The sequence below is a fragment of the Lynx canadensis genome, chromosome C1 (genome assembly GCF_007474595.2).
Source record: "Lynx canadensis isolate LIC74 chromosome C1, mLynCan4.pri.v2, whole genome shotgun sequence".
NCBI classification, from domain to species: Eukaryota; Metazoa; Chordata; class Mammalia; order Carnivora; family Felidae; genus Lynx; species Lynx canadensis.
This window is the reverse complement of record NC_044310.1, coordinates 202,640,151-202,742,674: the sequence shown is the minus strand read 5'-3', so window position 1 is coordinate 202,742,674 and position 102,524 is coordinate 202,640,151. Positions and strand designations below refer to the sequence as shown.

General features: G+C 51.6%; 4 protein-coding genes across 5 annotated transcripts; all 4 read left to right on the top strand.

The window, feature by feature from the left end:
* The first annotated feature begins 11,102 nt into the window (after positions 1-11,102).
* On the top strand, positions 11,103-17,681 carry IHH (Indian hedgehog signaling molecule). Its single transcript, XM_030327684.1, has 3 exons — positions 11,103-11,429; positions 13,840-14,101; positions 15,791-17,681. The coding sequence occupies exons 1-3, from the start codon at positions 11,118-11,120 to the stop codon at positions 16,447-16,449; spliced, it is 1,233 nt and encodes a 410-aa protein (XP_030183544.1). The 5' UTR covers positions 11,103-11,117; the 3' UTR covers positions 16,450-17,681.
* Positions 17,682-29,426: 11,745 nt separating this feature from the next.
* Positions 29,427-64,963, top strand: CFAP65 (cilia and flagella associated protein 65). Of its 2 annotated transcripts, XM_030327514.1 has the most exons (35): positions 29,427-29,494; positions 30,371-30,417; positions 31,355-31,405; positions 31,765-31,936; positions 33,783-33,967; positions 37,549-37,651; positions 38,210-38,376; positions 38,554-38,753; positions 39,028-39,173; positions 39,894-40,116; positions 40,495-40,760; positions 41,223-41,423; positions 41,660-42,019; positions 43,467-43,604; positions 45,741-45,986; positions 46,546-46,770; positions 48,011-48,169; positions 48,372-48,522; positions 49,198-49,326; positions 50,848-51,061; positions 51,383-51,511; positions 55,462-55,638; positions 55,934-56,000; positions 56,150-56,260; positions 58,354-58,545; positions 58,646-58,804; positions 59,896-60,039; positions 60,347-60,460; positions 60,639-60,746; positions 62,035-62,079; positions 62,285-62,487; positions 62,774-62,902; positions 63,408-63,896; positions 64,589-64,726; positions 64,831-64,963. In XM_030327514.1, exons 4-35 carry the CDS (start codon positions 31,772-31,774, stop codon positions 64,961-64,963), a joined length of 5,616 nt encoding a protein of 1,871 aa, XP_030183374.1. In that variant the 5' UTR covers positions 29,427-29,494; positions 30,371-30,417; positions 31,355-31,405; positions 31,765-31,771. The 2 variants fall into 2 exon arrangements, with proteins under 2 accessions (XP_030183374.1, XP_030183376.1); XM_030327516.1 differs by lacking the exons at positions 55,934-56,000; positions 56,150-56,260; positions 58,354-58,545; ... (8 more) ...; positions 64,589-64,726; positions 64,831-64,963 and having other exon boundaries at positions 50,848-51,044; positions 55,462-55,542.
* Positions 64,964-75,013: 10,050 nt separating this feature from the next.
* On the top strand, positions 75,014-77,979 carry CRYBA2 (crystallin beta A2). Its single transcript, XM_030326365.1, has 4 exons — positions 75,014-75,174; positions 75,956-76,097; positions 77,243-77,385; positions 77,789-77,979. Exons 1-4 carry the CDS (start codon positions 75,014-75,016, stop codon positions 77,934-77,936), a joined length of 594 nt encoding a protein of 197 aa, XP_030182225.1. The 3' UTR covers positions 77,937-77,979.
* Positions 77,980-82,760: 4,781 nt separating this feature from the next.
* FEV (FEV transcription factor, ETS family member) lies at positions 82,761-86,285 on the top strand. Its single transcript, XM_030326366.1, has 3 exons — positions 82,761-82,839; positions 83,588-83,662; positions 85,699-86,285. Exons 1-3 carry the CDS (start codon positions 82,788-82,790, stop codon positions 86,283-86,285), a joined length of 714 nt encoding a protein of 237 aa, XP_030182226.1. The 5' UTR covers positions 82,761-82,787.
* The last annotated feature ends 16,239 nt before the right edge of the window (positions 86,286-102,524 follow it).

The following is a 102,524-nucleotide window of genomic DNA, read 5'->3' as shown; positions in this document are numbered from 1 at the left end:
ATGTGCTTTTTGTTTTCTCATCCTTTCATTAGATTATACTCTTTGAGAACAGGGTCAGTTTTTAACCCTAACTCAGAAAATATCACCGTGGTGGTATTATATTACCGAAGGGTGCAACTTGATGTTAACTGGGTTTTGATAGGATCAGGATGTTTCCTTGCCTTGCCTTGCCTTGCCTTCCTTTCCCTTCCCTCTTTTCTTTTTTCAAGTAAATTTCTACACCGAATGTGGAGCTCGAACTCACAACTCCAAGATGAAGAGTTGCATTCTCTATGGACTGAACCAGCCAGGAGCCCCAGGATGTATGCTTTTCTAAGCTCTGTCCTGAAGTATTTTCTCTATTCTAGTTTCCCTGATGCAGAAACTGTTCAAAAGGAGAGGTGACCTTACTATGGGAGGCCTCCAGATTCAGAGCCCACGACCCTGGGTTCCTAGTCCTTGTTATCAACTTCAGCAAATGCGTGGGCTCACCGAATTGCAATGGGTTATGCTGGGCACTCAGTTACAGAGAGGAATGCCAGAAAGGAAGGGAGCCCCACTTTGAAGGGAGAGCTTTCCCTAACTGCCATGACCTTCTGGAAACTGCTACCAGTTATTCTTGCCGTGTGTTCCTTATTGCTCTATTTTTCCCCCCTGTTCTGTCGGACAGGGCCTCAGAAGATCCCATCCTGTGGGGAAACCTCCAGACAGGGAGAGTATGAGGTAGCTTGTGTGTGTGTGTGTGTGTGTGTGTGTGTGTGTGTGTGTGTGTGAGGAGACCTGGGAATCCTTCACTACTTGACCTAGAAGCCCATCTATCCTCCGTCTTTCATCCCAGACCCTTGGAGGAATACTTTTCCATCTCCTGAGACTTTGTTTTATGGTGGTCCCTTATGCTTCTCCTCAATTCTGGGGTCACGTTACTTTGCCCTGGCACAAGGGGAAGTCATCAGGTGGCACCAAAGCATTCCAGCAAAGGCTCGATCATTCTTCCAAGCTGTTAGCTCCTACCTGCCCTCAGTTTCTCTATCCTGAAACTCAGCAGCTTCTGCTGTGCTTTCTACACTCCTGGACCCTTTGAATGGCTGTTAGCCTCTCAGCACCTAACTCTCATGGGTTCCTGAGAGTCTGGGCCAGCTTAGGGGAACCCGGAAGAGGCACTGGAAGGACTCCAGGGTGTGGGGAGCACACAGCCATTGACTCACCTGGGAAGATTGTGCCAGGATTACTTGTCCTGCTGGGCCAAGGGCCAGGAGTTAAAGGAGCATACAGCACCACACTCTTCCTCCCCTTACTTGGGGGCCCAAAACAGAAGCAGGGTTAGAATTGGGGAGTAGGGCTTGGGGGCTTCTGTGAGTCCCTTCTGAAATCTGGGTGTTATATTTACTTTTTCATATTGGCAGCTGGAAGGGGAAGCCCATCCCAGCTCGGCATTGTTGTCTAACATGGTTAATCAGATCCTATAATCCTGCTGTGGAAATATTGGGCCTCACTCAAAACAATAGAGACCAAGAATATTGTGGTTAAACTTCAACCAACTGCCTCCCTGGCCTGTTTGCCTAACCCCTACCCCCCTCTCCCAGGCCAGAGTCCTCCTCGCTTTATGGACCCCTGATAGGATCGACAGCCGGTCAGAAATCGGTGACAGGAGAAGAGAGAATGGAGTAGGAGAAGGGTAATCCTGACTAGCCCTCCATCCTGTTCTTCCCCTCCCACCCAGGCCTTGAAGGGTGAGCAGGGTGGTGAGCAGAGTTGGAGCTAGGGTGGGGGGGGAGCCCTGCAGGGTCTGGGTCTAGGGTCAGGGGTCAAGAGCAGTACTGTTGGGGGTCCTGGGAGGGGGTAAAGAGATCCCATATTCAAGACAAAAAGACGGCTGCCACATGAGGAGGAAAGACTGCCAGTTTCATTTATGACTGCTGCCTGGCACTACCAGAACACAGAGCAAAACCAGCGGGTCCTTGTCGTGTATGGAAGGACCAGGGAGGCCCCGGGTGGGGGAAGAGGAATTGGTAACAAGTATGTCTGTTTCACTAGTAACTTCATATAACAGCAATGTAAATAGTAATAGTCTGATGATGTATGGAGGTGACACTGATACCCCAACTTGAGTGGTTTTCTGCCACTCAGAAACGTTGCCCTTCACGTTGCTGTCTTTAATAAGTACCAGTTCAGTGTGGCAGGATAATTTACACGATTAGAAGAGTAGAACAGAGGGAACAGGTAACCCGTACAATGGCATTTGGAATCAAAAAGAAGACGGAGTGTCTGGATTGTGCTAAAGGGAAAACTAGCAGAGTGATACATTCAGCAAAATGCAGAGGACGTTCCTCTTGCAGACACTAGAGCACCTGGCTGGAGAAACGGCCAACTGCGAGTTCGTACTTGGCCGTCATGCACCCAGGGTGCACTGGGCACGAGTCACAGCCACCCTGGTTACAGAGGTGTCACCAGGGAGGTGAAGTACAGGGAGGCCCCAGCTCCAGCACCTTGGACTATTGAACGGTCAAAGTGTATGTGCATTTTTAGGATTTGAAGAATGAAAACAGAACCGTGCCAAATGAAACTATATTTAATCTGCTCACGTAGGGTGAGGGTGAAGCAATACCAGAGAGCATTTGCTGTTTCTCACCGATGGTGCCATGTGATAATTCAGGGATGGCCATGGCTCCTGTGGGTCAGTCACCAAAACCATTCTGGGTTTTTTTATTTTTATTATTTTTTAAAGTTTATTTTTGACAGAGAGAGAGAGAGATAGAGCATGAGTGGGGGAGGAGCAGAGAGAGGGAGACACAGAATCTGAAGCAGGTTCCAGGCTCTGAGTTGTCAGTACAGAGCTCGACGCGGGGCTCAAACTCACAGACCGCAAGATCATGACCTGAGCCAAAGTTGGATGCTCAACCGACTGAGCCACCTAGGCGCCCCTCACCAAAACCATTTTGAAGCAGAAACCACTTGGTGGAAGCTGACCTTACCACCAGAAAGACATCTGGAAAATAGTTCTTGGGAATGAGAATCTAAGACATATGTAAGCTTCTGGATAAGAATCTTAAAAACACCTTAATGGCCATCATCAAATGGAGTTGAAGCAGGTTATGAAATGGATGTCAAAATGATCTGAAGATGATGGGAAACATTTCGACAGTTGAGTAACTTGGACAACCAGTGTGGGAAGAATTCAATGGCAAGAAAGATCCCTAATGGAAGCTCCAGAAAATTCTGACCAGGAAGGGGATGTAAGGAGCCAGGTTGGTGGGTTAAACCTTGTGCTGTACATAGACTTGAACTATAAATGGGGAAGTCCAACAGGGAAGCTTCAGATCATCACAAAGGAATTCAAAGAAAGGCACAGGTTTGTAGGAAATGTGTCAGGAATGAAACAGAAAAACCCATATCCAACAAGAAACAAATACAATTAAATTTTTTTTTCAACGTTTTTATTTATTTTTGGGACAGAGAGAGACAGAGCATGAACGGGGGAGGGGCAGAGAGAGAGGGAGACACAGAATCGGAAACAGGCTCCAGGCTCTGAGCCATCAGCCCAGAGCCTGACGCGGGGCTCGAACTCACGGACCGTGAGATCGTGACCTGGCTGAAGTCGGATGCTTAACCGACTGTGCCACCCAGGCGCCCCGGAAACAAATACAATTAAACGTGAATTAATTCAAATCCTGTACATACTGAGAGCTTATACATCAGCACCCCCACCAACAGGGCCACGAAGACATATCTTCTGTTTTCAAGAAGTCTGCAATCCCAAGATGATAGTTAAAAGATAGATTTTTTTCCCAACTGTATAAAGTAGAAAGCGAGAGCCATGCCTATGTCTGTTTTAAAAAGTTTAAAAGAATCCTATGTATAAATACTGTTTTGTTCCCTGATTTTATTTTTACTTGACTATGTTGTGTCCATATCTACATGTCAAACACAAATCTCTTTAAAGGGCAAATTATCTTCATTATGAGCTATATAAAAAGTTTGAAAATCATACTCGTGGTCAGCAAGCAGAAAGCCAACCTATTCCATTTTCCCCAGCTTCGTCTTCCATCATACTCGTCTCTTTGCTATTTCTTTAATATGCAAGTACGTTAGGCCTTTGCTCTATGCCTTTTTCTCTGCCCAGAATGTTCTTCCCCTAGATATCCTCTTGGTTGAAGACCTCACCTCTTTCAGGTCTTGGCTCAAGTCACACCTCAATGAGATCTCCACTCACCGCCCCACTTACCAGAACCTGCCTCCCAGCCTCACACCCTCCCCGCAAGGTGGCTGCCCTCCCAATCCTATCCTTCCCTTTTTTACAGTTTGTGCTCATAGGGCTTCGGGTCCCCTTCTAACACATTATGCATTTTCCTGATTTTTACATTATCTTTAATTGGTCTCCCTAATGCCTCCCCACTACACTAAAGCTCCATCAGGGCAGGAATCTTTTTTTTGTTTTTCGGGTTCTGTCACATCCCATGCATCTTGTGCAGTGTTTGGCACTTAATAGGTGCTCAAAAATATTTGTGAGTGGATATATGAAGAAAGAGGATCACACACACACACACACACACACACACACACCCTCCACACTGGCAGTATCTTGAAGCGATTTTCGAAATTTGTAGACACAAGTTACTGTAATATTTTTTGTTTACAGCAACTAGTAGTAAGGCAAGAGTGGTGGTTAAATGCCATTTTGTTAGCTAGGACCATAATGGAATGATGTCATTTTGCAGAAACTAAGAATACAAGTTATTAAAAAGTAAGGGACAGGATACCTTCTTGCTTTCTTTGGCTACACATCTCCAGCATCCTTAGGATGCTATACGTACCAAGAGAGACTGGTGAGAGGGTGTGGGTGGACCAATCCAGACCCTGTTACAGAAAGCTGAGGAGCATGGCTTGAGTATTAAAGATTAGTACCCTCCCCTTTACTGACCATTCATTGAACTAGTATTTTCCAAGACTCTCTTTAAGCAACTAATTTCTTTCCTAATAGAGATGCTGGGGTGGAAATAAAGCGCATTAGTATTAGTAAACATGTTACTAACCATACACAAAAAATATATTTGTATATATGTCTTTTTGTCTATAAGAGTTTCCCACAATCTTGAGTTTCTGATTTGAGGGCAAAAACTCTTCTATGTAACAATCTGGCTACTTTTTCCTACCTTTTCAAAGTCATCAAAACAAGATCTTTAATGCCTGAATCTCTCTGAAGTGCCTCGTAATGAGCTTATTGTTAGGGCAAAGGTAACTTGACATTCCCATTTCTAATCAATAGCCAGCTTTCAAAGCATTTGAGTGGCTCTAATTGGATCTCCAAATGTGTTCTGGACTAATCTGAGGCTTGAAAGACAGCCTGCTTCCATTTCTGAATATGGGCCAAATTTGGTGGAGTTGCTAACCTCTTAAAAAAATCAACAGAGGGAAATCTGGCTGGCTCAGTTGGTGGAATGTGAGACTCTTGATCTTGGGATTGTGAGTTCAACCCCCACATTGAGCATAGAGCCTACTTTAAAAAAATAAAGAATTAAAAAATCAACAGTAGAGAGTCACCTAGGTGGCTCAGTCAGTTGAGCATCCAACTCTTGATTTCGGCTCAGGTCATGATCTCATGGGATTGAGCCCTGAGTCAGGCTCTGTGCTGAGTGTGGAGCCTGCTTGGGATTCTCTCTCTCTCTCTCTCTCTCTCTCTCTCAAAAATCAACAGTAGAAGTGAGAGTGATCGCAACCAGCTGGGGAAATGGTAAATTAAAGAGTATGAAGTCTTAAAAACAAAAGAGTCCCCTAGATTTGGAGAGAAAATGAGTGACCTGAACAGAGGTCAACAACCCAGCACGCCTGCCCTAGGAATCACTTACAAAGAAATGGGGTCATTATGGAGTCAAAATGGCCTGGATTCCAACTCCAACTCGCTCACTTACAAGCTCTGAACCTCAGTTCCTCATCCATAAAGTGAAAATAATGGTGTCAATTTCATAAGGCTTTTGTGAAGGTTACATCAGATAACACTGGGGTTTCCCCCTTTACTAGATCATCCAGGTTGGGTTTTCATTATCACTGGCGCCATCATCTTTGCTTGGGCCACTGCCCGTCCCTGAGAATCCCCTTCATTCTTTTCAGGCATTCCTTTCCCTCCTTCAAAACTGATTTCTTCCAAGAGGTCTAACCCCATCATCAGATGGAATTGAAGCACATATGAAACGGATGTCAAAATGACCTAAAGATGGGGGCATCTTGGTGGCTTAGTCAGTTAATTGTCCAACTCTTGATTTGGGCTCAGGTCAAGATCTCCAGGTTCATGAGTTTGAGCCCCATGTTGGGCTCTGCACTGACTGTCCGGAGACTACTTGGGATTTTCTCTCTCTCTTCCTCTCTCTCTGCTCCTCCCCCTTTCCCTCTGAAAGTAAACCAATAAACTTTAAAAAAAATCTAAAGATGATGGAAAATATTTCAACAGTTAAGTAACTTGGACAACTAGTGGGAAGAATTCAATGGGAAGAAAGATCCCAGGCTAATCTCTTCTTAATTCCATGTCCTTCTAGGCCAAGTTCATCTTATCTACTAACCTATCTAGCTTACTATATATGCATTATTCTGTACTCACTCATAAATGGCATTCACAGCTTTGCAACTGTCTTTTATTTTCATGATTTATTTTTAAGGTTAAATAGTGAATTTCTTGAGGACAACAACTGCGTTTTTTTACTTTCTGTTTGTATTCTGTATCCTTACGCACCTATCACACTACTGTTCACAAGATAGATGCTCACTAATAGAAAGGATCCTCCTAATCCCACTACTGTCTTGGGGCACACATGTATGAGCAACCTGTTGTATATTATTCCCCCGAGACGGGTGATAGGAATCATAGAACCACTGCTGCTAGTGAGCCCAGTGGAGGATAAAAAACAAATTACACATAAGCTTTGTACTTCACAGCTTATATTTTTAACCCTCACAACAACCCTACGAGGTAAGTGATAATATTTTCGCCTTATAGATGAGAAAACTAAAATTTAGAGAAGTCAAGTGACTTGCCCAAGGCCACAAAGGTAGAAGGTATCAAAGACCATGTTCAGGCATAGATCTGACAACTCCAGGCCTAGAGCTCTTTCTATGAGCCAAGGCTGCTGTGCTCCGAGTCACTGGAAGATATTTGGCTAACTGCATTCCAGCAACCTGTCTGGTGGTGGCTCAGCACCCATGGATTTAGAGCAGGACTGATCTGGCCAAGTGGCAGGATAAAGAGAAAAAAGATTAGTTGATTACAGAAGTATGGACCAGCACAGTATGTATGCATGTATTTGTCTGTAGATATACACATATCTGTATACACATGCACACACATATGAATATATGACTATAAGTACACTTTATTTGAACTATGTAGTGTTCAAATCAAGATTGAGTAAATATACTAACATAGTAGTCTAATAAACAGATATTTAATGATCAGGTTCTATGGTATATTTTCTTCCCCCCATTTCCTTTCCACCTATTTTTCCAACGTTTACTCTAGTGTGCAAAAGCTGAATCATATTATCCAAAGAAATAGATCTTACTTTGCTCTCTTCAAAATAGAGATGATTGAGGGTAGAAGGGGTCTAGAGGTGGGAGAAGAAAAGTGATTTTACCAAGAGGCCCAGGACTCAGATGTCAGGTGCCCCCCCCCCCACCACCGATCAGACTCTATCACTGCTGCTCAAACTCCAGGCCATTGGTGCCCCCAGAGTGGCACACCTCAGTTCTCCAGGTTTACTGCCGCAAGAGCCTGGAAGTGACTAGAAAAAGAACTAGGCTTTGTTTGATAGGTCTAATGGATTAGCCCAGCTCAAAATCTACCCTACAGCTACTAAACAGCTAAGAATATAGGCAGGCAAGAAATGACCCAAGGTTTCAGGCCCCAATTTGGATTCAAACTGCTCCAGGGTCACTGCCCTGGAAATTATGATGCTTCCAGTTCTGCCCTCTTCTCCCCCTTCCTGCACTGAATGAGACTGGACTCACGCAGATCTAAATTTGAGATTCAGATCTTGAACCATCAGGTGTCCTGAGGGGGAAAAAAAAAGTATAAGTTTGGAATGAAAAAGCTCCAGAGTTCAAATCTTGATTGGGGGACCACAGGCAAGTTACTGTACTCGTACAGCCTTGGAGTTGTAGATTTGTAAAATGAGAATAGTAATTGCTGTGTACAGAGGGTTATTGTGAAGATTGTACTAAGTGCTTAAAGTACCTGTTATAGAGGAAAGACTTCATAAGTGTTATGTTCTTCTCCCAGAACACACCCTGATCACTGCTCCAAAGTTAGCCAGGCCCAGGAGGGGCTAGACTTGGTGGAACGCTATCTAAACCAACGAGGTCACACTGCTGTCGGACCACCCCTGATGCCAAGCGGTCTTAGCACTGCTCTAATGCTGATTTGACACGGATCAGATCTTTACCAGAGATTTGCATTCAACGGGATCACAGTTTAAGAAGAGAAATGAGAGAAAGAATGGCAACGTTAATAAATGGTTACAAGTTAGAGCCCCTAAAATAATCTTAAATTGTCTTTTACTCGGAGAAAAGAAGATTGAAAGTGAATTTAAAGAACTCTTCAGGACTGTGCACATGGGATAATAAGCAGGATAATTACCCTAATTTCTAAGACCAGAAGAAGAGGAAAGGAGTCGAATTTGCATTAGAGAGGGAGGAAGAAAGACTGAAATTAAGGCAAAACTTCTCTAGAAGATTATTATAACACACTGCAATAGATGACCCTGGGAACCTATGGGATTATCTTCTTTTGAGCTCCCTAAGAAGAGCCCTCCCCTCCCCGGTTTGTCTGGATTGGGAGAGGCACTGACCTGGTCTGCTCCAGAAATCTGAGCAGTAGAGAGGGAGGCGGGTGGGGAATAGTGCCGGAATAGTTTTTGAACCCTGGAAAAGGTAACTTAAAGCTCTTTGAGAGCTCAAGGAAAAGAAACAATGTTGGAGAGACCTGTGACTGGGAGACATAGAATTCAAATACTGAGGAAGGAAGAGACCCAAAGTGGAGAACATGGGGGGCAGGATGGTAGGGGGTCGGGGAGGAAAAAAGAAACAATCCACTGTGTTTCCAAGTGACATGCCACACTCTCCTCCTGGTGGCATCATCCTAACTTCCCTTCTGTGGGCCTCAGTTGCCTTTTCTGTAAACGAAGTGCTTGGATTAAGCACTATCATAGGTCCCCATCTAATTCCGAACTTATGTTCACAAAATCGATCCAGAGAAAACGTGAGGACATCTGTGAAAAGCCACCACAGCTCAAAACCCAGGAAAGAGGGCCAATGAACCGATGCATAGGTGAGAGCTGGGGCTCTGGGGTCAGACCCCCGTAGAGGGTAGAGGATTTGAATTTTCTCTCTGCTCCCCAGCCAGAAGCTAGTTGTTTATCTTCTCTGAGCTTCAAAATCTTCATTTGTAAAACGGGAATGAGAGCTCAACTGAGGTTGTGAGTTTGAATTAGATAATGCAAGTAGCATACTTAGTATAATCATATGGAAGAGCTCCCATGTACCAGGCACGTAAGAATCAACAAAGTGGTACTTAACTGGGTCAGTATTCTTGGAATGAAAAAAATGTTTAAATCTTTCTATTTCTCATTCTTTTATTTCTATCTCTATTGAATCGATAGACTATACTGCGACCAAATCATATAATTTGTTGTGATGGCGGCATTTGTTTTCAACATCCTTGCCCTTTCTTGTTTTAGCAGAATAAATCCTAATTCATTCAGCTTTCCTGAGTGGCATATCAAAATAAACACACCGTCCGTGTTTACTTCTCTAGCTGCCTCTACGTATTCTCTATGGTTTTGAATTTGTAAAGTAGAATTAACAGAGGAATTGTGTAGCAGCCCTTGCACGCCAGCAGCTGTGAGTCGTTGTTGCGGTTCTCAGCAAGCCCCTGCCCCCCCAACCCCAGACCCGCGCTGCCGGGTCTTTAACGTGGTCAGTTCCTCCAGCTGATGTCATCATTTAGCTGCTCTTCTCCACACCTTGGCCCATCCCTTTGTAACTTCATTTTGCTCTTTTTTAAATAGTGTTTCCAACTGAAAAGAAAAAACAAAACCCACCAAAAAGCCCGATTTGACTCTTCATGAGGCTGGGTGCCCCACTCCCAGCTTCACACCCGGTGGCCGTGGGATGTGCACCGGGTTGATACAGAATTCAGTCCACCACGCTGAGAGGGCGCGTCTCCCGGGCCAGGGTGGGGCACCAGGTTAGGGGCGGCCTCCCGTCTTCTGGCTTTACTTCCCCGCAGGGGACACCGTAGGCGGCTGTGCGGTCCGGCCACTGCCCCCCGCCCCTCGCGTCCGGCCGCGCCGTGGGTTGCGGTCTCTGTGGGGGTGGCAGCTCCTGTCCGGGAGGTTTGCGCCTGGCGGGGCACCCCGGAGCCGCGGGGAGCCCAGAGGCGAGGCCCAGGCGGGGTGGGGCGCGTCCGGGCGGGGAGGGCGAACTCAGGCAGTGCAGGGGGCGCCGAGGGCAGCGGGCGGGCGGACGCGGCGGAGGAGCGAGCGGGACGAGGGCTGGCTGGTGCCGGGGCCGCCCGCCCGAGGGGGAGGAGGCTGTGCCGCCCTTGCTGCAGGTTCGCTGTCGAGCGCACAGGAGGCAGGGACATGGGTAGGGTGCGGTCTGCGCGGGGCCCGAGCCCGGATCTCTTCCATTTCCCCTCTCACTCGGCCCCGAGCTGCGCCGCAGACGGCAGCAGCTCCCGCTCCGCCAGAGCCGCCTGACCGCCGGGCCGGGGTGCTAACCGCGGGGCCCGCCAGCCCGCCGGCCCGGCCAGCCCAGCCCAGCCCGGCGGCCCGCAGCCCCGCCGCCCGCCGCCCCCCGCCGCCGCCGCGTTGCCAAAACAAACGGGCCGGCCTATTTATTGGCGGCCGGCGAGCCGGGCAGCTCAGAGTCGAGGCGCCGAGGGGGACAGCGCGCCGCCACCAGCCAGGGCCCCGGGCCCCCGCCCCGCACCTGAGTCCCGCCGGCCCTGCGCCGCGCCGCGCAGCCCATGGCGCCCCCACCTGGAGCCCCCCGGAGCCAGCCGGACGCCTGAGCCCCCGCAGCGCGCCCGTCGACTCGCCCACCCACCAGCCCACCAGGCGCCCTCGCCCGCCCCTCGCCCGGGCTCCCCTGCCATGTCTCCCGCCCGGCTCCGGCCCCGACTGCGGTTCTGCCTGCTCCTGCTGCTGCTGCTGGTGCCGGCGGCGCGGGGCTGCGGGCCGGGCCGGGTGGTGGGCAGCCGGAGGCGGCCGCCGCGCAAGCTCGTGCCGCTCGCCTACAAGCAGTTCAGCCCCAACGTGCCGGAGAAGACGCTGGGCGCCAGCGGGCGCTATGAAGGCAAGATCGCGCGCAGCTCGGAGCGCTTCAAGGAGCTCACCCCCAACTACAATCCCGACATCATCTTCAAGGACGAGGAGAACACGGGCGCCGACCGCCTCATGACCCAGGTGAGCGCGACCCGCCCTCGCAGGGCGCCGCCGCTGAAGCACCGCCACCTGCCCGGCCCTCCCCGCCCCCCTGGCACCTTTTCTCGACTGGCTGGCACGCCCCCTGGCACCTGCCCCTCTCGCCAAGCCCAGCCGCCTGCTGCCCAAGATGGGCCGGCCAGGGGTCCCGGCGGCAGTGCGGACACCCGCGGACCCGCCGGAGGTGGGAGAAGAGCGCCCCACTGCCAAGCGCCACGGCCGAGCCTGGTGGCGGCAGCCCCACTGCCCCAGAGCGCCGGCAGCTGAGCTCAGACTCGGCACCCGGAGGTACCTCGACCCGGCCGCCTCCCGCGCCTTCGGGACCCACGCAGTCCCTCCTGGCCTAACCTTCCGCACCGCTGCGCCCCTCTCCATTCGGCACCCCTGAGGGCGAAGAAGCTGCGGGCGCAGAGGGCCGTTCCTCTCCGCGCGCTCTTGGTTCGCTGCGCTGCCCTCTCTGGAGCGGCGTTCCCCACCCCCCCCCCCCCCCCCCCCCCCTCCCGGGTCTGGGGTTAGGGACAGCCGGGAAGAGCTGAGCCGGGAGGCGGAGGTGGGAAAGGGAACTTGCCCGGCGAGCCCACGTGTCTGTCCCGGAGAGCTGAGCCGCGCCGCTGCGGTTAAGGGTGGGGTGCCGAGAACTTCGGGCTCTGGGACCGAACTTGGGGGACCCCTGGGCTTGGTGGCAGGGACGGGGAGTGTTGAAAGAGAAGAGCTAGGATGCCGGGAGAGGGAGGGAGCAGAACTAACGCTAGCTAGTTTCCGCAAGCTCCAAACAGGACCCGCTCAACCCAGGCACTGGGGAGCAGACTTTCTTCCCTGCATCTGGGGTCCCAAGGGATCAGAAACCTACGTCCCCTTCCTCGGTGGTCTCCCGGGGCTTCCCCCGCATGCAGGCAGCCTGCTCCCTAGGTGCTTTGGGAAGAACAGCTCCACCACAGCCCTCAGCCTGCGCCCTGGCGCCGGGGCTGGCCGGCCGGTGTCGGGGCCGAAGGTTGGCTGGTGGCCGGGCCGGGCCGGGCGCCGAGGAATGCAGATAAGGATCCGGGCCACGGGCTGGGCAATCATTGACAGCGCTCCCCAGCTCTGGACCCGGGGGAGGGGGAGAGGGGCGGGGAGCAGGGGCCCACGGGGCCGACTTAGCTGGAGGGGGGGGGGGCGGCTAGAAGCCTGGAGGCAAGGAGCACACGGAGCTCCCTTCCTGGGCAGTGTGCTCCCCAGCTAGGCTGCTCGCCCAGAGGACGGCCAGGCCTTGGGCTGTAGCCGCTGTTGGCTCCTGGGAGACCGAGTCCAAGGGTCTGTGGGGCCCCCTTTGTGCGGGATGGGGGTAGGTTGAGACATGGGCTGTCCACATTTGGCGGCGCCTCGCACCCGAGTCACGGACTGTGAAAGGGCCGGCTCTCCCGCAGTCCCCTCCCCCCAGCCAACTGCAGGGTCCTTTGGGCTGCAGGCACGCGGGGAGTCATCACAGACCGTCGATCTCTCTCCTCCTTCCGGCAAGGCGCGGCTCTACTCCCACCCCGTGTGAGACAGAGCGTGGAGCCGGCTCGCTGAGATCAGAGGCTCGGTTTCTCCAGCCCTTTCCCTGATAGGGGCGGCGCAGAGGTGCTGAAGGCTCTGGACTGAGGGAGAACCTTGCCTGGGATTATCAGCCTTGCGTGCGCCCCTTGCTGCGGGGGACGCTCCGCGTCGCCCTCCATCTGGCCCGGCTGGGCGCTAGCATTTCCACAGGCTTCTGGTTTCCAGGCTTCTGCATCCTCGGATTGGGTGTGGGTCACTTTTGGATCTTAAGTCCCAGCAGGAATACTCTGTGGCGCTGGAGAGATCCAGGCGGCCCGGGATTCCCCTCCCAACACGCCCCCACGTTGCTGGGGCGCTCTGCACCTGCCGCGCCTCCAGACGAGTCGGGGGGCCTCAGCCCTGAGGCTACGGTGACACCTACTGGGCACCTCCGGCCTTGCACGCCTAGCAGGCCAGCCGCAGGCGGTCGGCTCCGCTACCACCCCCACCCTGCGGGCAGAGGGTGGTTTCTGGCCTTCAGGTGCCTTGGTGGGACAGAGGGACTGGGCGCGGGAAAAGTGTAGCCGGGTCTGTGGAGGGGAAAGGGCGTGGGAGGGAGGGACCACTTATCAGAGGAGGTCGCCCCAAGGGTGCACCTCCCAACGCGCCCTCCAGATTTGTGGCGCCACCGTGCGGTCCAGGTCCCTGGAGCAGCCAGACGCTAGAAGGGAAAGAAGCAAGTTAGGGCTCTCTGTTCCTAAAAGAGAGGGACAGAACAACCTCCCTGGTTTCCTAACTCCAGCGGATGCTCTGGGAGAGGCCGGGGGCGAGGCCGCGCCTCCACCTGCACGCAGGCCGGCATCTGCCCCTAACTCTGCTGGCTTTCCTCTCCTAGCGCTGCAAGGACCGCCTGAACTCGCTGGCCATCTCCGTGATGAACCAGTGGCCCGGCGTGAAGCTGAGGGTGACTGAAGGCTGGGATGAGGACGGTCACCACTCTGAGGAGTCGCTGCACTATGAGGGCCGCGCGGTGGACATTACCACTTCGGACCGCGACCGCAATAAGTACGGACTGCTGGCGCGCTTGGCAGTGGAGGCCGGCTTCGACTGGGTGTATTATGAGTCCAAGGCCCACGTGCACTGCTCCGTCAAGTCCGGTGAGCCGCTGCCTGGGGGCTGGGCCCGGGGCCGGGGCCGCAGGGCATGGGCAGGCACAGGGCTCACTGCTGCCCAGAAGGTGAAGAGGCCCGCCAGGGGATGGAGGCGGGGACCCCAGGGAAGAGGACGTCCGCCTCGCTCCCCACTGCTGCTTGTGACCACCTGCTCACCCCCTGCCTGGTAGTGTCATGGCAGGAGCCTAGGGAGACAGGGCCCTGTCCCAGCACTGCTGGGGGCCGACCTCGCGGTCCACAGTCCAGAGCCTGCAGCAGGAGGTGCAAGACAGAGCAAGCTGGACAGATGGAGGAAGCCAGGCTGGGACAGAGATGGCTTTCCCACTCAGATGACTCAGAATGGAGGCGGGCGGTGGGGTCAGGGGCCAAGGGCCAGCTTATGCCCAGACACCAGCATGCCTCACCAGGAGCCGGGAGCCCAGAGACTCAGAACCCACGGCCCTGCTGCAGGTCAGGCCCTTTAGGGCACTTTGTATGCTCCTCCAGGGGGTGCAGGCATCCCCAACCTCTCCCTCAGGGCCCTGAAGCTGGATAGTTTGGGGCAAAGCCAGCCACGAGGGGCAGAATAAACAGTGGACTCAATAAAATGGATTTTCCCAGATTGGCCGCCTTGTTGATCCGAATGGGCAGGCATTGGGGCCTTGCCCCTCCCTCAGATCTTGTCAGCATTCCTGTCACCTACACTGAACCTGATCACGGATGCTTCAGATGGTTCCCGTGTGACTGCCAGTCTGGCTCCACCTGGCTTCGGGCACAGCCCTCCATGCTGGCACCACGTAGCAGTCACACCTGAAGACCTGGCACATGAGACCAGGCCCACTGCTTACTATTCCCGAGCCCACCTGGGCACACTGTGGTGACCCACCCCCATCCTCCCCTCCAGCACTTTCCTGCCAATTGTATCTACTTCAAGTCACGTCCACCCTTCACCTGCGAACACTGGCCCGACACCAGCTCCCCGAGTGGCCACTTCCGTCATTATTCCCACCCACAACACTGCTCACCATCCCGCCCACCAATGCCACCGTGTCCTGTCCCCGCACAAGGACCCAGCACATGAACTGAAGACGGTGACTTTACCCTTGCCACTGAGTCATGCCCTGGCCTGACCACTCACTCTGAGGCTCCCCAGAAGTCTATAGCTGCCCACCGCTGGCCCTCCTCTCACTTCTATATGGACTCCAAGGGCCAGCTCTGGGACAGAACTCGGGGTGTCAGCCTGAGAGTGCAATTTTTGGGGAGTGTCTGAGCAAGGAGTGAGAAATGACAGGACATCCAGACCCCAGAGGAGCTAAGTGCCTTCTCCACGAGACTGTAGCTTTCGAGTTTCAAGTCACAGCTGACCACCACCTGGCTCAGTTCACCCCTGACCTCTCTGACTGCTCCACAACTTTGCTTCACAGCGAGCAGACAGGGGCTTGGCCTGGGCATCAGCAGGGCCCTTTCCTTCTCACGCATGGGTCTTGGAGCCACAATATGCTCCTCTCACTGGCAAAGGATTAGACGGGGGAGGAGGACAGATCACATCGTGGGTTGGGGTGTATTCAAGGCTGCACGGGAAGGGGGGAGCAGAGCCAGAATATGGTGATGGGAGGGCTCTTTGGGAGCGAGAGGAGCTCTGGGGAGGGGTGCTGTGACACAGCAGTAACACCTTCATGTCCCTTCTTCCCACAGAGCACTCTGCTGCGGCCAAGACAGGTGGCTGCTTTCCTGCTGGAGCCCAGGTGCGCCTAGAGAGCGGGGCACGTGTGGCCTTGTCAGCTGTGAGACCCGGAGACCGGGTGCTGGCCATGGGGGAGGATGGGAACCCCACCTTCAGTGACGTGCTCATTTTCCTGGATCGCGAGCCAGACAGGCTGAGGGCCTTCCGGGTCATCGAGACCCAAGACCCCCCGCGCCGCCTGGCACTCACGCCCGCCCACCTGCTCTTCACCGCCAATAATCACACAGAACCAGCGGCCCACTTCCGGGCCACATTTGCCAGCCAAGTGCAGCCTGGCCAGTACGTGCTGGTGGCCGGGGTGCCGGGCCTGCAACCTGCCCGAGTGGCAGCCGTCTCCACACACGTGGCCCTGGGGGCCTATGCCCCACTAACAAGGCATGGGACGCTGGTGGTGGAGGATGTGGTGGCCTCCTGCTTCGCGGCCGTGGCTGACCACCGTCTGGCTCAGTTGGCCTTCTGGCCCCTGCGACTGTTTCACAGCTTGGCGTGGGGCAGCTGGACCCCGGGGGAGGGTGTGCACTGGTACCCCCAGCTGCTCTACCGCCTGGGGCGGCTCTTGTTGGAAGAGGGCAGCTTCCACTCGCTGGGCATGGCTGGGCCAGGGAGCTGAGAAGACCCCTTCACTGCCCTCCTGCAGCTGCCTAACGTGGTCCAAAGGCCTTCCCGCCGAGAGGACACTGGCCCTGAAAGGGACCCGAGTGGGGGGCACTGGTTCCCACCATCTCCTCTTTCACAGACACACCATGGAGACTTGACTGGGCAATGCCAGTGTTGACCACCCCACCTCGATGTAGGGACAGAGCTACAAGCTAAGCTGGTTGGGAGGGAGTGGTCTATCTTTCTATTCTAGAGACCTCTTGAGGCTGGCACAGTGGATTCCCCCACCTGGCCAGCTCTCACTTCGATTTTTCATACCTGCCTCCCCCAATGGGGAGGGCCCATTCCATCTGTCTGAGGCCCCTCGTAGGTGGGCTTGCACCTCAGTCGATGCTGCTAGATTCCCTGGGAGCCAGCAGGGAGCTGGCTGGACTCAACACCTGCTGCCCAGAACTGAGAAGGCCGCAGGGTGGGGCAGCCAGTCTGGCCATCCTGAGGCATGACCTTCCTCCCTGGCCACACTCCTCGGGACAGAGACTGTTGCTGTCAGTGGGCAGAGTTCCTTGTTCCAGCCAATGTGATCATAGTGCCCAGGACCAGGGGAGCAGGCTGGATGTCCTTCTGCCCCTGCCCAGGCTACGCTCCCTGTTCTGCTGAACCATGACCCTCACCCCCCTCTCCGGTCAGTCTCCCCCACCTTATTTATTGGCTCGGAGGGGGAAGCCCATGGGAGAATTTTGGGGATGTTTTGGTCTTTTCTTCCTTTTGTAATAAAAATTATTTAAGTTGTTAGAGCCATAGAGTCTAGGATGCTGAGCAGGGCCAACACAGAGTCTGGAGCCACGGGTGGGTCGGTTCAAGGGTGTGCTCACCTTCTTCCAAGGACAGAAACTCCCATGCTCCCACCTTTACTACAGGCCCTTCTTCACCCAGAAGCCCAGCAAAGTTGCCACAGAGAACTGGGCTCTGTGCCAGGCAAGACCTTCCCATGCTGATCTCAAAGTCTGCCCTAAACACTGTTGGACCAGAGAGAGAATGGAGGTAACTAGCCCATGGTCACTTCACTCATCTAGAACCACCTCACTGGGCCTGTCGAGGCACTTTTCCTGCTTACTCAAGTCTTTCTCGGGGCCTGTTTCTCATCCTTCGGTGTGAATAACGGACCAATGGTATGAGCAGATTTTGTAGAATTCACATCTGCCTTGTGGCCCCTTCTGACTTCTTGGAGAACTCAGGAGTCCCTAACCTAGCTGTTCTCAAACCTCAGAATCACCTGGGCAGTTTGTTTAAAAGTGATTCCTGGGTCCATTCAAACAATTCTGCTTTAATAGATCCAGAGCGAGGCCCAGGAAATTTTTACAAATACCGAACATGGACCACATGTGGTCCATGGACCACACTTTGAGAAACACTGCTTAGTTTAGAAAAGGCCCAGTTTATTGTCAAGACAAGGTGACTCCCTTCTTCATTTTTTCTGGGTCTCTCTATGCCAAGGCAGGTTTTTCTGTACTTGCTACAGATCAGCTGAGAGTCCCAGGTCCAGCGTTATACTTGTTAAATTCTCAGAAATTTCATAAGCCAGTTGATATAGGGCATGGTGGGAGTATTCACACCGTCAAAATTGGTGTATGCTACAAAGTAGAGTTCTCCCGACTGTGAACAGCCCGTTGCTAAAACATACCACTGCCCAGCTTCTGTCCTCTTATAGAGATTACTATGTTAGGGATGACTGCTCAGACTCTTTCCTCCTCCTTCCCCCACCTCCATGGAGGAAAACTCCAGAGAAGTTGCTCTGGAGACTGTGTCATCTGGGAGGAAATAGGCCCCCACAAGCTATAATGACAAGTGCTGTCATTCAATGAAGACCAACTATCACCAGATGTTGTTCTAAGTGCTTTATATTTAGAGCATTATTTCATTCTCATACAACACTATGTGGTGTATGTTTTCATATTCCCATGTTCCAGACGAACACAGAAGCTGGAGGAGGTTAAGTAACTTGCCTGAGATTACACAGCTAGTGAAGAGGCAGGATTCACACCCCTCCATCTGGCTTTTGGGCCCACTGTTTTGACCACAAGGCTTTTTCTTTGGTGAACTTGGGTCCTCTCAGCATTTCAGGCCTGGAAGTCAGCTTTGTCAGCACATCTAGAATGGACCCATGGCAGAGGTTCATGGACAAGGCTCAAAAGAACCAGAATGTCCGTGACCTCCTTTACAGTAAAAAACAGAAAAATGGAAGATTAAGGTCAAGATACTTTTGTCTATTCATTTTTACATTCTCTCCCTTAATGACATTCTTCATGGGTGTGGGGGAGGGGGTGAAGGGAGGGGAAGGATGACACAGACCCTTGTATGCCACACATTTGGTGAGTGAGAAGACGAGAGAGAGATTTTCCCCTATGGGGGTCCAGCTGCTTCTCCTACTGAGCCCGAGTACTCTCCATCCTGCAGACCCAGAACCATTTGGTGTCCCCAAATCTTTCTGTTCTAGATGGGCCTCCTTCGGAAACACACTTATTCTTCAGATAGAGAAGGCTGCAAAGACTCAGAAAAAAACCCAACACTGATCCGAATTCAGACCCTCAAAAACCAAACTTGGAGTGGAAGTGGGGTGCCCAGTGGCTTTTCTGGGAACCCTGGGACCAGATCTGAGTAGACTGTGTGAGCAGGGAGATATGGGGAGACAGCCAGGGAAGTCATCTTCCAGCACTGCAGTATCAGAGTCCCAATCCCTCCCACCAGAGCCTACCTCACCCCGATGTCTGTAATGCCAAGGCCCAGAGGAGGGTCAACTGTGCTTCCCAGGCCCAGGCATCTACTGACCCAATGCCTGCCTCTCCTCTCAGGGTCAAGTACCATCCCCAAGGCTGCTGTGTCCACAATTGTGACCTGCATTCACCTGTTCAGTCATTGTTTACTAGACATTCTTGTGTCAGGTCCTGTGCCAGAGTGAGGGAAAGCAGTAGTCCCCCCATCAGTGAATTCTTGGGTGGGAGGAAGAAGCATGGGGAGACATATCCATGCTGTGTGCTGAGTGCTTTGGATGACCTCTCACAGGGGCTATGGGAATGCCATGAAGAGGCTGAGAGCTAGGAAGATTTCCTGGACAGGTAGGTAGGAGGGTTTGCATGGCAGGCAAGTAAAGGAAAGGATCCAAGCTGAGGACACAGTAAATGCAACAACGTGGGGCTTGAGTGAGCCTGGGGGCTTGGAGGAACTGCCACCAGGTCAGCCTCACAAAGCTATGTGGGCTTGACAAAACTGAGGTAAAGAGGTAGGCAGGGATCAGATGACACACAGCCTTGTATACCACACATTTGGACTTCATCCTGAGGGCTTGGGGAGGGCCTGAGGGTTTGAAGCTGGGGAAGCTCACGACTAGATTGTTTCAGAGAGCTCGCCCAGGTGCAGTGTGGAGGACGGTCAGAGAAGGCAGCTGTGGAAGCAGGGAGTCCATTTACTGGGGAGAGAAGTTGGTAACCTGGGTTGAAGAGGTGGCTTGGGGGTCAGAAAGAAGGTGATGGATTGTAGATTTTAGGAGTAGAATGGCCAGGACTTGAAGCCAGTTTGGGTGAGCTGTGAGGTTGAAGAAAGGGCTTAAGTTAACTTCAGGTGTTTAAACATGAGATCTAGCTCCCCCCGTGCCCAGAGCCCTTGACCGTGGCTCTTCTCTGGCCTCAGTGTCTGCACCTGTAAGGGAGATATCCAGGGCTTTCCCATATAGATATCCTCTCTTCTCAATGCCCCACGCTGGTCTAACGAGGTTCTAGGAACCCTCCAGGCTCCTGCTGTCTCTGCCTGCCCATCCCCCAATCAGGAGTGCATAGGGAGGAGATTCAGAGTAGCCCTTATAGCCCAGTCTAAGCAAATGCAACACTGGTACCTGAGTCCACAAGTCCTCCGGGAGACGTGGAGATAGGGAGACCTGGAGTGTTGGGGTACAGGAGACAAAGTGGGGGAACCTGGCTGGGAGGCCTAGAGAGCCGCCTGGACAGACTGCCCTCAACACAGAGCCACTGCACCCTGGTCTCCTACTTCTCTGTGCAGACGTGCCCTCTCAGGCACCCATTCCCTAGCTGTCCCTGCAGCCTTCTCTCTCTTGTTTGGAGAGACCCAGTCATCCTGGGCATGGCTCTTCCCAAGCTGCGCAGGACCGCACTCACCTGAAGACACTGCCTTGGGGATGGTTTCTGATAGTCTGCATTGCTGTGCTGTGAAGGCTGGAGCTGAACGCATCAATCCTTTAGACAACCAGGCCTGTTGCTAGCACTGGTTCCTCTGCAGCCGGTGTGTGTGAACTGGAAATAGGAGCCCCTCCATTAAAAAATTTAGCAAATCCCTCCCTGCCCCCCATAGAGATCCAACTAGAAACAGCAACTCTTCTGGCGTGGTGCCAGCAAGCCCATTTAGGAGAGAGCCTAGTGCAGGGGGCAGACTGGGGTACCAACACATCTGGATTTCAGCCCTGGCTTGCCTGCCCAGCCTAGAGCCTGTACGTAATGTACCCCGACAGCCTCTGCCAGGCTCAGCTGATTCCAAGAGTGATTAAAGTTTGGAGTTCCCTACAGTGTCACACAGGAGCTCAGAGCAGAGTGCCTAGACGGGGGTGGGGACAGGATGAGTGACAGGATGAGGGCAATGACCGGGGACTTCTGGAAGTGGTTTTGGGCTTCTGCCTTCTGGACTCGAGTGACTGGGGCAAAGGTAAATGGACGGATTATTGGGAACAGATCGTGGAGAGGCGCAGGGCATGCTCAGGAACTGGGAGACGGTGTGATTGGGACTAAAGGTGCCAGGAAGGGAAACGGGAGCTGGGTGGGGAGTGAAGGGATGGGGTGCGAGGGTAGGGGACACTGTGCCCCAAGGAAGGGGCGGAGCTGCGGGCCTGGTGAAAAGGGCTGGAGCAGGAAATGCCCCAAAGAAGTCTGAATGGTGGCTCATGGTGGAGGGTAGAGGCCCCTGCTCCCCACCTCAGAGGGGGCCCTGCCTCCATGGGGAAACCTCTCTGGTAGGGGTTGGCGGCGACTCCCCTGCCCCGTGCCCTCTGCCCCCTGAGTGGAATGTGCCTGTTGGGGCTTGGCCCCACGTCCCACACTCCAGCCTGGATCTCAAAGCCTCTTTGTTCCATGGGGCTGAGTTGTGGCCAGCCCGGATCTGATAAGGCCGGTGGGGCAGATAATGGCTCGCCCTGTGTGCTGCACCACCCCAAGCCACACCCCGGCCACCTCGCACGCACGTACATCGCTTGGGGCCCCAGAAGGGAATAGATGCAGGGGGCTTCCTGGCCAGGTTAGAGTCAGGAAATCTCCACCTCTGGGCTGACCCTTCCTGCAGTTCATTTAAGACCCTCTCTCATCCGCATGGGAGATTGGGTTGAGAGAATTATCCCCATTTCAGAAATAAACTCTCCAAGAGGGAAAATGCCTTGCCCACAGTTATTTCTTTCATAATTAAGAGCATCAGTTGTGCTAAGTTTTTCATTTACATTATCTTTTAGAATCCTAGCAGCCTGGGGGCACCTGGGTGGCTCAATCAGTTGAGCATCCAACTCTTGATTTCAGCTCAGGTCATGATCTCACGGCTGGTGGGATCGTGTCCTGCTTGGGATTCTCTCTCCCTCATTCTCTGCCCCTCCCCTCCCCTGCTCTCTCTCTCTCTCTCTGTCTCTCAACTTTTTAAAAAGCTTATAAAAAATAAAATCCTAACAGCCTGTGAAGTGATGTTTCTAATTCCTACTTTACAGAGAAGAAACTGAGGCCCTGAGAAGTGAAGTTACTTACCCAAGGTCACACAGTAGCAGGGTCCAGACCAGAACCCAGATAGCCCTGCAGCAGCAAACTGAAGGAGGTGGGAACTGATGAGTCATCAATCCTAGAGGAATGGGAGGAAGGCATTTCCAGCCTCAACCTAAAAGATTTGATGGGGCTGGGGTGGCCAAGAACCGGCCAGGGAAGAACTGGAGGAATAATGTTCTAGAAGCTGTGAGAGGATCCCATGGTGGGAGTGGCAATGGTTAAAATATGTCCACAAATTGTTTGACACTTCCTCTCCTTTTGAATCTGGCCAGAGGCTTGGTCAGGAAAAGGCCATATAGCTCTGAGATTGCCTAGCTGGAGAGGCTACAGATAGACTAGCTTCCAGACCACAGCCAACATCAACTGTTAGCCATGTGAGTGTGCCATCTTGGGTGTCCAGCCCAATGGAGCCTTCAGGTGGCAGCCCTGGCCAACATCTAAATGTAACTACATGAGAGAGTCCAAGTAAGAACTGCCTGGCCAAGCCCTTCCTGAATTCCTGAAAAAAAAAATCATAAGCAAAATAAAATGTGTGATTGGAACTCTGAAGTTTTGGAGTGATTTCTTACACAGCAATAGTAACCAGAACAAAGGGCAAAGAGGAACTTACGAAGGCATCTTCTGAGGCCTTAAACACACTTTTACACAAAAGTTTTTAAAAATGGAGTCACCATTGGGCTGGAAGAGGTGAGAAGCCTCTTAATCATCATCTCCTCCTCCTTCTCCTTCTTCTTCTTCTTCTTCTTCTTCTTCTTCTTCTTCTTCTTTTTCTTCAGTTCTCATTTATTTAAGTAATCTCTACACCCAACATGGGGCTTGAACTCAAGTGTTGGGTAAATAGATCTTTCCACAGCCAATTGATTAGAAGAATGTTATGTACCTGCTTTAGGGGCAGGATCTCCCATGATAGCAAATTCTTGGAGAAGTGAAGAGCCTTCTGGAAGGAAGGAAGCTCATGGATCTGAGCTAGTGGGTAATAAGGAGTCATCCATCGCCAAATAAAAAGCATGCTATTAGAGATTTTTAAAAACCCAAAATGTTAGGTGTTGAATAAAGTGCTCAAGAGCTGAGGCCAGATCTGGAGATAGTCTGGACATTTCTATGGGCATTTGCTGGTCACATTTTCTCTGAGTGTCCCTGCACACAGAAACTTGCAGGGTCTCAACAAGAAGGTCCCTGAAGGGGCACCTGGGTGACTCAGTCGGTTAAGTGTCTGACTCTTGGTTTGGACTAGGATCATGATCTCATGGTTCATGAGTTCAAGCCCTGCATTGGGATCTGCACTGACAGTGCAGCCCACTTTGGATCTTCTGTCTCCCTTTCTCTCTGCCCCTCTCTTGCTCACTCTTTCTCTCAAAAATAAACATTAAAAAATCTTAAAAAAAAAAAGTCCCTGAAAATGGACTGGAAGCACCCTGTTGTCCTTATAAACTCCAGGTGTGTTTGGATTTGGCTACTGAGCTTGCCTCCAAATGCCCAACTTAAGAAAATGCAGAGGGGGTGCCTGGGTGGCTCTGTCAGTTAAGTGTCCGACTTTGGGTCAGGTCATGATCTCACCATTCGTGAGTTTGAGCCCCACATCGGGCTCTGTGCTGACAGCTCGGAGCCTGGAGCCTGCTTCGGACTCTGTGTGTGTCTCTCTCTCTGCCCCTCCCCTACTCACACTGTATTTCTGTCTCTCAAAAATAAATAAACATTGAAAAAAACATTAAAAAAAAAAAGAAAACTCAGAGGAAAGTGACCAGGCAGATGATAGGGAATGGGTGTGTTTTGGGGAGTGGTTGGGAGTGTAAGGGTAGAAAGTTTACTTGAGGAGAGGCTTCTTGGTTTTTGAACTCTTAATCCTAGAGATGCACATGCAAAATCTAATAAATAGAGAAAAATAGCAAGTTAACAGTGAACAATCCCAACACTACTTTTGTCAAGTGATCAAAGTTAACATCACCAATAATGTATATTGACACCATGTGCCCTCTGATATGATGCACTGAGAAGGGCATATCACCTCTGTATTAGGCTTCCCTATAATACATACCTTATTCAAATCACAAGAAACAAACCCAAGATTGAGGAACATTCTACAAAATAATTGGCAGTACTCTTTAAGAGAGTCAAGGTCATGAAAGACAAGGAAAGACTCAGAAATGCCCCAGGTAAGATCCTGGATTGGATATTAAAATAAGAAAAGGACATTAGTGGACAAACTTATGAAATTAAATAAATAAATTCTCTACTTTCATGAATACTGTGTGTTGTTCCAAGGCTAATTTCTTAGTTTTGGTAAGTGTTCTACAGTCATGTAGATGTTAACCTAAGGGGAGGTTGGGTGAAGGGTTTATGAGAACTCTGTACTATTTTTGTGATGCTTCTATACATCTAAAATTAACTCAAAAATTTAAACATACAAAAAAGTCTAACAAAGTCATAACATCATGGATCAGTCAAAGATGGGCTCCCTTACCATCCTTGAAGTCCCAAGGAGGCCAGCTGTACTGAGCCAGTGATCACGTTATGGCACTTGCACTTGAGAGGGAACCCTGGTCAGAAATGGATTGGAAAAGGGTTTGAGGAATTAAATAGAATGGAAAGTCACAAAATAATGTGCTTCCCTTATTTAGAACATATAATAAGGCAAGCACTGTGCTAAGTTCTTTAAATCTTCTATCACACTTATACCTCACAACCTTTCAGGTAGCTGTTAGTTTTCCCTGTTTACAGATGAGCAGACTGGGTTTTGCAGAAGCAAAAGAACAAGATCATACAGCTGAGAGTTGGTGGAGTTGGGATTCAAAGCCAAACTTCTTTACTCCAGAGTTTGTTTTTAATCACTGCATTGTACTGTCTCCTCAAGGATGACCCACTGGGGTGGGGAAGAGAAGCGGGCATAGAAGGCAGGAGGAAGGGGATGGGCTGGTCAGCCAGAGCTGTCCATGGTGCTGGCCAGACAGGCATGTAGCTGGAGAATAGGAGATGGTCTAGGGGAAGACAGGTGGGAAAGCTAACAGAGAAGGAACACTGCTAGACTAGAAAGAAAGAGCAGTTAGATGTGGTGACAGATCCTTCACCAATGAGGAGGAACCAGAGGGGGAGACACTTCAAGTTTTGGCTTGAAATAAATATCTGTGTGTACAGTATCCAGTGAGGTAGGATTTTTCCTCAGGTCTCATTTGCAACCAGTGCTATCCAGTATAGTTATACTGGCTGTTAAAATCTGGAAATACTTTTGTACCAGTTGGGAAATAGTCACTGAGTCCTCCACTGCTGTGGCTGCTTTCCCTGTCCCCTCGCCATGTTTCCCCCATGACCCAGCAACTAAAGGGTTAAAGCCTGGCACAATGTAAGCCACCAGGACCTGTTCAGCTCTAAGGCCAGCTGGTATCCATTCTCATATGTTGGCATCCATACCTTTCCAATTGTTAAGAATTTTGAATACTATCCCTGTTTGCCCCCATTTTACAGATGAGGAAAGTGAGCATCTGGAATATTTAATAATTTGCCTGAAATCACTCAGCTATCAAATGGTAGAGCCCAAGCTTGAACTTGAGTCTTCTGGAATTAAGCCTCATGTCCTTTTCCCTCCATCCCCCTAATGCTGACTTTTATGTCTATCTACCATTTGGTAGGGACAACAAATAGAGGGAGGAAGTTATCTAGGGAGTTTGGGTTGGCACAAAAGAATTAGAAAACCCTATGTGGGAAGTGGGGAGGGGTCTTAGGCAAAATGGAACTCTTTCATTTGAATTCTCTTGTGATATGATAGTCTTCTCCCAAGTCCCTGCCAGTTTTGTGCTCTGGCCGCTCTTTCAGGCTGGAGGTGCCATCAACCTCTTAACACATGCTCCCCACCCCTAGCAGCTTCAGAGGACCATGGCACTCTAATACAGAGAGAGCTCCATGCCTGCTCCTAGATCCAGCCCCCAAACTACCCCCAATGACCCTCTTAGTTACAGCTTTCTCTCACTCTTCACCCATCAGGCTGGGATTGGAAGACTTACCTCACTAATTTCAGAGGTCAGAAATTTCTGTGGGGGTACTCACCTCCTCCTCTCCCTCCATAAGTTAAGTATATCTTGGATTCAGACCTTATTTCAGAACCAACACTGGAAGTGGAATCAGAGTTGCAGGAAAGGAAGGTGGAGAGGACTTTGCATGTGCTGGAGTTGGGCTGACTTGCCAGCTGGACAGGAAATCACCCTGGAACCTCCTTTTGTTTTTCTCCATCCCAGAGCACCAAGGCAGCCTCCTTCTGTAGAAAAAAATGAGGGAGATGTGGAGAGGAGAAAAACTTTCTGCCTCTCCAGTATGTAGCAGAGAGGCTGGGAGGTGGTAGGAGGGGAGGGTGCACAGAAAACCAAGTGGCTTAATTATACGGGCCTTCCACTTAGTGTCAGTGACCAACCTCTGTGCATGCATGCACATTTTTTTGTTGATTGCCTACCATCTGTCAAATACTTCTTACATGCCAGATCATTCAATCACTACACCAGCCTTTTGATCATTATCGCCAGGTAACAGTCGAGGAAACAGAGGCTCAGAAAGGTTATGTGACTTGTTCAAAGTCACATAGTCACAGTCAGGATTAATCTCAGCCTGACATTTCTCGGCCCAGAATCTCCTCTATTCTATTCAGCTAGGGAAGGGGGGGGGGTGCTTAGAAAAAATATTTTTCAGTGTGCTAAAGCCAAAATTACTGAGTTTGTGCTTTATCTTTATTACACCCAACCACAGTTTCCAAACAAAAGGATGCAAGTTTGTCTACTATCCATCCTCCTTCCTCCTTTTCGCCTTCATCCTGGTCTTCATCAATTTCCTGAATCATCACTCACCCCCTGTTCACAGTCTTGAACCAAGCAACACCCACCCTGTTGTCTTTCTTGGGTCCCTGGAAGATACAGTAACCAGGACCTAGCACCCATTTTTTCCCATGGGTTCTGAGTTCCCGAAAAGTGGGACTTCCAAAGCAAACCCAGCTTCCTCTTTCCTCCTGAGACTCAATCATTTGTCACACCCCTTTCCATGTCATTTGCCTCTTGGAGTAAAGTCTGGCTTGGATCCCTCCCTGGGAGTCCACTATGTCAGTCAAGGTCACTCTCCAGCAGAGCTCTCAGGAGGCAGCCACAGCTCCACAGAAGAGGAACCCACAGGAGCCCTACTAAGAATATCCTTTCATTGTCCCAAGCCCAGAATCTACCAAGGTTTGGGCACACCAGAGCTCTGGAGGGACACTCCTTCAGTGAAGAAGCATAAGGACACATGGCTCCTAGCGTGAGCTTTCCCACCTTCTTGAGGTTTTATTGCTGGGATTCCTGAGGTCACTACCAAGCCTTGCCCCCAGAGTCACTGCTCCCATTTCTTTTTGGCCTAAGAGTGGAAAAACAGGTCCCTTTCCCTGTCCTTAAGGTCCAGCTGAGTCAGGTTGACCATTTCAAAAAGTGTTTAGAGGAAAACAAAAAGGAAATCATTACAGAAACTACAAATAGCATAGAAGTGGTCATGTCCAAAGTGCAGGTTTCAGATTCTGAGAATAATGTTAAAACTGTTGAAAAACTCACTGAGTTCCACATTCCTTGATCCCAAGAAAATTCCAAATCTAATGGTGCTGACATAAGTTAATGAGCCCTGTGGCCTGCCCCTTCCCTCCAGTTCAGCCAGCTTCTGACCATGTGATCTCCCAGGCCAACTGGGGCCACATTGTCATCTTAGTCCATTGTTTACTTTCACAAGCAAATGCCAACTTTCCCAAATGAGAATTTATTTTCTGGGTCCCCCCCCCAGACTCACTAAAGTCTCTCCCTCTAACACTGCACCCCCCATCACTGTCCTGGATAGTGAAACATCTTTAATTGTCCATGAATGAACTTTGAGGCTTTCAGCTCACCCACCTAAGAAGTCTTCAGCAAATGAGTTCTGTGAAAAAGAAAACCGCAGGCCCCAAATGGGTGTCACTTAGGCCAAGTTTCAACCTCCCCCTGAAATGTAGTTCTAACATGTAAGACAGGAACTTTCTGGTCAGCACCAATGAGGTAATATGTCATGCCACATGTGCCTTCCTCAACCCCCAAAGGAAGATGAAGTACTTTGCAATAAGACCCCTTGTCCTTCCCCATAAGGGAAGGTGATCTTGCCTGAAACAGTCCTTTTTTTCTTTTTTTCTTTTTTTTTTTTTTTTGCTAATAACATCTTGTCCCACCCTCCTGTCTTTAAAAACCTTCCATTTTGCACAACTCCTCAGAGCTCCTCTCTATTTGGTCTATGGGATGCTGCCCACTTCTCGAATCGATTAAAAAAGCCAAGTGGATCTTTAAAGTTTACTCCCGGGGCACCTGGGTGGCTCAGTTGGTCACGCGGCCGACTTCGGCTCAAGTCATGATCTCACGGTTCGTGAGTTCGAGCCCCGCATCGGGCTCTGTGCTGACAGCTCAGAGCCTGGAGCCTGCTTTGATTCTGTGTCTCCTTCTCTCTCTGCCCCTCTGCCTCTGGAGCTCTGTCTCCGTCTCTCTCTCTCTCTCAAAAATAAATAAACATTTTAAAAAATTAAAAAAAAATAAAGTTTACTCCCTTGGCTTTTTGTTATTTAACAGACACTTTCCCCAAAGCAAATGCAGACAAATCAACAAATGGGCTTCCAAAAATCACTTTAGTACAACAATGCTTTCTTCATACATTAACTTCCAGACCCCTAGAAAAGAGTTAGCTTGGTGCTTGGGAGGAGGAAAAACCGGCAGGAAATGGATAGGACACATTCTCTCCCACTGGCAAGAAGAATCCAGTTGTAAAGTAATAGACAAATGAGAAATGACTACGGGGTGTTTTTAAGTTAATAATCGCAATCACAGACTGAAGTTCCGGTTGAGATTCTGACCCTATGTCACCATCGCGCGTCCGGAAAGAACTGGAACTGCTCCTACTCCAGTGAGGAGCCAATGGAGTTACCTCCTATGAATTTGGTCGTCGACTAAATCAGGATTGCAGGGATGTCACGATAATTGGAGAGCATACATTACATGCTGCGATTGGTAGAAGCGCGGTGAGTACTATGCAGGGAAAGTCAGAGAATAAAAAATAAGGTAAACATTAAAATTGGACTGCGCTTTCGCCTTCTTTGAGCCTTGACTCATTCGGCTTGCCGTCGTTGTCCTGGGATACCAAGAAACGCTGTGCCTTGAGCGTCCTGTATCTAGGGAGACGACAACATGGAGGCGGAGTGAGTTCTGAGAGTTGGTCCCAGGACCAGGGGAACGGCGCGAGCGGCCAAAGAAGGTATCTGTCCTGGAAGACCGCCTCCTTTGGGAAGTTGTGGCCAAGGGTCCCCTCCATGTCCCTTAGAGACCCCCTGTGGGACCGAGACTGAGGCGAGATCAGCCTGGGATCTCTTAGAGAAAGGAGGAACAGCTTTAAGTATTTTGATCACTTCATTTTACCAATTTCTTTCCCACTCCACACTACACGACGACCCACCACTTTTCCCACTGATCATATTAAGATTGTTTAGGTTGGAAATGAAGCAGATAAAGGAAGCTGATGATATATATATATATATATATATATATATATATATATATATATGTAGTTTACGTATATACAGTTTTTAAGTCCTCAAGTTTCGAAAATTGGATTTAAAAACAACCCCTACCTTGGCCTGTGTCTTCACAATGATTGCAGATGTGTGTCTTTTGAAAGAGTAGCTCAAGCTAGTATGGAAGTTATGATTGTTAATTACGATTGTAATTATGATTGTAACATTGGTTTGTCTAGGGCTTTTTCAAATTCCCTATTTCATTCCGGGTTCACATCAACTTTATGAAATAAGATAATCCCCATTAGGTGAGACGACTGAGACTCAAGGAGATTGAGAAACTTGCCCATCTCAACAAACCTGAGCAGGTGCTGGAACGCAGCTCTCCTTGCTTCAAGATCATTGTTCACTTCCCTAAACCCTAAGACCTGATCTGGACCAGATTTCTACTCCATTGTCTCTAATTTCTTCTATATGTGATGATTGGAGACTTTTTCAGAGCCCCAAGGCAGTGACTATCTATAGAATCCCCTGAGGTCACAGACAGTAATGAGTCTGGCAGGACTACAAAGCCATCCAGTAGCAGAAAAGTAATGGGACTCTCCTCCCTGTCTCCCCAGCTTGCATTTCTTTGATTCCACCTGAACCGTCCTCCTTACAATTGAAGGTAAGGGTCTTGCCTGTCCATTGCCTAGCACTGGTACGTAACAGGCACTCAGTAAATGTTTTGTGAGTGAATGAATGAATGAGTGAGTGAGTGAATGAACCTGAGATATTCTTCTGGAGAGGTTTGGAGGTGTTGCTGGTTAGGAAAAACTGAGTCAACGGAATCTTTTGCTTTGGATGGTGGTGTAGAGAGTATGGAGAGTGTCTGATGAAATTGTATAAATTTCTAAAGGGTGACCATAACATTGTTTACTAAAGTGTAACATGTTATAATAAGGAGTTGAACCCCCACCTTGAAAAGAAGTAATTTTAGGCCAAATAAAAGATAGTTTACATTTACTCATAAATGACGTAAAGATTAAAATTCATGAGAAGGCCTGACAACACTGCTTGGCACATAAGTTCTCAGTGAATGTCAGTAGAAGTTGTTACCATATTTGAGATTGTTATTCAAAGAAGTGGGGAAGGACACTGTGGAGTCTGAAAAAAAATGTATATATATGCTCAAAAAGATATTAAATTGATGCTGTCCAATATGGGAGCCACACCGGGGTGTGTATGCTGAAGGAAGTCTGCTAAAGGAAGAGGGGATTTGGAGTTTAGTCTCCATGTGTGTCTCCTAGAGCAGGGCCAAACACCCTTTGAGTATTCCGTGAAAGCTGTGGATTCTCTCCCTGGAAAAGAGCACTTCTCCAGATACATGACATTTTGCATATGATTTGCATATAACACTCACATATATTTGCATATAATTTCCAGCTGCAGTCTATCCAGGGATCCCTCTGCTCTAGAGGTTGATTCACTTATCCTTGGATTGAGTGATTATTTCAGTGAATGCTTACTTTAGACTTGGACTACAGGTTGCATACTGATGGAAGAAACCCCAAAGACCAAGAACCACCCAGTCTCATTTACCTCTTCTTTGCCCCTCCTCATAGGAGGCAAGTCACGCTCAGAAGCAACAAGCAGAGAGCAAAATCCAGATAAAGGTAATGCAAATGCTTTAGTCACACTCACTGGGGACTGACTGAGAAATGCCAACTGTGGCCATGGCAGGCAGAGCTGCACGGGCCTCATCCCCAAGTCCCTTTCCTGCATGGTGAATTTCTAGGCTCCTGGGCAAAGTGCTGGATCTTGTGTTCAGGCTCATTCCTCATGGTGTCACTCATACCTTGGTTCCAAAGCCGGCAAGCCGGCCCTTCTTCATGATCATGATGGCCACAGCAAGTCTACTCCATCAGCCTCTCTTTTTGATGTCCCTCCTGTCTCCCCTGTGGTCTTTTCCTAACTCCAAATTGGCAAGAACTACTGGTTTAGCCAGAGTGCTCCCCTTGGACTTGTGTTCCAGGTGTGTGATGCTCATCCAGGCAGCCCCAAGCCCCCTGATGAGGACCAGGGACAGTGGTGACTACACCATGAACTCCGGGTCCTGCCTGAGTACCAGCACCATGGCCATCCCCACCATCACTGGCAGCAGCGCGGCCCTGAGTGCCTGCGGTAGCAGCAACACCAGTGCCCACGTGAGGACATGTTCCGGGTGGGCGGGGCAGGAGCAGCAGGGCTGGGGAGAGGTGGCAGGGCAGGGGGGTAGGAATCTGCAAGGACCTGACTCTCCTTCATAGATTGGGCACCAAGCCGACTGGAGTGGTGGCTGTGGGGAATGGGAGTGTGTGTGTGAAGAACTCTAGGGAGGTGCCCATCAGAGCTGAGAGAGTAGCCAGCGATTTTCTCTTCCCTCAGAAAGTTCTTCTGGTCCTGATCCCTAGGACCAAGTGTTTGGCCAATATGTGGATGTGGCTGACTTTTTGCAGCTCTCAGGACTGTCTCTGTGTGACGTGGCAGGGGTAGGGGGCAGTTGTCCCACAGGGTGCCTATGGGGTAGGAGTGTGTTTGGTGCAGCGTGTGTCTGTGTTGTGTGTGGATTCTCATGCCTCCTTAGGTGAGATGGCGCTTGCATTTGCCTTCCCGAGGACTGGGAGTCACCTCACCCCTCCACCTGTGCCATTCTGGGCCTATTTGCCCCAGATTCACTCACTGCCCTTCCCCACTCTGCTCTGTGCGGGCAGGAGATTGGAAATGAGGAGGAAGGGAGAAGCCAGGGTATCTCTGTCCCTCCATCTCTACTTTTCCGACAGTATTTCCATCAGAAGCTGCACTTCCCCATGACTCCAGCCCCTACCAGACAGGCCTCAGCGCTCTGAGAAGCCCACCACCTCCCCTAACCTAGTGTGGCAGCGACTTCCTGATGCTGCCAGCTTCTGAGTGACTTCACTATGCCTTGGCTGTGCATTAAATTCCTTGTTTCAAACACCCAAAGTGGCTTCTGTTTTCCTGACCCTGACTGATGCACCAACCAATATTTACAATAAATTGCCCTTGTCCACCCATGTCACCTTTCCCCTGTGGGCGAACCAGGAAAGGAAATACTATATTGGCCATCTGACACTCTCTGTACCTACTTAAACTGAGAGTGTAAGCTCCAACAGAGAAGAGGTGTGTCCGTCTTGTTCGCTCTTGTCTTGGCACCTAGCACAGTGGCACATAATATGTCGTCAATAAATATTTGTCAAATGGATGAATATATCTTTACATTAAGTAACAACATTGAAGCAATGCTTGGCCAAACATAAAATAAAATGGCCATGAGTGGAGTGTTCATAGCCATGGCTGGGGTAGGAAGAGATACTGGTTCATCTTCCCTTCTCTTTGCCTTTCCCCCTGCATCTGCCTCCACCCTCCTAGGGATCAGGTCATGAAGGATTTTCCATTATAGATGGGAAGTGTTGGCACACTGCACCTCTAGCATCATCAGGAGCTGTGCTTGGAGTGGCCCCCACATCAGGGTGGGGGGTGAGGGCTTGTTTCAGGCAAATTTACTCATTCCCCTGCTCCATCAGCCAGTTGAGGGACAGGAAGAGGGAGTGGTGGCGTATCCTTGTGGTCTCAAAAAGTGCCTGGGATAGACCACACCAGCTAGGAGAGGCTTCCATAGTGAAAGGGCAGGATGGGAAGGAAGGAAAGGAAAAGGCAGTACCCGAAGTGCGTGGTATCTTTGGGTGCATGGAGGAACAGAACAGACCAGCCAAGATCACTCAGTGCTGGATGGAACGGTCCAGGGAAGGCTTCAGGGGCAGGGTCACAGAGAATCTAGTTGGAAAAGCATTGTAGTGATTTCAGAAATGGTAATACCTCACTCCAAGGCCGACCTGCCCCTCACCTTCTGTCTCCAGACCATCCCCCAAGAGCCAGCAGTGGTGTAAGTCCTCACTTTCCAGAGATGGGAGATCTTTATCTGTTCTCTGGGTATTTGAATCTTACCTGGCTAACGCATCCTTTTTCTCCCCCTTTTCCCTGCCAACTGCACAGCCTGCCAGCTTCACGGGCACCCAAATATGCTTCCCAAAGAGGCAAGACAAAGTGAAGAAGAGGGTCATCTGGGGCATCGAGGTGGCTGAGGAGCTGCAATGGAAAGGCTGGGCACTGGGGAAGGAGGTCACCAAGAACCTGACTCTGAAAAATATATCCTTGAAAATCCAGAAGATGAAGTACAGGTATCAGAATGAGGGATCAGAGACCCAGCCCCTGAGTCCTCAAGCCCCTCAAACAGTCGCTCTTTTGAAAAAAAACAAAAACAAAAACCTTTAAAACTATCATATAAAATTAGAAAAGGGTATATAAAACATGCACAGTTTGAATAATTATTGAAAGGGGAACCCATGGGACCAAATCAATAAGAGTAATGTGTCTGAAGCTCACCTCCCATGTCGTGTCACATCCCTACTGGAACACCTTCCCTACCCATAAAGGTAACCATGACTGGACTTAGTGATAATGATTTTCTTGCTTTTCTCAAATGGATTTACCACCTACATTTCCATCCCTAAATGATATCATTTAATTTTGCCTTCTTATGAACTTGACATAAGTGGAATAATAGGGTATATATCTGTCTTTTATATATGTCTTTTATTTTTGTTCTGTTATGTTTTTAAGACTCATGTGCATGCAACTATAGTTCATCTTTTTCACTGCAGGATAATATCCCAATAGATGCTTATATTATAGTATATTCATCCATTCTTCTGTTTTTTAAAAAAAATTTTTTTCAAACCTTCATTTATTTTTGAGAGAGAGAGACAGAGCATGAGCAGGGGAGGGGGAGAGAGAGAGAGGGAGACAGAATCTGAAGCAGCCTCCAGGCTCTGAGCTGTTTGTTAGCATAGAGCCTGACGTGGGGCTCGAACTCATGAACTGCGAGACCATGACCTGAGCTGAAGTTGGATGCTCAACCAACTGAGCCACCCAGGTGCCCCTGGGTTGTATTTTTTAAATTTTATTTATTTTTGAGAGAGAGAGCGTGTGACCGGGGAAGGGACAGAGAGAGACACACGTAGAATCTGAAGCAGGCTCCAGGCTCTGAGCTGTCAGCACAGAGCCCAATTTGGGGCTGGAACCCACAAACTGTGAGATCATGACCTGAGCCGAAGTTGGATGCTCAACTGACTGAGCCACCCAGATGCCCTCATCCATTCTTCTGTTGAGGGATGTTTGGGTTGTTTTTGGTTTGAGACTGTTGTCAACATTCATGTATAGATCTTCACTTGCAAGAGTTTTTTCTAGGGTAGATACACAGAAGTAGAATTGCTGTGATCTAGGACATGTACATGTTTGCTTTTATAGATAAGCCAAACTATTCTCCAAAATATATGTTTCTATTTATATCCATGCCAACCATGCATGAATTCCCATTCCTCCACTTTTCTTACCAACAATTGTTATTGCCAGAGTTTAAAAGTTTTGCTAATAACAGTAATTTTTTGTCGTTCTAATTTGCATGTTCCAGCTTACTGATACAGCTGAGTGTCTTTCATATGCTATCGACCATTTCATTTTTGGAATTCCTGTCAAAGTCTGCGCCTATTTTTCTATCAGATTGCCTTTTTTTTTTTTTTAGGTAAACTCCACCCCCAGCGTGGAGCTCGAGCTTGCAACCCTGAGATCAAGAGTCACATGCTCTATTGACTGAGCCAGCCAGGCACCTCTTTTTTTTTTTTTTAATGTTTTTTTAAAATATTTTCTTATTTATTTTTGAGACAGAGAGAGACAGAGCATGAGCAGGAGAGGGGCAGAGAGAGAGGGAGACATAGAATCTGAAGCAGGCTCCAGGCTCTGAGCTGTCAGCACAGAGCCTGATGTGGGGCTCAAACTCATGGACTATGAGATCATGAACTGAGCCAAAGTCGAACGCTTAACCAACTGAGCCACCCAGGCGCCCCCCCCCCCTTTTTTTAAGTTCTTATGGTGGCTACCAATCCTTTGTCAGGTGTTATAGATATCTTTTCCCACCTTGTGACTTGTCTTTTCCTCTTTACCATGTCATTCAAAGAATAGAATTACTTCATTTCAAAGGAATCAAAAGAATCAATCTTTTTCTTTTATGGTTTCTGCTTTTTTGTATCTTGCTTAAGAAGTCCTTCTCTCCACCTACCTAGGTCATGAAGAGAGTCTTCTATAGTATCTTGTAAAGACTATAGCTTTGCCTTTCACATTTGCCTTTTAGCTATAGAGAATTAATTTTTGTGAATGGTTGTACGATAACACTTTTCCTCAAACAAATGGCCAAGTATCTCCAAGCCATTTAGTGAAAAGTTCATACTTTCCCTGATGATCTCTTCCACCACTGATGTTTATCCTTGTTTCGTTTGTGATCTCAAAGTGAAAAATTCCAGTGTGTCACTATTTGTTTGGATGTTTCCTGTAGTTTTTTGTTTTGGTTTGGTTTTTGTTTTTTATTTTTTAAGATTTCATCAGGTTAAGGGCGTTCCCTTCTATTCCTAGGTTGCTAAGAGTTTCTCTCATAACACCTTGAAGGCTGTCTATTATTTTCCTTTATTGAAATTATCATTTTATTTTTTCTCTCTTAATTTGTTAACCTGGTGGGTTACATTAATTGATTTTCTCTGTTAAACCAACTGTGTGTTCCTGGTGTAAGCTCACCTTTGTCATACTTGAGTATTCTTTCTAAACGTTGCTAAATTCGTTTGGTTCTCTCCTTTTGTTTTTGGATAGGCCTGTAATTTTCCATTCTTCTCTTGCCTTTGCCAGGTTTGGGTAATAAAGTTACCAACATACCAAAGTTACATCAAGTCAGATTCATAGACTATGTAGGGGAGTGTGTTGCCACATTTCATATTACTGGGAAGATAAGGCTGGGATTATTTTTTTTAATTTTTTGATGTTTATTTATTTTCAAGAGAGAGACAGACAGAGGGGCGCCTGGGTGGCGCAGTCGGTTAAGCGTCCGACTTCAGCCAGGTCACGATCTTGCGGTCTGTGAGTTCGAGCCCCGCGTCGGGCTCTGGGCTGATGGCTCAGAGCCTGGAGCCTGTTTCCGATTCTGTGTGTGTCTCTCTCTCTCTGCCCCTCCCCCGTTCATGCTCTGTCTCTCTCTTTCCCAAAAAATAAATAAACATTGAAAAAAAAATTAAAAAAAAAAAAAAAAGAGAGAGACAGACAGAGCATGAGCAAGGGAGGGGCAGAGAGAGAGGGAGGCACAGAATTCAAAGCAGGCTCGAGGCTCTGAGCTGTCAGCACAGAGCCCAACACGGAGCTCGAACCCATGAACCGTGAGATCATGACCTGAGCCGAAGTCGGACATTCAACCTACTGAGTCACCCAAGCGTCCCAAAGACTGGGATTTTTTTTTATCAGATGTTTGGTAGGACTTGCTATGAAGCCATCCAGCCTAGTGTTTTCTCTGTGGGAAGATTTTTTGCTACTTATTCACTGGTTTTGATGATTTTCGGTAGGGTGGCCATAAAATTTATTGTCTAATTCTTGAGTCAGTTTTGGTAATTTATACTTCCCTAGAAATGGGCTTATTGGCTCTAAACTTTAACATTTATTGGTATAGAGTTATTGGCAATATCATCTTCCTATGAATAGTTTTGAAGTTTGCAATGTCTGTGGTTTTGCCCCACACTGGAACTCTCCGGCCTTGCCTAGGTCTGTTTGAAAGGCATCCTGATAGGTCTGTTCTCAGCCTTGGTTTCCCCCAGCTCAGTGCTCATGGATTTTTCTTGTTTTCTGGGCCCTGATCCCGAAGTGCTTAAGCCCTGGCTGTCTCCTGCAGGTCTCCCAAGACCAAGTTCTTCTTCACAGTCATCCCCCAGCCCATCTTGCTAAGCCCGGGCATAACCTTCACGCTCCCCATTATTTTTCGGCCTCTGGAGGAGGTAAGGTTTGCCACTTGGAGGGCACGGGCAGGGAGGGACACAGGCACGATGACCTTGGAAGAGGGAGCAGGGCACAGCAGCAAGGAGCACCCCACCCCCCTTGCACCTGTGCGTGTGTACGTGCATGTGCACACACACATACACACACACACGTCCTGCCAGCTATAGCAAAAACTCCAGCTAGTGAAGCCCTGGAGAAACTCACACTATAAACTTGCTAAACTGAAGGGGGTTCCCAGTTGGATGTTGGGGGCTAAAATTTGTGCTACTGTATTAACCACAAGAAAGCCCTAGATTCCTTAGCCCAAAACACTCCCCCAAATACTTTGTTCCTCACCAAAGAGGCCCCATATCTCTGAGACTAGGGCAGTGTTGAAGGACAGGCAACCGGCTTTCCTTCAAGACAAAAAGCGAGGGTCATGGCCCAGCCCACCCCTCAGTGACTGTGTTGGGGCCATGGCCAAGAGCTGGGGCGGGATGTGTGGTCCCTGAATACCATGTAGGTACCACCGATCAGTGACTGCCTGCTCCCCCCACCTCCTCCTGCCCCACCTGCAGAAGGAGTATGTGGACCAGCTGTGGTTTGAGAAAGCAGAGGGGATGTTCTGTGTGGACCTGAGGGCCACCCTTCCTTGCCACAGTCTGACCTGCCCACGATCCCTGCAGTTGCCCACGTGTGCCGTGGGGGACGTGACTGAGGCCTGGTTCTGCCTGGAAAATGTGGGGTAAGGGGAGCGGCTGAGGCTCCGAGGCAGGGAAAGTGAGTGCTGTGAGGAGGGTCCCAGGGAGCTGGTGGGGGAAGGGGGAAGGGGGAGAGACGGTGGGGCCCAGCATCACCACCTTTCTGAAGTAGGGGCAGCAGACAGAATGAGCTCAGTGACCCTGATCTACACCCCCTCCAGGGACTTGCCCACCTTCTTCACCTGGGAGTTCCCCAGCCCGTTCCAGATACTGCCCACCACGGGGCTGCTGGAGCCAGGCCAGGCCTCTTGCATCAAGGTGACCTTTCATCCCCTTATGGCCACCATCTATGAAGTTCAGGCCACATGCTGGTATGGAGAAGGCAGCAAGCAGAAAAGAAGCATGCAGCTGCAGGCCGTGGGTGAGGCCGACTTCTCACCTGTCCCCAGAGCCCACCTGCTGCCCGTCCTGGGTCTCAAAGCCTCAGTGTGCCCCCTCCACCTCCCCTGCCGGCCTGTCTTCCACCAGTTTCCCACTCTCCCCCAGCCCTGCAGGCTCTGTCTTTGCTTTGCCTTCCTTGGTGTGGCAGACCAGTGTTTCCCTGGGCACACCTACCTTCTTCGAGGGGCTGTTCAGGTGGGGCCACAGAGGCCCCAGGTGGATTTCTTCCCAAGACTGTCTCATCTCCGTCCCAGCCAAATGTGCCCAGCTGCTGGTGAGCATAAAGCAGAAGCGACCAGAGGACCAGGATGCTGAAGGTTTCCAGAAAGTGTTGCACTTCGGCTCTGTTGCTGTGGGCTGCACTGCTGAGAGACAGATCAAGCTCTATAACCCTTCCATGGTACGCGTGGTAGGCGTCCTGTGTATAAGGGGGAGGAGGGGGCATCCCGTGTATAAGGGACTGGAGGGGGTGTCTTGTGTATAAGGGGCGGAGGGGGTGTCCCGTGTATAAGGGGCTGGAGAGAGTGTCCTTGTATAAGGGGGAGAGGGAACATCCTTTGTATAAGGGGGGAGGGGGCACCCCACGTATAAGGGGATGGAGGGGGTGTCCTGTGTATAAGGGGGGGGGAACGTCCTGTGTATAAGGAGGGGGCAGACCACAGGGCTGGCTGCTCCTAAAACCCACCCCCTTTACAAAATGCCCTCTTCCTGTCCATACCTTTGGCCCCAAGCCTCGCATGAACCATGTCTGTTGATACACACATGTGTCAACAGGTGTCAGCTGGTGTCCTCCTCCCTTCTCAGCTGGGGGTTGGGCTGGAGTATCCCTTGACCACCCCCAGAGCAACTCTAAGAGCAGCCCTAAGATGGTCCTAACCCCAGGACCACAGCCAGCCTTTATGATACCTTTGGGAAAGAAAAGAGTGTCCCCAGGCAGTCCGGTGCAGGGCACACAGCTTGGCCTCGTCCTTCCTCCTGATGGAGGTGGCTTCATGCTCAAACTGACAAGAGGGGCATAGGCTGGACTCCAACTGCCCTCACCCCCTCAGCTGGGCACCTCGGTAAGGACAACTGCCTCCCTCTGTGACCTCACCCTTCCTGCCCCCGCCTGGCCCCACAGGTGAGCGCCCCCTTCAGGATCGAAGTGGCCCCAGACATGCTGGCCAAAGATCACACCTTCTCCTGCCCCACTACCAATGGCATTGTGCCTCCAGGAGAGAAGAAATTCGTGTCGGTGTTCTTTCACCCCGAGACCTTGGACATCAGAACTATTGACTACTTGTCCATCATGCCCTCTGGCTGTGCCTCCCACACATTGCTCAAAGTCGTCGGTTTCTGTAGAGGTACTGGCAACCCTAGAATGCTGCCCGGCCTCTGGGGATCGGAGCAGCCAGCCTTTAGGGCAGAGCAGGGCTCTTTGCCAGCTTTTAAGGGTGTGACGCCTCCTTGCCCTTCAGCCTGGGTGTCTGCTGCCCCCTGGTGGGCTCCATGTGGAATCAGTTTTGGACCCCTGGAGATAAGGCTCCCCCTGTCCTCCCTGGTGCCTTGGAGGTCAGCTCAGGTTGCTGGGGTTCTGGGCCTTTCCAGCCCAGCCTTCTGTCTCCAGGCAGCACTGCCTTCCACCAGAGGGACCCTTTCTGAGACATCCTCCAGGAAGCTGATGCCCCAGCCCCACACAGGTGGCAGGGCCTGCTCACAACAGCCCCATCTCCTATGCCCAGGCCCTGAGGTGTCCCTGCAGCACTGCTGCGTCAACTTCGGTTGGGTCAACCTCGGGGAGACCTTGGAGCAGACCCTGTGGATCGAGAACAAGTCAGACTGCACAGCCTACTTCCAGTTTGCCATTGACTGCCAAGAGAGTGTCTTCGACATCAGACCTGCCTTTGGGACCCTGGTGGGCAAGGCCCGCATGACCTTGCACTGTACCTTCCAGCCCACTCACCCCACCATCTACTCTCGGCGAGTGGCCTGTCTCATCCACCACCAGGTGAGCAGTGGGGGAGGGAGGGAGGAGGGGCTCTGCTGGGAGCTGGAGGAGGCAACCTGAGGCCCAGTGATGAAGACAATGCTTGGTGATCACGGCCCTGTATTCCGGAACTTCTGCTTGGATCATCTCTGCCAGGGCCCCAGCCTGGATTTTGGAGCCAGAGCTTGGCCAGGGGCACACGAAGGCTCACTCGGAGCCAGGCAGGTATGCCAGTCTCGCCCTGATGACTGCCAGGCCGAAGGCTTTGCTGCTGCTGCTGCTGCTGCTGCTGCTAATAGGCTGGGAAGAGAGAGGGGAGACTGGACTCACCCCTCACAGCATGTGCGGGGCAGAGAGCCTTGAAGTGAGGACCCAACTCAGGGCCCTGGGGAAAGTCATACAAATTGTGCCCTGACCAGCTGACTCCTGGCCAAGGTGGTGAGTGGGGGCTGAAATCCAGCCTCACCCAGACACATGTCACAGGACCCACTGTTCCTGGACCTGATTGGGACCTGCCACTCGGACAGCACCAAGCCAGCCATCCTGAGACCTCAGCACCTTGCTTGGTACCGCACACACCTGGCGCGGGGCCTGACGCTCTACCCTCCGGACATCCTGGGCACCATGCTGAGGGAGAAGAAGCTGGAGCAGGATAAGAATGGGGCCCTCCTGATTCCTACTGAGGTTTGATGGACCCTTTGGGGCTCCCCACAGACAGGCTACCCTCCCCAGGTTCATGCCCCCTTCTCTAGAAATTCTTGGGAAACCCTGTGCCCCCAGAGCCCTGTGGGCGCCATCAGTAGTTGGGGATTGTTTGTGTGGAGCCCTTGTGGCCTTTTCCAGGAAGGGGCGTGTGGATGAGGGGCAGTGGCGAGAGGAGTGGCAGTTGGGCCCCTGCTCACCTGTCTCTCCCCACACAGGCCCCGGAGAACGTGTCAGCCCCACAGTATCCTCTGATCTCCCCCATGAATGAGTACTTCTTCGATGGTACCAGCGACATAGCCATCTTCCCTCCACCTGTCAGCATAGAGCCCACTGATGTGGATTTCGGTGCCTGCCCTGGGCCCGGGGACCCCAACCCTGTCCCCCTGTGCCTGATGAACCACACCAAAGGCAAGATCACAGTGGTCTGGACACGGAGGCCTGACTGCCCCTTCTGGGTGACCCCAGACACCTGTGATGTGCCCCCACTCAAGTCCATGGCCATGCGCCTGCACTTCCATCCACCTTACCCTAACTGCCTGTACGCTGTGGAGCTGGAGGCCTTCACTGTCTATAAGGTGTGTGCAGGGAGACGACATGGGGGTGGGGAGGGCTGCCTCTCTTCCCTGGAACCTGAACAGCAGGGTGGGGTTGGAGGGGGGGGCGCTGCTGTGGGATCCATCCTCTCTGTGCCAAGCTCCTCCTTGGCTGGATAGTGGTCCTTACCGGTTTGCCTTCTCCCAGGCTCATGGGCTTGCCTTGGCCAAGGGGCTTCTTAGCCCATCTAATTATGTCTCACTCATATGTGTCCTCCCACTCACTCCAGAGGGAGCACCCAGCTGGGGTCAAGCCTCTTGGGAAAATTTGGCATACAAGGAGCATCTCCCTAGGGCTCATTATGAGGTGGTCCATCCAAAGACCCATGGGCAGGAGGAACCAGGGTCTGGGGCACTGAGTCAGGGGTGCTGGGTAATTAGGTGTGTGTCAGGGGGAGGGGCTTCTAGCACAACTTCCTTTGGCTGGGGAACTCAGACCACAGGCTGTGCCCAGCCCAGCCTCTTGGTCCCAGATGCTGGTCGGACCCTCTTCATCTCTGGTCCTGCTTTTTCCTTTCCTTGTTGGCTCTGCCCACCCTGCTGTTCTTTCCCAGAGGCCAGGTGCTGGGGCCGAGAGAAGAGTAGAGTCCCTTACCAGCTATGTGACCCTGGGCAAGTCCTTTAATGTCCCCGAGCCCTGGTCTTTTCATCTAAAAAATTGGCCCCATATCTGAACTTTTGAGAAGGACTTCCAAAGCTTAGTCTTTAATTGCCTCCATTCTAATATCTTGGCAGTGGGAAAATGCAGAGTTTTGTAGGAATAAGGCTGTGGACACCTGGCTTTGCCAAGGCTGAGCCCTCCAGATTTTTAGGCTGCTGGCTTTATAGCCTGCACTGTCTGATAGGGCAACCAGCAGCCGCATGTGGCTACCGAACACCTGAAGTGTGACTAGTCCAAACTGACATATGTCGTAAGACTGACCTTCAAAGACTTAGCACGAAAAGAGTGTGAAGTAGCTCACGCGTCACTTAGATATTGACTATATGTTGAAATGATAAGATGTTGGATCTATTAGGGTAAATAAAACATATCCCTGAAATTAATTTCCCGTGTTTCACTTTGTTAACGTGGCTGCTAGAACATGTAACATTACGTTTGCGGCTTGCATTTGTGGCTCGTGTTCTATTTTGATTGGCCAGCGCTTCTCCGGGCACATTCCTGCAGGATGAATGCTGTTCTCACATCCCAGCCCCAGCCTTGTCCTTGCGCTGTTGTGGTTATTAAAGAGCATATTTGCTGAGTGCTCAGCGTGGACCTGGCACGCTGCAGTTGGAACTGTCAGGATGGTTGTTCTCTGCACTGCCTTCCCAGGGAACCCCTCTCTCTGTGCCCAATGTGGGACTCCTGCAGTGCAGAGGAGGAGCTAGGGGGCCCCACAGGGTCAGACACAGGAATTCTGAGCTTGTCCTTGGGTCCGCCCCCCTGCAGGTCCTCCAGAACTACCATAACATCGAGGAGGACTGTACCGTGTGCCCCTCCTGGTGCCTGACCCTCCGCACACGAGGCCATAGCTATTTTGCTGCCTTGGAGCCCCACATCCCTCAATATTCTCTGGACGCCCCCAAGGTGAGCGTGGCCCCAGTAGCAGTGGGAGGTGGGACAGGGGAGCTCGGCTTCTGCTTTGGCCATCTCTGCACTCTGATGCCCTGAGAAACATCCCAGCACCCTCCGGGGCCATCTCAACCTCCCCCACCACTAGCCCCTGGGGCTCTGGGCATGGAGGACTGGGGCTTGGACCACTGGTCCCCTCCCTGATCCATCTGAGATACTCCCTGGGCCTCTCATGCTGAGGTTTAAAATTCTCTAGCTCTTTCATTTGTCTGTGCTTGTTTACTGAGCACCTGCTAGGGGTATGGCCACCCACACCATGAGCCCCTGCCCTTGGACATTGGGCAGGCCAGTGAGGGTCACAGAGCTGGTCCCTCAGCTTCCTGAGTCATAATTCCCAGGCCTCTCTGAAGGGCTCTTGGAGGCCCTGTATGACCTGGGCAGCCAGATGACAGATGGTTTAAAAGCACAGACCTTGGAGCCAGATGGCCAAGTTCCTTCGACACCTCTTCCCAGCTTCCCTTACCTTTGTTGCCTTTTCATCTGTCTCCCCTACCCTCTCACACCTCATATTGTTGGAAAGGTGCTGCAACACCTTGGGGCACTGTGCTAGGGGGTGATCCTGCCCCCCCTCCCCAGCTGCACATTTGCTCTCCAATCCCCCGACTGACTTCACCTCCGAGGTTCAGCTCAAATCCCTCCCTGACTGCATGAGATTCCCCTCCCTGACCCCTGTCCCTTTCCCTTGGCCAGTTCATCCCAGCAGTTTGTGGCCTTTACTGCCATCCACCAGATTTTGGGCCTGTGTCACCCCCGCACTGCCTCACATACGTGCACTTTTGCCCCAGCTGGATGGACCACCCTGGCCAGCAATTTCAGGCCTTGTGTTTTATGTAGCCTGGAGCTGGCCACACCCCATGTGCTTAAGGGATGTTTGGAAGCCAGGATTTCTGGGGCCTTCCCTTTCTCAAAGTGGGGTTCCCCTCAGCCACCTAGATGAGAATCATCTAGAAAAGGCTGTTTAAGTGTGGAGGTTCCTCAAAAAATTAAAAATAGACCTACCTTATGACTCAGCAATAGCACTGCTAGGAATTTACCCAAGGGATACAGGAGTACTGATGCATAGGGGCACTTGTACCCCAATGTTTATAGCAGCACTCTCAACAATGGCCAAATTATGGAAAGAGCCTAAATGTCCATCAACTGATGAATGGATAAAGAAATTGTGGTTTATATACACAATGGAGTACTACGTGGCAATGAGAAAGAATGAAATATGGCCTTTTGTAGCAAGGTGGATGGAACTGTAGAGTGTTATGCTAAGTGAAATAAGCCATACAGAGAAAGACAAATACCATATGGTTTCACTCTTATGTGGATCCTGAGAAACTTAACAGAATCTCATGGGGGAGGGGAAGGAAAAAAAAAAGAGGTTAGAGTGGAAGAGAACCAAAGCATAAGAGACTCTTAAAAACTGAGAACTGAGGGTTGATGGGGGGTGGGAGGGAGGGGAGGGTGGGTCATGGGTATTGAGGAGGGCACCTTTTGGGATGAGCACTGGGTGTTGTATGGAAACCAATTTGACAATAAACTTCATATATTGAAAAAAAAAAAAAAAGAAAGAAAGAAAAGGCTGTTTATCCCAGAGTTTCTGGACCAGGATCTCTGAAAGTGAGTTCTCCAAAGGATGATTTGAGGGCATCTGGGTGGCTCAGTCACTTGAGTGTCCAATTCTTGATTTTGGCTCAGGTCATGATCTCACAGTTCATGGGATCGAGCCCCACATCAGGCTTGGGATTCTCTCTCTTTCAAAAATAAGTAAATAAACATTAAGAAAAAAAAGGTGATTTGAGGGCACCCTAAAATGAAAGACCTACTTAACTTTGAGGAGATCTCAAGCCTGTGTTTCCTGGGCCCACTTCCTATGGCCATTCCATCTCACTGTCCAGAGGTTTCTGGAGGACAGAAGCATTTTTTGGTGCCAAGCTGTGTCCCTCCATTCTCTGCTCCCAGGGTAGTGATTGGGATGTGTGGAGGTGCCTTGGATCTCCTTGGAGACAGGCCCACATAGACTTCCCTGAGTGTGTATATCGGTAGGGTAAGGGAGGCGGGTGCATAGATCTGAGCATGGGTCCCTCTTGTCTCGCACCCCAGCTCTTTCCTGCAGTGTCCCCCAGCGAACCCTCCTACCGCAGCCTGCTCTTGATCAACAAAGGCTCCATGCTGTTGACCTTCAACCTGGCCCCCCAAAGCAGCTCAGACATCTCCTTGCGGCCCAGTTCAGGCCTTGTGGCCCCGGGAGCCCACCAGATCTTCCTCATCTGTACCTACCCGAAGGGCAACGCTTGGAAGCAGCACATTTTCTACTTGCAGTTCAATTTTTGTCCCCAGTATCTCAAGGTAAAAGGCAGAGCTAGGGGACTGGGTCCTGAGGAGCGAGCCATAGTCTGGGGCTTCCCTTTTCAAAGCCAAATTCTGGGGTTGACCTCTAAAGCTCCCCTAAAGTAGTCAGGGGGCTGCTCCTCTCCCAGGAAGTGCCATAGCAGGGAGAGGACACCTTGGCCACATCTGTGAACAGCTCTCCTAACCCCAGGGCCCAGCATATCCACGTCAAGGTGTCTGGAACAAGAAAAGGGGTGCAGATGTCCCAAAGGAATAAGTGGGGCAATACAAGACTCATATCTGCAGATAGTAGAAGGGTGTTTGGGGCAGGGCCAGGGAAAGGGGCCAGGGTGGTGGCCCCATCTGGCCCATGGAATGGTCTGCACATCCTCTCTTGGTCTCCGAATTCTTTTCAAGAGCCATCTCCTGGGTCAGACACTACCTACTCGGCTTTGACAGACTGGAGGAGGGCCTTTTGCTGCCCTCTCCAAGGGGGAAAAGCTGCCCACCCTGGCTTCTTGGACTTTTGGGGGAGCCAGGTGAGGTCAGAGCTCTTCCCTCCCTCCTCTGGCCCCAGGAGGTAAGCATGCAGAGCCGGGAGGAGCCCCTACATCTGAAGCTGGACACCTGTAAGAGCGTGTTCTTCAAGCCCACCTGGGTGGGCTCCTCCTCCAGCAGCCTCTTCACCTTCCGCAACCCCTCGCGTCTGCCACTGGAGTTTGAATGGAGGGTTTCCCAGCAACACCGGAAGATGCTGGCCGTCAATCCCGCTAGGGGACTTATCCAGCCCAGTGAGAGCCTTGTGAGTGCCCTGCCCCACTGCTGGGGGCCCGAGGGAAGGAAATAGCTGGGATTCAAGGGAAGAGGGACCCATGCTCCTATCTACATGCTCCTCCCACCCCCAGCTAATAAACATACTGGGGGAAGTCTATGTGGACTATGGTGGGCCGTCTCCAAGGACATCCAAGGTCATTCTCGCTTTCACCACCATCTGTTACTCTTGCCTGTGAGGGGCCAGGCTTACCGTGTGCACCCTCCCATTCAATCTGTAATCACCTCCCCTGCCTTCTAAGTAGGTGTGACAGTTACCCCTGTCATAACTCCCATTTTACAAAGAAGAATTGAGACTTAGAGCAGAAAAAGTCATTTACTAAGATTGTAAATTAGGAGGTGCAGAGCTGAAACTTGAACCAGAGTTTCAAGGGGCAAGTCCACTCTCCCTCCACGGTCCCCAAAGCCGTGAGATGGCTGGGAGGTGGTTTGGAGCAGCTGTATTTGGGGCCAAATGGGTGGGGTGTCATTAAGGCATGAGGAAGGGTACTCCTTGAGATCTGAGCAGCAGTCTGGAGGGGGACACAGGCTGGGGCCCAAACTAGCAGAGCCTCATTCCCTGGTCTAGGGCCTTATAGGCCATTTGGGGGACCAAATTTGGGCCAAGGCCACCAACACACAGTGTCTGGAAGAACCCAGGTAGTAGCGAGGTGAGAGACCACACAGGCCCTGGAGTCAGCTTTGAGAGTTCACACCCCAGCTCCCACCAAGCACTCTCACCAGCTGTGTGACCTTGAGCAAGTTCCCTGCGCCTGGATGGCTCAGTCGGTTGAGCGTCTGACTCTTGATTTAAGCTCAGATCATGATCTCAGGATCATGAGAAATGAGCTCTGAGTCAGGCTCCGAGCTGGGCATGGTTGAGATTTTCTCTCCCTGCCTCCCTCTCCCTTTCCTTTTGCCCCTCCCCCACTGATGTGCCAGAGTGCTTTCTGTCTCTCTCTCTCAAAAAGAAAGAAAGAAAGGAAAGGAAAGGAAAGGACAGGAAGGAAGGAAGGAAGGAAGAAAATGAGGCACTAAAATAATACCACTTAGCTGGTGGGGATAAAGGATTGAGGGACTGAGGGAGACAACATAACATATGATGTGTGACAAGTGTCTGACATGGGGTAAACACTCAGAAAGGGGTACCGTAGCTTGATATTCTCAGATGCCAGGGGCCTGGGCAGGGGGTTCTGGAGAGCCCCATGCGGGGATGATCTCTCTGACCCCAGACGGTGACGTGGACATTCAGCCCACTGAAGGAGACCAAGTACCTGTTCCGAGTGGGGATGTGGGTCTGGGAAGCCGGTCTGCCCCCAGACACCAAGCCCCCCGCTACCACCCACTACATGCTCCGGCTGGTGGGCATGGGCATCACCAGCAGGCTCTCTGTGAGTAGGGGAACTCTGGCAGGTGGGGCTGGGAGCTGGGGCTCTGGGGGCCAGGGCATAGGTGGTGGGGGGGGGAGGCCCCGGGGTGCCCGACTCCAAGAGGGCAGGGGATGGGAGCCCTCTGGCCCTGCCCTGCCTTGGAGATTCCCTGAAGCCAGGGGTGGGAAAGCCAGGGCTGTGGCTGGCTGACTCGGGCCCTCAGGCAAAGGAAAAGGAGCTGGATTTCGGGAACCTGCTGGTGAACAGCAAGCAGTCCAGGTTGCTGGTGCTTCTGAACGACGGCAACTGCACCCTATATTATCGCCTGTTCCTGGAGCAGTGTAGCCCTGAGGTCATGGACGACAGCCCACTTGGTACTCAGGCCTGGGCTTGGACTGGGGGGCGAGGGAGGCAGGCAGTGAGGGGCACTGGTTAAGACTGGTTAGGGGCGCCTGGAGGTCTCAGTCGGTTGAGCATCTGACTCCTGATTTTGGCTCAGATCATGATCCCAGGGTTGTGCATCGAGCACCCCCTCACACACACATCGGGCTCCACAATGAGCAGGGAACCTGCTTAAGATTCTGTCTCTCTCCTTCTGCCCCTCCCCTGTTCGCTCTCGTGCATGCACTCGCTCTCTCAAATTAAAAAAAAAAAAAAAAAGGTTAACCAGATCATGGTTTGGGGGCAGGCAGAGCAGGGCTTAAAACTTGGTGTTTCTACCTTTCGATGTGTGGTATTGGGCAGTTCACTCTCTGAGCCTCAGCTTCCTCATCTGTAAAATGGGACTATTGTTGGCACCTACCTCACAGGGCTGCTGGGTGGAGCAAAGTGCTTAGCAGGTGCCCATGACATGAAGACTGGTTGCCTCTGTCTGGTCTGGGAGGAGGGACTCTGCTCCCCACTTCCCAGCTCTGGGCCTGCTCTCTAGCCAGTTCTCTGCTGGTCTGGGAGAGGGTATCTGGGAAGGAGCAGGAGGAGAGACCGGGACTCTTCGGCCTGCACTGAGGGCCCCTTCTACCCTTGACCCCACCTGGGTCATCCCTGAGCAGCTTTGCAAATGGACCGTACAGAGGGCAGAATGCCACCCCGGTCCCAGGACACCATCTGTTTGTCGGCATGTCCCAACCGCCGGTCCCAGTACTCCTGGATTATCAGCTACTCCCTCCTCTCACACAGAGGTACCTGGGCCATCTGGCAGAATCAGGGTCAGGGAGGAAAGGGGGAGGGCTGTGTGAGCAGGACTTGGGTCGGAAGGGTGCTGAGGTTCCGGACAGGGAAAGCAGAGTGAGTGTTAGCGTGCAAGGGTGTGCCTTTGGGTGAATGGCATGTATGTCTCATGCCAACCACATGCGTCTGTATGTGTGCCTGTGTGTGCCTGAGCCGTGGAGGGCTCAGTGTGAAGGGTTTGGAGCTGTGCCTATTTACTGTGGGATCTTAAGACAAATCCCCAACCACGTGGGGGCCTCAGCTTCCTCCTCTATAAAATGGAGTTGTTACCAGCTTGCTCCGGGGCCCACTGGGAGGAGTCTGGGGCAGCACAGAAGAGTGGCTAAGAGCGTAGATCCGAGCCAGACTGCCTGGGATTGGATCCTGGTCCGAGCATTCACTAGCTGTGTAATTTAGCAAATTGATTAAGCACCCTCTGCCTCAGTTTCCACATAGTAAAATGGGAATAATAATGGTGCACAGGCAAAAAAAAAAAAAAAAAGTACTGATACATGTTACCACATCGGTGAACCTTGAAAACATTAGGGCAAGCAAAAGAAGCCAGTCACAAAAAAAGCCACATATTGTACGATTCCATTGATATGAAGTGTCCAGAATAGGCAAATCTGTAGAGACAGAAAGCAGATCAGTGGTTGCCAGGGACGGGGGGAGGGGAGAATGGGGACCGACAGCTACTTGGTACCAGGTTTCTTTCTGGGGTGATGAACATGCTCTAATATGGACAGTGGTAATGGTTGCACGACTCTGAATATACGAAAAATCTGAATTGTATGTGTTAAAAGGGTTAATTTTATGGCATATAAATTACATCTCTTTTTTTTATAAATTATTTTAAAGTTTATTTATTTTGAGACAGAGAGAGTATGAGCAGGGGAGGGGCAGAGAGAGAGTCCCAAGCAGGCTCTACAGGGTCAGCGCAGAAAGCCAAAATCAAGAGCCAGACGCTTAACCGACTCAGCCACCCAGGTGCCCCTAAATTATATCTCAATAAAGCTGTTAGTGAAAGTTAGTTTGAAAACGGTAATGAATGGTGCACATTAAATACAGTGATGCATGAAGAGCACTTAAGACAATGCCTGACATGGAGCGCCTGGGTGGCTCAGTGGATGAAGCCTCCGACTTTGGCTCAGGTCATGATCTCACGGCTCGTGGGTTCAAGCCCCACGTCAGAGCCTGGAACCTGCTTCGGATTCTGTGTCTCCCTCTCTCTCTGCCCCTCCCCTGCTTGAGCTCTGTCTCTCTCAAAGATAAATAAACATTAAAAAAAAAAAAAAAGACAATGCTTGACACATAGAAAGTATCTGACAAGGCTTCACTGTTGGCTGGAAACGTCCCAGAGCCTGGGAGACACCTGCTGTTCCTGACAAGGGTCCCAGGCAGGTTGTCCTACACCCTCAGCCTGCGTGCTCTGCTCTGCCCCAGGGCAGCTGGGAGGTGAGGCCACTCCTCTCTCCCACATGTCTCCCGCCTAGATAACAAGGCTGGGGAGAAGCAGGAGCTGTGTCACGTCTTCTTGACGGCTGTGTACCCCTTACTCTCCATCCTGGACGTCTGCTCCATGGGCAGCGCTGAGGGCATCACCCGGAAGCACCTGTGGCGCCTCTTCTCCCTGGACAGGCTCAACAGTTACTTGGAGCGCGACCCTACCCCCGAGGAGCTCACCTATAAGGTGCCTACCCGGCACAGGTGAGGTGGGCGGACAGAAGGGGCAGGGCCCATGTGGGGATGTTCTTGGAGCTTTCTGACCGCACTCCCAGCACCAGGCCCTGCCCATGAATACTCTCATCTCCCCCTGAATTCTTGCCCATCCCTGGAGGGGCCAGGAGAAGTCAGGGCTTGGCTCAAGGTCCAAAGCACTAGCCACCCCTGCCCCTGAGTCCCAGATTCTCCAATTCCCACCTGCAGAAAGAGGAGTGCTGAGCTGGCCACCGCCCCACCCCCCCACCCCCCGGGAGGGCCCTATACTGTTCCCACCTGTCTCTGAGTCTGTTTCTCTGTTCCACACAGCACAAGCCAGATCCCCACCGTCTTCACCCCTCTGAAGCTCGACTTCAATTTTGGAGCAGCACCGATAGAGGCCCGGCCCTCTGTGGTGCTCCTGGCCCTGAAGAACATTGGAGCAGTACCCCTGGACTGGTATGGTGGGCTTGGAGGGGGCTTCTGAAGGGCTTGGGAGACAGGTGTTGGAGGCCTTCTCTTGTTGGTGGTAGTCCTGGCTGCCTGATCTCTGTGAACAGTGGATCCCCTCATTGATGGGATGGGGAGGCCAGGGTGGGACAGAGCCTCAGTCCAGGGAGGCCAGGCCTGCATGGGGGCGAGTGAAGATCTCTGGTAGGGAAGGACAGGAACAGACTGTCGCCGAGCCAGTGTCTGGGAGGATGACATGGCTGAGCCAAAACACCTGGGCTGCAGGAAGGCTTGAGGCTGGCCTCGGGGCAGGCTGCACTTCTCCAGGTCACATGGACACCGGCCTGGGGCCCTGAGCCTGCCAAGCTTGGCCCTTGATGTGCTCGACTTTCTTCCCACTGGGAGCCCGAACTTGGGTCCAGTAAACATCCTGTTTCCATGCCAAGGCTGTTTCTTGTTCTTCCCCCCTGTCTCTGCCACGCGTCTTGATTTCCTAGTAAACTTCCTTTTGATGACTTCTAACTTTTCTTGGCTAAGCGGAGGTGAGAAAGAAGTGTACCCATCTGGGTCAAGCTTGGGAGAGACAGTCAGGGGCCCAGCCTGGGAAAATATGTTGGGGGGGGGGGTCTGTGATCTCGGGAAACTTCCTGCCTGAGCAGAGTCTTGGGGTGTGTGGGGGCAAAGTTGGGGTGGGGCCTGCATCATCAGGGGTGCACTGGCCGTCCTTACTCTCTGGATCATGCTGCCCCTCCCTGCGGTGGGAGCAGCTGGGGAAGATGGCTCCCTAGGTGGCTCCTGTCTGAGAAGGGCCAGGACTATGAGTGGCTGAGGGTTCCTGGCCCTGGTGACTTGAGGAAGCTTGGCAGACAGGACTGCTGGCCTGGTGGGGAAGGCCCGGGGCCCGCCTGAGCTCCAGATCTGCCATTCACTGGGCTCTTCGAGTGGCCAGAAGCCAGGCCCTACGGGAAAAGTGGCGTTAGTCTGTCCTGGCACGGCACAGGGTATTTTGGTGGGGATTATGCATGCAAGTGTGTTTTTGCAGGAGCAAGCCAGCTCATACTCTCTGTGGAGAGAGTCCAGGTTGCTGGAAACCGAGGTGGGAGGAGATCCAGGCAAGGTGCCCGCTGAGCTGGGCCCATCCGTCAGGAGATCATTTGAGGTCCAGGAAGGCAGTCCGTGCTTCTTCCAGGATTCCAAGCACAGCGGACTTTCCTTGGAAGGCTTGACTCTCCTAGGCTTTTTGTGTTGTTGTGTTTCCTTTCAGTTTCTTAGAAGGCTATTTTTGAAAATTCTAGCTGGTCTCTGGTGAGCTCATAAAGAACAGACTGAAGGTTTTATTCTTGCCAGGACCAGTGAGAAATGGGGAGTGTGGAGTTGGCCTAGAGGTGGCAGCAGGCAGGACAGGGTGAGAACCCCAAGTGGGAGGGGGAGGATCAGAAGAAATAGAAGCCCCATAGCAGCCATTCTCCCTCTGGGTCATCTCCTCTGGTGCCTTTGCTCCTGGCCAGGGAGACGGAAGGCCTTAGGGACATCAGATATGCTGGTTAACATCTTCTGTTCTCTCGTGCACTCATTAAGCCCTGGCTAAATGTTTACGGGGGGCTTCCTAGGTCCAGGCTCCAGACCTGCCCTCAGAATCCAGGTGCCAACAATTCCAAGCCTGGCCCTCTGGGTGCCATAGGGGTCTGGGGCAGGCCAACTTTTTGATGCAGGGTGATGTGTGCTAAAGAAAGCTATAACTAAGCTAGACCTGCAGCCTAGGGAGATGAGGCAGAGAGACTGCAAAGAACCTTCCAGACAGAGGGCCTGGCACGTACGTGGCTAAGAGAAAAGGTCTCAGAGTGGCTGGAGGATTCATAGGGAGGAAGGGGCCCGGGATGTGGCTTGGGAGGCAGGCAAGGGCCAAGGCGTCGGGACCTTGGCATCTTTTTAAGAGTTTGAACTTCTTCCTCAGGGCATTGATGGTGATGTAAGCGGGGATGGGGGACAAAGACATGATCTACATCCATGACCTATCACTCTGGTCTGGGGTGCAGGGTGCAGGGAGAGAAACGGACTAGCAGCTTGAGGTGGGGGAACAGGAAGGGAGACACACACTAGAAGACTGGCAGGGAAGGGGGTGGGATTATTGGGATGGGGACTGGGTGCAGGCAGCGAGGGAAACGGAAGTGTCAGAACTATCGAGATAACCCCAAAGTAGCAAGATCTCCAGTTTTGCAGCTGATCAGTATCCCCCCCACTAATGAAACGACAAAAGCAGTTTATTCACCTGTCAAAAATCACAAAGGTGATGGAAGAAAAGTGAGAAACTCCCCAGGTCCCATTCCACGTCCACTGTGCTGGGGTGATGAGGGGTGTGGAGTGGGCTTTCACACTCAGCGCTTGGACAACGTACACACAAACACAGTCCAGGAGTTATTATATTTCTCTTGCCTTTTTTTCACAGTAATGGCACAATACTATACATAATGATTTCTGCTCAGCATTACACCAATAACATTTTCACTCAACATGATGCCAGTAACATTCCGTTCAGCTCAATACAGATCGATGCATACAACTCTAACTCATTCTTTTTAATATATTGCATAATACTCCCCAATATGAATGGCCCTTAAGTTATTAAGCTAATCTCACACTGGATGACATTAGTTGTTCCCAGTGCCTTTTTTTTTTTTGCCACTACAAAGAAAGTTGTAATAAACATCTGTGTATGCGTGCACACGCGTGCACAAGCATGCATTTATTCCTACAGGTTAGTTTCCCAGGAGGGAATTTCTGAGTCAAAGGGCATGAGCTGCTACAATTCTAGTCGGCCCTGTCAAAATCCCTACAACAAAAGTGGTAGCGGTTCCTTCCTTCCCAATGTTTGAAGGTGTCTGTTCTTTCTAAACTTACACAGCATTGAGTGGAACTGGTTTTTTGTTTGTTTGTTTGTTTTTTGTGTGTATGTGTTTGGTTTTTTAGTTTTATTCATTTATTTTGAGAGACACAGAACGAGCAGGGAAGGGGCAGAGAGAGAGGGGTGGAGAGAGAGAATCCCAAGAAGGCTTCGTGCTGAACAACCTTAGCCTGGAGCCCAAGGGTGAGCTCAAATTCACCAAACCACGAGATCGTGACCTGAGCTGAAGCCAAGAGTTGGATGCTTAACCGACTGAGCCACCCGGATGCCCCGAGTGGAACTGTTTATCACGTTTCTGATGTGAAAATATTTCAGGTTGATTCAAGGGAGTCTTGATTTGCATTTCCCCCACTCTTTGTTGAGCATTTCCCCATCTGGCTGCTCCCCGTCCGTGCCCTCCCTGTCATGGCCCAGGTTGAGCCCAGTTCTGTGCCGTGCCTTTGTGAGTGAAGGGGTCCGTCTTTTCAGATTGTAACCTGGGGACCCATTTGCCACTTGTTTTGTCAGCTAGTGAGAGTGCAATATCTACTTTCCCACAATGTGAGGCATTTTGGGAGGCATCAATTCTATGCCCAGACCTGCTCCAGATTCAAGAGAGCCAGCCCTGCTGGGCCATCAGTTCTCTGTCCCTGTGCCCATGCCATCCTGGACACCCTACCTCTTAGGGGCCTCTGGTTGGTCTGCCAGCATTTTTAGGTGCTTCAAATGGCCCTTCCTAAGAGCTGTGTCACACCAACCCCTCCAGGGTTAGTGGCTAACTAACTCAAAGTTACCTACACAAAGTTACCTATACAAGCACTCCCCCTGGACCCCTGTCACCCACAATGGAAGCCCTGACCTGACACTTTGTGTCACCAGGGACCTGCTGCTGTTCCCAAGTTTGGGGGCTATTATGAAATGAGAATCAACCGTAGCCACGTTTGCTCAGCTGTGCATGGGATGGCTTACCAAATTGGGGGAGGGAGTGGGGGAGACCTCCATCCATCCCATCTGGAGCTCAGAGGTCCCACCTCTCTGTTCTGAGAGGCTTCAGTCCTGCTCTGTACCCCTCTCTCAGGGCGTTCCTCTTCCCAAGTGACCAGCAGATTGACCTGGAGCTGTGGGCAGAGCAAGCAGAGTTTGACTGCACTGAGCTGCACCAAATGCGTGTACAGGACAACTGCATATTCTCCATCAGCCCCAAGGCTGGGAGCCTAGGTCCTGGGCAAGAGCAGATGGTGGAGTTCAAATACAGGTGCTCCTCCCATGCTAGTCCTTACACTTCTTGTCCTGGAGATGCCCCTTTCCCTTGGTTCCTGGAAGAGCTTGGCCTTGCACTCTGTGATTCCAGGGTACCCTAAGTGGCTGCTACCCTGGGAGGACCCTACCCACCCACCTGGTGGGGAGGTTTGATTTTCCTCTTGCCCCATCACAACTCAGGGGTTTCCACATGTTCCCAGGGGCTGGCTGCCTCAAAGTCACAGGTACTTTGCTCTTCCACTTGTACCAGGGCTCAATAACTCATCCCAGATTTGTCTCCTCCCTTCTAGCCACCTGTTCATCGGCACTGATCGCCTCCCAGTGCTCTTCAAGGTGTCCTATGGCCATGAGATCCTGGTGAGACCCTAGAGCTCCTCTTACCCTGGACACCGGAGAGAGGAGCAGGGAACCGTGCTCCCCCCTGGGGAGCTAGGGTCCAGATCTCTCTGTTGGGTGCTTCACTTCCTCCCAGGGAAGGATGCTACTCATGGGCTTTCTATTTCCAGCTAAATTTCATAGGTGTGACAGTGAAGCTGGAGCAAAAATACGTGCACTTCACCTCCACTAGCCACCAGTTCATCCCTGTCCCCATCGACGACACACTGCCCCCAAGGCAGGTCAGTAGTCTACATTGTCCTGGTTACCAAGAAGCCTTAGCATTGATCTCTATACATCAGCATGTATAGAGGTGACAAAGACCCTACCTTCCGGAACTCCTCACTCTACCAGGTGGGGCTACAAGTTTGAACCCTGAGATTGGGCAATTGGGAGAGAGCCAAATCGAGACGTTTCTGCTTCCTGGTGCCTAGTACTAAGCCCTTTGCCAGACCTCGTTCCCCTGCAAAAGCAGAGGGTTCTCTCCTCTAGCAGAGGATTTTTCAAACTTCTTTGACCATGAATCACATTAACGTGTTTTGGATAATAACCCAGTAAGTACATACATCACATACCAACTGAAACATAGTATCACAAATCCATATGTACCCTACTACATGCAAAGTGTTCTGATGTCTTCCGTTTTTATTTTATTGCATTCCATTTCTTACACACTGGACATGACCTGCTAAATTAGTTTCCTGACCTGCTCACTAATAGGTCTCAGCCCCAGTTTGAAAATCACTGCTCCCAAGAAGGACCTCTTTCTGTTAATCCTCAAATCAGTTTTCTAGGTGTGCAGGATGGTTTAGTGTTGGTCTGACTGTATTTCATGGACGCGAGACACACAAAAAACTTCCATGCTGTTCCGCCATCTTGGCTCCCTCTCCTTGAAGGACCTCTTTCTGGAGTGTGAAAAACAAATGTGAATCCTTGCAAAGCTATAGAATTTTCTGTATTAATTGGAAGGAATTGAGTTCCTTTGCTCTGAAAATGTACATTGGAAATCTCCCAGAGCAGGACATAGTGTTTTCTCAAACATGCCACAGCTGAGAAATTTCTAACCTTTTAGAAGTCCTTGTATTTCTGAGCAGAGGCCTCTGGTCATCCGTCCTAGAGTCAGAGGAATGGGCTTTCTGGACCTAAAGGGGGGGCACCCCGAGCCCCAAGCTCTGTTTGATTTCCTATACCACCCTCTACTCTACTGGCTTCCTGGGAGGCAAAGACTCTTGTGCCCCCTGGAGAGCTTTCCAGAGAGACTAGGCCACTCCCCCATGGCCTTCAACATTGATGATGGAGAATGCCCCCAGTTCTGGAGCCAGGAGACCCAATTGTGCCTTCAGCCAATCTCCACAACCATGGCCAAACTTCCTCTGTCATTCATGAGATGGTGACAGATGGTGGTCTGGACCTGCAAGAGGGCAGCGGAGATAGAAACGAACAGATTTAATTTACATTATGGAGGCAGAATCTTTGGGACTTGCTGGGGCCAGACTTGGAAAGTAGGAGAAAGGGAGGGATTGGGATGTATTGAATTCCTAGTTTGAGCATTTACTGAAAGGAGATACACTGCATATAGAAATAGGCTTTGTAGTGAAGACTTTGGTTTTTTACCAAATTGTAGATGCCTATGAGACAATGAGGGGGAGGGGGCTTGTCTGGAAGAGGTTGGATACCAGGTCTGGAGCTCAGAGGGTGACCCAAGCAAGAAAAATAAAATCAGCATATTCAGGAGCTGGTGCTGATAAAGATGAGGGGGCAAGACCTAGATCCAAATGAACTGTTTATTCTCTCTGGCTTCCATTTTCTTAAAATGAAGGGTTGGACCAGAAGATGTCTGGTTTCTTCCAGGACATTCTGTGATTCCCACACTTTGGAGTTAGCCTTGGGGAACCTTATACCTTCCTTACACTCCCTTATCTGCCTTTAAGCAGGACTGCCTCTAATGGTGGACATGGAAAGTGTTAGGTGGTTAGAAAGAGAGCCTAGAAAATGCTAAAGAGTGAAGGGTGCATGCGTGGCCAATTCTCTAAATTTTAACACTAGAGACACAAGCATTAGTGTCCCCTTTATGCCTTGACAAAGGTAAATTTAGAGGGGAAAAAAGGATTACAGAGTATCCTAAAGTGTCACACTCTGAAAATACAGTTACATATTTCTTGGGTGATCAAGCCACAAGGGAAACCCAAGGTAGTTAGGGGGCTCTGGGGCTGTAAGTGTGACATCATGGAGATCAACCTGCCCTCCTATAGTGGACACAGAATCCCAGGCTGTCTGCATTGCAGCCCTGAGCTGATGTGTGGAGACTTCATTCTTCCTGCCCCTCCCCTTACAGATTTATGAGCTGTATAACGGTGGCTCAGTGCCTGTGACATATGAGATCCAGACCAACATCCTGTCACAGGTTCAGGAAAAGAATTTTGATCACCCTATCTTCAGCTGCCTCAACCCCCAAGGGGAGATCCAGCCAGGCTCAACGGCTCAGGTCCTGTGGATCTTCTCACCGATTGAGGCCAAGACCTACACAGTGAGCAGCAGCCTGGGCTAATTGAGGGTGGATGTTGGAGTTGGCCTCCTCAGCAAGCCTTGCTCTGACCAGTCCCTTCCCCACCCTCCTAACTTCCCAGGTGGATGTGCCCATACATATCCTAGGATGGAACTCAGCCATCATCCGCTTCCAGGGAGTGGGCTATGACCCCCATGTCATGGGGGACACAGCCCCCTTCCACAACATCTCCTCTTGGGACAACGACTCCATACATTCTAGGCTGATGGTTCCTGGACAGGTAGGGGGAAGGGAGGTAGGAAGGTCTGAGGCCTAGGAGGAGCCTGAGGGCCCTGGGGTGGCCAGTGGAGGGATAGGGAAGCTAGGAAGGAAATGCGATGGAGGTGAGAGGGAGGGTTGCAGAGGTGAAGCCTGGAACCAGCCCTCCTCCAGATTTAGGAGGCAGCACTTCAAAGAGAGGCTTACCCTGCCACCTAGTGCCCACAGGAGTTCCTGCTCAAGACACTCCACCTGCTGCAGGGCCCTGCATCCTGCCCTCTTCTCTGGACATGGGGATGGGGATTCTGGAAGGGGTTGAAGGAAGCTCTCTCATTTTAGGGCTGCGAGGTGTTATCTTCATACAGAACAGTTCCTCCTCTTGACCCAGATGGATTTTGCTATAAGACATCTAGGGTCAGTAACACCATCTTTAGTTCAAACACATCTCACTGTTGGGAGGTCTGACCCATTCATTCATCCACCCGTCCACCCATCTCCTTCCATTGACCCACATGCCCATTTACCCAACCATGTAACCACCCATACTTCCATGCAGCCACCCAGTCATTATCCACCCATACATCTTCCTGTTCACCCTTCCACTTTTTGGACTCTAACTGTATGGGAAGCACTATGAAGGCCCTGAGGACACAAAGAAGAGCCAGGCAAAGTCCTAGCCCTGGAGGCACTCAGGCTCTAGACAGAGAGAAAGTGCCCCTTCCATGTGGCCTCAGTTCTTCCAGACACCCTGTTTTGTTCCCAATGAAGAAGCCAACAGCTGATCCCCCAATTAATTTACAGCCATCCTTTCTCAGCCCTTCCAAGCCTATTTTAATGGTCAAAATCATAGGCTTTAGAGTGAGACTGGGTTTCTCCCAGCTGTGCCTGTAAGAGACCTTTGGAAAAATTATTTATGTTTTCTAAACCTTAGCAGGACATCAGTAAAATGGGTACAATAATAATACCTATATCACAGGACCATGGTGAGGATCAGATGCATGTGAACTGCCTACCATGGTACCTGGCCTGTTGAAAGCACTCACTAACTGGTAGTGGTTGCTATGGTTATTATTCCTTCACCTCCCAAGGTGGCTGTTGTGTTGTCTCCAACAGAAGGTCTTCCTGTCCCGGTCTCATATCTCTCTGGGAAACATTCCTGTGCAGAGCAAGTGCCGCCGCCTTCTGTTCCTCAACAACATCTCTAAGAATGAGACCATTGTCTTTGAGTGGCAGCTGAAGCCTCTAGACTTTGGGGAGGTGAGAGTCCCCTGTTTCCACAGAATCAGAGCCTCTAGCAGAGCTCCAGACCCACCCTATTCTACCTCATCCTATCCCATCTTGTTTCATCTTACCCCATCCCACCCAACTTCCCCTCAACATCCCACCCCAGGCCACCCCACCATCCCATCCATCCCATCCCATCCTATTCCATCCCACCCCATCCCATCCCATCTTATCCTGTCCCACCATCTCACTCCGTCCAACCTGCTCCACCCCACCTCATCCTACCCACCCCATCCCATCCCTGAAAATCTCCAGAGACCTCCCTTCCCCAAACAAACAGGTGTCTGTGAGTCCCATGAGAGGGAAGGTGGCTCCTGAAGAGACAATCCCATTTGTGGTGACCCTGCAGACCTCAGTGCATGCCAGCTTCTACAGCATGGACCTAGTGTGCAAGGTAGGACCAGCACCAGAGAGAAGCTGGGATGGCAGAGCTCCCAGTCCTCGGGTGTGGGGTGAGCTATGAGATCCCCAGACTTCCAGAGAGAGGCAGGGGCCAGCCCCTAGATGAGGGGGGCCCAAAGCACATAGACCCTCCAGACCTTGGCCTTCACTGTCCTCATCCTGGACTACAGGTGCACCAGCAGGAGCTCCTGAATCAGTACCATAAGGAGCTACAAGAGTGGAAGAGTGAGGAGGTGCGGCAGAAAGTGGAATTCACCATCACAGATAAGAAAGTAAAGGTGAGGAGGCCAGAGTGGGCCTTGAACACCACAGATCTTCTGACTGCCTTACCAGAGGGGTCAGAGGTAGTGATCTGAGGTAGTCTTACATGCAAAACTGGCCAGCCTGCCCTAGATTAGCTTTCTTTCATTAGACGAAACATAGCATCTCCCCAGGAGACTCTCTTCTGGGTACAAAAACCTGGCTGACCATTCCCTGTCTCATGTAGCCCCAGTATTTAATGGGTGCCTGCTAAATTCTGGGACCCAGGGGAAACAAGACAGAGCTCACCCTCTGCTGGAAGACAGTGTGGTATAGTGGGTTCAGGTGCAGACTCTGGAGACAATTTGCTGAGTTTTGATGCTTGGCTTTGATGATTTCTAGCTCTGGCATCTTGGTCAAGCTATTTAATTATCTTAGTTCTCTCAACTGTAAAATGGGGATAATATGACATCTGGGATTGGCTTCAAGACAGCCCAGAGGTGGGGCCCAGATGAGACAAGATTGGCCATGAGCTACTGATTTTTGAAGCTGGGTGGTGGATAATGGAGGACTCTTTGTACATTCTTTCCACTTTCCCGTACATTTGAAAATTTCCATATTAAGAAGGTTAAAAATAAAAGTTTAAAAAGTATTTTTGGATGCAAGAAAAATAGTACCTGCTTTGCAGCATTGTTGTAAAGATTAAATGAGGTCATACAAGAAAAGTGCCTCCAACAGTGCCGGGCACCAGGTAAGCATGTGCTAAACATGGCTATTAGTATTTATAGGAAGAGACTGATAATAAGCATGAGACTAAACATCCATCTTAGTTCTTCCTCTGGTTTCACAGCCCCCCTGTACTAGTATTTGTGCACCTTGATCACCTCTGTCCTCACCACACTGAACCCCCAGGGAAGCACTGCTCCCCTCTGAAACTGTGGCCCAACTGTGAATGCAAATCATGTCTTGAGGGTATGGGAGAAGGGATTTCTGAATTACATCTTAATGAGGGAGGGTGTTTTCTTACCACACCAAACCACAAAGCTCCAAGGCACAAGGACACGCTCCCTTGGGACAGCCTGCACATGTTTGGTGGCATGTTCTTTCTCTTTCCTTCAGTTGGGTTATCTGGTTTTCCTTGTCTGCAGGCAGACCTTCCTTAGGGAAGGTCCTGGAAAAGGGTGTGACTGGGAGTTGGGTGGGATCAAGAGGGCGGCAGATCCTGGCATTGGCTTTAGGCCCTCTGTGGGTCAGCAGGAAGGGTAGGAAGAGGGGAGTCCCTCTAGACGTCTTATATCCTAAGCACAGGTCTCTTTGCTTCCACAGAGAAGGGCATATTGTACAGCCTGTGAACCTGTGAGGAAGTACAAGGTGAGGTCCTAACCCCATCTCCTTGGGATAAATTGAAAGATCCTTGTTTGCTTCCAGAGATACCTCCAACTGCTGGCCCAGCTTCCTGGAAGGAAGGGGTCACACCCCTATTTGGCCCTAAAGGCCTGGTTGGGAGCTAGGGACCCATCGGTGATGGGAATGGAGTCCCCAAACCCCTGTCATCCACATCTCCCCCTTTTCAAAGACGCTGCCCCCCATCAAGAATCAGCAGCCTCTCAACCGGCCTGCCAGCTGGAACCTTAAGATCTCAAAGGAGGAGCCATCCTGGCTGTGTCCCCAGCTGCCCTCGCCAGGCATACTGTGCTTGGGCCTCACTGCCCGTGCACACGCCACCGACTACTTCCTGGCCAACTTCTTCTCCGACTTTCCCCGCCACTTCTTACACCGGTGAACTCTCAGGAAGGGAGGGGTCTCTGCCCCCTGGGGAACTTCACTAGGCTTCCTGCCCCACCACCTTCTTTCCCTTGCCAACTTGGAGCCTCCTCAGATCCTGTGCCGACTCAGGTTTGGGCTTGGTTCCCCAAATGCAGTAGCACTATATTTGGGCCAAAGCCAGGGCCTGCCCCAAATTCATCTATGTTCTCATGACTGCATCACCACCACCATTGCTCATGACCCCACCCCCAGCATGGTGGCTTGCCCAGACCACTCAGAATGTCGCGGCCTGTTCCAGGGAGCTGCCAAAGAGAAAATGCCCCAGTAAGGAGTTGGTGGCTTCTGAGGAAGAATCCCCTGACAAGTGGGCCTCTGTCTCCAAGCAGGAGAAGCAACTCCTTGTTGACTGTCTCACCGCCATCATCAGGTGACAACCCCCGCCCCGGGACCCTCATCAACCCCCTCATCTCTCTGCACTCATTCAGCCAACTCTGGGTTCCCCCCATGGGCCCTGAAGTCCCTTCCTTTCTTGAAAAATAGAACTTCCTTACAAGGCCCTTCCACTGGTGGCCCCAGGATAGGGCAGCTCTAATGGAGCTGGCTAGAGGAATCCTCAGGGTTGGATCCTAAGTTTTGTCCTGTCCATGGCTGGTAGATAAGGTCCAAGCCAGTTCACTGTTTACCCAGGACTCCTGTCCCTTGTCTGTGTGACTCTGACCTCCTGGCTCTGCCTCTAAGAACCCACGGGGCCCAGAGGTGCCTTCCTCCAAAGAAGGGATAGAGGGGGCAACTAAGAGGTCTCCTTCCCTGCTTAGCACCCATTTGTAGACATAGTAGGCAGGCACTGCCCCTTGGGGAACACAGAAGTCAGAGACCCACAGGGGGCTGCAAGGCCTCTCAGCAAGGACCTTCTCTTCCTCCCTGCCATGCAGGGGTCTGCTAGAAGACAAGATCTTCCATGAGGCTGTGGACCAAAACCTGGTGGAGAAGATACCTTACTTCTGCCAGTTCTGGAGTGAGCAGTCAGCCAAGTTCATGGCCCAAAACAACAGCCTACACTTAGCGCCAGTCCTGTCTCCATCCTCCAGCAGCTGGGAGGAAGACAAAGGCAAGGAGCAGGAGGAGGACGAACTGAGCCTGGGGAAGAAAGAAATGGAAGAAGAGGAGGAGAAGAGCAAAGAGGAGGAGGAGGAGCTGGAGGAGGAAGAAGAGGAACAAGAGGAGCTGGAAGAGGTGAAGGAGACAGGCAAGAAGGAGCTGGAGGCAGAGGAGCTGGAGAAGGAAGAGAAGTTGCCCTGGATGGCAATTGAGCCCACACGGCAGCGCATGTCCCAGGAATCCCTGAAATGGCGGTGGCAGCAGCAGCTGAAGGTCATAGTGAAGGAGGAGCAAGAGCAGGATGAGAAGGAGGCAATCAGCCGGTGAGGAACCAGAGCCAGGCAAGGGTTTGGAGGGCAGCTGTGCACAGAAGGATCCTGGGAGGCAGTGGTGTGCTGGGGCCAGCCTCTATCTGCGTGCAAGGCTCTTCCCAGCTCAGCGTGCACTCCCATCTCTCTGAGCTGAAGGCCTTCAGGGGGTATTTACAGAATGGCGATCTGAGATTTACTTTTTCCCTCCAAGACCCGGCTACTAACATTCACTAGCACATCATCTCCAGGGGGTAGTTCTAGTCTCTGAAGTCTCTTAAATGGGTTTCTAGAGGCCAGAGAGAAGCACCACCTCTTCTGGTAGGTCCTTCCCCTGGGGCTGCTCTGGGGGCAGCTTTCTGTCTTTGTTGGGATTCCTTAGGCCCCACCTGGTCCCTTCGGGACCCTCCCACCGCTGGATGCCTTTTCCCAAGCCTGGCCCTGAGATGAGATAGGGTCTACAGTTGCCTGGGTTCAGATTTCACCACTGGCACCAGCCAGTGTAACGTTTGGTAACTTGGTCCCTTTTAAGCCCCAATTTGGGGGTCTGTAAAATTGGGACAAGGATGCCTTATAGTGTTGGAAGGGCAGGAAGTTAAATGAGAATCCACGTAGAGCACAGGGCACACAGTATACAGCACAGAGGAAGCGGAGAACGCGAGCGCTGTAGAGGGCGGTGCTGACACCCGTGTCCCCGCCACTCGCAGTCTCCCGGCGTTCGCCAACCTGCAGGAGGCGCTGCTGGAGAACATGATCCAGAACATCCTGGTGGAGGCGAGCCGCGGGGAGGTGGTGCTCACCTCCCGGCCGCGCGTCATCGCCCTGCCCCCGTTCAGCGTTTCCAGGTGGGGGCGCCGACTGCGCGCGAAGGGCGCGAGGGACGGCAGGGGCGGGCTGGCTCGGCCCGAAGCCTCTCTCCAACGCCTTACTGGGGCTTTCTGCCTTCCAGGATTGTGACTCCAGACTTGCTGGCGGCGCCGCCCCTCGGGCTGCATCAAGCAGAGGTGCCCCGCCCGGTGGCACCGCCCCCTACCAACACTCTGCAGATGTCAGCGCCCCGCCCCACGGACTTGCTGCTTTAAGGACCCCCATCTCCACCGTCCCGCCAGTAAAGCATATAGCCTTTTTTTCCCCCCCGTATCTGCCTTGACTTTATTTCCCCGACCTAGGAGGCATTCTCGCGCGCGTTCTGGGAGGGACAGATGGTTGGAGTGGCTGAGGTGGACTGCAGCGACTCATTGCAGATTTGGGTGCTGGAAAGTTGCGCCTCTCCGCTCCACAGCGCAGCTGGGCGAGAGTTCCCGCCGCTCTCTGCCGGGCGCTGGACCTGGTTTGGCCAGTGGAGGGCGCTTCGGGCGGGGCCTAGCTGGCCTTTGCCTGGTGGACAGGAACTGAGCTCCCGGCCTAGGCCGAGCAGCAGGTGGCCGCGCGGCGAGGTGACCACCCCTCCCCTTTCCCTGTTGCGCCTGCTCCGAGGCTGGGTCCTTCCATCGCCAGCCCTTTCTCAGCATCTGCCAGGCTCCTGGGGCTCTGCTAAGAGCTGAGAAGGAAAGGAAACCAAGGCACGTCGCGGAGGGCTGAGCTAGACGCTGGGACGCGGATGGAGGTCACAGCTAGCGGGCCACAGACCCTACTAAGCGATTCCCATCGTGAATCTGAATCACCAGCCTAGGGAGTGTCCCTCGTCCCCCAGGATACCCACCTCCCCTCCCACTCCCCCTAACCTCCTCCCGGCAGCCTCTATCCTCTGCTCCTCCCCCCCCCCCCAGAGGCAGGTGGGTGGAAAAGTGACATCTGGTGTTGTTCCAGAGGCGCCCAGGTCCCCGACACCCCCCCCCTCCACCCCCGCGGCCAAGGCCTCCAAAGAGCTCAGGCCCCAGAGCCCTGGCAGGGGTGGGGAGGGGGTGGGGGCGCTCCGCCTCCTCTGAGTCAATATTTGCTTGGAGCAAACGGGCGCCCGGACAGGTGTGTGTGTGTGTGTGTGTGTGTGTGACTAGGGGCGGGGACTGAGCAGGCCGTATAAGGGCTCGCTGAGCCCAGAATCCCGCACAAGCTCCGGGGAGTGGGCTGGGGACCAAGCCAAGCACGGCCCGGCCAGGTGAAGGGTGGCCAGGAAGGGAGGGGCGGACCAGGTGCACACCTGCGGTGGCCGCCCCGGCGGGCGACGTGTCAGCCGCAGATGCGCGCAGGTGAGGGCGGCGGCTAGCGGAGCGCTGTGTGGCACTGTGCTCGCGGAAGACCAGGACAGGAGATCACCAAGGGCCACAGCCAGGCCCCGGGCCTTCCGCTCCCGCCCCGCGACGAGCCCCTCGCACAAACCGGACCTGAGCGTTTTGTTCGTTCGGCTCGCGTGAGGCAGGGGTGGCCTCTCAGCACCTGCCCCGGGGCCGGGCCCGACCGCCACGCAGGCACCTGCCGTCGCTGCCGCCGCCGCCGCCATACGGGTCGGAGAGGCTGCGAGCCGCTCCCGGGGAAGATCCGGCTCCCATCCGGCCCCGCCCGCCCTGCCTTATCCTGCCCGCAACTCCGGGGCTGCCCGGCTCGATTCCGGGTAATATGGGCCGGCTGAGCAGGCTCCACCGGGTGGCATAGGGGGCTGTGGCCGAACCTTCTGGAGGTGGAAACCCAGCTTCTAGTCCCTCTCTGTCCCAGCGACCTCTCTGGCCTTGGGCAAGTCATTTCCCAGCCTTTCCTCGGTTTTCCTGTATGTTCAGAGGGGTTGGTCTGGCCTTGGGCAAGGGCCTCACCAGTCCCCAGATCCTGGTTTCGGGGCTTCTAGCAATAATGCTGAGCCACTTACCTGGGAAGTTGGAGGCCTTCGAGGGATTGGAGTGTTAGCTGTGAGGAGGTGTGGAAAATCAGGGTGGGGAGCTAGAACCAGATGAAGATCAAGTCTGCTCCTTCACATCTGTTTGGTGCTGACATCCTGAGGGTTCGCTCCCTGCCATCTCCCTGGCCCTTCTTTCAGTCTTCCCATGTCTGAGACAGACAGACAGACAGACAGATGGAAAAGGACAAATGGGGCCTGGTAGCCCTTGCCAGGTGGGGTCCCCAGGCACCACAGCCAACCACCTTTCTTAAACTTCATAATCCCAAGGCTTCCTGTTATGCAGCTGGGGGAGAGGGTGTGTCTCAGTGGCCCTCATCTTAGGTGGGAGTCCACGGGTCATTAGCCACAACCAAACCTGAGACAGCCGGTCCCTCTTCTGCAGGGAGTCAAAGTGTTAAGATCTGACATGAGGGAGGGGGGTGGAGATTGCCTTAGACCCCTGGCCTCCTGCCCCAGAGAGTCTAGAACTGAGGGTTCCACACACAGCCTGAGGTCAGTGTGAGCCCTTAGCTGAGTCTCTGTCCTTTCACTCCAGGTGTCCGTCATTCCTCCTCTCTCAACATTGATGGTGATGCTGGTCTAGCCCCACAGAGAGGGTCGTAGGTGGAGGGAAGCCTCCTTGGACAGCAGTAAGGAGCTACAGTTTCCCCTTAGGGTGAGGAAGCATCATGGGGTAGGAACTGTACTCCCAGACAGAGGTAGCCCCCAGTGAAAGAGGAGGGTGAGGAGTCACTGGTCCCTTCCAGCTCCATTTTGGATGCTTCTGGAGGTGCTGGCTTGTCCCCTCCACTTGTTCCCCCCCCCCGTCACCCCCACCCAACTACCCGCAGGGCCTTCGGGATCTGCTGAGTCCTCTGCACAGAGAAAGGGAGGGGGAGGGGATGAGATGGCTCTGACAGATTCCAGGCAGTTCTGGGAGGGGGTGGACTGCAGCAGCCCCAGGGAGGGGGCATCCATGGGTCCCCATGCTGGGATATGTGCAGTCCCCATCCTGGCCCCCCGACCAGGCTTCTGTCCTGGGCCCAGCCCTCTGCTCCTTGCTTGGCACTGAATGATTTGCCTGTTAGGGGCCTGACCCGGCACTGGCACATCTTCCCTGTGTCGTTGAGGGCTTCCTCTTCCCCTCCCTAATCGTGGAAGGGGGTGAAAACTCCCCACCTTTGGCTGGGATTCCAAATCTTGGGGCTGCACAATGAAGAGCTCTCCCCCTGAAATGACTGCCCCCACAGTTAAGGGGGGGGGGTGGGAAGAATGAGGCCAGCAGCGGGCAGGCCACCAGAGGCCGTTGTGACTGAGAGCCACTGCCTTCCCCCCCCCCCCAGGGCCTAATTTCCCCCAGAACTCCACTCCCAGTCCCCAAGACCCGCATTTCCAGACCAGGGCTAGGGAACGGGCCTCTCGTCCAGGTCCCTCCTCCCTGCCTGGCCAGGGGCGGAGACTCCAGGCGCCAGGCTGGCCTGCAGGTGCGGGGCTTGGGAGGGGGGGTGCTCAGCAGCTGGCGTTCGAGGGGCCCCCTTACCCCTCCCCCTTCCTGTTCCTAGCCAGAGCCTGCTTCCTGTCATCCCTGTCAGCACCCCAGGCGGGGGAGGGGACAGGTAATGGAGGAAGCGGAAAGAGGGACTGAGCAGTGGGAGTGCGGGTGGCGGTGGGATGGGAAAAGCGTGGAGGAGAAATGTGGAAGGGAGGAGGAGAGCAGAAAACACAAGCAGGACAGAAGGATAGACAGAGGGTGCAGCCCAAAGGGATGGGAGACACAGGGAAGATTTCAGGACGGGGAGGGGGGGAGCTGCAGCCCTCCCATCATCCCCCTGTGAAAGCCAGAGCTAGAGAGAGGGCAGAGACAACCGGAGAGAAACCAGAGAAAATGGACGGAGGCAGAGACACAGAGGCAACGTGACATAACAAGAGATGCACAATTCAGAGAGATGGAGAGATTCCAAGGTGCCAGGTCAAAGGTCAGGGTATCGAGAGGTGGAAGGCACAGTGTCTGTGGCGGTAGGGGTCCACCATGTGAAAACAGCTTCCAACCCCACATTGTGGGAAATTACCCCCAAGAGAGGAGAGACAGTGGCTTCTACAGCCAGGGCTGGGGGTGGGGCTGATACCCCTCTCTTGAGAAACCCATCTTTCCCCATTAAAGGGCAAAAGATGAAGAGGGGCAAGGCTCTGGCCCTACTGGGCACTGAGCAGCAAGGGGCTTGGGTCTGACTCCGTCTCTGCCCTTTTCTGTCTTGGCCACAGCTGGAGAAAGAGACAGCTGTGGCAGCTGACGGACCCCCTGCCCACCTGCTGGTTGTGACTCAGCCTTGGAACCTCTGGACGCAGAGGGTACCCAGGGTCTATGTGAGAGTCAGGGGACCTGGGAGTGGAGTCACCAGTGGGGGGGGGAGGGGGCCTCATACCCAGGTGCTAATCCCCATCCGGCCAAGGCAGAACCAGAGCCTCACTGACCTTCTTAGAGATTAGTCCCCATGGCGACCTTGGCAACTCGCCCCCTCACTCTGGCTAGGTGTGGGGGGTGGTGTGCAGAGGCCGGGTGGGGCGGGGAGAGAGCCTTCCTGAGGCATCACAGGATCACAGCAGTCAGGGTTGGGAGGGCCCTTCCAGGGTCAGCTGTTAGTACAAAACTGGAGCCTCAAGAGAGGGAATGACCTGCCCAAGGGCACCTATAGAGCCAGAAAAGCCTCAGACCCAAAGTCAGGTCCCCAGTTCCACTCTCAAGTGTTCTTTCCAGAAGAGCAGAGGCCTGAACAAGAACAAAGGACATTAAGATACACCCCCTCGGACCCTCCCCACTCATGATCTCCTAAACTGAGATCAAGGGCAGAGCAACTTGAATGGGGTGAAGCAGGAAGGCTCTCCCTCCTGAGTACTAGGCTGGCTTCCACAAGGCCAATGTGGAAAAGGGGATGCAGATCCCAGAGCTCTGCCTGCTGCCCTGACTCCTCCCTCCAGCCCAGCCCAGCCTGCGGGTGTGGGGGGCGGGGGAAACCATGCCGCAAAGCCAGTTATAACCACAACCACAATGACAGAGCAGCTAACATTTATTGGGTGCATATGGCACGCCAGTTCTGTGCTTTACATGCACCTAAATCTTCACCACATTTTTTAAGACTATTGTCCCCATTTTACAGAGGGAAAAACTGAGAAGTAGAGTGCAGCTTATACGCAGGGGAGCTTGGATTTGAACCCAGGCTTTAGCGCAAGACTCCAGAGCACTCTTAACCCTTCAGTGTCTGTATGATCAGGGGCGGGTGACTGAGACACCTTCTCTCCTCCTCTCCGTGGCCGTGGAATGGATACGTGCATGTGTAAGCGAAGGGCGTACTTGTGTGTGACTCCAACACCCAGCACAGAGTGGCACACAGCACATTGTATTAAACGTTTGAGGAATAAGCGAGTGAACAAGTGTGTGCCCATAGATGAGTGTGATTTGGGGGGGGTCTACTGAATCCTAGGAGAGTGTTCGCATGTGATGCCTGCCGGATCTGTCTGCGTGCCTGCAACTGTGTGAATGCATGTATGCGGGTGCCCTCTCCCTGCTGCCCAGTGTGAGCCCCATCGCTTTGCGTCTGGTGAGTGGGTGGTAGTGGGAGGGGCCTCCCAATTCCCCGGATGGTAGCCAGCTCTTCACCCTACTGAGGGGCAGAGAGGAGGGGCTCTGTTTCTAGCAGGGTAAGACAATGGGTATGTGGGTGGGGCTCCCGCCCCGACAGGATCCTCCCCCCCACTCTTTTGGGGCCAGCTGTTGGACCCTGCCTGAGTTGAACTGATCTCTCACTCAGTTATCTCTGTCTCCCAGGAGACCAGATCTCACAGCCCCAGGGAAAGTGCCCTTCTGCCAGTTCCAGGCTCTAGAAGGGGGGGGGGGGGGAGGCGAGGCAGAGGGTGGGGGAGTGGGGCTGCAAAGAAGAGGCTGGTGGTGGGACCAGGGGAGGGAAGGCCCCAGTCACAGAATTTGCATCTTCAGTCACCAAAGCCCTGACTGATTTCCCAGTGAAATGAGGTGGGAGCAGGCCAACTTGAGGAGAGGACATTGGCCACTGGGTGCTTGCTCTAAGCTGCCCGGCCATACGGAGAAGTCAGGCTGTTCAGGGATGGGTGAGGGAGATGTCCCTGGGGATTCTCAGGGCCTTTACATGGAGAGAATAGAGACCTGGGTGGGAGCCCAGGATCAGGTTAAGTGTTTCTTTGTCAGATCTGCGTGCACGTCCCCTATGGGATGGGTATCTGACTGGGGTCTGAGGGCCTCACAGGTTCTTAGAACACAGGACTGAGTCTGCTGGTTTCTCTTTGGGATCTTCAGGTGCCTTGTGAGATTTTGAAGAATCGTGAGGAAGGTGACTGAAGATTTCTCTATGGGACTGAAAGTCCTCATAAGAGAGGCAGGGCTGGATAGGGTGCGGGTAGGAGTTCTTTGAGGGTGATGAGATCCCTATGAGATCTTGAGGTCTCCTGGCAGTGTAGATCTGGGGACACCATTTTCTTTTTGTCTAACTTCCCCCTCCATGCCCAAAGGCTGAGGCTGTGGATGCAGAGGAGGTAGGGGTGAGGGTGCTGAGCTGGCAAACAAAGCCACCTGTGCATCCATCCTTCAGGAAGCTCTGAGCGCAACCGAGCTGGGAAAACAAACAGGACCAGCTGCTGGGGGTTGAGAGGGGGCTAGGAGGGGATTGGGACGGGGTGGGGGGAAGCTGGGGGGCTGGAGCTGGACCAGAGAAAGGAGAAAGGAGGCTGGGACAGGGGTCCATAGCACAGAAAAGGGATAGGGATCCCAGAGTCCCATTCCAGCACACCAGGCAGGGCCACCTGACAGCCCCTTCCCCTCAGTGGGTCATTCTTCCCTTTCTCCATGACTTTGAGGCCCAGAGCCAGGGAGGGGTCTGGGGGATGTGGGGACCCTGAGAGAAGACTAGGCAACTGCCTATCGGTGGTCTTTGTGGGTGTGCCCATTTCTGAGAGAGCCGGGCACAGACATCTACAACTAGGGGGAGCAATGAATGGGCCCTACACACCATTTTCCTGATGAGGAAACTGAGGTATGCAGGAGGGAAGAGGCTGGCTAGTGCCTCACAGCTTCTTAGAGCAGAGCCAAAAGCCGAATTTAGGACTAGAAAAGGGGCGGTGTCCTTTTTCACCCAAAGGGTCTCCACCCCCAAATCCCAGCCTGATTCCTAATTCTAATTTGGATCTCAGCTGTTATTCCTCCCCACTACTTCCCTGGCCTGTGAACACACACCCCGCGCGCGCGCGCCCCTCCTGTAGAATGTGGTTGTCTGGCCAGCTGAGAAACTGGAAACTGCCCACCTAGGTGGAGCCCCAATCTCAGGGCCGCGCCCAGGACCCCCGCCCCACCTCCCGCAAACACACTGTCCATCTAAGAGACACCAGCGCACCTTCAAAGCTGACACCCAGCGCCAGCGTCACGGAACAGCGCAGACGCACAGCCTGACGCACTCGCCACCCGCGCGCACCGCCCCTCCGACCTCAGCCCCGGACCAACTCCCTCATCCACTTCACCCCTCTTCGCCCGCTTCCTCCGGCGCGTCCCGCCCGCGCCTCCTGGTGGCCGAATCCAGAATTTCTGATAGAGATGGAGGAAGAGGGAGGGAAAGGGAGAGAAGGAGAGATTCAGGTTCTCACCTCCCACCATGTCCAGGCAAAGTCCAAGGGCCAGGACACGAAGAATCCAGGACTGGCTCTTGCCTCCCTCGATAGTTTGTACTTCTTTATGGATTTGGGGAAAGTATACCCTACTTGTGTTTCTCCAACCACCGCCCGCCAAGGGTAGGGAATCAGGGAATTGGCATGGTTCTGACCCCGTCTCCAGTCAACCCCATATGGTCGTCCTTGCTGTGACTCAAATATTACTAACTGTGCTTTACTTCTCAGTTTTAGGGCACTTTATTCTTGGCATTCACCTTCACACACCTTATGATCCTCAATAGCTATTCCTTACCAATGAAAAGAGAGACCCAAGGGAGGCTCCAGTGGCTTCCAGCACTTGTTCTCAGCACTCCAGAATTTGTGTGTGTGTGGGGGGGGGGAGTTGGTAGAGTGGGCAAACCATTACCCTAGCTCTCTCACTGGGTAATTTCCTCTACTCCTCTTCCCCTCCGCCCAGACATATGGCCCAGCCTGACCACTTTGTTGCCTCACTCACTCATGTTTTATTGAGCACCTACTATGTGTCCAGCACCATGCTGGGTTTGAGGATAACAACAGGACTGACACAGCCCCTGCCTCCTTAAACAGAGCTTACACTCTAGCAAGGGAGACACTCGGTACAGCCATAAACACACATAAACAAAAGATGAAGACAGCTTTAGAGTGACAAACACTGTAAAGAAAATAGGGTGAGGGGTGCCTGGGTTTCTCAGTCGGTTAAGCCTAGGGCTTCAGACGTCAGCTCAGGTCATGATCTCACGGGTTTGTGAGTTTGAGCCCGCATCAGGCTCTGTGCTGACAGCTCAGAGCCTGAAGCCTGCTTCAGATTCTGTATCTCCCTTTCTCTCTGCCCCTCTCCATTCCTGCTCTGTGTCTCTCTGAAAATTAAATAAAACATTTTAAAAAACAGAAGAAGAAAAGAAAACAGGGTGGTATGATGAATAGTAAATGCCAGGAACAGCATCACTCAGGAGGTAATAAAGAAGCCAGCATGCCAAAGTCTTTGACTAAGACACTCCAGGCAACAAGAACAGCAAATGCAAAGGCCCTGAGGTGGAAATGAGCTTTGGGCAGTTGGGAGAAAAGATGGACGGTCAGCATGGCTAGCCTGCCAGGAGCTGGAGGTGGCTGCATCTGGCCTATGAGTCCTTTTAGTCACAGGAGGCTGAGTGGCAAGAGGACTGGCTTTGGAGTCAAAAGGTTTAAATTCTAATCTTGCTTCGACACCGGTTTTGTGAATCTGGCCAAAGGTCGGCGCACCCTTGACCCTCAGTTCCCACATCTGTATATCCAAGCCTACCGCTCTCGACTGTTGTTGAGTCTATAAAGAAAGCACTTGGCTCATAGGAGCAACAAAATATTATTAGTTCCCTTCTCACTCTCCCCTCCACTTCTGCTGGAATAGCCCCTCCATTAAGGAAAACTCACAATTTTGCCAGAAGTCTTTGTGCCTCATTGAGAGCTACGATAGTTGGGACATTCCGCGGTCAATTGTGAGGAAATGTCCTCCCTGGAGCCTCCCTTAGGTTGCCAAGCCTTTCCTCCTCCTCTCCCTCCCACACTTCTCCCCGACACACAGGGCGCTGGCAATGAGGGTAAGAGCCTTGGCCCTTCACTCCCAACCAGAGCTCTCAGACCCTGGAGCTCGGTGTGGCGATTGGGAGAGTCGCGCTAAGGTTGAAATATTCTTTCTACCTACCAAAGCGAGCCACTTCCCTAGCTACTATTATTTCTAAGCGCTTCGTAAATCCGCGCCCTCCCTTGGGCGGTTCACTTTCCCTGAGTTCAGCGCCGCCTCGCGGCGGCGAGTCCTGCGGGTGAAAGGACCGCAGAGCCGGTTCTGGGAACTCAAGCTTGGGTGGAAAGGAGCCACAACGGGCCGATCCTCCGGGGAAAAGAGGACTGAGGGGCGTGAGGAAAGTCTCTGGCGGAAAGTCGTGTCTACCCTCCCTGCCCAGCGTGGCCCCAAAGAGAGGCCTTGACCTAAGCCTGAGGAAGAGGCGGAGTTTAGACGTTGGGAAGAACTCCCCGCGCCCTCCAGTCAAGAATTGGCGGTCTTAGCCGGGCGGCCCCAGGGTGACCTGGTATCTCCATCCCTAAGTGTCCGGGCCAGGGAGGGCGCGTTCTGCCCAGAGCTCGGGTGCGCCTTGCCTGGCTCAGGCCCCCAATAAAGAAAAAGCGGAGTCAGCCTCAGCTGTGGCGGGCGCGGGACGTGTGCCTCAGCACTTTCTATTGTAATCCCGGAGGGCTGGGGCCAGATTGGTGGCTTTGGGAAAGGCCTCGGCTCCCCAGAGGACACCAGAACTGACCGCAGCCTGCCCGCTGACTCAGCTCCCCCCACCCCAGCGGGAGGGAATGCGGGGAGGGGAGGCGAGGCCGGGTATAAAGCCCCGCACGCCCGGCCCGCGCGCAGCCTCTCCATTTTTCCGTCAGTACCGCGCTCACCCACCCGGTGAATACTCCGTGCTGGGGCAGGGTTTCTCCGGGGCGGGGGAGGGCGAGGTGAGGGAGAGCCTCTAGCGGCCCTGATCCAGCCCCGCGTTCTTCACCCCCAACCCGGGTTGGGCGAGCCTGGGCCCCGGATGGGGGCTGAGGGACGCTGAGCCTTTGGTCCCACCCTTCTCTCCCCAGCGGCATGAGCAGCGCCCCCGCGCCGGGCCCGCCGCCCGCCAGCCTCACGCTCTGGGACGAGGAGGACTTCCAGGGTCGCCGCTGCAGGCTGCTGAGCGACTGCGCAAACATCGCCGAGCGCGGAGGCCTGCGCAGGGTGCGCTCCGTCAAGGTGGAAAATGGCGCGTGAGTGATGGTACAGGCGCGGCCGGGCTGGGTTGGGGGCCGCCGGGCTCCCCTGGCCTAAGCTCCGAGCCTGGGACCTCAGCTCTCAGCCCTCCGTTCCCCAGACTGTTAGCCCTGCCTGAGACTGACCAACATGGGAAACCCCTTGGCCTCCCAGAACTCCCCCACGTGCCACAAGACAAATCATGTGAACTAAAAGGATAAAGGCGAGAGGCAACCCTTTGCGGGAGCCCCGTGAGATGGGCCTGAACCCTGAAGGGGTTCCCAGTGTAGTTATTTCCTCCCCAGAGTTTTTCTCTGTGCAGCTAGATAGTTCTGAACTTGGTGTAACAAAAGAAGCTAAATCTCTTCCTCTCGCTCCATCCTGGTCTCTGAGAGCCTGGGGCGCTTGGGAGAGCTGAGGCCTCTGATTATTGCAGGTTGTTGTTATCACAGATTGCCACCGCAGGTTGGGGGGTTCCTACACCTACCTTTGCAGGCACCTAAATCCTCGAGGTAGGAACCGTTGGTAGGTGATCTTCAGAACCTGGAAAATTCCTTTCATCCTGGGGAGGCTAAGCTGGAAGCCTGGATCCCTGAAACCCCAGATAGCAGCTATATACGGTCTTTAGTTTTTCTAGAGGGGCCATATTGCCATGTGCTGTGTATGTCAGGGTAAGGACTTGGGGTTGGAGAAAAAAGATGGGGTTCTCAGTCTTTTCGATCACAGTAATCAAGGTGGGGACAGAGGAAGGAGTGAGCCTGGGGCAGATGCCTCCCAGCTTTCTTTGTCTTTCCCCAGTTGGGTGGCCTTTGAGTACCCTGACTTCCAGGGACAGCAGTTCATTCTGGAGAAGGGTGACTATCCTCGCTGGAGTGCCTGGAGTGGCAGTGGCGGCCACCACAGCGACCAGCTGCTCTCCTTCCGGCCAGTGCTCTGCGCAGTAAGCACAGCCTTCCCCTTCCCCTTCTGCTTTCTACCTCCTCACTCCAGACCCTGACCCCACGATGGCACCTCATAAAGGCTGTCCATCCAGTGTATGGGAATGTGTAAACACAGTTCCTAGATGAGTGGTAGTGGCATTACTTCCAGAACCAGAAGAGTCCCTGAAAGTTGGGACAGTGGACCTCAGTCAGGTGCCCAAAAATCAGCACCACGGACAGCACCAAGCCCATGCCTGTCTTGAGCACCCATGTTCCTCACATCATGTCGTCCACACCTGTTAAAGAGTGCTTCTGCCATCACACAGTCCTGTAAGGTTGGGACGGCTGCTGTTAGCCTCATATACAGGTATGGAAATGGGGCTCAGAAGGGCAAAGTGACTTGCCCTCGGACACAAGGGTTAATGTGATGAGACTAGAACTCAATTCAGGGATCATTGTTGAGAAGAGATCAATCTCTGTGTGTATGTATGTGGGGGAAGTGCTAGCAATGAATCAAACGAATCACTGGACAGGAGGATCTCACTTCTCACTTGTGCTGACTTAGGTACCCTACTGTTGAGGCCTGGGGCTGAGAGGTAGAGGGCAAAGAGCAAATGCTGACTCAGCCAACCTTCTATATTCCAGGAGGGGAAGGCCCTAGGACTATGGAAGCCCAGACTCAGCCAACACTGATGCCTGGCCTGTCTGTTGTGATTCTGCCATCTGGCACCCCTCAGTTGGGCCTTACCCTATGAGAGGCTGTTCCCAAGGTGCTGCACAGGGGATTGAGTAGTCAATGAGGCCCTTAAGAAAACTGCCTTGGTTCATGGGCCAAATTTCTCTCAGGATCCCTGATTTTCCTTCTGCAAAGAGGTCCAGATTACAAGATGCTCTCTAGTCCTGACCTGGAAGGGTTTCTGGGAAACCCTCAGTCTCACCATCTCAACCCAGAGCCATAGAAGGGACTAGGTGAGGGACTTCTGAGCCTCCCAGCTTCCTAGCCTGCTATGGACCTGATGGAGTGATTTTTGGGAATGCTTGTGGAGCCAAAGTGTCTGCAGAGCTTGTGTTGGGTGGCAAGGTGGGGAGAGTAGGGCTGAGAATGTACCCATTAATACCTCTTTGGAGGGCCTAACCTGACCACTCCCACCTTCCTGTGCTTCAGAATCACAGTGACAGCCGTGTGACCCTGTTTGAGGGAGATAACTTCCAGGGCTGCAAGTTTGAACTCACTGATGACTACCCATCCCTGCCCTCCATGGGCTGGGCCAGCAAGGATGTGGGTTCTCTCAAAGTCAGCTCTGGAGCGTGAGTCCCAGGACTGGAACAGGGGAGATGGGAAGAGAAGGGAGGCAATAGAGACCAGGGAGGGGGGTTGGGAAAGGTGATGGGGTGCTAAGAGACATAGTAAAGAGATGCTGAGTACTGGGGGACCGGGAGAAGTGAGATGATGGAGACAGACTGGGGGGGGGCAGAGAATAGGAGAATAAGAGTCAGAGGGCCAATGTGGGGATAGAGCAAGGGATTTTTAAAAAGATGGATGAAGAGGCAATGGAGAGTGGGAATAGGGGAGAGAGATCATTGCAGGGAAAATTGAAGCAATGCCATTGGAGCTAGGGGCTGGGGCTGCAAAAGGAGGGCTGCTAATGGGGGACATTGGTGGGGGTGGGGGCAGAGCCTGCTCACCACCCCTGTGATCTCACTGGCCTAGGTGGGTGGCCTACCAGTACCCAGGCTATCGAGGCTACCAGTATGTATTGGAGCGGGACCGGCACAGTGGGGAGTTCCGAAACTACAGTGAATTTGGCACACAGGCCCACACTGGGCTGCTGCAGTCCATTCGAAGAGTCCAGCACTAAGCTCCACAGCCCTGACACCTCCCATGAGGACCCTCAATAAAGGTTCCTGAACCTGCCTGCCCCTCTTGCCTCTTTCTTGGTGTCTTGCGTTGTGATCTTCATCCTAATCCTTCTGAAGGTCCTTCCCTGTCAACCTGACTTTTCCCTCAGGCTTTGGGACTGTTGACTATGAAGCATAAACTGGCTTAGGATGTATGTGGCTAGATCCCGACAGGGCTGAGAAAACAGCTGTTAAGAACCTTGGGCATCCTGTTAAAGACAACCAGTCCCACACCTCTCCCTGATAAAGGCCGATCAGCTTGGTCCAAGTGTACCATAGCACACACATGGTGTCTTTGCCATCCTCTGGTTTGGGTGCACACAGTCCTATCACAGCACTCATAGCTGAATCCCACCCACCTGGGCCAGGCACCAGCATGCACGGCAGGACCTACTTAACCCTATGTGGAGCTCAGTTGGATTCTTCTCTAACCCCCAGGAGTTTGTCTTCTAGCCTGGCTCCCTATCCAACTGAGTAAAGCCTGCACCCTTTTCCTAGCTTTATAGAATCTCTGTCTGATAGAGAAACAACACTGTAAAAGGATAAATGAGTGGGAAATTCCACTGCCTCCCAGGGCCTTTGAAAGGGGAGACTTTCTCTGAGTGGAGCCCCAGACCCTTTGTCTGAATAACAATCCCTTCGCGATATTGAGCTCCAACATTTACAAAGCATTTTTATGCGCCTCCTCTCAGCTGTTCCCAAGAACCCTCTTCATTCTTCCTCTCTCTCCCCTCTCTTCAGAGGGTTGGTCAGCTGCAAAGTCTACCCCACAGTCACTGACCACAATGAGCCTGGTTTCTGGAGTGGTGGCAGAAGACCATAGCCATGTTGTGGCTGAGTGTGGTAGCAGAGCCCTTGGCACCAAAGCAGTTTCTACCTAGTTCCCTCACTGGCCCAGTTAATGATACCCTTAGTCTCATAAGCAGGGCCTTCAAGGCCCTGGGGACTCCCCTCACTCTGTCATTCAGGGATGCTTGTGTTTTCAAGCCCCTAGTGGACCTGTCAATGGGGAGAAGTGGCCCAGATCATCGCTCAAGCCCAGAGAAGGTAGGGAGAACAGACTTGGACCTTAGCCATTCCCAAGGGCCCAGCTGTGCAGTCAGGCATCTGCTCCCTTAGAAAGAGCCCTGGACCAGAAGTCAGAACACCTGGGACCCAATAATGTAGCATCCGTGAACCTCTACTCCCTCACCTGTAAACTGGGGCTACTGATCCCTGCCTTGTCTATCTCACAGTGTCGTGAGGATTCAAGGAGAACCCACTGAAAATGCTTGTGGTGTTATGGAAAAGCACTGGGGCAGTCAACATAGGGCCCTCATTCCCTTGCACTACCCCCCATCCCACGATCCATGGATCCTAGGGTTAAGTCGGGAGAGCATGGGACAAAATTCTAGGTAGGGTATGAATTCTGCTTTATACCCGGATGAGTTCTAGAGTCCATGGCCCCTGTTACATTTGATTCTCCTAACACCTTCCATACTTCATCCATTTCACCAACGAAGCTGGGCTGAGAGGGAGAAGGTTTGATGAGGCCATCCACTTAAATGGTGACAAAGTCAGGACTTGAACACAGGGCTCCTGACCCCAAATCCAGGACCCCTGTTAAGGGGAGGCTGACCTGAGCTGTGGCTAAAAGCCTCAGCAGAGGGGCGCCTGGGTGGCGCAGTCGGTTAACCGTCCGACTTCAGCCGGGTCACGATCTCGCGGTCCGTGAGTTCGAGCCCCGCGTCGGGCTCTGGGCTGATGGCTCAGAGGCTGGAGCCTGTTTCCGATTCTGTGTCTCCCTCTCTCTCTGCCCCTCCCCCGTTCATGCTCTGTCTCTCTCTGTCCCAAAAATAAATAAACGTTGAAAGAAAAAAAAATTAAAAAAAAAAAAAGCCTCAGCAGAGCCCCAAACCTTTTTGGGTCCCAGAAGAGCCTGGGGTTCCTTCCTGGTCCTAAATGTCCCCTTGGGGGATGGTAATAGTAACAATAGCTAAATGTATATAGAGCCTGTCTGAGTGTTCAGCACAGGTTATATAAGCCTCGTAATTCTGTATGGTAGGTACTGTAGTCCCCATTTTACAGCAGAAGGGACTAACTTCCCCAAAGCCGTACAAGAAATGGGGGAATTGGAGTTGAACCCAGAACTCAGACCAACTGGCTTCAGAGCCCAGCAGTCTACCTCTCCACTTCCTGCTTTGCAAGGGTAGGCAGTGGACAAAGGGAGATCTAGTATCCACCATCAGCTAAGCTGCCCTCCTTCTAGGAGGGTCTGTGGCTTCTGGGAGGAGTCAGCAAGATGGCTGTAGGGACTGCCAGCGTGAACTTGAATAGGACACTCCGATTTCTAGGTCTTAGTGTCCCCACCTGGGAGTTGAGAGAGCTAATATTTGCTTCAGGCTTTGTCAACACGAACCTTCTAGGTTTTCCTGGACCTAGGGGTCCAACTCCGCTTCCCACATTGGAAACTAAGGAGTATAGGATGCAGAGGCCAGGCTAGAACTGAGTGTTTCCACCTTTCCAACCTCCTCCCACTCTAGGCAGGTTGATGGTCAGCAGAACCCTGTGGGACTGTCACCCAGCCAGCTGGAAGGAGGATGCAGGAGAAGCTGCCTGGGACTCATCCATTGGCTGCACTCGGCCAAGGCCAAAGGGGATGAAGGAGGTCTTCTCCTTTCAGGCACAGCCAAGACCCAAGGGTCAGGGATGGGTGGGGGGGGGGACACCTCTCAAACTCTTTCCAGAGCTCACCTACCCCTCTAGCACCTGAGTCTTCAGTGAGGTGGAGGCACAGAGCCTGAGCTGTTGATCCCTCACCAGTCTGGAGCTGGGATGTCTGGATAGACCCCCAACTCTGAGCATCTCTCCCTTCTGTCTCAGCCTTCTGCTGAGAGCATTATGTGGGTGAACCTCACTGCCTCCCCACTCTCTCAGCTCTGACCTCCTGCCCCTCATTTTCTATCTAGGAAAGAAATATGAAGGCATGAAGGAAAGAGATTGGGACCTCAACCCCACCCCTAGGCCCTCCCCTCCTGTGAAGCCCTGGGTTTGGTCCCCAGGGAGGATCCTAACCTCTTATCTTTGCTCCCCCCAGATTCTTCATCCACATCCTGAAGCCCCATCTCTCTTCCTTTAGGATCCTCTAGCATCCTGAGATCTCCCATTTCCCCCTGGGCTCTGCCTCCCTCACTCCTCCTTTGCTCCTTCTGACTTTTGCACCCTCCATCAGCAAAGATGAACACTCCAGCAGTTACAGCAAGTGAGGAATGAGCAGGGGCCCTCCCTGCTGAGCCCCTGAAGTTGGGCTTCTCAGCCATCCTCAATCAGGCACCCCTGGATCATGGATTCTGCAGGAGACTTGCCCACTCCAATCAGTGTAACCTGAAGCCCCAGGTCTCCTCATCTCTTGGGCACAAGCAGTGTCCGTTTGGACAGTAGCCACCAGGTGCTGCATGGCTGCAGCGGGGCTCTTAGCCCAGAGCCTCATCTTCAGCTAGCATCCCTCCTAAGCTAGGCTCTCTTGAGCCAGGAAGCCCCACAGAGACTCCAGGCCACTTGGGAACCACATCTGCTTTGCGAATACACAACCAGCATCTTTGGAATGGATTTCAGCTTCCACAACTCCTCCCGCCCTGGGTGGGGGGCCTTAGATAGTACACAACACTGTTTCTACCCCTTTCCTCCTGCTAGAACAAGGTACCAGTTGTTCAGAGAGAACCAGGATGAGAGTAGTTGTGAGGGTGGATAGTGGGGTGGGGTGAGGGGAAGGGGATGGATGGAAGAGCTATAGTTTGGGGAGGAAGAGGAGCCTACCACGTGCCACAAATTAGGAGCAAATGAATGAGAAAAGGAGAGACATAGGAAACAGGAAGGGGGATGGCATAGAAGAGACGAGATGAGGAAGGAGAGACCTAGAAAGGGGGAGAAGGGGGAACCCACTTGAAGTTGTGGGGGGAGAGGGCCCCGCGCTGGCCTAAAGGCCTGGGAGACCTGGAAAGGCAGGGAACAGGCCAAAGCAAGAGGGAAACAGGGAAGGAGATCGGGTCTCCAGGGAAGAGTAGAGAGCAGGCGAGGAGGAGTAGGGAGAAGGCGCTGGGAGGAGGAGGGGGCGGAGATAAAGGGAGCAACTGCTGCCCGGCCGGGAGCGGAGCGACAGGCGAGAGGGAGGGAAGCGGAAATTTAAAAGTGAAGATGGAGATAACGCAGCCTGGAGACGGGAACCCGGGCGGGGGTGGGGGGAGGAAGGGGGAGGAGAGCGGAGCCGAGATGGGGGCGGGAATGGGCGGAAGGAGGGGCTGTGGCCCCGGGGGTCCGAGGTGGGCCGGGTACTCTGCCCCTTCGCTGTTTGCTGAGAGTCACGGAGGCGGAAAAGAAATGCGCTCCCGACCCCTATCAGAGCGGGAGGCCCAGGCCCATCCCCCGCGCGTCTCCCGGGTTGCGGGGCGCTGGGGGCTGCTGGGTGCGCTTGGCTGCGGCGCGGCGCGTCGGAGACTTTATTGCGATGGGGCGATAAGAGGGGCGGGGGCGGGGTCCGGGGGGCCGAGGCAGCAGCGCTTTAATTAAAACGGAAATTGCGGCCCCTGCCCGCGCGGGGGGCCGGAGGGTTCCAAGCAGCCTGGTAGCTGGGAGCATCGCTCCAGGACCCCCTCCATCCCCCGCCACACCCGGGCAGCCCCCTCCCGCCAGGCCCTGTCGGACCTGTTCCGTCTTCTTCTCCTTGTCACCCGCGGTTGCCTCCGGCGGGGATCCGTGCCCCGGAGCGCAAAGCCTGACGCTTCCCCCCTTTCTCATCCCCCCCCCCACCTCCCACCACCCAGTCCCTGGCGGCGATGAGACAGAGCGGCGCCTCCCAGCCCCTGCTGATCAACATGTACCTGCCAGGTACCAGGGACCAGCCGGGGGCTGGAGGCACCGGGACCTGGGGCCGGAAGTTTGGACTAGGGCATGGGAAGGGGTTGCTGGGGTCCAAGGGAAGGGGATGCGGTCCAGACACTAGGATTGCTGGGAAGACTGAGCAATCTAGGGCACGGGGGACCTTAAAGGCAGATGGAGAGGTTTGGGGTTTTAGTGCTAGGTCTAAGGACTCCAAGTGAGCAGATTGGGAACCTGGGAGGCCGAGGGCGGGAGCTCAGGGGCTGAGAAAGCCTGGTAGGGGGAGCAGAGGTCTTCGGTGTGGCCGGGGACTGACTCCGTGTGCGTTCAGCGTTGGGAGGCTGTGGTCCGCTGAGCGTCGCCCCTGCGCCCTCGTGGCTCCTCACCTCCGTGCTCCGAGCGTTCCCACCAGCCCAGCCTTCCAGGCGCCCTCCTCTCCTTTCCGATGGTCTCCGGGCGCTCCCGCTCGCCAGGCGCACTGCCTGCTCGGCTTTATAAGGCTCCCGCCGGCCCGTTCGGAAAGCGGATTTCCTTTTTCCTGGACGCGTTTCCTGACTTGGGCGTTATGGAGGGGCTCCGCGCGGCGCGCGCCCAGGCCAGGCTCCGGGAGGAGGAGCTGGCGGCTCGAGCCCCCAGCCTTGCACCCAGGAATCAACCCCCAACACCCCCATCCTCCCGAGCCTTGGCCCGGAGCCCTTTCGGTCAAGTCCACAACCTCCGCCCCGGTCCTCCTGACTGTTTTTTCCCGCTGCTACAGATCCCGTCGGAGACGGTCTCTTCAAGGATGGGAAGAGCCCGGGGTGGGGGCCGCTGAGCCCGGCGGTACAGAAAGGTGAGCTGGCCCGCGGACTGGGGGCGGGGGTGAGGACAGTGGATGGAGGCCGGGGCATCCACCCTAAAAGGACGGGCGCCACCGGCCACCCGATCGGAGGGTGGAAGCGATGTGTACTGCAGGGCTCTGGAAAGGGAGGGTGCAGGCATACTGTGGAGGCCGAGGAGAGGGGGCATGCACTTGGCTTTTGGCTCCAGCATATTCCAGGTCCCAGGGCTGGACCTGCAGACCAGGGCAGAGGGAGAGGATCCTAGCCCTTGGCCTTTTCTGCTGCAGGGCCAGGACCCAGGTGCTTGGTGTCCTTTCCCTATTGGCAGCAGGAGCACAAGGCTCAGGACCTCTGGGCACGGGGACCCCGATAATTACTCCCTGGCCACTCCAAGCCTCCTCACCACAGCACCGGGCCAGCACCTACCTGCCTCACTGGCCCAGGCTGGCGAGGCTCTGGGAGCCAAGTCTGCTAGGCTTCGTTTCCCTACCCAGTTCCGCACGTCTCTAAATTACTCTAGGTTTTGCCTTGTTGGTCTCAGAGCCTGGCTGGCCCTCCCGCAAAGCCTCCCCAAAGCCCCCCACCTCCCCGCTCCTCTCTCCTCCCCCACCTTCCTCTCCTCTCCCCTTCCCCACCTCAGTACCCTAGATCTCACCAAGTCACGGTAACCACAAAGACAAGGTTGGCAACTGCTTTACCCAAAAGGAAACGTGATTCCCAACAAGAATGGGTTTCCAAGCTTCTGATGTCGGTCTGCATCAATGCCAGCTGCACGTTTTCACCCAAACCTTTCCTTGTTTCTGACCCTAAAGCTCCTGACCTGAAGTCAGGCAGCTACTGGCTGCGCTGGTGTGGAGGGATTGGGGTTGAAGCGAGGGTGAGTAGCAGGTCTGCGTTTAGAGCGAGGGGTTGAGAAAAGAAGAGAGGTCCCACCTGACTTGATTGGAATCAATCATCAGACTACTCGAAGGAACACTCCCCCCCTTTTTTCCCCTAAAAGAGAGTGCGAGGAAGTAATTGTATCAAGATTTTTCTCCCCTTGTCCGACGGAGCCTCCAAAACAAGGGAGTGGAAATTCTCGGGCAGCCCTCTGTCTCCTCGCCGGCATATCTGGGAAACACCTACTGGCCGCTTCCAGCAAATCCCCAAATCAGGACTGGGCCGAAGAGCCCGGGAGATGGCCAAAGATAGGGAGGTGGCAGGGAGCCAAGCACGGGCGGCTTCCCAGTCTCATCACCTCTCCTCAGAGCTGTGCGTCAAGCCCCAGAGAAGTATAACACCTCCACATGCCAGAATCCCGCCTGTTCCGAAAATGGGGACTCAACCCGAGTAGCTGTGCTCTGCACACTGGGCAGTTGAGAAGGGTGGGGAGCCTTCAGAGTCTGACTGTCCTCGCGCCCACTGGGGGCCACTGCCCCCATTCCTGTCTGACTGGTACCGCAAGAAAGCCAGCCTCCACCTCTTCTCCACTTTAGGCAGGGTCAGTCCGACTAACTGTACGCCTTTGGGGGCTAGGCCTTGTCTAGGGGCGGGGGTGATCCTGCCGCACTCCTGCCTCTTCCCTCTGGACTTGCGGACAAGGTCCAGCGGGGACGGGGCAGTCTGACGACCTGCGCAGACTACCCTGTGCGGTTGTGTGGGCTCCTCTCTGCTGAATAGGGGCGCAGGGCCAAGGCGGCCCGCGTAGGGGCTGCTATTCGGCCCCTGCTGGCCTGCGAGAGAGCCGCTGCTGCTCCCACGCAAAGGAGGCTGTGCTTCGCCCTGCCCTCCTCCCCAGTTCTCACACACCCAGGCGCCCGCGGAGCTGTGTCCTCCTCGGTGGGAGCCGTATGTCCATTGTGCAAAAGCGCGGTAAGCGCTAAGGACCGCTCGGCGGATCAGCCCCTCCCTGGCCAGCCGCTGCAGCTGCGCCCAGCTACCCCGCTGGCCGCGCCTGTTCCCTCCCCGACGCCGGGTCCCACCCGGCCGGGCCGGTCTCCCGCCTCACCTCTTCCCCTACCTCCTGCCTCCCCCATCCCGCCTGCGGCTGACAGCCCCGTCCCCACAGGCAGCGGGCAGATCCAGCTGTGGCAGTTTCTGCTGGAGCTACTGGCGGACCGCGCCAACGCCGGCTGCATCGCGTGGGAGGGTGGCCACGGCGAATTCAAGCTCACGGACCCAGACGAAGTGGCTCGGCGCTGGGGCGAGCGCAAAAGCAAGCCCAACATGAACTACGACAAGCTGAGCCGCGCGCTGCGCTACTACTACGACAAGAACATCATGAGCAAGGTGCACGGCAAGCGCTACGCCTACCGCTTCGACTTCCAGGGCCTGGCCCAGGCCTGCCAGCCGCCGCCCGCGCACGCCCACGCCGCCGCCGCGGCCGCGGCCGCCGCCGCCGCCGCCCAGGACGGCGCGCTCTACAAGCTGCCAGCCGGCCTCGCCCCGCTGCCCTTCCCCGGCCTCTCCAAACTCAACCTCATGGCCGCCTCGGCCGGAGTCGCGCCCGCCGGCTTCTCCTACTGGCCCGGCCCGGGCCCCGCCGCCACCGCCGCCGCCACCGCCGCACTCTACCCCAGCCCCGGCTTGCAGCCCCCTCCCGGGCCCTTCGGCGCGGTGGCCGCCGCCTCGCACTTGGGGGGCCACTACCACTAGACGGGCGGCCGGGTGCCGCGCGCGCCCTCTCCCAGGCGCCGCGCGGCCTCGCTCGATCCCGTCCACACCCCGGGGCAGGGGCCCGGAGCCTCCCCCCCACACCGTTCCTTTGATCTCAGATTTTACTTCATCGCCGCCCCCAGCCCCGACGGAAGGGACCTGAAGCCTCCTCAGTCTTCTTTTAACACTGGATTTGCCACCACCCCCAGCTGTGACAGTGGCCTGCCCCCACTTCCTTTAACCTCCTTCTTCTAGACCCCAGACCACGAAGGGGGTTCCCGGACCTCCCCGTCTTTTTCTGCCCTCCACCTGTCCTTCGGCCTGGCTCCTGAAAGCCCCCTCCATTATGACCCCTCTCTTTCGAATTCCAAACCTTTTCTCATTTTTTCTCTCCCCCACCAAGCTGCCCCACCCCAGCATGATGGAGGCCTCACACCGTCCACCTGCTCCTCCACCGCCAGGGCTTCACCGGACTTGGTGAGGGCCACTGCCCCTGTGACACATCTAGGTAGCTTCTGGGCCCCTTTCCTCCGCCCCCGCCCCCCACGCTCAGGATGGCCTGGTGTGTTTCTATTCCCTTCCCTTCTATTAAAGCTCCCGAGCTCCCTACTGTCTCCTCTCTGTGTTCTTTGCTGCACCAGAGGGTTTTTTCAGAGGGAAAGGAAATGCCCGGCTCAGGCCTGGCAGAGAAGCGTCAGGAGGAAGAGTTGGAGAGAATGAAGGCAAAGCAGGCTTGGGTGCCACCAGAGGAGAGAGAGGAGCCCCTGGAGGGTGGGCTCAGCGTAAGAGGGAGACTGACCTGCGGCAGCCCCACCCTCCACCGAGCAGGGGACCCCAACCTGCCTCACCCTCCCTTCCACCTGCCCCACCCTCCCTTCCACCTGCCCCACCCTCCCTTCCACCTCCACCTCTCAGTCACCCCACCCCATCTTTTTTTTTTTTAATGTTTATTTTTGAGAGAGAGAGAGCGAGAGCACGAGTGGGGAAGGGGCAGAGAGAGAGGGAGACACAGAATCCTAAGCAGGCTCCAGACTCCAAGCTGTCAGCACAGAGACCTAGGCACTGCTCCAACTAACCAACCGGGAGATCGTGACCTGAGCCCAAGTCGGAGGCTTAGCCGTCTGCACCCCCCCCAGGAGCCCCCCGACCTATCTTTTAAAAAATTTTTATTTCTGAGAGAGAGAGAGAGAGAGAGAGAGAGAGAGAGAGAAAGAACGAGCAGGGGAGGGGCAGAGAGGCAGGGAGACAGAGGATTGGAACCAGGCTCCAAGCAGACAGCAGAGAGCTGGATGCCGGGCTGGAATTCAAAAACGGGGAGATCATGACCTGAACCAAGTCAGACGCTTAACGGACTGAGCCACTCACTCACCCTGTGTTATATTTACACCATCTCAACTTTTCCTCAGTCTCTCCAGCTCATCTTCCCCACCTCCCCTCGCCTCCCCAGCCTACACTCACTTTGACTTTCACACTCACTCACAACCCCCCACCCCGCGCCCCTGTATCTCCAACGCCATCTTTTCTCTGGATCAGCCACCTTATTTTCAGAAAGAGGGACACCCCTTCCAGCCCGCGGTCCGCGCCCGCCCCTCCCAGCGGTGGCTTGCGGCGGCACCCTCCTTCTCGCGGGTGGCGCGCGCCCTCTGCTGGTGGGATCCGGGTAAGCCAGGGCCAGGTTTTGCAGCTAAGCCCAAGCTTAGCTTGGTGGAACCTCAGGCGTCTCACCCTAACCGAGGACTGGAGGACTCCGAAGCTTCCAGCCTTCCTTTGACCTTCAGAGAGGAGGGCAAAGGGGGAGCCCTAGCCCTACATCCCTAGGAAGTTCTGGAAGTGGCTCAAGTGGGTCATTCTGGATGAGCCCTTTTCCTCACCACCTGGAGGCCCTCCTGAATGCTGCACCCATGGAACCATGACCCTCCTAATATTTCTGCGCCTTTTACAAAAACTGTTGGCAGGAAAACTTCCTTCGCGTTTCCTTAGATGAAAATGACACCTGGGTAGGTGCGTGACATGATGACCGCGGCCTTGGGCTGCACACGAAGGCCAACGTTCCCCTTCCACCTAGTCTTGGTGCTTCTATCCCAAGCTTCCGGCAGGTTGTTGGGAGAACACCCTGGGCTCCCGCCAGGAGGCTGAGACTTCCCTGTGCCCTGTGGGCAGGAAGGGGAAATGCAGGTGGAAGGCAGGACAGCTAAGTGCAGGGAGGGCTGGAATGCTTTCCCCCAAAAAGTGCTGATGAAATCCTCAAGGGCCACCCAGGGAAAGTCTTCATTCTTTTTCATTTTATTGTCACTTGATATTTTCCTGGTTTTCCGAATAACACATACTCAGCATAGAAAATTTGAGAAATACACACATAAGGCCTTCATTAAGCATGTGTTGGATGAAGAGTGTAATGAAACATGGGGAAAAAAATCACCTACAGTCCCATTGCATAGAGGCCACTATTTTTTTTAATTTTTTTAACGTTTATTTATTTTCTTGAGACAGAGAGAGAGACAGAGCATGAACAGGGGAGGGTCAGAGAGACAGGGAGACACAGAATCTGAAACAGGCTCCAGGCTCTGAGCTGTCAGCACAGAGCCCAATGCGGGGCTCAAACTCACGGACCGTGAGATCATGACCTGAGCCGAAGTCGGGCGTTTAACCGACTGAGCCACCCAGGTGCCCCATAGAGGCCACTATTCATAACTCTTTGACATAATCTTCTTCTTTTTGCTATGGCTTTTAGAATTTAATGGTATCCTACTGTAGTCGCCTAATATTCTGGCATAAACATGTTCCATCATCATTATGCTTCTATATACTATAAACTTCATGGGTGGAAGGTCAGGCTCGTGTATTCCATGGAGCAGATGAACCAGGGGATGAGTCCCACCACCAGGGGATGAGGGCCTCAGTGACTTGGAGGGACACGCAAAAGGCCTCTTTGCAGGGGGCAGGAAGCTGGGAGGGAGAAAGAATTCATCTGAGAGCCAGACCAGGATCCAGAAAGATCTGGGCTGCTAAGAATTGTGGGCTAAATGCAACAAGGTGAAATTTTTTGGCAAGGAGTGTGAAGTCTTGCTCTTAGATCTTTATTTTATATATATATATATATATATATATATATATATATATTAATGTTTATTTTCTTGAGAGAGACAGAGACAGAATGCGAGTGGGTTAGGGGCAGAGACAGAGGGAAACACAGAATCCAAAGCAGGCTCCAGGTTCTGAGCTGTCAGCACAGGGCCCGCCATGGGGCTCCAACTCGCAGATCGCGAGATCGATACCTGAGCCAAAGTCGGCCGTTCAACCGACTGAGCCACACAGGCGCCCTGTTGCTCTTAGATCTTTAAATGAAAAGACAGGAGGCCAGAATGTGAGGCATGGCAAGGAAGTGGCTCAGTAGAGCCTGTGTATAAATTAGTGGCCTCTTAGTCAACACAACATTAAACGGAAGTCTGAAGGATGAAATGCAGAAAGACCATTGTGATCTGAGGATGCATTGATGGAGCTATGGCACCCAGGATGAAGGAAATGACCCACTTGCTCTAATGATTGTGCCCCCAGCATACAGTACACAGTGTTAGAGAACACTTCCAAGAAAACATCAAACGGAGAGTATACAGTGGGCTCAGGAAGTGAAAAGAAAGAATGTTGGAGAACCAACAACAATGAGAGATGTAGTCTGGAAATCAAACTAGGGAAAGGGACATGAGAGCGTCCTCAATTACTCAAAGAGCTGCCCCATGGCAGAGAACCTGGATGTGCGCGACAGTATTAGGACAAGCGGTAGGAAGCTACGGGAAGACAGATCCCATCAGTTTGATCTAATGAAGCACCTCTGTCAGTACTCAGCAGCTCCTTCCTTGAGGGGTCGAGGGGGAGGTGAACAAGGTAACTTCTCCAATCTTGAGACTCTTGAAGTCCTGTGAGTGACTTGGTAAAGGCAGGATTTTAGGTGCCATTTGGCAGCTGAAGGGAGGTGTTGTTAGATTGGAGGATCTTCTTACCTATGAAATCACATCCTGAAAGCCCACCCTGCCCCTCTGTGTTTTCCTGCACGCAGAGCCAGTTTGGGAAGCTAAGATACAGGAGTGTGAGCAAGAAAACCTGAGTTCCAGTCCCAGTCTGGCAACTAATTTGCTATGTGACCTTTGGACAATCACATCTCTTCTCTGGAATTCCATTCTATCTTATTAAATAGAGACTCAGCCAGGGATTTGCAAATTCTACTCTGTAGAACCTCAAAGGTCACCTGGGTTCCTCTCTGTTCCCCCCATCCCCCAAAAGTTGGAAAATGTCTTTCCAAGGTGATTTCTAAGATTGTGTCCAGCCCCAGCAACCCATAGATGGGTATTCTCTTCTCCAGGCCATCTTGGCACTGGCAATATCACTGTCTCCAAGATGTTTCCACGCCTGAGTTACTATGCTCTTGGGATGACTCTACTTCCACCAGAGCCCTAAAGAAGCCACACTTAGCTCTTAACACACTTAGCTTCCTGATGATTCAAGCCTGTCTTCATTAATGATTAACCCCTTGGTTCTTGGCCTTCCTAAGGTACTGATTCCAACATTTCTTCCCTTTCCCAATCCAGGGTCCAGCCCCTCTTGCATTCCCTGAAGTCTTGAGCCTTTTCTCAATCTCCTCATTTATGTCACTGGTAAAAATATGATTCACTCCCCACCCCACCCCCTACACCCCATATATTTTGCCCTCGAGTTTATAAAACACTTCCACATCCATTCTTTTATTGGTTCCCTCAAAGGTCAGGGAGGAAGACAGGGTAGGGATTGCTTCACCCACTAGAAGGATATATAAACCAAGGCCCAAGACGTTAAGAGACTTTGCCACAGTCTTGGGCTTGTTCTAAGACCTCTGTCTTCTGGTTTCTCTCTCCCAAGCCTTTTCTCAGTGCCGATAGTTTTCTCCATCATCCTGAGTGGCTTTGATCACCTTGTTTTTAGGGTCCCTCCCACTGCCTGCTTTCCCTCCCACCACCTGCCAGGATTACACAGACCTATGTCTCCTCTAGTAATGTGTGTTCCATGTCACCAAGCTCCACTTGCAGATGGAATCAGAAGCCCGACTAGCATGCGGCATGAGGACATCTGTGTTCACGCTGCCTGATACCTGCACGGTCAAGGAGCAACAATGCCACCTAGGGCACCGAGGCTGACAGAGCACTTGCCCATATGTTGGCTCTGTTACCAAACATAGTCATCAAAATGGGCTTCTGTGTTGTACTTTTCTTAGAGCCTTCTGCTTTTCTAGCCTTCGTCTTTTTTTCAACATGTCTCTAAAATGCACTTAACTTCAGCTTGTTCCTCAACCTATGTGTAATTCATCTCAAGTAGACCTACTGATAATAAAAATGAGCCCTACCACTCATTGAACCTGACTCTGCCAGGCTCTGCCCTATGCTAATGCTTTTCATGTGGTATCCCCTTTGATCAGGCCACCGCCTTGCCAGGTGGGGATGACTATCTCCATTTTCAGATGAGGAAGCTGAAGCTTAGAGAAGTCAGGTGACTGTGATCCCAGAGCTCAAGTCCTCAGCATCTCTCTCCTGGAGAGCCTCTTCCTCATGCAGATATGACCTGCTGCTGTGCCCCCTGCAAATACACTTTTGTCTACTTGTCATAGCAGAGGACTATTGGTTATGAAGGGCACATTGATGGCTTGTCTTATGAGTGCCCTTAGGGCCTCTATCTGATAACAAATCAGAGACTGTTTTGTTGCCCCATTGTCTTTTGCAAGACTTCACCTTCCTGCTTATGTTCTTACAAGTTTGGAGATCACGGTATGATGGGTGGGGCTGGGGGTCTGACTGCACCTTGGCTTTGGTGGCATTTCCTACCTCAGTTTTGTCAGTGTTATTTCTCCTTGACTCTCCTCTGTCTTGGGATGGTGGGTTTCATATGCAGAGGCAAGTGACCCACCATCCCATTGACTGTGACTTTCTCTCTCTGAGAATTCTATTTCCTTCTTTCCTGTCTTTGTAGACAAAGGCAACATAGTGTAATGGTTAGGATCAAGGGTTCTGGGGCTGGGCTTCCTGGTTTGGGGTGCTTGCTCTGTTCCTTGATAGCTGTGTGACCTCAAGCATGTTACTTTGCTACTTTGTGCCTCAATTACCTTATCTGCAAAATGAATATGATAATAACAGAACCTACCTGAGAGGGCTGAAAGATTAAATGATTATATAAGTACCTTGGTACATATATCAGTGTTTTCTATTAAAACAAATAAAAACCACACCAAACAAAGAAAGCACCTGCCTCTTCCCCCTCTAGTCCCAATCAGATGCCCCCATGTGTCCTGGGAGGAACTCGAGTGGCTACATCTACTTTTCTAGGCCAGTCCAGACCTTGTCCTGGATCTACCTGCTGAATTTCATCAAGAACCAGCCTCTTGACTGGTGATGAAGCCACACCGCAGGCACATGGGGTGGCCTCCCATACCCAGTGCATTCTCCATTTATTCTTGGGGTGAGACATAATCTAGAATTATAGGATCTCAGCTAATGTGATTTTGGAAATCCATCTATACTATTTGGAGACTTAGTTTTCTCTTCTAAAAGTGGACAATAGCAGGGCACCTGGGTGGCTCAGTTGGTTAAGCATCCGACTTTGGCTCAGGTCATGATCTCACGACTGGTGAGTTTGAGCCCCATGTCGGGCTCTGTGCTAACAGCTCAGAGCCTGAAGCCTGCCTCGGACTCTATGTCTCCCTCTCTCTCTGCCCTTCCCCTGCTCACACTCTGTCTCTCTGTCTCTCAAAAATAAATAAACATTAGAATATGACTCAAAATGATATTATGTGTTGCTCGCAGGCCAAAGTGTTTAGAAGTGGATGTCCCTTCTTCGTACTCTCTTCTTCCCTTCCTGCCATCTGGATTCAGATGAAGACTAGTTCCTGAAAGAAGGCAGAGCTACCATGTGGATGGATCCTGGTTCCTAAAACACCCATGGAGAGGTCATCCATTCACATGCATTAGACTATTCCTTGAAGTTTGGAAGTTTTCTTCCAACCTACTAATATTGCCATAGCGAACATTCAAATTGCATTTAGTTTTTACAACAATCTTTTGAAATAGACATTATGATTTCTCCCACTTTATAGATGAGGAAACTGAGGCACAGAGGGGTTAATGAAATCACACAGTGAAAAAGGCCAGAGCAGAATGTGAACCCAGTCTCATTTCAGAAGCAGTGAGTTCTCTTTACCACTAAGGATGCGAAAGAGCTTTATATGCTAAAGCTTCCTAGAAATAATAATAATAAGGGTACTATTTATTGAACACTTATGTGCCAGGCACTATTTTAAAAGCTTTACATTCATTTAATCCTTACAACCCTCTGGAGTTGGTTCTAGTGTTATTCCCATTCTGTAGATGAGGAAAACTAAGGCACAAGATGTTAAAGAACTTGCTTGGGGTCACAGTGCTGCTAAATGGTAGAGACGTGATTCAAACCCTAGCAGCCCAACTCACTCCTTCCCCCACCCTTTACTATCATCTCTGATGGAGGAAGGAGCAGATTCTAAGATTCTAAGAGGCGCAGGAAGTGGCAGGATTATATGCCCAAACCCCAGCCCAACCCCAGGACAGGTTCCAATTCCAGCATTCACCATGGATTCCAGACAAATAGAGTGAGACATAAATTACAGAAGTCTTGTGGCCAACTGTGTCCCTTACATTTATCTCAAATGACATGATAGAGTAGAAGAAGACCAAATGGACATGGATTCAAACCCAACCCTTGCCTACTTCCTATAGAATTGAGAAGGCTACTTACTCTCTCTGAGCCTCGGTGACCTCATCTGTAGAATGGAGATACCGATTATACCCACCTTGTTGGTTTGCTGCAAGGGCAGAGACTGTGCCTAAAGAATCTAGCACAGGGAGCTGTTTCATAAGTGTCATCCCCCCAGCATCAACCAGCTCAGAACAGAGACCTGTCCTGTGAGCTCAGTCTTCCACCAGTCTAATCCTCCAACGGTAGCCCAAGTCTCCTTCCATGAGTCAGGAGCTCCTTCCTTAATTTCCATGAGATTAGGGGAGGAAGAAGTAGTTAAAAGGAGGCTGGGAGGCCAGACCCTGAGCATGAGCATCAGGTTCATTTTTCTCAAAGAGGAGGACAAGTTGCTTAGCAACACAGCAGGAAGCTGTCAGGGAGGCTTCAGGCAGTGCTGTCCTTTTTTTATTTTGCAGTATGGAGAGATCTGAGGCAACACTAGATTGGGAAATGAATGGGACAAGTGGGAAACGGTCTGAGGTCAGATGGCAATCTCTGGGCCTCATCCTACTTTCCTATAATCACCTTTCCAATACTCCTACCCTTTTCCCTTTTGGCACACAGAGGCAGAAAGACAAGTTCTGGGTCCATCTTGCACACATCTGTGCAATGACCATATCAGCAACCATGTATCTAAAACTCAGGACCACCTTATATGTGTACTTCACTTTACAGTTTACAAAGCACACCCACAGACATAGTTTCACCTAATACTTACAACAGTTTATTTAATTGCTATATGACAGACAGGGGAGAAAAGTCTCAAGGTCCCAGTGAGGAAATAGCAGGGCCCAGGTTTGCTGCAAATCTCAGCATATTTCCACTTCCTGTTGAAGCATGGATGTTTATACAAGCATCTACACACACATGTGTGCACACAATTCCATATGCTCACAGTCTGAAGGTGCTTCATGCCTAGTGTCCCCTGTGCACCTATCCCCATCCCTGTTCAAAAAGAAGGTGCAATATGGAGGCAGGGTTCAGCTGTTCTTCCTTGCTGACCCCAACCAGCCTGGGGCCAGGGGATCCCTGGAGTATGGAGTTTCAAGAGGTACCTGGCCTGCTGGCCCAAAGGCCTCAACTCAAGAATGTTGCTGGACTGGGCCTGGCTGGCACAAGTGTCTACATACCAGCAGCTGAAGCAAGTCCCCTGGCTGGCATTCCAGAGAGATGCACGTGGGTCCCACTGGACCCTTGCCTGCAGCAAGGAGTAAACACATGTCACCCAGGTTATAGATAGCTCATGGGAGGTCCAGGTCTCCAGAGCTCCCCACTGCCTCAGGGGCCAGCAGAGCTCATCAGAGCAGCTCCAGGCTCCTTTCTGGATTCTGTCCCTTATTCCATCTGTCAATATTTATTAATAGTGCTGACTACCTTAGCAATGGTTGTACCGCAACAACAGTAATATTGTCATTCCTGTTACAGCCATTTGATAGACACAAATTCAGATAGACATCTGAAGTCCTTGTTTCCATCTGATGGTTGAGAAAACTGAAGTTCAGAGAAGTTGAATGACTGACTTAGATCACTAGCTAGTTAATGGTAGAATAGGGACTCAAATCACTGACTTCTGGTATTTTTCTCTGTACATCGCCTCATTCTACCTTCAAATATCTGGGTGGGGGGGGAGGAGGAGTTGCAAGGGAATATTCAGGCACTCCATCCTTTATCCCCAAATTGTGCATGCCCAGTACCCTGTAAGTCAACATGCCTCAGAAAAGGCAATTTGAATAATTACTTTGATAAAGGTTTTATCAACTTCCAAAAAATTATTTGAGAAGACTTACTGTATAGCAATATACACAAAACAGAATATTCAGTTTCAAAAGACAAATAAAAAAAAACAGTTGGTGAACTATGAGAGGCATTCCCATAAATCAAGGACAAGGTCAATATATCTGTTTTAGCCCTTTTAACCTTGTGATCACTGCCATCAGTGAACATTCTATCATCACTTCTCAGCCTTTTGGCTAAGATCAAGTGTAGTGAACATTCTATTAAAGGTCCTAGTCAATGCAATAAGATAAGAAAAGATACATGCTATATGCAAATATTGGAAAGGAACATATTAAAATGTCCTTGTTTGCAGACAGTACAACTTCATACCTAGAAAATCCAACAGACCCAACTGGAACACAATTAGAATTAATGAAACTAGTGTATCCAGTCACATACAAAGATTAACATACAAAAACTTATGGTTATCCTATAACTCTATAAAAATAAGGAAAAGAATTGGGAATAACAGATTTACAACAGCAATAAAAATATGCTCCTAGATAAACCTAATGAAAACCATGGAAACCTCTAAATGAAGAAAATGACAAATCTTCACTAACGAACAAAAAAGAAGACCTGAATAAATGGAACACTTAGCATGATGCTGGGTAGAATGACTCAATATCAGAAAATGTCAAATCTGTCCAAATTGGTCTATAAAAGTAATATAAGCTTGGTTCTAAAGTTCTTCTGGACTATGCTTAAGAGTAGCCTAGACAATGTTAGCCAAATAACAATAAGCTTACTGCAAAGCTGCAGTTATTGAAAGTGTGATTTGGCACAAAAATAGTTAAGTAAACCAGTGGAACTGAGTAGAGCCTTGAAACAGACCCATGCATATGTGGAAATTTCATAAAAGATAAAGATCACATTCACTGTAGGGAAAGGACGACTGTTGAAAAGTTGGCACAACTTGTTATTCATTTGGGAAAATATAGTTATATCTCTACTTCTCATTACACACAAAAATAAATTCCAAAACAGATTAAAGGATGAAATCTTTCTTTCAACAACGAATAGTTGTATACTTATGGGCAACCAAAGACAAACATGGAAACTGTCACTATTTCACATTTCTTGAGACCCTACTAAATGCCAGGTACTGTGCTAGTTCTCATTGTTTAAAGCAAGAATGTGGGGGCACCTGGGTGGCTCAGTTGGTTAAGCAACCAACTCTTTTTTTTTTTTTAATGTTTATTCATTTTTGAGAGACAGAGTGTGAGCTGGTGAGCGGCAGAGGGAGAGGGAGACACAGAACCAGACGCAGGCTCCAGGCTCTGAGCTGTTAGCACAGAGCCCGATGCAGGGCTCAAATCCAGAAACCATGAGATCATGATCTGAGCTGTAGTCGGAAGGATGCTAAACTAACTGAGCCACCCAGGCACTCCAAGCAACCAACTCTTGATCTCAGTTCAGGTCATGATCTCAGGGTCGTGAGTTCAAGCCCCATGTGGGAATCTATGCTGGGTATGAAGCCTACTTAAAAAAATAAGATAAACTGGGGTGCCTGGATGGCTCAGTCAGTTAAGTGTCTGACTTCGGATTAGGTTATGATCTCGCGGTCTGTGAGTTCGAGCCCTGTGTCGGGCTCTGTGCTGACAGCTCAGAGCCTGGAACCCATTTCAGATTCTGTGTCTCCCTCTCTCTCTGACCCTCCCCTGTTCATGCTCTGTCTCTCTGTCTCAAAAATAAATAAACGTTAAAAAATAAGATAAATTTTAAAAGAAAGGATATCAGTGAGTTAATGTGAAGCAAAAAATTTCCCCTATGTTTATTATTTGAATAAGGGATAATGGGCCTTCTATGGCAGTTATGCCAAAGATAGAGGAGTATTCTTTAAGTGGTCTTTTAAAAGATATTTATTTTTGAGAGAGAGAGAGAGAGAGAGAGAGAGAGAGAAAGCAGGGGAGAGGAAGAGAGAGGGAGACAATCTGAAGCAGGCTCCGCGCTGTCAGCACAAAGCCTGATGTGGGGCTTGAGTGAGATCATGACCTGAGCCGAAATCATGACTCAACTGACTGAGTCACCCAGGAGCCCATAAATGGTCTTCAATGGATCCTTGCAAGAATGTTTATGTGTATGTCCATGCTCTGTGTTCATGTATAAAACATGTCCTGCATGTGTACACACACATGTTTGCTGTGTTAGATAGGTATCTGACTTACTTGTCCAGCAAAAGACATTCTTAAATTCTTGGGATTTGGAAAGAGCTTGAGGAAAGGGGAGTGAAGAGACTTTGGAGATGAGTGAGAGAGGAGGGGGACTGGGCCAGCCAGACACTACTCAGCCTCAATTTTCCTTTCTCCTTTCTTCCTTCTTTCCTTCTTTTCTTCCTTCCTTCCTTCCTTCCTTCCATCCTTCCTTCCTTCCTTCCCTGTCTCTCTTTTTCTTTCATAATGATTTTCCTTCTTTTTAAGGCAATAATAATAATATTCATTGTAACAAACTAGAAACTCAGGAAAACACTAAGAAGAGAGTAAAACTGATCATTTAAAATTCCACTACTTAGGGAAAGCAATCGTTAATATTTTAGTAAACATCTTAAAAGTCTCTGTTGCTGCACACACACACACACACACACACACAGAATTATTCAGTATATACCCGTTGACTGCCTACTGTGTGCCCAAGCACTATGCTAGGTGCAGGGAATCTAGCAATGAACAAGACAGACCTTTTATTGAGACGATACAAGATAAATAAGCAACAAAAATTTATCAGGGGTGACAAACGCTGTGAAGAAAATAAATCAAGGGTATGTGAAGTAAGGTGACTGTGGGGCAGGCTGAGATTCATTAATCAGGAAGAGGTGGCCATTAAGCCAAGATTTGAATGACATTAAGAGGACAGCTATTTAAAGATTAGTCTTTCTCTCCCACACAAATAGGACTGGACCACATTATATTGTTTTTAACCAGATATTTTCACTTTATCATGGTCATTTTTCATGTCAATGAATATAGATTGATGTATCATTTTAATGGTCCACAATATCCCAATAAATACTGATTTAGTACAATATACTTAATCTCCTACTGTTACATCCAATTTATTATTATTATAAACAATATTAGGATAAGCATCCTTGTGTCAGGTCCTTTCCCACTTATTTCCTTAGGGCAAATTTCTGGAAATGTGAAGCTGGGTCAAAGAACACGCTGCCTTTTACATTTTTTTTTAAGTAGGCTGTATGCCCAGCACAGAAGACCTGAGCTGGGATCAAGAGTTGACTCTTAACCAACCAAGCCACTCAGTCACCTCTGCCTTTCACATTTTGATCCCTAGCCACATAGCTCTCCAAAGAGACTGAACTAACATGTGTGTGTGTATATATATAACAATACAAGGAAGTGCGTATCTCTTCATGTTTTTATCATGGTTGGCATTTTCCATTTTAAGAATCTCTGTCAGTATAAGACATGCAATCTCCCATTACTGTTTTAATCTGAATTTCATGGTCAACAGTGAAGTCTCTTTTAATGTATTTATTAATTATTTATATTTTTTGTGTAAATGACCTCTTTAAAGTTTTAACTAATTTTCTACTGAAAATATATTTTGCTACAAATATGTTCTCTCAGCTTTTCACTTGTCTTTCAATCTTATTTGTGGTTGTTCTTTTAATTTCTCTATTTCTCTAACATTCAAAATCAAAAATGGAGTCAGATGAATTAATCTTTTCCTTCAATGTCTATGCCTAAAAAGATGTTCTGTACCCAACTCATATGCAATAGTAAAAATACTAATAAATATTCTTCATTTTCTCAAGTTTTTTAAAATTATAATTGGACTATTGCCATATGTTAACTACTACTTTCTAATTATGCAAACAATATGCTAGTACATTTTTATTGTAAAAATTAAACTCCATAGATAAGGTGAATGTCTTTGGACAAAATCAATCCCACTTCTTCCAAGAAGTCATTTATTAAGAGTGATGTATATTTTTCTCAAGCTTCTATTATACACATACACACACAAATTAAGGTTTAGTTTTGTTTTGCTTTTGCATAAATTATACTGTATACATTGTTATGCAATTTTTAATGATACTACATGGTTTGTACATCTTTCATCAGTACATACAGTCCAATCTATTCTTTTTAACTGAATACTGTAGTATTCAGTAATATGGTTGTATCAAAATTTGTTTAACCCCTAACTCACTGGTGAATATTTAAGTTGTTTCTAATTTATCTCTCTCCAAACAATAACACAATAAAAATATGTTTGTCATGTCTCTTTGTACACATATTCAAGTATTTCTCTAGGGTCAATACTAGAAATCAGAATTCCTAAATAAAAGTTATGTGCATTTAAATTTTTAGTAGGTACTTTTAAGCTGTCTCCTCTTCTAAGGATTTTATAGCTTTTTTCTTTACATTAAAAAAATCAATTTGGAATTTATTTGGGGATAAAGAATGAGGAAGGACTGGCCTTTTTTCTTAATATAGACGACTACCCAGTTGTACAAAACCATATGCTGACTAATCCATCTTTTCCCAATGGAGTTGAAATGATGCCTGTATCATATATTACATTCCCATGTATGCCAGGGTTTAGCTTTGGGTTATCTATTTTGTTCTGTTGTCTATTCCTATGTCAGTACCATATATTTTAACTACCTTAGCTCTTTAATACATTTAAATATCTGACAGGGCAAGCCCTCCATCATTACTCTTCTTTCTTATGCTTTCTTGATATTCTGTGTTTTTCTGGGATTACATGTAATTTTTTTAAGGAGTTAAATGTAGAAAGATTATAATGGAATACCTCTTTCCCTATTTATATTGTTTATCATCACCTTCCTTTTAGGTAGTCATATATAAAAATGCTTCCTTTTAGGTAGTCATATATAAAAATGCACACAGAGAAACTTTATGATTTATGGACTTGAAGCTAAATATCAGTCACAGGAGACTATGACCAAGAGGCGTAAAGAAATGGAAGTGGAGTAATCTTAAGAGAGGGGGGTAACTGCTGTGGGCAATATATCCTAGTAGAAAGAGACCTTAGGAGAAGCTAATTACTAAAGAAATAGCGGGGAAAACTGAGGGGGGGGGACTATGAAAGCCTAAGTTAGATTGGGAAAATGTTAATGCAGGAATTAAGAGGTTAAACTGAAGACACAAGGAAGAAGAAACAAAAAATAGGGGTGGAGGCTGCTGGAGTGAAAAGTTAGCTATCCAGCCAGCAAGTGCAACAGAAAGACTGCCTCTAAATTTCATCAATGTATTAAACTAAGGTCAACTAATGTATTGAATCCTGAGACTATCCCCTACAGTTTATCTATCTTGCACCCAATCTTTCATCATTGAACTAGAACAATTTTTCTACCCATTTACACACATAGTCTGGGGCTATAGGTGACCTTCCTGTAGGTTGTTTAGCAAGGTTCTGAGAAGGAAGGTAATGGTCTTAATAAAGGTCCTTAAACTGTTAACACCTGCTGTCTTGAGGCCACTTACAGCAAATGTTGTCTATCATGTATAAAGGGGTCAGGAGTGCCACTTAAAGTGGGACATGTGAAGATGGTCAGCCCTCCATACCTGGCTGTCAGCTGTCTTTCCTCATGGGGGTGTGGCTAGAAGGGCTGCTGTGGCAGCCTCTGTTGTAGAAATCTTCCAGAGATGCCCATCTGGGTGCCTGAGGCAGAGTCTCCATGGGTAGAGGCCACAGGATGTCCCCTTGGATATTGCCAGATGCTCCGGTTGCTGGGCATTCTGTCTGGCAGGCAAAGCAGTTACCATGACAACCAACACCCCCGCCCCCACGTCTGCAGGGTTGGTTTTTTTTTTTTTTTTTTTTTTTTTTTTTTGCATTTCTCCTTTCCCATTAAGTACCAAGGTATTCCAGGGACAGGCAAGCATATCTCTCAGGACAGAATGTACTCTGCTCCAGGAAGAGGGGCAAGTAAGTGGGCAGTGGAGATGTGTACATGTCATGACTGAAGGAGCCTTCATCAGTGTAAATGCCTATGTATCTCCTTTCTGGGTTAAAATGTATGCTTTTGGTTGTATATCAAAGCAACAAATGGCCAGATCACTGTTTATCCACACATTTGCTTTCCTGCTCCCCTCCCCTCTCTGCTGCTCCTCCTGTGCTGGGAGAGTCACCCCGGTCCTTTGCCAAGGGAAGTGCTGAGTCATGGCTCCATCTGGGTTTTTGTCTCCTACCCTCCATCTCCATTCTTTCCTTAGTCCACCCCTCACACAGGCTGGGCTTTCTCTAGAATTCTGAGCCCTCTTCACCACTTCTCTCCTCAGCCTGGACTCACTGTCGTGAGGTTCGTTTCTGAGCAGAAAAAGAAGGCACTTGACACTGTTTCTGCACCTTCTCCCTTCTCACCTTGCCTTCTCAGAAGACTGAACCTTTCCCCCATGTGACCACCCCTCCCAGAGAAAACAGCAGTCTGACCAGGTTTGACCCAGGAGGCTAATTCTTCCGTGTATTCATGCTGATCCTCCTCCAGTCGCTTACCTCCTAATCGGATTATGGCAGTGTCTCATGCCTCCGGGGCATGGCAAGGAAAGTGAGATTTAATTTGACACCACGCACTGAGGCTTTTTTTTCTCATTCTAAGTCTCCAAGTGCCAGACCACAGGTTCCTGGACGGGTGTGTGTATGTGTGTGTGTGTGTGTGTGTGTGTGTGTGTGCAGTAAAGGGAGGATGCT

What these genes read in the sequence shown, in the direction of transcription:
- CFAP65 (XM_030327514.1), top strand. Translation starts at nt 31,772, where the DNA reads ATGCTCATCCAGGCAGCCCCAAGCCCCCTGATGAGGACCAGGGACAGT. An exon ending in AGGCCTTCACTGTCTATAAG is followed by an intron (nt 42,020 to 43,466) that starts GTGTGTGCAGGG and finishes GCCCCCCTGCAG; the next exon opens with GTCCTCCAGAACTACCATAA. An exon ending in TTTGTCCCCAGTATCTCAAG is followed by an intron (nt 45,987 to 46,545) that starts GTAAAAGGCAGA and finishes CTCTGGCCCCAG; the next exon opens with GAGGTAAGCATGCAGAGCCG.
- IHH (XM_030327684.1), top strand. Translation starts at nt 11,118, where the DNA reads ATGTCTCCCGCCCGGCTCCGGCCCCGACTGCGGTTCTGCCTGCTCCTG. An exon ending in CCGACCGCCTCATGACCCAG is followed by an intron (nt 11,430 to 13,839) that starts GTGAGCGCGACC and finishes TTCCTCTCCTAG; the next exon opens with CGCTGCAAGGACCGCCTGAA. An exon ending in GCACTGCTCCGTCAAGTCCG is followed by an intron (nt 14,102 to 15,790) that starts GTGAGCCGCTGC and finishes TTCTTCCCACAG; the next exon opens with AGCACTCTGCTGCGGCCAAG.
- CRYBA2 (XM_030326365.1), top strand. Translation starts at nt 75,014, where the DNA reads ATGAGCAGCGCCCCCGCGCCGGGCCCGCCGCCCGCCAGCCTCACGCTC. An exon ending in TCCGGCCAGTGCTCTGCGCA is followed by an intron (nt 76,098 to 77,242) that starts GTAAGCACAGCC and finishes CCTGTGCTTCAG; the next exon opens with AATCACAGTGACAGCCGTGT. An exon ending in CTCAAAGTCAGCTCTGGAGC is followed by an intron (nt 77,386 to 77,788) that starts GTGAGTCCCAGG and finishes TCACTGGCCTAG; the next exon opens with GTGGGTGGCCTACCAGTACC.
- FEV (XM_030326366.1), top strand. Translation starts at nt 82,788, where the DNA reads ATGAGACAGAGCGGCGCCTCCCAGCCCCTGCTGATCAACATGTACCTG. An exon ending in GATCAACATGTACCTGCCAG is followed by an intron (nt 82,840 to 83,587) that starts GTACCAGGGACC and finishes CCGCTGCTACAG; the next exon opens with ATCCCGTCGGAGACGGTCTC. An exon ending in GAGCCCGGCGGTACAGAAAG is followed by an intron (nt 83,663 to 85,698) that starts GTGAGCTGGCCC and finishes CCGTCCCCACAG; the next exon opens with GCAGCGGGCAGATCCAGCTG.